Raw genomic sequence first — 144,179 nt, 5'->3', positions numbered from 1 at the left:
ATTTTTTTACCAAAGCCCATTTGTTCCAATTGCAATAACATAAATTGCCAACTGACATTGTCGAAGGCTTTTTGTGCATCTAAAAACATCAAAGCCATTTGCTTCTCAGGATGTGCCTCGTAGTATTCCAGAGTATCCAAAATAATTCTCACATTGTCTTTGATTTGTCTCTTTGGCAGGAATCCATTTTGATCAATATGGATAAAGTTATTTAAGTATCTTTTTAGTCTTTCGGCCAAGATTGAAGCAAAGATTTTATAGTCTGAATTTAATAGGCATATAGGTCTGTAATTTTTAACTTGCTGCAGGTCTATATCCTCCTTCAGTATAAGTGTAATGTATGCTTCTGTCCACGCTTTGGGTATTTTTTTCTTTAACATAACTTTTTTCATAACTTCTAATAGGTTAAGATTCAATATTTCCTGAAAGGTCTTGTAAAATTCCGCTGGTAAGCCATCTGGACCTGGTGCTTTTCCAACATTCTGTTTTTTTAAAGCCTCTGTTGATTCCATTATTGTTATATTCCCTTCTAGCATTGTTTCAATATCTTTAGGTATCTGATGTAAGTTCGCTTTCTGTAAATATTGCTTAACTTTTTCTTCTTGAATATTCTCTTGAAAATACAATTTCCCATAGTAATCTTGTATAATTTTTCTTCTTCTCCTCATTTCCATAACATGTATGTCCTTCATTTATTAGTTGGCTAATCCTTCTTGAGTCTCTCTCCTTTCTCAATTTATAGGCTAGCCATCTGCCTGGTTTATTTGCATCTTCAAAATAATGCTGTTTAGCGTTTTTAATTTTTTGTGCTAGTTCCTTTTTTTCCATTAGTCCCATTTTATGTTTAATTATATCCATTTTATTTTTAATGTCTTTTTTTGCGGGGACTTCTGTAAGTCTTTTTCCAGTTTTTTATAATCATCCTCTAATATTTTGAAAGTCTTTTTCTGTTTTATATTTCTTTTCCTTGTATAGTCTATTATCAAGTCTCTTGTGTATCCCAGAGGTTCTGTAGAGATGTATCCTCTTTTCTATTTTCTTTAAAGAAGAAAGCAAGTTCTTTCTCTATTTTCTGTTTAAAGTCTTTTTCTTTTAATATTGTATTATTTAAGGTCCATCTGGATCTCCTCTTGTATCCTCTCCAAGTAACTGTCACTGGGTTATGATCTGTCCAAGTACTTGTTTTTATTTCGATCTCTCGTATGTTAGCCAGTAATTCTGCTGACATCCATTTCATGTCTATTCTAGACCATGAAGCATGTCTGTTTGAGTAAAAAGTGTATTGCTTGCTCTCCACGTTTCTCTCTCTCTAAGCATCTTTTAAGTTGAATTCTTCTGTTATTTGAAAGAAGGATTTTGGTAATATCTTTCTAGCTTTCTTTGTTGATTTCTGTGTTTTTTTATACTTATAACCATTGCAGCACCCCCATGGTCACGTGATACAAATTTGGATGTTGGCAACTACTTCATATTTATGACAATTGTGATGTCCCGGAATCATGTAATCACTTTTTTCAACCTTCTGACAAGCAAAGTCAATGGGGAAGCCAAATTCACTTAACAACCATGTTACTAACTGAACAATTGCAGTGATTCACTTAACAACTTAACAACAATGACAAGAAAGGTTGCAAAATGGGGCAAAATTCACTTAACAAATGATTTGCTTAGCAACAGAAATTTTGGGCTCACTTGTAGTCATAAACTGAGGATAACCTGTATTGAAAAAATATTATTGGATAAAATGAGATATTAAGACTAAATGCATATATAATACATGTAAAAATAATTTACACATCTACGTACAAGAACATAAAATATATGTAAAAATAACTTACACATCTACATACAAGAATTTGTCAAACCAAAAAGTTCAACAGAGAATTTATTTCGAGTTTAGATATGGCATCCAGACCCCATTTCCCTTTTTTTAAGAAGAGTGATGGGGAAACAGAGTTTTTCAAATATTAGTGCATTATATCAAATGCCATATGCACATCTTTGAACAGTTGATCTGTCTGTTTTCTGATTTACATGTCATAAATAAAACAATCTCAAAGTGAGGGTGCAATAAAGTAACTTTAAACTTAAAAAAACCCCACACCCCCTTACAAAAACAGTTTAATCCAGCCACTCTGTGACACTGGATGGAATATATGGTATTTGAAAAACAAAATGAAATGCTCAATGCATAACAATTCATACGTTTGATACCCAAAGAACTGAAGTTAATTCCAGGTCCCATTTTACATTGCTTAATCCAGTTTTTGGTCATCACGATATAAAAAAGAAATGTTGAGACTTTGGAAAGAGTGCAGAGAAGAACCACAAAGATGATTAGAGGACTGGAAGCTAGAACATTTGAAGAACGGTTGCAGGAATTGGGAAAGTTTAGTTTAATGAAAAGAAGGACTAGGGTGACACAATAGCAATGTTTCAATCTGTCAGGAGTTGCCACAAAGAAGAGGGAGTCAAGCTATTCTCCAAACTACCTGAAGGCAAGACAAGAAACAATGCATAGTAATCAAGGACAGAAGCAACCTAGATCTAAGGAGAAATTTCCTGACAGTTAAAAAATTAATCAGTGGAACAACTTGCCTCCAGAAGTTGTGAATGCTCCAACACTGGAGGTTTCTAAGAAGAGATTGGACAACCATTTGTCTGAAATGGTATAGGGTCTTCTGCTTGAGAGTGGGGGCGGGTTGGGCTAGAAGAACTTCAAGGTCCCTTCCAATTCTTTTATTCTGCTTTTCAGTGCAACATCATGGGTGGCAAACTACCTGCAAAACCATTGTCTTATATTAATTGCGATTCAAGGTGTTGATTGGTGAAAGCCCTAATATCTCTGAGACTTCAGGATTCTTGTCTGAGCTTTCAAATCAGGCAGTACAATCTCCCAATATTTCTGTGGTTTTGTCTGAGATATTCAAGATCTTGATATTCTCATAAGTGGTATCATACCTTTGTCTTGGAAATTGGCAGTGTTTTTTGTTGTTGTTGCTTTATTGAACCTGGAAAAACAAAACCAACTCCAGCATTAAAAAAAAAAAAAAAGCAGCAGGATGTGATGAGCAGCAGGAGATCATTAGCTAACAGATATGCCATCATCTGTATTTATCTGTTTTGTAGATACCCATTAATGAAGTTTGTACTCAAAGAGCTGTAGAGTATTAAGTGTGAGTACAGTACATGGAAAATGCTATACAGCAAGCATAAATGACATTGGTCATTGGATACATCACTGTTTCTCAACTTTGGTACCAGAGGTGGTATTTAGCTGGTTCAGACCAGTTTTGGCATACCAGTAGCAGAAATTTGGAGTAGTTCGGAGAACCGGCTAATACCACCTCTGGCTGGCACTGCCCACCTGCTCCTGCCATTTCCTGTCCTATATTCCCTAGTACAGTGATGGCTAACCTATGACATGCGTGTCACTCATGACACGCTGAGGCACTTTGACTGACACGCCTGTTGGTGTGGGGAAAACCTGCACATTTAGAGGCTGCCTGTGCTCTGCTCCAATCCCTGCTCCCTGCTTGTTGCGTGGAGGTGTGGTGTCACTGCTGCCGCAAGATCTTTGCAGCAGAGAACCAGTTTTAACCACCATAAACTGAGGTTTGTCAGTTTCATTACCTCAGGAACGCTACAGGAGGAAAGGAGATCCATGAGGTTCACAGCCCTGTAAGGTGGCCTTCCGATCCCCACATCCTGCACCTGCAGCCCTGAGACCAGGGAGACGAGTTTCACAGCCCTGTGTGATCACCCCAGCCCAGTCCATAATAAACCAAATTATTGATATTTCTTGAAGTGACACACGACCCGAGGAAGGCTACACTTTTTCCTGATTTTCGACACACCAAGCTGAAAAGGTTAGCCATCACTGCCCTAGTATTTTAGCTCAGCTGATTCGCGTAGCAGAGCGGATTGCCGTGCCTCAGCTGAGCTAAAAAAAACAGCTCACCTCACTAGCACTGACAGAGGATGGTTTTTTAGTGCTTCTCGCGCTCTCATAGAACCGGTGGGGGAAAAAATTGGAATCCCACCACTGGTACCTTTAAGATATGTGAACTTAAACTCTTCAGCCAGCGTGGTTTTTTTTTTTTAATTTTCAACTGGACTGAGTGAAAGATACCTGAGTGATAGTGAAACAGATAATTTGTGAGACCCTTTCTTCCTCCCCCATATACTTTTCTCATATACATTATTTTTCATTTGCAGACAATCGTACATGAATATATAGATAAATTCAGAGAGAGAGAAATCCATATTGTTATTTACTTTTAAAAGAACTTAACTGTAAACATTTTCTGGCTTTTCACATCAAAAGCTGTTGGCTGAACATAACTACTGGGAATTTCCATAAAAAATTGTTATGTTTACAAGTAGAGCAGGGAATTGAGCCAAACTCTTGATTATTCTGAAACATCTGTAAATAACTATGCACTCATAAACTATTTTCAAATACCATATAATTAATTCTGTAAGCTTCTAAAATGTAGCTACTATACACCACAAGGGTTTTATTCAGTTCTTATGTAAGAAAAACCAAATGAGGATATAAAAACAAACATATTTTAAGAAGGAAATGCTGCAGTACTTCCCAATCCTTGATGACACTAGGAGATTAATGCTGCTCTATCTTCATGCAAAATGGAAAACTAAAGACAAACTGGGAATAGATGACCTTTGTCAAAAGTGTTAATACAAGGTTAATTGCTTGGGTCACAAAGGCTTTTATCTCTCAGTCAGCCAACTACCTACAGCAGGGATCTCCAAACTTGGCAACTTTAAGACTTGTGGATTTCAACTCCCAGAATTCTCCAGCCAGCATAGCTGGCTGGAGAATTCTGGAACTTGAAGCCCACAAGTCTTAAAGTTGCCAAATTTGGGGACCTCTGACCTACAGTATAGCATGCCCCCATTAGCATATTAGCAAACCTATATTGGATTCTCTTTGTGGGTTTATCCAGTATGTTCATTATTTAGAAGTATGTGCCTTCTGAAATCTTGCAGGTAGTCCTTGACTTATGATTACAAATGAGCCCAAAATTTTGATAATAAGTCATTGCAGTCATAAGTCAATGTACCAAGTGATCAAACTTTATTTTAGTACTGTTTTTGGCTGCTAAGTAAGTCATTAAATAAATCATATGGGTCTAAGTCCTAATCTAGCTTATCCAATGGATTTTTTTTATGGAAAAATAGCAAAAGTCACAAAGCATGAATGCAGCAGTTGCAACTTTGAAGACGGGGTCATAACTAAGTTGTTTGAGTCTCTCATAACTTTGAATAGTTATTGAAGTCATTTGGTAGAGAGATGGGTGTCATGCAAATTTAATAAATAAAACATTATTGAGGTTGTGTATCAAATTTTACAAATGTACATTTCCAGGATAGACCAACTGTGAGTTGGACAAGCTGAGGTTACTATTACATCTGTACATGGTGAAGAATCTTTTCTATTAAATGATCTGAACTACACAATAATATAGTAGTTATAATTTGCAGAGCTACTGCAGCTTTTTATCCATAGTAGTTTTAGTCACTTGGAGATTGTATCCTAAGCTACTGGATCTTCTGCCTGTGAAAATCTTTTATTGGAGAGCTTGATTGATGACACCCAGCCCATGTTTCATTGGAGAATCTGTTATATGACACACCCAGGGGGGGTGGGGGAACAGAAATAACACAGGCCAACAATTGTATTTGGGCATGTTAAAGAAAGGAAAGGCACCACTTCAACACTTCCAAAAGAGACTCTTCATTCTTTTCCTCAGCTTATTGTTGAAGTGTGATACAAAACAAAACCACCTGTCCATGAAAATACTAGGATATTCATTACTGGTTAGAAGAGAAGGAAAATAAGAAATGTTCAGTACCTGCAATTAAGGAGACATTGAGCTGTGATAAAAGCAATACGTCCTGTCTTCTTTATAATCAGTGATATTAGCAAGCATCCATAGCTGCCAATTTATTCTGGGCCCTACAACCATTGAGAAAAGTAGAAACATTTCAAGCAAATGAAATCAGTCTGTTCTGTTGAAAGAGTATAATATTGTTCATCCTGGAAAATCAGTTTCTCCTCTCTGGAGGTTAGAAGTCAGATGACTCTCATTAAGTCAATCATCATTAACCTGGCTTGACCAGCAAGAACAGAAGGAAAGGCAATCTCTCTTTTTTTGTAGGCATGGAGTCTAGACAGCGCTATTATGCTCAACACCCCTGCAGTGTGAAACATAACTACTTAGATTGCTTGGAAGATAATGGCAGCCAGTCAGCTAGCCATTTTACAAGGGCTATAGTTGCTTGCTTCGTGGTGTAGACAAATAATATTAAATCTCCCTGCCAGCATTCCATCATGATGCCTATTCAGCCGAGGGATGATTTTTTTTTTTTTTATAAACTGAGAGCAGCTGTAAGGATATTGCATGAAAGCTAATATCAAGTTGTTTCAAAGGTGTTGCTCCGATATGTATGGCTCTCCCAGGCCCACAACAGCACAACACAATTTGTAGCTGTCTTTAAAGCAGAAACATGAAGGGCTGTGTTAGCAACAGTAATAGCCAACAAAATTCACGCTAGTTGGGGGTCACTCACAGGAGCTCATGGGTTGGGTGCATATATCATAAGGCCAAAATGTCATTTTGTTGGGTTTTAGCTTAATGGGATTTCCTTTGCAGTTTAGTATTTTGGGATTGTCAGCAAGACCATCCAGAGGAAAAGAAACCCTGAAAGAAGAGAGTGACAAAGGTACCTCTGTCTTATGCTATTAACAAATAAATCAGTGGAATGAATCCAAATACAGTAGCTAGCAGAAGTCAAGCTCATCCCAAAGGGATATATTAAAATTCACTGCAATATAACAAATAAATAAATAAATCAGGGAATTTTTAATGTTATAGAGCAGACGAGTATTCGAGTGAATCTTCATTTGAAATGGTACTATTCTATGCTACAGTAAATGCTAGTTTCATATGTTTGTTTTTATTCTGTGTTCTATTCTTACTTGAAACCTTTTGTTTTTCTCCTTCTGACCAGCTGTGTGCATGGTCCATCACTTATCTATCTTTATTTCTAAAAAAAACAAAACCTAGTGATCTGGATGAATTTGCAATGATTTATTTTAGAAATAATTCTTTATGTAGGTCTCACATTTTCCTTCCGTGAGTGTCACATTCTATTTTCTCACCTTTGGTGAGTTCAAAGGAAGCCAGATCCCCAGTGATGTTATTTTATCCCATGCTATATAAATCCTCATTTCATTTTTTTCAGTGTCCAGTTTTTTCAACAATATGATATACTAGCTAGGTAAGAAGGCTTAGCAATGTGCTTAGAAAATACTTGAATTGTAGAACGTTAGAAACAAACATTTTACATATAAGAGCAAATTTAATGTTATACTGGTGAGATGGACACTAATAAATTTGATGGATAAATAAATCAGATCTGACCTTCTCAGTGACTACCTGAATAAATCAATCTCAGAAACCTCACATGGATATGTTGTACAAATGTTTTTTTTTCCCCAAAAACTTCATATTCTGACACACAGCACCCAATTAACAACACAACACACAGCCAATCACCATGCAAAAACTAACCCTACTATACAAAAAAGATGTGTCGGAAATGACTGCCAGAATTCTTCAACCCCTAGGAGTATCAATAGCCCACAAACCCACAGCAACACTCTGCCAGGAATTATCCAGAACCAAAAACAAAATACAAAAGAATGAAAGAAACAATATAATGTATAAAATGAACTGTAACCAATGAAACCAATTGTACATGGGACAAGCATCATATCAATTAAAAACCAGAATCCACAAACATCAACTAGCAGTCAAATGATCCCAAATCCTTAATCTCTACCTATACCCACACCCACACCAAACAGCACCAGTTTGATTGGCCATGCTACCACCTGTCACATTCATGAGTTCCTGGCACTCCACAAGTAATTCCATCAACAGACACATTGAACTACAATCAGACTACGAACCCCTCAGAATCCAAATCAACCTCACAGCCAACCAGAGACAGCACTGAGCCTCAACCAACCCAAACAACTCCCCTCCACCAGCAGTTCACCTCCTAATGACCCTGACCTGATGTAACCCCACCATCACAAGACCTATCCCAAGACTCATTACTGATAACTCACAGCTGACCCATCACAAGACTCTCACTTGACACACCCAGACCCGAAGCTCTTATAAACAAAAGACCATTGATATCATCTAAACTTGGTTCAGGTCTCACTCAAGGCCCAAATGACCAGGTTCAAATTATCCCACTTTGGACACATTATGTGAAGAAACAGCTCTTCTGAAAAGACTGGCAAAGATGGGAGGAAAGAGTAGAAGAAGACAACAAATAGCAAAATGGATGGACTCAGTTACAGTGACAATGAATGCACCATTGGGAGTCATGAAAGACCACGTTAACCACAGATTGGCATGAAGAATATCTATCTATGTGGCCACTAGGAGTTGATAAGGACTTGATGGTTCATAGTTAAATAAGGAAAGGATCAGTTTAAGCCTATCAAGAAATATGTATTCTTCCGCTAAACAAAAAATAAAAATAGAAGGGTATCAAAAGAATGGATATTCTGACTTAGTGTCAGAAAGAGTAAAAAAAAAAAAATATGGTTCCTTAATTTTCAGCTCTGGTTTCAGCAGCTTTAGTTCTACCACCCACCAGCCCACAGGTTGAACAGAAAGTTGTAGGCAATAGTCCAAATGTTTTAAACGTTTTCATTAGAATGCTGAAAACCTACTGCCACATTTTGGTATTTCTAATAAGCTGGTGCTTTGTTTTGTTTTCGTTTGCTTGTTTTCACTGAAAAATCATATATGGCAATAAAAAACTAGCTGGAATAAATTAGAAAGGCCACAACAATTAAAATAATATTGTGTTGGCTTGCATTTCAGAGTTATTTTTTAAATCTATTGTATATGTGTTGCACAACATTCTAGAAAATTGGGCTTGGAGTGCTCCCCTGTTGCTAATAAAGTCAGAAATGTATTGCCATTGCCACATAATGCATTTCTGAGCGTCTTAAAGAATGGCATACAGGTCTTCTGTATAGTGTAAACAAGGACCTTCAATAATCACATGGAATGCTACTTCTGTGCTTTGAATAGAACGAATACAGAGCAGGATTCAAATTAAAATCCAAATCCCTTTAGCAAAATAATTCCACAAGTCACTTTGAATAAATTATACATATAAAGAAATGGCAGCTCCAATTTTTTTTTCTTTTATATAACATACCTCCAAATGCATTAATCAATAAATTGATACAACTTAAGTATTTCTCTTTAAAATTGTACTTTTGAAAGAAATACCATCACACCTATTTTACTTCTTTAATTATGCTTAAAGAGGAAGCTAGTTCAGGTTGTTCTCATCTTTTTCTGATTAGGATGGGAATATCTCTGGATGTTTGTTCCATGAAAATAGGCTCAGCATTATTCAGTCAATGCCTGAAAATAAAACAACATTAGATGGAAATAAGTGGCAATTAGCATTATTCAGGAAAAAATTTCAAAGTTTCTCTGTTCTATATACAGGTAGTCCTTGGTATAGGACCACAATTGGTCGCATCAGATAAATTACCAACATTAATCTTTATCATTTTTAAAAGTATTATAAAATTGGATTGCTGATTTCATAAGCATTTTTTAAAAGGACAAAGTTTATGTTTCACATATTTCTGAAATTATTAAAACATCCATATATTGTTTTATACAATGAATCTTTTAATTATTTTAATTTGCTTTTTTCAGACAGTTTTTCAAGCAGGATAGTGAATTATATGTAATTTGAAATAATCCCTAAATAACATCAATACATCTTTAGAATTTGTCATTTGTCTATTTTCTATGTGAAGTTCACTTAGATTATTTGCAGCATCTATGAATGTACAGTCTGAAATTAATTTTTCAATAATTCTTGTATTTGGAGCCTTTTAAAAGGACAACGTTGTTTTAAAAACAGCAATAAAATAAATCTGAAGAATATATATATATATATATATATATATATATATATATATATATATATATGTGTGTGTGTGTGTGTGTGTGTGTGTGTGTGTGTGTGTATATGTTGTTCAGATTTATTTATTGCTGTTTTATATACATATATATATACACACATGTATATATGTGTATATGTATATGTATGCATTTATAGCATACATCTGGAAATAATATTTTTAATTAACTCATTTTTATGCCTGTCCAAAGTGCATGTTATGGCATGTTTAATTCATCATGTTTGGTTTGTATATTAATAAAATGAATTGCTTTGCATAAGTAATAGCTATAGTTTAGATATTTTGTCTAGTTAATATGCATATTTAGAAAATTAGCAATTTGAAGGTGAATTTTGTGGTCAGTATTAAAATAAAAGCCACATAATTGAATTCAATAGGCTTAGTCATTACTCAAGGAAGAATGCCTATTAATATTTTTTTTAAAAAAAATCTTAATTCTCCAATGAATGTAGCCTATCAACCATTATAAATACCACTTGTAAACTCTTGCCAAGAAAATTGAAGAGATAAACAGACAAATAGACAGACATTCCTTCCTCTTTGAATAATATAGCTAGATTTAAAACTTTAACTGTTCATGCACAGTGGGCACCACTGTGCAGAGATCTCAGCATAATGGAATCTCTGCAGTTTAAACAAAATAGAACTATTTAATGCAACAGTAAAATCCCCGGTTAAAAAAATATCACAGAGATTGCTTCTCTGACCTTTTTCTCAAGGTCAGAAGGAAAGCACTGATGGCTCTCCTTAGAGAACACATTTCCTCGCCTTACTACTACTCTTGTCATAAGGACCTGGAGACTTTACATCAATAATGTTCTTACCAAATCAATGTTCTCCAGCCTGCCAAATCCATGCTCTCATTTCACATGTGTAAATAACATGGAAGACACTGCAATACTCACTGCTATGTGCCTGCATCATTCTGCTGTATTACTGTATTAGGAGCCGTGGTGGCGGAGTGGTTAGAATGCAGTACTGCAGGCTACTTCTGCTGATCACCAGCTGCCAGCAGTTTGGCAGTTCGAATCTCACCAGGCTCAAGGTTGACTCAGCCTTCCATCCTTCCAAGATGAGTAAAATGAAGACCCAGGTTGTTGGGGGAAATGGGCTGACTCTGTAAACCGCTTAGAGAGGGCTGTAAAGCACTGTGAAGCGGTATATAATTCTAAGTGCTGTTGCTATTGCTATTACCCTCCAGAGGAAGGAATATTATGTAAAGTGCAGAAAAAGAATGAGAAATAGGAAACAGAATTAATGAGATGGCATGGCACAGATGGCATGGCATAAGTCAAGAGAAAATGAGAGGAAATACACAGGGGTGGGATTCAAAAATTTTAACAACTGGTTCTGTGGGTGTGGCTTAGTTGGTGGGTGTGGCTTGGTGGTCATGTGACTGGATGGACATGGCTTGGTGATCATGTTATTGGCTGGGTGTGGCCAACTCAATAGCTCTCACATCGAGGCATGCATCTCCTCGCCTGGCCTCTCATGACTGTGGGGATGCTGCAACAGTCGTAAGTGTGAAAAATGGTCATAAGTCACTTTTTTCAGTGCCATTGTAAATTTAAATGGTCACTCCACACAAGCAAAGTACCAGCAAAGGAGGGGAAAAAAACTCCAGAGATGTTCCTGAGACAGGAAGTCTAGTCCTGCCAAGAATGTAATAAGGGTTAACGGAGAGGCAGCTTCTGTAAGCAACACCAGAATGTTTCCTTCCTGCCTTCCTTACAGGATTAGGCCAGTAATTTCTTCTAACAACCAGTTCTACGAACTGCTTAGAATGTTAACAACTGGTTCTAGTAAATAGGTGCAAACTGGTAGAATCCCCCCCTGGAAATACATCATTGCACTAGCATCAGCAATTTCAATACATTTTGAGTCTTGCAAACCATGTGGCTACTACTATGTCCATATGATAATTTGTGGACTTAGACTTATATACCACTTTACAGTGCTTTACAGCCAGGGATGGGATCTGACTGGTATAACTATTAGTTCTGTCTATTAGCGTCACGCATGCATGCGCGAGTCACACGAGTTGCACGAGTACAATTTACAACCTGATGAGCTGCCTGGACAGCTGAACAGCGCTGCATGCAAGTGCGTAGCAGTTGGAAAAGCCCTTTTTCCCTGCTTTTTCAACTGCAGCTGTGTCGCGCAAAGCAGCTGCAGTTGAAAAAGCAGGAAATAAAGGTTAGGTAAGAGCCTGGGTGGGCAGGTGGGCCAAAACAGCAGCAGACATAAAAATGGTTCTATGTCTGCTGCTCTTCAGAGCTACCAGTTCTACAGAGGTAGACAGAACCGGTAGAAACCCATCCCTGTTTACAGCCCTCTCTAAGCAGTTTCACAGAGTCAGCATATTGCGCTCAACAATTTGGGTCCTCATGTTACTGACCTTGTAAGGATGGAAGGTTGAGTCAACCTTGACCCAGTGAGGATCGAACCCCCTGACAGTCAGCAGAATTAGCCTGTAATACTGCATTCTAAGTACAGTGCTTCTTATTCTTTTAAAATTCTCACATTCTTTAAAAATTCCCTCTCAGCAACTCAATCCAATTCTGTCTCCCCTTCCTCTCAACCTATTTGCTCTTCCTTTATTTTACTGTTAGAAAATCAAGCATTCTTTCTATGCAATCAAACCTATTACAAGTATTTCTCTTTTACTGGTCACTCGGTTTAGTGTTCAATCCACACACTTTCAGCAACCATTATGCTTGACCCCATTTCTTCTCATTTTAGCACACACGCTTCTTAAGAGCCCCATTCCTGATGTATTCAGTGTTTATCCTGGCATACGCAGCTCTCACATCTATATCACATGCTGGTTGGAACATTGAAAAGAAACACATTTCAAAATACACTTGAAAACAAGAAATACAATATATGCAGTACAATATATAGCAATATATAACAAGGAATATAGTCCAGCATTTCTTTTTAAGTGAATACACTGCATTTATTATTTATAATAACATTTGTTCACACATGTTTTACGATAGACAATGTGAAAGACAAGAGGGAGAGTGTTTCCTTTAAAATTGATTATTTGACTATTTTAGAGAAGATCCTTGACACAATCATCAATAGCATATAAACTATAGAGAAAGCATGAAAAACCTTGGCCTGGAGGCCTGAGTTAACCTGATGATTTGTTGTCAGGTATTCCAGCAGCTCTCTTTCCCTCACCAAGAACTCATATCCTTTCCTTTCATTAGTTACAAGTTGGAGAGATAAGCAGCCCAAAATATTCAGCAATGTTTTTGCAGAAAGAATTAAGAAATTATCTATTTCTTTATAACATATATTGATGGCTCTAACAAATGGAAACTTAGAACCTGATTAACTTTCACCTGGATTTCAACAATATGGTCACTTGAAGATGGCATGGTTAGTTAGTATAGAATGGGCAAAGCAGAGTTCAGTAAGGGATAGCTATTGCTATGGCCTATTTGGATAAAGATAGTCTCATGACAAAAATCCATGATCTAGATCATTACATAAATCCAATCCATGGGACAATCAGGTACTCTCTGGAAATGGATCACACAAACACATTGCTGCAATACTTTGTGATTTTTATTGGCTTCCAATTAGTTTCTAGTTCAATGTAAGATTTTAGTTTTAACCACTAAAACCTTTCATGGCTTGTCACTACAGTATCTGGAACAGATACTTTTCCTATATGTTCCTACTCGTTCTGTGAGGTCATTTTCAGGAGGCCTGAATATATTTTGTACTGAATCCATTTTAATGTTTAATTAATTGCTTTAAACTAACAAAATTTAGTTATTTGCATTTAGAAACTATCCCAGTTGGACTGACGTGGGTTGACTGATTTGGCCATTAGTCAGCTTCTAAATCCACTTCAGAGGGCTAGTTGTTACCTCCAAACTTTATACAAAGAACAGGATACACCTGAGATGTCCTTGCCAACTTGCCAATACTATGACTTACACTCATCCACTTCAAACATCAAGGGAAATCCTGCCAGGTTCCTGCTCCTAACCTAGAAAGGACAACCACCATATTAGTAATTATAGTTCAGTGGTAGCCCAGATTATGAAAAGTCTAAAATTTACATGTTTATAAGAATATAATTATTCTTTTTAATAAGCCATTTCTCTGTATATTAATTATTTGCACTATTCAGAGACTATATATTATTCTGTTTTTATTGGTTTGCTCAAATACTACTTTTGAAATTTTGAAATTTAATTTTTAAAAAACCTACAATTTTAGATTTAGGATTATGAGACTGTCTTCAATATGCTTGTTTAGGAGAATGATTACTACTATGATGCTTTTGTGAATTGTATAAATTATTTCATTATTATTTTTCCAAAACAAGCTATATGCTTTATTTCTTTCAATCGATGTAAACCAATTTTGTAGTTTTATTTTAAGCAGCAATATTTTTACTCATTGTTGGAATCCTTCTCCTCTGTTCCATGGCGTCTTCCGCTCTTAGCAGTATAGTAGAGGCAGGAAATAGAATTACTGTATCCTTGATCATCCATTTCAGCTAGAACTGATCCTCTGTTCCATTCCAGTTCTGTTATTATTAAGTCTGGCCATAATAATCTTTTTTTCTGAGATCACTAGGATGTTTTAAATCAAGGCATGTGTCAGCGTTCTGTTCTGTCCTAGGCTTCCCCCAAAAGCACTAAGCCAACTCTGAATCCTGTCAAAACCTCTTTTATTAAATTAATGTGAATTTAGTGCATTCATATTCAGCCAATGGCTTGGCAAACAATCTTGCAAAGGTATACTAATTAGCTCAGACCTTATCTATCCTGGAAAGCTGCCCAGTAAATATTTCCATATACAGTGCTGACAGGGAAGGACTGGGTTACACAGATAAATCTTCACAAGGCTGGAACGAATAAATGAATGAACAAGCAAGTTGTTTCCTGTAAAAGCTCCCTCCCCTTTTGCTCCTCTTTTAATCCTGATGGGAGGGGCCATTCATCATCCACCTGTGCCCTTACTCTCACGTCAACCCTGAATTCTTAATTGTTCCTTCCTTTTGGCAGCTCTGCGCATGCGCAGGCTGGGAACCAGTTCCAGAAGCTCCCTCGCCTCACTGCTGTCCAAGCCTGAAGGCAGCTGATGACTGCCCTGGCTCCATCTCTGCCTCTGATGCAGAGCCCTCATCCGATCTGTCCTCAGCCTCCAGGACTGGCCCAGGTTCCTTCCCAATTTCCTCAGTGTCGGACTCTGCTACCAGCTCCGTGTTCCAAGTAACATGTTCCAAGTAATGTACCCATAGAAAGCAGAACTCCAAGGCAGGTAGATTCCTCAAAGAACAATTTATTGGATATACCATATGGGCACCACTGGTGAAAACTGACTCTGAAAGTTCCCACAGTTTTCACCTCATTAAAAAATGAAAGTTGTCATCAGTCACATTGTCCAATAGAGGTGCTGGCAAGTTGCATGGTTACTTCACTCCTCCTCTTCTCATTTAGAATGACCTTGGTTCCTCCAAGAAAACTTTTTTTATTTTGACTGCAAAGCCGAGCTATCTAATTTCCCCCCCTCCCTTTCTCCCCCTCTGCCTTGTGGCAACCATGAAAGCATAAAGATGGCCTCAACCAGGTTCGCTTCAGGGTTGACAGCGTGATCAGTATTCCTTCTTCTTCAGATGGGTGACTGTATAAAAATAAAGCCAATAATTATACATTTTCTTTGAAAAATCCAGACTCTCAATTACATTTAGAACAGAATGTCACTTTTTCTACATTTGTGTACCAGTGGGCTAACGATAACATCTTTAAGGGATCAGTCTCAGTCCTACGTTTATTTACTTATCAGTCATTTATTTAATTCACTGACTACTGAAGAAGTGCATAATCTATCAAGAGGTTCCCAGGCTTTATTGCAAAGCTGGCAGATCGGCATATTTTAGTTTCTGAACAAGAGATCTCCGCCCTCTGTTTTATGGCTAAGATTGGCCACTTTTGCCAGAGAGATAGAAATATCGCAGTTTCAATTATTGAAGAAGCTGTACATTAGTTATTTCCAAATAGCTCTTCAAGCAGACATTGATGCATTTGCATGACTTCCTTGAGCTTTTAGAGATGTAACAAAACATGTTTACTTGTCAAAACCTGAATTCATTCAGACTAAATATGGCAGAGCAGAAGCACTGACATTTCTTTGCTTCTAAAAAAAAACTATTAGCAAGTCTATCTGTATGTGAAGCTGGTAAGTAATGGCTTCAGTACAGCTCTTACTATATTCCTAGCAAAGGAAATGAAATCCAGTAGATACATATGGTTTTTTTTTGAAGAAATTATAGCATATGAAAATCAGAATGAAATTGTAATTATTTCATTTAGTCATAATTTTAAAAATCTACTAAAAGTAATATTGACTTACAAATAGTCCTGGTCTTACAACCATTCATTTAATGGCCAAGTTATGATGGCACTGAAAAAGGTATGAGTGGTTCTCGCAGCATCCGCATGGTCATGTGATCAGATTTTGGGCACCTAGCAACAGACATTGTATTTACAATTATTGCTGCATCCCAGGGTCATATGGTTATTGTTTGCGATCTTTCTAGCTGGCTTCCAACAAGCAAGTCAATGGGAGAATTTGGATTTGCTTAACAACTGCATAATTCACTGCACTGATTTGCTTAACAACTGTGGCAAAAAAAAAGATTGTAGAATCAGCATGACTCACTTAATAACCCCTTGCTTAGCAATGGAAATTGTGGTGCAATTGTGGTCATAAATTGAGGACTACCAGTAATTTCCATCAATTGTTTATGGCATTGGAAAACAGATGCTACCTTGTTAGGCAAATTCTGGCTCAGGAATTCAAACACTGCTATAAAAGATAAGTTTTATACTGATCAACACTCCTTCACTTGTACATCTTGGGATATAAACTAATTTTTCCCATGCTAATGTAAAGCAAAAATAGCTATTTTGTCCTGGTATTAACACTCCTAGGAGCTGCTGGATGTCCTCCTATTCACTAATGCAGGGGTGTCAAACTCGATTTCACTGAGGATTGCATCAGGGTTGTGTTTGACCTTGGGGGGCTGGGGTGGGCGTGGCCAGGGTGAGTGTGGCCAGCTCGACAACACTTGTGTCAGGGGCTCCTGTGATCACCCGAACACTCTACCAGCAAAAATGGTCTCCCGAGCTCCGTTTTCAGCTGTAATGGCTTCTTGCAATCCTCTGCCAGTTAAAACTGAGCTCAGGAGGGCCACATGGCCAGATCTAAGCACCCCACAAGCTGGATCTAGCCTGTGGGCCTTGAGTTTGACACCCCTGCACTAATGGATAACTAGCCTCCCAGAGTCACCCTGGCCAGCATAGACATTTAACAAATAAATAAACTAAATGAAAACGACGGTGCTCATTTTCTTCTATGTTTATCTCTTATATCTAATTATTGTCTGAATTGCCTTTCAAGCCTGCATGCAGCTTTTTGGAATCAGCTTAGAAGATGAATAATTTCCCACAGGACGTGGAACACCCAATGCAGTGTTTGCTTAGGAAATTTCTGAGAAATTTAAAATGGGATCCACTGGAGGGATGTTTTAATTCTGGTGCTGTTGGGCGCAGATCATCCATCACCCAACTGTCACAGTTGTACAATGGAAGCCCTTCACTGTTCTTTCATGTCAGACCACTGACAAAGAGGAGGGCTCTGTCTGAAATGTATCTGCCGGTGAGCCTCAATCATGCAGCAAGGCCTGCATTTTTCATGAGTGGAAGATACTCTTGGGGTTTGAAAGAGCATGTTGCATTCAATCCACTTGCATTAAACTGTGCTGTTTTTTACAGAAAGCATTTGAATATTAAACTTGGACACACGTTTCATAACACTAATGAGACAAAGTTTTACTTGAAACTGCTCTGCTACTAAAAGATGCGGTGAAAACTTATGCCAAGGATTTGCCATTTAGTGAACCATTTAGTGTCCGTAATATACCAGTTGCAAATGGCAAAGCATGCCTGCTTTGGGTTCCAAAACTGGGGCGGGAGAGAGGAAATATTACATTATGATTGGTCTCAGGGTCAGCCAGATGTTTATACTGGATTTGGTATTTTTATCACCTATCAAGTTCTTCCCAGGGACCTGGGATAGGAGGACTATTTACACATGTCTGCCACTCGACTCTCAACAACTGATGCAGTACATAGGTTCATTCCGTGCTCAAAAAAATCTTCAGAAAAATTCCCTGTTATTTTTATATACGTTTCCTTGTAGAAAATTGGTGACTTGAAGGCATATATATGCACGCATACACACGTACCAGAACAATATGTCCAAATATCAGCCCATTTATTTATTTAGCATATGTACATCAGTCCATAATTAAATACTACACAAAGAATTTCAATCAGGGCTTATCTAGTAACATAGCAACTTGCTTCAGAAAGCTCCAGGAGAAGAACAAATGAAATTCCGAACTGATATTTCAGCCTAGAATTTTACTCTGAGCAAAATACATCATGTTGCTATTAATTTTATCGGCTCCCAATCCACTTCCAGGCAAGAGTTGACAGGGCAATTTTTCTTCTGAACAGCTCTCTAAACCCTGAGAAAAGTTGCCTGGAGAAATACTTGGTCCCAACTAAGAATCATCACTACAGATATAGTTAGATCAGAGTTCCCCAAACTTTCTGACTTTGCAGCCCAGCTGGATGGGGGGAAAGGGAATGGTTCCATGTGCCCAGCTCCATTTGTGCAAGTAGTGGGCACATGCACTCTCCACTTACGCAAATGGAGTGTGCCCACGCCTCTCGTGCAAGTGTGGATGCATGCGCTTGCTCATCACTTCCATAGCCCAGTTTCAAATGGCTCAAGACCTGATCATGGGGCACAGCCAGGGAATTGGGGACTCCTGTGTTAGATGCACAAGGGGTGCCGTTAAGTTAGTCAATGCTTTTGGGTCTACGCAGCAGTCTGTGTGATTTGCAAACTTGCAGAGGCTGACTGTAGTTTCTGCAAACCATAGCTTAGTAGATTTCAAATTAAATTTGAGAACGGGATGTATTGTCTCAATTTCTCCTGCTACCTACACGGCAGTGGTTTCCATCACCAGTTTTTTTTTTTTTTCCATCACCCCTGTCATCTGGGTTATGTACATGTCTGACAGCTGAGGTCTTCCTTTGAGATCTTCTTCTTATGTGAAAGGACGTACAAGGCAGAAGGATTCCTCTGACTTTTCTTCCATACCAGAGAGAACTTGGGGTTGTTTGGTGACAAAAAAATTACATTCAATCTCTACTTTAAGAAGATTTTTTTTTCCTGCCAATTTCAGCTGATTAGATCGTTAAATACTAGCAAGTGAGCACAAGCAATAACTCAGAAGCAATAAACTCCAGGTTTTAAACTCTCAGCACTGCTGCTGACTCTGGGTGGTCTTAACTTCTCTGGGGCTTCACCATCTCCTTTGTTTTATAGTACTTCTCTTCCTTTGATCTGCACAGCACTTATATAATCGATCATCGCATAATGTGATATACAAATACAATAATGTCTTTTTCTCTCTCTTTAACAATAAAAAATGCTTACTTTGGAAAGATGAGGGAAGCTATTTGTTTGAAGGGAGTGTCTCTATTTCAGGTTACTTACGTGATTTATATTCCACATCTTCCATTTCTTTCTTTATTTGAAGTATTGAGTGGACCCCTTTCCCAACCTGACAGCCTTCGTTCTTCCCGCAGACCGGAATGAGGACAATTTTGATACACATTTCAATGGTCTCAGACTTCACTGTCTTGAGAAGGTTAGAGACAGCTGACAGGAATTTTGAATAGGAGAGCTCATGCTAAAACAAGAGGTCATATTTGTGTTTTGTTTGCTTGTTTTTAATTGAGCCAATTTCTCCTATTTATTTCTAAAGCTTACTACTGCTTTTTATGTTTAACCATGACAAATAATGTTTACTTTGCTGAAAAAGTTTTGATATTTGATGCTTTTTAAAAACATCAGATTTACATGATCAAAAAAGAAACCAAATATATTTTATTGTGTATGCACGGACACACAGAGTTTTATTTGTGTTCTTTGACAGTTTTCATATGTGTCATCATTGCCATTATCATTTATTTATTTATAAAATTTATAAAACAGGAGAATAAATGCACGCATCGCAGAACACAAAAATGCAGTCAGAAGAGAAGAAAATACTTACTCCCTCTTCCAGCACCTTAAAGCCACAGGACATGAAATTAATTTTGAAGGAGCCAAATTAATATCCAACACTGAACACTCCAGCAAGAGAATAATCAGGGAAGCCATCGAGATAGAGAAACACCCCCATAACATGAATAGACGGGATGATAACTCCCGCCTACCAGACATCTGGAAGCTAGCCCTCACCAACAAATGAGTCCCAGCCACGAAAACCAACACCAGACCCGAAACAACACAGGACACCACTGCCAATCCCCTTCATCAGACTCAGGCCCAAGCCCATCCTATAAACGAAGGACAACCACCATCCAGAAAACAGACCACGGCTACCTCGCCAGCTGTCGCACCCCCCAACCCCAAAACCAAACAAGCTGACACACGCCAAGAACACAGACCCCAAACTCGTAGCCAGACTAAAACCCAGAATGCTACATCACAGCCACCCGCTCAGGATATCACATCAGAAAACTCTGGAAATTACACCACAAGAACTCAAGAAGTTGCAACACAGCAAATGACCCAGGATATCACAGCACAAGACCAAGGATACCACAGCAATAAGTCTCACAAGGTCATCACACAATCCATTACCCAAGCCGTTACTACACAGGAGGCTAATGGAAAAGAGATCAAAACACAAACGAACCAGGAGATTACAACGCAGGACCCAGGATACCACAGCAAAAGAACTCACAACCCCTCACACAACCTATTACCCAAGCCATTAAAACATGAGAGGCTAATGGAAAAAAGATCACTACAAAACAAATGACCCAGGAGATTACAGCACAAGATCCAGGATATCTCCACAACAAAACTCACAAGGCCATCACACAGCCCATTATACCAACATCAACTCCATCAACCAATCAAGGGGCAGCAGCGCAGCCAACCAGCCCAGCACACCAGCCCCCACCACCAGTATTTATAGAGAGACGGCAGCTCCGATCACACACTGCTTGCACTGGCACGAACCCTAACCAGCCTGAGGATGGTGAGTGGGACCTCACTGAAATGTGACCAAAATACTCTTAATCTTACATGGGAAAGGACCCGAACACACCTAGACCTACACATATATATATTAAAGCACAAACATTCAAATATCAAGGACACATGGGGAGGATGGGGGCAGAGTGGAAGGAGGTGGGATCTATTGTTACTCTTAATCGATCAACCATCTTCACTGCGCTGTTCCCCCATTGTGCTGTTCTTGAAATTGGCAGAGCCAGGTCTTTAGGTCCTTTTGAAAGGATCGGAGTCTTGAGACCAACCTCATATTGGGGCCAAGATGTTCCAGAGGGAAGGAGCAATAGCAGAGAAGACCTCCTCCTGGAGCCCACCAGCTGGAAGAATCCACCTAATGGAACCCACAGCATCCCTCCTCTGCCAGCATGAGTGGTACAGGCCAGTGGTGGGATTAAAAATTTTTTACTACCGGTTCTGTGGGCATGACTTTGTGGGCATGGCTTGGTGCATGTGGCAGGGGAATGTTACTGCAAAATCTCCATTCCCTCCCCACCCCACTAACCTGTTTTACAGCTCCATTCTCCTCTACAGGGCAACAAAAGAAGACCCAGCCAATCAGCTGGGACTCAGGAGACAGAGAATAGAGGGGGCAGGGCCAGTTAGAGGTAGTATTTGCCGGTTCCCCGAACTACTCAAAATTTCCACTACTGGTTCTCCAGAACTGGTCAGAACCTGCTGAATACCACCTCTGGTACAGGTCAATCCCAGTGGGGTGAGATGGACCCTCAAGTAACTTGTACCCATGGCATGTAAAACTTTAAAAGTGATCACCTTTAACGTATACTCAGTAGAATCATCAGTAACAAGAAATTATGTCAGTTTTGAACATACTTTGGTAGGATAATTCCAAGAGAATTCCTAGTCAGCCTAGGATAATGTTTCTCAACTTTAAGATGTGTGAACTTCAACTTTCAGAAGATGGAAACAGACATAAAAAAAAGAAAAAAAATTCCCAAAATCTTTGAACTCAGAAGAAGAATATAAAGTCAGAGGGAATATGCTATTAAAAATTCTGGGGAAAAAGTCTTAACGTCAGAACTTCTAGTAGTAGAAGATGAAGTTAAATCAGAACTCCAGTAATTACCAAATCAAAAGGATACAAGACCTGATGGAATACCAACAAAATAAGAATCAGCAAGCTAACCAAGCTATGCCAACACATCTGGAGAAAAACAAAGTGGGCAACAAATTTATGTACCAAACATCAGCAACATTCCTGCTGACAAACTCATCATCTTTAACTGCTGAGCCATGATGTCTATGCCTACAAAGGTCAGAATCATGCAAGAGATGATATTCCCTGAAACAAACAAGGGAAATGAAATTTGGGCTGAAATGAAGCAGGAAAGGAAGGATATTGATAATCTGAATATTAGTATTGAAGAAAACTCTTGAGATTCCTTGGATGGCAAGAAAGCAAACAAATGGATGATCTAACAAGTCAATACATCTGAGGCACAAATGACCATACCCAAATTATCTTACTTTGGATACCTTATGCAAAGACCTAGCTCTCTAGAAAAGACTCTAATTCTAGTAAAGGTGGGAGGAAAAAAATAAGAGGACATCCAGTAGCAAGATGGATGGATTCACTTCCAGTCCACCATTGGAAGACTTGAAAGACCTGGTTAGGGATAGATCATCATGGAAAAACGTTATTTATGTGGTAGCTAGGAGTTGGCAACTGTTTCACGCACATTATGAAAACTGTGCCATCAGAATAAAAATAGATCTGATATGCAGAATGACATATTTAATAAAATGTTAAAAACTATAAAAGAGGTTAGAAAAAGAAAGAAGTGAATCCTACAGAACTGAAACCTGTATCATTTGATGTAACCTTTGTGAGTCTTAGCATATAGTCCTATCAGGTTTACTCAAAAGTAAGAATGAGAGCCAACTATGTTATGAATGAATCCCATATCCACTTACTGATGAATAAAGAACATTGCATTCGGTGAGGTTAATATCTGAATAGATAGATATATTTTCAATTTCAATTGATATAAAGCTGGGTTTGAAACTTGTATTTTAAGTGGCCTTTGATAAAGTCTAGAAATTTTCTATAAATCATTGTATTACTAACTTCAATATATATAATGTACTATATGATGCATAATAATACTGACCTATTCTACACAGTTGTTATAGGAGAAAGTAATTTACACACTGTGCTTTGAACACTTTTGTGCTATAAACACTAGGTAGTATAAGTGCTGTTTAAAATCTTATTCTTATATTTTTCTCTGTATCTTCAGATATGTAACAATTCAGCAGAGTATATGCAAGTGAAAAAGTCTTCTGAAAGAAAGAGTTGATATGGAAAAGAGTAAGAATAAGAGGAATTTTCTTCAGTATTTAGTTGCCTTGCCAACAATGAATCTCCATAAATTTCACCACCTTAAAAGTTATTGTAGTATATTCTTTTGTCACATAGCATAATGACTCTAGCAATTTTTTTAAAAAAAACAAGACTCTTTGTGAGAGCCTATAATTAATCATTTAAAGAACTGATTAACTTCAGTGGTGTAATCTGCTAACAATTACACACAGTATCTCAAAACTGAAGCATTAATTACACTGTACATTGAGACAGACAGTAATAAGCATATCAAGTAGCTTTGCACATTAGATCTTTCTTGCTCCTTTGTTTAGAGCAATCCTAAACATGCTTATTCAGAGACACACTTACTCACTAATGCTTACTTGCAGGCAAGTTTGCATCAAACCCTCAAATCAGTTTATAGTTCAATTAAGCTAAAATATCTGGATTTTGAAAGATTCCCACTTTTAATGGTTTCTCACATATGATTTATTTTCAAATAACCAGCCAAACTCATGAAGTAGTTATAGTGAAGAACCTGGATTTGCTCCCAGTGAATCCCTTGATCTTGTCATGGAAATTGGATCAAATCTTACCTAGAACTCAGACTCCAGATGGTATTTCAGATATCCAAAATACTTCTTTCACATCTTTAAAAAAAATCCCTTCCACCTTGATCTAAGATGTGGAGATGCCTTTATGTATTCCCGCTTCACAACCTCAAAGTCACAATTGCATGGACAGCTATTAGACAGCTATCCAGAAAAACTATGGTCCAAAATGTCAGCTGATGGGGACAGCAAATGTCCCCATCTCTTGAAAAGGCTAGCAAATGGGAATCAACATTCCCGGAAACATGTTGACTTTGAATTGTTTACTGAAGTCAGTTCAAGCATGGGATGTAATCCAGAATGTGATTTCCTCTCACATTCTTCAGTTCAATTCATAAACATCTCTTCTGGTTGCTTATGCTAGCCTCCCTTCCCTCAGCACCCTAACTATCCACATAGACTTCTATCTACCAACCTGCCTTCCATCGAGGACCTGTATACTGCATGAGTTAAAAAGAGGGCTGTGAAAATATTTACAGACCCCTCACATCCCGGACATAAACTGTTTCAACTCCTTCCCTCAAAATGACACTATAGAGCACTGCACACCAGAACAACTAGACACAAGAGCAGTTTTTTCCCGAAAGCCATCACTCTGCTAAACAAATAATTCCCTCAACACTGCTCAACTATTACAAAATCTGCACTACGATTACTGTTAATCTTCTCATCACTCCGTATGACTGTAACTTTGTTGCTTGTATCCTTACGATTTATATTGACTGTTTCCTAGTATGATTTGATTGCTTATTGTACCCTATGACTATCACTAAGTATTGTACCTTAAGTGATTCCACATGACTTCTGAGATGGATGTATCCTTTTCTTTTATGGACTATATACTTTAATTCCAAGACAAATCTTTTCTTTTATAGTATACTGAGAGTATTTGCACCAAGACAAAATATCTTGGTGTTCCAATCACACTTGGCCAATAAAGAATCTATTCTATTCTATTCTATTCTATTCTATTCTATTCTATTCTATTCTATTCTATTCTATTCTATTCTATTCATAAACATCTCTTCAAGTTGTTTATGCTAGCCTTCCTTCCCTCAGTACCCTAATTATCCACATAGACTTCTATTGGTTCCTCATTTCCTGTAATGGTATGTGGAAAGACCTTGGGAGATGGGTGAAGAGATATTGCCTAATGGGGTAGAAAGAGACAATGAGACAGCAGAGGGGGGGGGGAGCATGGGGGGAGCCCATAAGGGGGGAAAGTTAAGATGTAATAAGGAAAAAAGGAAAAAAAAAAAAAAAAAAAAAAAAAAAAAAAAAGAAAAAAAAAAAGGGAAAGAGAGTGGAGCTGGGCAAGAGGCTTAGGAGGGATTGTCCCTAGTTTCTGGGACTGTACAGATGGCAGGAAAATTGTAGAATAGAATACGTTATTGGCCAAGTGTGATTGCATACACAAGGAATTTGTTTTTAGATATTATTTTAAAGATTAATTTGATTAACTTAGGGGAGATAGAAAGGCATCATACTCTGATTAATGATTTCAGGAAACTTATTTTCTTTTTTTTTTTTATAAGGAATGAGACAAAGGGATGATAAAAATGGACAAAAGATATAAATATAATGATTCAAATTAAGATGATTAATTAAGATAGAAGTAAGAAGTGTGAAATATGTGGGAAGTTAATATAGAAGGCTTAGAATGGTAAATAAAATAAGTAATGATATGTAAGATGAGCATGAATATAATTGAAGTCCATGAAGAGAGAGACACCTGGGTCCAAGTTACTTTCCAAAAAAAGATTTTTTTTTTATGTTTTGTGTGTTGTGTGTATATGTCTTTTTGGGGGAGAATTATTAAAAATTGTAGAAATATAGATTGAGAATAATGGTAACTAAGTCAGAAAGAAACAGATGAAATAATAATAATGATATTGAATAAGAGTAAAGAGAAGTAAAGAGAAATTGAATAAGAGGTTTTGGTATGTTGTATGGAAATGGTTTAAAGCAGAATTATAATTTATCTGACTTATTAAATTGACAATGAAAAAAGGTTTAAACATGTAATGAATAATGACAATTTGTGTGTTTTAAAAATTAATAAAACTTGTTTAAAAAAAAAAAAAATAGTCATAGGGTACAATCAGCAATCAAATTGTACTAGGAAACAGACAATATAAATCGTAAGTATACCAGCGACAAAGTTACAGACGTACAGTCACAAGTGGGAGGGGATGGGTGATAAGGAGTGATGACAAGATTAACAGTAATACTAGTGCAGACTTTGTAATCGTTGAACAGGGTTGAGAGAATTATTTGTTTAGCAGAGTGATGGCTTTCAGGAAAAAATCAGGAAAATTGTACTCTCTGGCTTGCAAGATTCTGTTAATGTAGCTGTACAATAAAATAAAATTGGTTTGTGTGGTTGTGCTTCCTGTCTGGTCTTCCTGTCTGGTAAGGATGAAACTTTCCCATCTCCTTTCAAAGGCCTTCTGCTTGTTTTATGTCCAATATATGCCATTTCCATAGCTCACATGTGAATTCCTCTCTCTCCCACATTGTTTTTCCCAAATTCATTTTGATTGGTTTCAAAGATAAATTTAAAAAGCTACCCTCTCTTGTCCCAGCAAGCATTGTTTATTTATTTGCAGAAGTGAAGCCTCTCCTGGTTTTGACTGAGATTAAAGATAAAGATGTCCCGTGTCCAGGGGACTCTAGGGGGAAGTGCTCATCTCTGTTTCTTAGCTGAGGGAGCCATCATTGTCCAAAGAGGGTCTAGGATAGGGGTGTCAAACTTGATTTCATTGAGGGCCTCATCAGGGTTGTGTTTGACCTCAGCGGGCCTGGGTGGGTGTGGCCAGCTCAGCATCATTCATGTCAGGGGTGCCTGTGGTGGCCCAAGCACTCTGCCAGCAAAAATAGGCTCCCGAGCTCCATTTTTGGCTGCGATGGCCTCCTGTAACTCTCTGACAGCGAAAAGGAGCTCAGGAGGACCACATGCAGCTCTCCCAAGCTCCATTTTCTCTGGCAGAGGCTCCATGGGCCAGTGCTTCACTGTTTCCAGGGCAGCCCCACGGGCCAGATATAAGCACCCCGCAGGCTGAATCTGACGCCTGGACCTTAGGTTTGATACCCCTGGTCTAGAACAACTCACCACAGCCAACTCATGTGGGTCAACTCGCTGCAGGACAATTCAGTGCTGTATTAATCATTTCATTCAGTAACTTTTATTATTGGTGACCACATTTTCAATTATTATAACTCTTATATTTCTGAATTGACTTCGTTTTGTTATTATTGGCCATGCTTCTGTTGAAATTAACATTTGTATTTGTTGAATTGTCCTGTGGCGAGTTGTCCCATGATGAGTTGGCCATGGTGGGTTGGCCACAGCAAGTTGGCCCATTCTTGTCTGAAGACCCTTTCCATGGTCAGCACGACTATATGATGAGGTGCATAGACACTGTTCTTACTGTTTATCTATTTATCTATTCACATTTGCATACTTTCGGACTGCTAGGTTGGCAGAAACTGAGGCACATAATGGGAGTTCACCCCATCATTCAGTGCTTGGTTCTTTTCAGCTGTTTAACCACTGAACCATTGCACTGACATTACAGGACCAGAAGTTGCAAACCTCAGAGTTCTTTTTCCAGGCTGGGATGCAACACTCATAATTGAGTGAGATGAGAGAGTTCCTTGATGGGATGAAGCCATGATCAGGTGCCTGTAATTGTAACAACTGCCAAGGTATTTCTGTATCAGTGGCATTGTGACCATCATTCAGGCATGATTTTCAGCTGTCATCATGGCTGGTAATATCAATAATCGGTCCCATTTCATCCCACTTTTTGTTTTGTCCTCCTTCAATGGATTCTCTTTTCAAGAGGAGCAGAATGCTAATAAAAACATACATATTTCAACTAAAATACATTTGTTTTTGTAGCAATATTGGGCAGGTGGAACTGGCTTGTAGTCCCCTCAATTATTAAATTCCAGTCTTAATGGAATTAAATGTTCTGCTCTGCAGGCTGAGGATTCTGCTAAATATTGTTCCACTGCAAATGTGCTATTATGCAAAACCTGGTTATTATTAGATTACCAAATGTCTTACTTTGGCAGAAGCTAAAATTTAGAGATCACATTATGCTAAAGCCAAGCCTATGCTATTCTTTTGTATAGCTGTGCATGTGCTGTAGATTGTGTTTCTCAACTTGTCAAAATTAAGATGTGTGTGGACTTCAGCTCCTGCAACTTTTAGATAGATAGATAGATAGATAGATAGATAGATAGATAGATAGATAGATAGATAGATAGATAGATATAGATATAGATATATAGATAGATAGATAGATAGATAGATAGATGATAGAAAGAAAGAAAGAAAGAAAGAAAGAAAGAAAGAAAGAAAGAAAGAAAGAAAGAAAGAAAGAAAGAAAGAAAGAAAGAAAGAAAGAAAGAAAGAAAGAAAGAAAGAAAGATGATAGATGAGATAGATAGATAGATAGATAGATAGATAGATAGATAGATAGATAGATAGATAGATAGATATTTTCTCACAAAGCCATTTAGTGTAGCCTTGAAATTGCCTTTCTCCACTGCTAACATTTTATTGATGAATGCTGAGTAAATATAGATCCCTGATCAAATATTTGTATGGAAATTTATCACCAGAATTATCCTTCAAAGCCTTTTTGTATTTTTAAAAACTAGGAAATACACAGGGATTCAGCTTGTATGCTAGGTATTTTTAAGGAATAATAATGTTATTCTTTATGATATGGATAGACATATTTTTGTCTTTTCTTTTAAAATATCTGGAAGGTTAAAGGGGCAGAACCTTTGTCTGATCCCACACAATCAACTTTCTTTCCATGGTATTTTGTATTTATAGATATATTATAGGTAGTCCTCAACTTACAACAGTTCAATCAGAACCAAAAAAAGAAAGTACTTCTTCACAGAATATTTTTTGAAACCATGGAATTTACTACAATAAAATAGTCATGAATGATTCCTGGATAAAATCCCTTTTGGAAGTGTTTTGCCCTTGCCTTTGCCCTATGGCTGGGAGAGAGTGATTGGCCCAAGGTCACTCAGCTGGTTTTGTGCCTAAGACAGGACTAGAATACACAGTCTCCCAGTCTCTACCCTGGTATCTTAACCACTAAACCAAGCTAGATTTCTGAATGCCAGTTCAATGGTTACAAAGGTAATTGTACTCATCTATGACAGATCAGACTAGTTACTGTTATGTATATGTATGGGTAGATACTATTTTCTGACTTCCAGGCCAACAATGGAGGAGGATATTTGTTAATTTGCAACTCCTTAATCATTGTATGGCACAAAATACTGAAGCTAGTCAAGCTTTGGACTTACCAGGAAGGATGTCTTAGGATGTTGTTTCTGTTGATACAATTAAAGATAATGGGACTTTTGTCTGGGAATCTTCTCCTCAGCATTTTTATTCTCTCCTCTTGTTTATTCTCCTCTTGTTTTAAATCAACATTTTTATTTCGGTAGACTCCAAGTGGTTACTAGAGAAATTGCTCTGTTTAAAATATTGTTCTATAGCTTGCATAAGGTGCCTAACTGGTACATATATCAAATTCCAGGTACAATGAAGTGTGTATATCCTTTCAAAAGTAGTAGTATTTTATTTATTCATGTCAGAAGCATCACAAAGACATGCTAAGTGACATAAAATATAAAATACAAGATTAAAATATGTACAAGTTAAACAGATCTTGCCCAGAAATTGGCAACATTAATTGTGTTCTGTCACATTGTCATATGATCCTCAAGAAATATGAATTATGTAAAGATGAATTATGGTCAGTAAAATGAGGACCCAGATTGTTGGGGGCAATATGCTGACTCTGTAAACTGCTTAGAGAGGGCTGTAAAGCCCTGTGAAGCTGTATGTAAGTCTGTCCTATTGCTATGTAGTAAAAAAGTGAGGTTAGGAATTTTTCTCTTTTTATGGCCATAAAATAATAATAATAATAATAATAATAATAATAATAATAATAATAATAATAATAATAATAATAATAATAATAATAATAATAATAATAATAATAATAATAATAATAATAATAATAATAATAATATACTGAAGATAGAAAGTTCACATCAATTTGGATCACTACAGATTTCACTGGACTTAGTTTAAAGATTTTACCACAGGCCTTCCAGCAAAGAAAAAAAACCAAAACATGTTATATTTACATTTGAGTTAATAGGCACTCCTAACCATACTTCCCTGTAGTGTCCCTCGGAAAGAGGCAGTATCACTTTAAAGTAATTCTTGTGATATCATTCTACTTAGATGAATTTTAAAATATGATATCCAATTTATCAGGGACATATTTTATCATTAAAAAAAATACTTGAGAATATATGAAACAAATAAAGAAGTGGATTTGTAGCATAATATGGTGAAATCCAAAGGTTCTGAAAACTGTATTATTTCATGCTGCTAACTGAAAGTGTTTTAAAGAGTTTGTTAAGAATTGTATTTATTTAGACATCCAGAAACCAGAGAATTTCAACCAGTGGTTATGTTTTTTGTAAGAATTTTACCATCCATGTAGTAAAAAAGTACTATATATGTAAATCTGACATATATATGTAAAAGGATAAATGGGAAGATCTGCTAGACCTAAACAGGTTTAGGTGCAATCTTATGTCACTGGATCCTAATCTCTATCTCTATCTCTCTCTTTTTTAAAAGTATATCTTGCAAACTTAAAATCCGACCACCCACTTAACTACAGACATAGCTATGGAATTAAACCCAAGTGAACTGAGAATTGCCTAGCTTTTCTGATGCGCTTTGAAAAGTAGGGGGGAAAGGCAGATTAGGAGGATACTTTTAAGTGGCAGAGGTAGAGTGAACTGAGCCTTATACTATGAAAGAAGCGAAGGAATGCAAGCCTCGAGCAAGGCTTAGGATCCTCCCTAAAAGCAGGCTAAGAGGGAAAGGGAATGGAGGCAGCAATTGAAATACTGGCTTCTTGAACAGGGAATTGTATGGAATGTCCTTATCAATGGACAACGGTGGGAGTTTGTTCATTATTTATGGCTTTGATGTTCTTCTGTCAGTTTTACATGCTACTTCACTTTAACCAATTCTAAGCAAGCTTACCCTTTCCACAATACAATGTGCAGGTTAAAAACAAGATCATGTACATCACAAACTAAACAATTTCCCAATCTACCATGGTCACACACCTGGGCAAACATTTCCACCACCACCGTTCCTCAAAGGGTCTTTGGAATCTCAGGCCTTAACTGACTTCTGGGTTACTAAGAAGGAGAGGGCAGCCTTTTGTCTACTCAAGAAGTTGCTCCAACAGAAAGGGCCATCACAGGGAAGGCTCAACCCAGGCAGGGCTTCTGAAAATGATGGACAGGACACGGGAAGTCTTATCTTCTTGATCTAACCATGGGTCCCCAAACTTGGCAACTTCAAGACTTATCGACTTCAACTCCCAGAATTTTCCAACAAACTATGCTGGCTGGAGAATTCTGGGAGTTGAAGTCGATAAGTCTTGAAGTTGCCAAGTTTGAAGACCTCTGAATCTAACCAGATGGAAAGGTCCCACTTGTGGCAGGGATCTCACCTAAATCTCAGAGGCAATAGGTTGGAAAAGATGTAAAAATGGCTTTTTTCTGCCACTTCTACTTACTTGTGGAGTAGAAGATGTTAGGCTAGCTCAGTAGGAATGCTACTGAAGCTATCGTATAGAGAGCTCCATGTTCAAAATGGGACCAAATTTCTACATTCACACTAAGGAAAAAAATGGATTGTCTCAGGCTCTAACTTCCTGGAGGCATCTACCAACTCTTGAGTTTGAGATAAGAACGTGCAATAGTTGGGTTTATGCTGGGATGTATCTTAATATTTTGAAGCAAGGAGCAGCAGATGTAACAACTATATATGTTCAGTCAAGAGTAAATTTGATCCAGATAAAAACAATATACAATCTCAATCACATATCCAGTCAGTCCATCCAGGTACCCCAAAGATAAAGATAACAGGTCACATTTTTCAGTCCTGGCCCAGAAGCTTAACTACCTACATTTCTTGGTTGATTTGTATATTGAAAATATATTAATTTAAAAATTGTAGAGTTCTTCATATTTTCCCCCCTTCTCGTCTACTTATTTGGTTTTTATTTATCATCACTACTAGTAGTTTTACAATTTCTTTAACCAGAACCTGCTGCTGCTGATGGTGAATCTGGAAAGACATTGAATTGGGTAGCTGGGACTGTCTTGGAAGAAAACCCCAAAGCCTCAGCTCACTACACCTGAAGGTTACACTCCCTCCTTCTCCATTTACTTTGCAGTAAGTCTAGCGGGATTCACCTCTAAGTGGAATAGTTCATATAATAGTTCATAGCTCGCTTGGTCCAAATCTCAAGCTAAATCCTTTATTATAAATCTCTAAAGTGCATCCAAGAAATTGCAATTAGGAACCGACTAGTTTGAGAGCCAGTATGGCACTGTGGTTGAGGCTGAAACCTGTAGTAAAGCAGAAGCCAGTAGCCCGATGCCCATCTTAGGCACAAAGCCAGTTGGATGACCAGCCACTTTCTCTCTGCCCTAGAAAGGAGACAATAGCAAACTTTCTGAAAATCTTTGCCAAGGAAACTGCAGGGATTTTTGTCCAAGAAGTCTGCAAGAATCGGGCATGATTGAACAGAAAGGGGTGGAGGGAGAAACCTGAATTGCTGTTTACTTTGAGATTCGACTTGGAACCGAATGGCAAAGAAAGTATGCGCTTTGTTCTCTTAAAAGTTGCATCCTGTGCAATCTAACAGTAGTAACACAAAACTGTTGGTTATGTTGATCATGATACCGATACCGATAATACCAGGATTAGTAATAAACTTTACTGCCATGTTTTTTTTTCAACTGAATTCTTTTTTTTTTTAAGGGTTGCTTGAAAGAAAGACCAAATAACAGGCTAACATCAACTTCGATTTAAAGGAAATTCTCCTTTTGAGCAATCTCTCTGTCCACGACGGGCGAGTATCATTTCAGTCACAGCCAACGACCTGTTTTTAATCCCGTCCCTAAATTTTTCGGGTGTCCTCTCTGACTTGCGGCTCTTCTTCAGTTCGAGATACGGAGAGGATGCGATTGTTCACCCAAACTCCCAACGTGATTCTTCCTCTTAACTCCCAATGCGGTTCTTCTTCAAACCGTTATCAGAAAATTGACCTCACCCCATTCCTAAGAGGTCCGTAAGGGGCGTGCATAAGTGCACCGTCGTGCCTCCCGTCCCTGTCCTATTGTCCCCCCTTTATTCGTACCTATTTTCTGTATTCTTACTCATGCTTATATACTTATACCTATTATCTTGTAAGCGATTGACAAATCAAAATAAATCTTGTAATTCTTCTGGGGGGGGGGAGGACATTGTTTTGTATGGAACAGGAAGAGTTAACCCTCTCCTCAGCAGAGAATCGCATCGGGTAGCCCGCATTCATACCCCACCCACCACTAAGCAAATATACGCTCGTTGAAAACATCAACAAAAACAACAAAATCCGGTTGGTGGGTTGGTTGATTGGCTGGTTTTGATTCTCAACATCTGTGTAGGAAAGACTTCGTTTTAATCCGGGGAGGGCAAAGGGACTTTAGAGCAGGGGTCTCCAACCCTGGGCACTTTAAGCGTGGAGGACTTCAACTCCCAGAATTCCCCAGCCAGCAAAGCTGGCTGGGGAATTCTGGGAGTTGAAGTCCTCCACGCTTAAAGTGCCCAAGGTTGGAGACCCCTGCTTTAGAGGGTCTATTTCTGGGAGAGTGGCTTTTTAGAGGTTTCCTTCCATTCTGGTGCAAATCCTCCACCCCGCTCCTCCCTCCAACTGCCGAGAAAGGAGAGAAAAGGGAAAGAAACGTTTTAACCTAATTCTTCGCCTTTCTATTTACTTATCTGTCTGGTTCCGGGATCTTCCACCACCAGCAAGATATATTTGCCCTCGCTCTGAACATTTATTTGTTATTCTTTTTTCACTTTAATCCCTGAAAAACCCAGCGGGGTGCGGGCGTTGGGCTAACATCCTTTCCCGCGGTCCCTTCGTCAAAACCCGACTCCTCCATTCTCTCCTCTCCGCTCTTCCTCACCCTTTCTCTATGTTCATCTACCTAGGCTTGCCTCCTTTCCCGGAATAAGTCCTTGAAAGTACAGAAATAACCGTCCGAAAATGGAGAGAGCGAAACGGCAATTTTCTTGGCCACCGGCGGAAGCTTTAAAATCGCCTCGTCTCCAAGGAGCTAGCTCCAAGAACAAGAAAGCACCCGTTTCGGGCAGGCGGAATAGGGGAAAAGAAAGAATTGCAGAAAATTCGCATATATGCGTTTCAAAGATATATATTAGCGCCCATCGATTGTTCTATTCCTATCGAGCGTCGTCATATAAACGCTTCGAGCCCTCCCTCCGTTTTTTTGCTACCCGTAAAAGCCCTTTCACTCCCGATACCCTGGAATGAAGTGGTTCGTTATCCCAGAGTGTTTTAATGTTCGTGAAAATAGGGAAAGGCTGCCTATCAGAAATGTCTCTGGGTTTAATACATGCTCACTGAGCAAGAGGACCGTTCTCCTTTCGGACACAAGGGGTCGCTGTTGCGATCGTTGCGTGAAGGCCAAACTCAAAACAGCAATAAAACCTCCCCTCCCGGCGTGGCTGTAGCAGTGATGCCCGAGGTGATGGAAGAATTCAAGGCACAAATATATATATATTTATATATATATTTATATTGATAGATAGGTGTGTGTGTGTGTGTGTGTGTGTGAGAGAGAGATAGATAGATAGATAGAGAGAGAGAGAGAGAGAGATATAGATAGATGATAGATAGATAGATAGATAGATAGATAGATAGATAGATAGATAGATAGATAGATAGATTAGATAGATGATAGAGATAGACAGATAGATAGAAAGAAAGATAGGGGGAGAGAGAGAGATGATAGATAGATAGATAAATAGATAGATGATAGATAGATAGATAGATAGATAGATAGATAGATAGATAGATAGATAGATAGATAGACAGACAGACAGACAGACAGACATAGGGAGAGAGAGAGATGATAGAGAGATAGAGAGATGATAGAGATAGATAGATAAATAGGTAGATGATAGAAATAGATAGATAGATAGATAGATAGATAGATAGATAGATAGATAGATAGATAGATAGATAGAGATAGAGAGATGATAGAGGTAGATAGATAGGTAGATAGATGATAGAGATAGATAGATAGAGACAGATAGAGAGAGAGAGATGATAGAGAGATGATACAGATAAATAGATAAATGATAGAGATAGATAGATAGATAGATAGATAGATAGATAGATAGATAGATAGATAGATAGGGAGTGGGAGAGGGAGAGGGAGAGAGAGAGAGATGATAGATGATAGATGATAGATGATAGAGGGAGAGGGAGGGAGAGGGAGAGGGAGAGGGAGAGGGAGAGGGAGGGAGAGAGAGAGAGAGAGAGAAAGAAATACATGGAATGAACACGAGCCTCGTATGTGCTCCAAACGCTATATATCCAATGTGGAAGTCTTAGAATTACAAAAAACAAAACCCGGCTGTTGGCACTAAAGGTTTGCAGAGGCGAGTGAATGCAGAAACCTTCTGCCTAGACGTAGAGGTGCTGCACTAACCGTCTTTTAAAAACCTTTGTACTATTACCCCCGAACGAGGGCCAAGGAATGGAAAACTGAGCTCTCCACTAGAACTAGGCAGAGGCTTCTTAAAGGAGAACCGTAGTTAGTCGATCGGGATGTAAACGCTGAAATGTAACCGGGGCATAAGAGTCCTTCAGGCACGACTCTTAAACCAGGTTGGGGTAAAGGTGAATTTTTAAAGCAAAGGCACCTCTTTTCACTTCCGAGAACCCGAAAGGGAGAGGGCGGAGAGCAAGTCCCCCCCCCCCGCTTCTTTAAGGTTTTCCTCTGCAGAGCTTGCAAGGGAGCTGAAGGCTCGCCTCGCTTCCCATCCTTGCCTTACGGAATCCCTGCTGGCGTTTCTAGCTTCCTAGTCAGGAAATCCCAGGCGTCGTTTCTGCATGTCGAGTCGAAGCTTGTGGGTTAGCTGGCATTTATTTTTGGTGAAATTATCTGGAATGAAAGAAGGCCCCTCCTCCTTTGGCGATGTCAGCGGAACAGCCCCCCTGGATTTGGGTCCCCGCGCCTAAAGCGTTAGTTCTTACCCACCTTGCTGGCTTGTTGGCTTTACAGACTAAACGTAGCAAGGTCGGAGTAAGGAGGGGAGGGGAGGAGAGTGAAAGAAACTATGTTCCCATCCGCCTCTTTCCTGGATGCGATGAAATTCACCATGACTCCCTGTCCTCCCCCCACATCTGCCACCGTGTATGCCGAATCTTGAAATATACCAGCCATGTTTGTTTACAGCCCAAGTTCGCCTTCTGACCTTCTCGAAGGATCGTTTTCAAGACGGTCAACCGAGAAAGCTCCGCTAAATTCTTCCTCCCCTTTGTCTTTTAGCTTGAAGTTGAAAAGCGGGTTAGCTCTCCTTCTTACAAACCTCAATAGCAACCACCACGGCAACTTTTAAGTGGTGGTGTTTGATTCTTTCGTTTTGGTTTCGAACCTGTTTTAAAATTCACGGGCATCAATAACAACGAAGGTTGGACAGCACACGAACGCATTTTTACATTTTTAGGCTGCTGGAAAGCTTTTGGAAGCGGTTGATAAATGGGGATTTTATTTTCTAAAGCTGGACGTGAGCTGGGTTACCCCGATTCCCCTCAGTCAAGCCGAAACCACTCCAGAAAGAGACCCAACTTCGTATACAGACTATATAGACTTTCCTTCTTGGATGATTCTTTTTTTCCCGTCTCTTCTGGGAAAACTCCTTTGAAAGATAGACAAGTAAACGAGGTTGAAAGCACCGATCTTGAAGACTTGTCCAACCTCTGGCTGGGGTCGTGCAGCATTAATTAAAAAAAAATAACAATTCCCTAAACTTTTAATCCTCAAAAAATCCATTGAAGACTGAAATCGTTGGAGGGAAGAGGAGGGGCTGGGAGCAAACCATGCATGCATGCAAGGGTCTGTGCGCACAGGAAGGAGTCGAAAGTTAGAATATGAGCTAATAAACTTTCTACCAAGAGACTATTAAGTGAACCTCACTTCTTGCACACTTCACAGGATGGTTCTATGCCGTGTCAGGAGCAATCAACGCCCACCTGAGTGGTAGCACTTCCCAAAGTAGTGACTTATAATGTCTTACTTACAGCGTCACCCAGCCGCCACTGTGTCGATAGAACAGTGGCGAGGAGATGCTTTGTACTCTATCACCAAAAGGATTCGTCACTACTTTTCATTCAACATGAAACTGCCTATTTACCGCGTGTGTTTTCTACGTGTGTTTAGGATCAGGGGGCCTTAGCCTTATGAAGTGGTTAAGATTAGATTCGAGTCTCGATGTAAGATTGGTGTTTCCACACACATAGAGATTGTCCATAAGTTTTATTAATCATGGGGACAAAAAAAAAAAAAAAAAAACGGCCTTGCAAGACTTTCACACTTCCTCATGGGAAGCTGAAATGGTAAAGTACTTCTAGGTTTCAGACCGACAGCAAAAGCAATAGTTGGGAACTAGAAGTATCAGTAAGTTTGGTTGGGGGAAATGAGCTGCCAGGTTCCTGTAAAAATCTACCAGCAACGCACAATAGCAGTAGTTGTGATAAGATTTTCCTTCAACGCAGTAAAGCCACCGGAGGAAATTGTTCACTCTAGCTTTTTTCCCTCCGTCTGTCTATCCTCTTACTCCAGGAGTAAATCCATTGACATTCCAGGAGGGAATTGTTACCTGCATAAAAAAGGCTAGCGTGGGGCCAGGGTAGCGGTGGGAAACGCACTACTTCCAAGTGCTAAACACCTGCCAGCAGCTACCACCTTCCCTTTGACATCTGTGTCTGTCACTAACTACGAGAACGGGGAAGCCGCGGAAAGAAATGAAGGAAACTGAAGCTTTACGGGCAGCAGAATCAAGCCGCTGTCAACGTCCTGTCAAACTGGAGTCTCGCTGGCGCTTTTATCGTTCGCCTCAAATAATAATTAAAACAACAACAACAACAACAAAATGACCCCTTTCCCCTACGCCCTCCCCCTCCCCAACGCCAAAAAGATAGCGGGCGAAAATCTCAGCGGCTAAGCCTTTATTGCCCCCTTTTTGGTGGCATAAATCAGATTGCATGGCTTTTAATCCGCCCCTCCACCTCCTCCTCCTCCTCTTTTTTCCCTCCCACAATATTTGATCAGTCACCTGATCCCTATTTCCTTCTCTCTCCCCCCTCCCTCAACCCCCTCCACAGCCTGCATAGCTGAAGGAGGGGAAGCTGTTCAGAGAATAAACATCTCGTTTCTTTCTTTTTCCCCCCCAATTTTTTTTAGAAAAATCCTGCGCGACTGTAGTAAGGGGGAAAATGGGGGGTTGTAAAAAGGCAGCTGCTTGCTTTAAGCCAATGAAAGGGGAGGCGTGTTGATGCAAAGGGGGGGGGGAGTAAAAACGGATTAGAGCGAGTGTGTGTGTGTGTGGAGTGGGGGGAAGAGAAATCAAACGAGGAGCGGAAAAGTTGCCTCTGGTTCCTTCCTTTCCCCCCCTCCTCCTCTTTTCTCCCCCTCCACTACTCGCTCCCCAGTATTTCTCTGCGTCTGTCGCGAATTTCTCCAAGCAGCCGCCTGGCCGGATCGCCAACCCCCCCTGAAATATGATAATCAGAACAGCTGCTTCTGTGTTCCCTCCGGCCAATCAGAAGAGGGCAGGTTTGACGTCCCCGAGGCCTACGCCGGCCAATGACGAGCGAGCTGAGTTGGAGCAGAGAAGTTTGAGTAAGAGATAAGGAAGAGGCTCGTGGTCGAGGCGCGCGGAGTTTCCACGCACTGGGCAGCGCCTCCGAGAGCGCTCTCGTCGCTTGCCTGGACCCGGGTGGGGTGCTTTTTTTCCTGCCCCCCCCCCTTCGGACGGAGCCGTTCTCTCACCGTAGGACAGAAGGGCGTCCCATCATCCCGCCTGCTTGAGGCCGATTCCCAGCGCGGCGGCGACGGCGGCGGAACGAGCAAGCATCTCTGCCGTCCCTTGACAGCATCTCCTTCCTTCCTTTCTTCCTTCCTTCCACGGGGCAAAAAAAAAAAAAAAAAGCAGAGCCGCCGGTTTATTTGTTCGTTTAATTTATTTTATTTATATTTGATTCATCGTCTCGGTAAAGTTCCTGGGCAGCCGAGCACCATTTCACTGTGGACACTATACCCTTGGGTAGAGATGGGCGATATGGGCGACCCACCGAAAAGTAAGAAAGCGACGGTTCGCAACCGCTTTTTTTTTTTTTTTTTTTAAGGCTGTTTTTCCTCGCGGTCGTTTTAAGGCGAAGTACAGGGAGAGAGCAAATCGTTTCGCGTAAGAAAGGCAGGGATGGGGGTGGGGCGGTGCCTGTTGCGATCCCTTCGGCCTTGGGCGGGATGCTGGAGGGCTCCCCCAGTGGGGTTTGGTTCTCCAAGGGGAAAAACCCCGCCGCTCCCAAAGTCGGGGTTTATAAACGAGGGAGCCTGAAAACTGGCTTGTGTGTGTATGTGGGTGGGTGGGTGGGTGGGGGGCAGAAGGTGTCTCATGATTTGTACGTGCTGACAATCTGTTGAAGATCAACGGGAACCCACCTTTTCCTCCAATTCGCAGAGGGATTTGGTGGTCCTGCCTGAGGTGGCGTGAGGTGTGGGGAGGAAGGAAGAGGGGAACGAAAGGGTCCCGTGCCAGAGGCCCGTCACAATCTCGGCAATGACTTTTGAGCAAGCTGCGGCAGCGCTACCAATCTTTCGGATGTAACTCTAAACCCCGAAGGATATTTTCGCTACCAACAATGAGGAGGTTTCTCTCCGCAACCAAATTTGATTCGGGGTGAGATCCGGGCTGAGGTCCGGCACAGTTGGGGCCGAGACCATGCCTCCCACGCCGGCTGAATCCAGTCTGCAGCCAAAGGGGGAGAAATTGTGGGTGGGGGGGGGGGAGTGAAACCCAGAAATCAAAGCTTTCAGGCTGGGTCGGTCGTTCCCTGGACATGTAAGCCTATTGCCCGAGCTTAAGTGTTTCTCGACTCACTCGTCTTCTTCCCCACCTCCGACTCCAAATTATTGTTATTTGGGTTGCTTGGAAAGCGTGGAAAATGCTCGCCTTTCTCCGACCCTGTCCGCAAATCTACTTTAACTTTGCGTTCCGCCTTCTCCCTATGCCAGGAAAGCCTTTGATGGACACACACACACACACACACACTAATTCCGATTACTGTCCTAAAACGCCACTCTCTTTTGCACCCTCCCTCTTCCTCTCCTCTTTTTTCCCCCCTCCGTCTCTCCCCCACCGCCTGCCTCCTTGCCCGAAAATGCAACGGCAAGCCAGCAGCGCGTTTCCTAAAGAGCTCAGACGGCGGGGTTGGCGGGCACTAATAAAAAGCGCGTTTATCTCAGTAGGAGAGCCCAGCGCTTCGTCCATGATGTCTCTTCTCCTCCTTTGCCTCTCAGAAAAGCGGCTGATTTCCTTGTGCGTCGGCTGCGGCAATCAAATCCACGACCAGTATATTCTGCGGGTTTCCCCGGATTTGGAATGGCACGCGGCGTGTTTGAAGTGCGCGGAATGTAACCAGTACTTGGACGAGACTTGTACGTGCTTTGTCAGGGATGGGAAAACCTACTGCAAGCGAGACTATATCAGGTAAGGAGCCCCGTCTCTTTCTTGCCCTTGCCTGCCCTCCCCTCCCTCCGCACCGCGCTGGGAGTTATGGCGACCGTAGATTCGGGTGGGGGGAGAACTGGGGGTGAGGTGTGGGGGTGGGTGGCGGCTCCGTGCTGGTTCTCTCCCAACCGAAAGGTTGAGATTCTTCTGGAGTCTTAACTGGGGAAACTTGTTTCTTAGGGCAAAGCCAGCTCTATTTTATCCCTTCGGAAACCTGGAATAATGTACCGAGAAAGGTGCGCGCAGGCTCCTGAAACACAGCCACACAGACATACACACACACACACACGAAGTTTGAAGCATAAGGGTGGGAGGAACATAGTAAACAGGAAAATAAACGAGATGCAGACATAATTATAGAGTGATGGGTTCCCCCCCCCTTTTTATATTTCAGTAGTGTTTTTTTTTTAAATCTGTATAGGATGGAGGCAGGTTGCGTAAAATGTCCCCCCCTTTAAAAAAAAAAAAAAACAAGCCCTCTAACAAACAGGCTGGTTGGTAAGAAAGTGTCCCCATACTCCTGAGTAAATATCTTCAGGGTTTCGGGAGTCCGTCAGGCGCTGGTTGAAGGCCGCCTCCTTCTGAAGTCCTGTCTCTCTGTGTGTGCATTTACTTCCTGGGTAGCTGAGGAAGGACTCGCGGCCAGCTGCTTTTTGCCATAGTCGGGGTTAACTTCTTGGCTTTAAATCTATGAAAGTGGTGGGAAATAAACGTATTAATCCTACCCCACACCTTCCAAAGAATTTTTTTAAAAAATAATACGCCTCCTAGGTAGAACAAGCCAAACAAAAGTATCCCAGAACTGTCTATTTCGGGTGCGATTATTATATTTTTTTAAAAAAATGTTCCATGCTCACTGAATTGGCTGGGTGGGTTGATGTAGGAACCCCTCTGCAGGGCAATCCGAGGTGAGTTACTGACACTCGGGTTCTCTGGCCCAAAAGCTTCATTCGAAAGAAGATCCAAAGTATCAAATAAATATCTTGAGGGTCCGGGTTTGATGGGAAGGAGCGCCGGGGCGTGTGAGGGGTGTTGTTTGTTTCCGGCTCCTCTTTTGCGACTGTTCTGGTGAGGTCCAGTTTGAGGCGTGTGTAATATTTTTTTGCGGGGGGAGCTGCGATTTGTTGTCATTCAAATGAATCCAGCCCCTCCCCTGAACTCTAGCTAATTAAGTGTATAATTGAAATGAGGTGGGAGGTAGTGGGGAGGAGAGGTTTCTCCTGCGAGGTAACGGGGCAGATTCCACCCCCCCCCCCATTTTTCAGGAAAGTGCATTAAGAAAAGGAAAATAGCAACCACTCCCCTCGGTATCCATTCTAGCCAGGCCCCTTCGCCTTTTAGAAAATAAACCACCGATGCGGAGGAGGGATTGCTCCCCCCCCCTTAACGAATCAGCCCTAAGCCATTTGGAAGAAAGGCGATAGAGGACAGCTATAAAATAAAATAAAAAAGCATTGGTCATTATTAATGCTAGCAATAGTAATTAAATAAAGTTCGCACTGTGCTGGGAAAAAAAAACAAATTGCTTGGAAGGGGTGGGATTGGAGGATGGGGAAACCCACACAAAGACTTATTTTGCAGGAAGGTCTACTCGGGAGCCAGACTTTTCAGTAGGGTTTATTCTCAGGTAAACGCGTGGGTAGGATTACAGGCCGTAATCTTTTTAAATATTAACCCTTTGGGCGCTCCAGGACCGCCTCTCCTTTCTTATCTTATCTGCCTTGATGAATTGGACGGAGGAGATCAAATTGCCCCTCAGCTGTTAGCGAACAATCGCTACATTTAGATAATGGAAGCGGCTTCCTTCCTTCCTACCCTGAAAATCTGGGAGCCGATTTTTTTAAAAAAAATCCTGCTCTTCTGGCCACCGCTGACCTGACAGCTAAACCGACAAATAAATATTTTTTAAAGAGAGAAGGGAAAGCAGCTTTTATTTCTTATTTCAGGGATTTTTCGGTGACCGCGGGGCAGGGGGAGGCTGGAGGGATTGGTGGGGGAAGGCTGGGATGAGGAGACGCGAAGCTACTGTGTGTACCCTTGGTTGGGTTTGATGTTCGGGGAGGGCGGGGGGGGGCAAAGGTTGGCGGCTTGCGCCCAGGACACAATCCAGACGGGGAGAGGGCTGCTTAAGGTTGCCTAACCAGGAATGGCAGGAGGAGGAGGAGGAGGAGGCGGCGGCGGTGTTTTAAGCGGCGCTCAGTTTTTGGCGTTGTGCGAATTTGTTTTTCGGTAGCAATTTTTCGCTGGATCCGAACCCTTCTCTCGGGTTGCTTTTTGGATTCCCCCCCAAAAAAAAAAAAAAAAACCCAACAACTTGGTTTACGACTTGGAGCGCAATTCTGAAAGGCGAAGAAGACTGAAGTCGCCGACAGAATCCACCCCCGTCCGATATTCGCCCTCAGAAAGGCCGCTAGGGAACGAGATCCAGTTTCCTTACCTGCCTGCCTTGCCGTGGTTCCTGAAAGGCGGCCAGTCCCAGAGCTTCGGACGGCCTTCTTCTCTAAGCCGGCGGCTGCTTTTTAAAACCTTGTCAAAATCCAGGACTTTATGAACCGCGGGGATTTTATGAAGGGGTGTGTGTGGTGGAATTAAAATCCGGGGCCGGGCAAAGCGAACAAATAAATTTACGTTAACAGGCGCGGTATCTCCCAGCTATCCATTTGTCTGCCCCCGTCGCCCACACTATAGCAGGTTGACTCGGAAGTAAATGCCACTGGCGCCTTCGGTACGGCTGTCCCAGCCCCTCTGCTTAGGCCTGCAGCGTTCAATTCGGCCTCTCTCTCTCTCTTGCAAATCCGTTTCCTTGAAAAGTAAACCCCGCATCTTTCCAGCCAACGCAAAACGTGTATTTCGGAAATGCTTACTCAAGTGTAAAGTCAAGTTCAAGGGGCTGGATTGAAGCACATTTGCTTGAGAGGCTGGTTCGTGGACCGGGAGGGTCTTACCGGCTCCCAAGAAACGTTTTCCAACGGGGGGGCCTTTTCCCATCTTTGCTCTTTCCAATAGCTTATTCCTGGCCCAGGCCTCGAAAGTGAGTTCTGCCATTTCTTTCTTCGCTAAGAAAAAAAACAGCCGGTAGTTTGGGGCTTTGTAATTATTTTATTATCCATTATTATTTTCTCCCTCGGGTTTACTTTTATGAAAAGAGGTTGCACAGTGATAAGATAAGGAATGGCTGATATATATACACACGGTATAACCGCGCCCCGGATCAACAGAGAAATTATACTCAATGGCGAGCTAAGAAGCGAAGCGAGCAGAAGGTTGTCCAGCCGCCTTTTCATACCACCTAACCCCATCGCTGGGTTGAACGGTACTCCAGAAGTTTTCTGGCCTGTTCCTCCTCTAGAACCGCTTGGCATCTATTTTGGAGGAAAGTTTGTAAGATTCGGTGTATGTTTTCCCCCCCGCCTTTCCGAAAAGATAGATTACATTCCGAGGTAGAGAAAGGCCAAGTTAACTCAAAATGATTCGTTTTAACTTACAGATAGTGGGGTGTGTGTGTGTGTGTAAAAAAATAAAATCGCGGGTTTTCTCGGGGCCGCAACTCTCTCCTAGAAAGAACCGAATTTCGGTGGGAAACCCAGTTGGGTGGGCGTCCTTCCACTCGTGTAAGCAATCAAAGCCTCAGCCTTGGCGATAAGGTAGGCCTCGCCACTCGCTTTTGCTAATCCAGAACCAGGAAACCCAAGAGACTTGTGCCTCACACCGTCTACAAATTAACAAAACGAACTTCAGGATTTCCGTGAGCAACAAAGCAAAACCCATTTGAGAAGTTCAACCAGAGCGCTAATGGCCATCTTCAGACCTGTTTTGTTTTTGTTTTTTTAATCCCTTTTGGAGTCTCAATCTCCAAAACAGAATCCCAAGTACGGCGAATGGCTACTCCCCAAATCCCTATTCTGGCCTGCTCTATAAGAAGTACGGTTCTGCTTTGGTATTTTGGGGGCTCGTGTGAGGATCTCGGCAAAGATAGCGCGTAAAGGGCATATGGTTTTCTGCGCATCCTTGTAAGAGAGGATAAATTAGAATCTCAGCAGAGTTTTTGTTTGAACCCGGCCTGAACCTGCGCGTTTGTGTTTTTAAAGCATGGGGTCCGGTTTTGTTTTTTTTTTTTTTTTAAATAGGACTTTACAGTTTAATATCCCTCCTTTTAATTGGTCTAGAGTTAACCGTAGGCGATCCCCTTCCTTGCCATTCCAGCCAGACTCGCAGGAACGCTTTAGACGGTTCCTTTGTGGGGGGGAAAAATCTAGATTCGATCCCGGAATCTGTAGATCCCGGAATCAGTTCTCCACTGTTGCGGAAAGAGATGCGTCCAAAAATAATTTACAACCAAAATATATATTTTAGTAAAAAAAAAAAAAAAATGCATCCCAGCCCCAAAGTTCCTTTCCTTCCTTCCTCTGCCGGGCAGGCAGAGTGCGGTCAGCGGCCGCGATCCTTTCTGTAAGCATCGAAAAACAGCAGCTCCAAATCTGGGTTGGGGTCCTCACCTGCCCCCCCCCACACACACTATTTAAATGGGTGGGAGAGTCAGCTGGGCAAGTTCAATAGAAAAAAAGTTGCTTTGGACGGGCGCCTGAAAACGCGCGGTCTGGCGGATCGGGTCAAAAAAAAAAAACTTGATTCGAACAGGGATCTAAAATATTTTTCCCCCTCCTCTCTCCTATTCTCCTCTTCCTCCTCCTTTTTCCCTTTCCTTCCTCTTTTTCCTCACCTCCCTCCCGGCGGGGTCCGAACTCAGGTTATACGGCATCAAGTGCGCCAAATGCAACATTGGGTTCAGCAAGAACGACTTCGTGATGCGCGCCCGCTCCAAAGTCTACCACATCGAGTGCTTTCGCTGCGTGGCCTGCAGCCGCCAGCTGATTCCTGGGGACGAGTTCGCGCTGCGAGAGGACGGCCTCTTTTGCCGAGCGGACCACGACGTGGTGGAAAGAGCCAGTCTCGGCGCCGGAGACCCCCTCAGCCCCTTGCACCCCGCCAGGCCGCTCCAGATGGCAGGTACTCTTGGGCCCCTTCCGGGAGGAGCTTGGGCTGGTGCTGCGCTCCTTTGTACCTTACTGTCTTGCCAGGCCCAGCCTAACCCCATAACTGCCCGGTTCTGTACCATATTTAGCTCCCTTACAGAAAAAGCGACTTTTCTGCAGGCGCTCAAAAGGATGGAGCCCAAGGAAGCGAGGAACCCTGGGATTGGAGCTGCAAAGCCGTAGCTTTCTTTACAGTACAAGCAGCCTTGGGGCTCCTTAAAAACTAAGGCATTTCGTTTGTCATAAGCTTCCATTGTTTACCCTCTTGATTTATCAAATAGTGAAATTAGCGGTGTGGAATTAATTAGAGGTGGAAGCAAAAGGATGACACTTTGCCACCCAAGAAGGGGAAAGCTATAGATCTAGTACTCAAGAGCAAACTCCATTGCCCTCTGAGCTTTAACTTCAGAAGAAATAAATAGGATGAAACTCATATTTCTAAGCCGTTGCAGTATAATTATAGTACACATATGTTAATGGGCATGAAAAGACACACGCTAAAGGGTTAGGGCATGAAAGTTTGCTTAGTTTTGGCTAGATATGTGCCTACGAAAGATGCACTTGAAAAAATGATAGAGAGGAATAAGTTCTGCATGACTGCTGGACTCACTTCCATTCAAGTCAATGAGGTGTACAACAGAATGCAAACTCCATTGCCCTCTGATACATATTTGATATATGTATGTTTTGTGCCTACAAATTTAAATCACTGATATGGTCACTCAATCTCACAATAGAAACTTTGGGTGGCATTCAAAATTAACTCTAGTGTAGTCCCTGCAGTTTTCTCAGCAAGATTTTTGAAATGTTACCCTGGCCTTCCTCTTAGTCTTAGGACTGAGAGAGTGTGATTGGTCCAAGGTCACCCACCTGGCTTTGCCCTGCAGATGGGACTAGAACTTACAATCGCTTGGCTTCTAGCTCAGCACCTTAACCATTATACCAAATAGTTTTCACCACATTAAATCTCCCTATATAGAGTAAAAGTTTCTTTCCAAATCAGTTTTTCCCCCTCTGTATCAAATCTCTTGGAATCCAATGAAAAATCAGCGGCAAAATCCAGGGTTAAACAAATACTATTGTTATATTTACATAACAAGCCTCAATCAAATAAATTGCCCTTAAGTTGAAAGCCTGGTTTCCATGAACGCTGAACCACAAGCTTATCAAGTTCATCTTACTCCTGTCTAATATCCTAGATTCACTAGACTGGACAACCAGTGGCCAATAACCATAGTCTGTTTTTTAATCTCAACTTCCCAAGGCCTGAGTTGACATGATATTTGATGTGAGAATTTCGGTGAAACCAGTAATAATTCTAGATGTGTTTATGCAGAAAAGAACAATTCTAGATGTGTTTATGCAGAAATGACAGAATAGGAAGGAATCTTGTGGTATCTTCCAAAACTAACATGTTTATTGCTGCATGAGCTTTTGTGGATCACTTCTTCAGGAAGTTCAGTTCAGTAGGATTTATTCCCAGGAAGGGTAAATGTAGAGTTGCCATCTAATTTGTCTTATCCCAAAGATTAGGCACTCTGCCTGACAAACCCAAAGGTTTGCAAATACATTTTGAACTGTATTATATTTGCATTCACATTGTTTTTGCACAATTGAGGCCTATTCACATTCGCTTGGAAAAGTTCCAGTGATTTTAAAGATTTTTATTTCCTACAGAAAAATAACATAGTTTAGAAAGAAGTTTCAGAACAATGAGTGGTGCTTGTGCTTTGGGGTAACAGGTGCAGATACCGGCACTTGAAGTGAGTATCTGCACCTGTTGAAGTTCATGCATAAATCCAACTGGTTCAGTATGTTTGCAAACCCTTTTCTGTGAAAGTAACAGTGCAATTCTATACTTGTCTACTTAAAAGTAAGTTTTACTAAATTTCCATGGGGTTTATTTCCACATGAATTAAATGGCAGCCTTAACTCTTCTGTATTTAGTAGACTTTCCTTATGAGAAAACTCAACTGGGATCACAATCTCTCCAGTAAGTGTACTTAGGATCAAGAGAAGAAACCCTGTTTATATTAAGTTACCCTGTGAACCTGAAGGTATTCAGGAAACACATATTTGAACTGGTATAGTTTGCTTGTCAAAGACAGGAGATTCAATCCATCTCATGTTGAAGTCAATACAAAACTTCAGTTGGCTGATATGGATCAAAAGTCCGCTATAGTCCAAAGGTAAATAATGTGTTATCTTTGGTAGCTTATCAACTGATTATTAAGCTACTAGGTATATTTTAAATGGATAAACAGACATACTCCGTGTGTGTGTGTGTGTGTGTGTGTGTGTGTGTGTGTGTGCTTTCTCTCTGTGTGTATCTTGTGCTGTCAGGTATATGGTGTAGGTTAATCAAATACTAATTGCAGATAAAAGTAGGGGAATCACAGAGACCACTATTGGTCTTATCAAAGCAAACTATATTGATCTCTATTGGAGTTTTGTACAATTTCCTTAGATGACTATTCAAACATTAGTTTCAGTGAGGTCAATGGGGCTTCCTAGAATAGCTGCCTAAAAAGATATATATATTGGAATAAATCTATTTCAGCAACCCCCAACAGGGGGGATTTGGGGAGAATGGAGAGGGAGTGTGCTCCCAGTGGGATGCTGCCAATATGTCAACCACCCACTGATCTCTTCCAAAGATGTTTCCTTAGAATGAAGCATTGGATGAAGAAGGTTGCTAGAAACAGGGAAACTCATAATACAGGGGGAAAACCTCTTCCTGCAGTAATTTACAACTGTCAACAAGCTAATCTTTGGTAATTGCTTTCCAGAAGATCCTGCTGCCTCTTTCCAAAGCTTTTTACGATTTGGGTTGAAATTGTAGCTGAGGGTTTTAGAGTGAGTTTAGGAAGTTGGCATTATTTTGCTTCACTTCACTTCTGTATTATTAAGTGTTGTACCTTATGATTCTTGACGAATGTATCTTTTCTTTTATGCATACTGGGAGTATTTGTACCAAGACAAATTCCCCGTGAGTCCAACCACACTTGGCCAATAAAGAATTCTATTCCTCCTGTGCCTGATTCCCACCCCAACTCAAATTTTGAGGAAAAAAAACTTTCTGGCCTCTTTGTTCCTTCTTCTCCACTTCAGTTTAATTATTTATTTATAGAAGGCATTTCCCCCACAAATAAAACCCCTCAACCAACCTTTTCCCCAGTCTGTTGGAAATGGAGGGTGTTGAGTGGCCAAAACAGTTGCAGTCTACATCCAAAGGGCCCTAGATTTTTTTTGGGGGGGTGGGTGGGGTGGATTAGTAGGCAAAGAAGATGGTTCAAGTTTTAAGGCCTTGCTTTCCTTTCACAAGCCCATGACTAACCCAGGACATGACAATAGTGTGATGTAATGTACTCTCAGGCAGGCTCCTTTAAATGTAAAAAAGAGCAAGCAGCCTAAGCCCTTTATAGACCTACTTGGAAGTAAGCCTCACTGGTTGCAGCACAATTTCCTTCCCAATAAATGTGCATAAAAAACCACAGAGTCAAGTAAGCTCCACATTTGGACTACATTTTCTTTGTTTCTATACCAGACAGACTGCTTTGATGAATAGACAAATATGAGAAAAGAGGTGGGTATTTGAAAGAAGAACCCCCCACACACATAGACCAGATCTAAACCCATGGTAGTTTATTTGACACCAAGTTGTTTTACTGGTAGGTATGGTTGTTTTTCATCTCTTTTGTAGCCTCTTTAACTAAACTAAAGTTGAAAGCAAAAAATATTTCAGGAAAAAGTTGATGGGAAGAGGTTTTATAGCTTTCTGTAGCATTTTCTGCCAGGTGAAAAAAAATATCAGACTGGGATTTTTCTTCCTCAGAGGATGATTTACTGACCAGCTGACCAGGGAGAAGCTATTTCTGAGTAAACCGCACATAGGGATGCAAGTTACTTTCCAATGAATAGGATTGTTCTCAAAAATGTATTTATCTGCAGTTAGAAATTACAAACCAGGATGTTCATGAAGGGCATATACAGGTAGTCCTCAACTTACGACTGCAATTGAACCCCAAACTTTCTGTTGTTAAGCGAGACAATTGTGAAGTGAGTTGTGCCCTATTTTACAACCTTTCTTGCCACAGAAGTGAATCACTGCAGCTGATCAGTTAGTAAACAACCTAACAGTTGTTCGGTTGTTAAGTGAATGAGCTTCCCAAATGTTTTTGCTTGTGAGAAAGTGGTCGCGTGACCTTGGGACACAGCAACGGACATAAATGTGAAACCGTTGCCAAGCATCTGAATTTTGATTATGGGGATGCTTGCAAAGGTTGTGTGGAAAAAAAAAATAGTCATAAGTCACATTTTTCAGTACCGTTGTAACTTTGAACAGTCACTAAATGAACTGTATGTTGAGGGATACCTGTACTACGGCAATCTTAAGAAGGATGTCAGTTGAAAATATTATCTTTTATAATTTTAATTAAACCCTGCAGAATTTTTGGTTTGGCTGGTTGGGTTGGTGAAATAACTTTTCATTAAAAAAAAACCAACAACTGCTAAACGAACATAGTTTCCTTAAACCTTTTTTTTTCTAGCAAGGGACAATGATTGGCATGAAAAAAAAAAAACCTCACATTTTCAATAGATGTTTCTGGGTAAAATCCAGAGTGCATAACTGGGTGTGGAAGAGCCATCATAACAGTGAAAAGGAAGCATGGAATTTTATAACAAAGCAGCTGGATCATTGTCTTGGTATTCCTCTGCTTGCATTCCACAGACTAATTCCTTGTTTACTGATTTAACCCAATTACTGAAGGCTGCAGAACAAACTGAACCAGAAGAGAATCAGCCTCTCTGGCTTCACACAATGCACTGAAGCACAATCTACCCATCCACAATTAAATAGAGGGCGGGGGAGGGTTGTGTGAACTTTCCAGCCTCTTTGTTGTTACCCTTCTTCTCCACTTCAGTTTAATTTAATACTTTGTACCCTTGGCCTGCATTGTACCTGGGAAGGACAAATATTCTGAGGGTTAGGAATAAAGCTTAAGGGCCCCACCAAGAGATAGATGTGGTAACAGTCCTCCCCACCACTTCCTTGGAGTTTTTCAAATACATCTGTCACAGATAATAAATGAAACTTCCAGCAGTCGCCTTTCAGATTCCTACAACTTTCTAAAACACTGGCAGAAATCCACATGTTCTCGGTCTCTCCTCTTCCCTCAGCAAAGAGATTTGGTGTGGGGTGATGGTGGCTGGGACTGAGCTAATATGCCAAAATTTTACTTTGATGAGATGTCCACTTAAATGGACTATGAGCTCACCAAGAAAAATGCATGTCATTGGGAAACATTCCTTCCCAAGATGTTAACAACTCTCTTTGCTTGCAAATAAGGGGCATCAGCAGAGTCTGGGTTAAAAAACAAACAAACCCAAAATGGTAGTTGTGTGTCTGCCATCTTGACTTCTTTGACAGTATCTCTGCTTGTCAACACTCTAGATACTTAAGAGGCTTCTGGGCCAAGCAGGGTTGGTTCCAGCTACCAACAGAACTGGCTCTGTTCTGGGTTCAGACAGCCTGGCTATTTTGTGAGTAGCCCGAGGCATTGGGCACAGGGAGTTGCTTCGGAAAGGCTAGCTGGATTCATTTTGAGAAGTGGCGGAGGGGGGGTGATTGGTTAACAGGTAAAGCTTCAAACTAAAACTATAGATCAGTTAATTAACTAAAACTTGACAGCTTTAAGACTTGTGGACTTCAACTCCCCGAATTCCTCCTCCAGTCATGATAGCTCAGGAATTCTGGGAGTTGAAGTCCACAAGTCTTAAACTTGCCAAGTTTGAAGACCTTTGCTGTAGATACTTTAGTTAGTATAGTTTAGGACAGGGGTCTCCCACCTTGGCAACTTTAAGCCTGGAGGACTTCAACTCCCAGAAAGCGTTGCTGTCTGGGGAATTCTGGGAGTTGAAATCCTCCAGACTTAAAGTTGCCAATGTTGGAGACCCCCTGGTTTAGGAGCCTAAAGGAGAAAGAGTCTTTCAAGGAAGAGCGAAGCTTTGGGGGAATCTTTCCTGTTGATCGCTGGAGTCTGAAGGCAGGTGCTTAGGATACCACCCCCGCCCTCCGCAGGGCAGGATCCAGTCTTTCTGCTGGAATGGGCAGAAGTTCTCCCAAAAGCTTCAGGATTGCTCTTTGTCTGTCTACCTTCTGGTCTTTCACTGACCAGGCGCCTCTCCCTCCTTCCCTTCCTTACAGCAGAACCTATCTCTGCCAGGCAGCCGGCTCTCCGGCCCCACGTCCATAAGCAGCCAGAAAAGACCACCCGCGTCCGGACTGTCCTCAATGAAAAGCAGCTCCACACTTTGAGGACCTGCTACGCCGCCAATCCCCGGCCCGACGCCCTCATGAAAGAGCAGCTGGTGGAAATGACCGGTCTCAGCCCCAGAGTGATCCGGGTCTGGTTTCAAAATAAGCGTTGCAAGGACAAAAAACGGAGCATCATGATGAAGCAGCTGCAGCAGCAGCAGCCCAACGACAAGACGGTAAGCGGGCGCGGTGTCTTCTCTTCCTGGCCTCTAGGGGACATCCGTTCTCAAAAGAGACTTGCCATTTCATTGCAGAGTTGAGGACTTTGGGTTCAAGGTATCGTGGGAACGCATCTTTTCTGCAGTTCAGTGCCTAGAGTTTGTACCCAGCTCTTTTGAATTAAATGAGTTGTGCATTCGGTCGAAGAGGATGTGTACCTGCAACATACTGAACCACAAATGACCTCCTCCAATTTTTAGCTTAGTGGAGAAACTTGCCTGTGTAACCATATTGTTATAGTGTGGATAGTTACAGTTCATTAAGTTGTGATAAGTCATTGATTACTCTAAAGTTGATCTAACCAAAATAAATATGTAGGTGACCACAGCAATAAGCTAAGATCACCTACCTTGTGTTCAGTTATAAGATGGCTTGTTCAGTTTTGATTTTGGCTATAGTTTAATTTGGGTTTAGGTGTAACCTGCTGTATGTATGGCTTCAACCATGACTAAGCCATGGTTTAGGGCACTGTTTATCAACCTTGGCAACTATTAAGACTTGTGGACTTCAACTTCCAGAATTCCCCATCCAGTCAAGTCTTGCACAATTGAAAGCAAGGGTCTTCAAACTTGGCAAGTTTTTAAGATTTGTGGACTTCAACTCCCAGAATTCTGGAGCTAACATGACTAGAGGAGGAATTCTGGGAGTTGAAGTCCACAAGTTTTAAAGCTGTCAAGTTTGAAGAACCCTGATTTAAAGAGTTGCCAAGATTGAGAAACACCGCCTTAGGATGATTTGTACATAAGGTCTTAGTTTCCCTCCTCACCCCTTTTTATTTTTCCTTGAAAACCCCTTGAGATTTAGGGGCGGATATGGTGAGCATGTGTGCATGAGGTTGCTTCAATGGGTGTTTTGTTTTGCTGGAAACATTCTGAGTGCCAATTAATTATGCTCTCAATCCAGTTAAATGGGAGGAGGGGCAGTGGGGAAGGGAAGGGAGGGAGATAAAAGGTTGCTACCAATTTCTGTGCCTTTTATAATAGCTACAGTAGCAAAGAGACTGGTTTGAATCCATAGGAAAAGTGCTTTTTCTCCCAGGTAAAAGAACAGTAATTTTGAGAATGGGGCTTATTTTGATGGCAGGCCTTGAAATATTTTTTGGTATGTCTCTGTTTTTGGCTCATTCTTAAAGCTGCACTGATTTGCACTGGGCAGAACAGAATGCAACAACACAAAATAAGTTAGAAAATAAATTGATGTAACTAAAGAAATGGTGCCATTGTACCCAATACCCAGTGCTAGCCAAGAAGTGGAATAAGTCCTAGTTGAGACCAAAGGAGTTTACAACATATTCCTAGTAATAATGTTAATTTGGAGGCAAAATAATGTCAGTGATAATCGGTGTGTTATTCTCTCTAAGTAGAGGTATATTTGTGAAGACTTTTTAAACTCATTCCTTGGATATAAAAGGAGTTGACATTTTGTCTTCTCTTAACCTTTCTATATTTTCCTACTTTTTCCATTGCTTTTCTTTTAGAAAGAATTGATTCAGGAAACTTTAGATCTGTAGTTGGGCCCATTTTGGAACTAAATCTGGCTGAACATTCACTCTGAAGTAGATGCTAGTAAATTTGAGGTGATGTACCCCAAATTATGCCCCACCCACATAGGGGATGTATATATCCTTACTGGAATCAGGTTGGGGCCAAAATAAAACTCAAAATTGTAATCCTAAATCACATTGGCACAGAGAAGATTCCTTGTTGAGCGGGGTGGCATTTATTAAAGGGAAAAAGTTATGGGCTTGAATTTGTTTAAATCAGTAGTTGCAGTATTTAAGTGAGTGTCATGAAAAGCTATTTATGAATCAAATGAGAAAAGTAGATTGTTTTCCCCAGCCCCACTTCTGCTTTCCCTTTTAAGTTTTCATAATTGTTGCATACCTTAGTACTCAAATGTGGGAAGCAGTTATAAATTTGTTTTAAAGATTGAACGCTCTGGTTAAATGGAGCTCCAAGAGTGGTGTTTCACCACTGCAAAATGTCATAAACCCACAATTTAAAGGAATGTAAATTGCTCTGAATTTAGAAGCTATTTTGGATGCAAGTCCTTTAAATACCTACAGGATTTTGTTCTTCCCTCCCAAATGGAAACAATACATAAAAATAAACATTCACTGGCATGATTATGACTTAAATTAATGAAAAAAGGTAGCCACTTTGGTCTAATGGTTAAAGAACCAGCATAGAAAGCAAAAAAGCCAAGTTGAATTCAAGTTCTGCCTTAGCCATGAAAGCCAGCTAGAGAATTGGGGTCAGTCACTCTCTCTCAGACCAACTTACCTCACTGGAGGAAGATTTGTTAATTATTATGTTTGCTGCCTTGAATTATTAATAATTATTAATAACTAATAATGGCAAATTAATTACAACAAAAGTAATAATTATTAATAAAGGTAGTATATAAGTAAAAACAAAAACAAAAAAAATACATGATCAGCCTAATGTGCTCACTTAGTGCTGCAGCATAAGGAATCAAGCATTGGTTAAACCCAGACTGGTGTGGACTGTTTTGGAGTGTTACAATTGGCAGTTCCTACATTTAGAATTTAATCAGCAGAGCTGCAGATTCCACTGGAATTGTACTGCCTCCTGTTTCCAAACATCACCAGTCAATTTTGATGATCCCCTGAATGAAGAATTCTGCCCCTAACTCAAGGCCTGTTATGACCCCTCTGTATCCAACTGCTTCTTCCCACAGCCAGGAAAGGACCAAAAATGTCACTTTGGTCAAGGGACTTATTTATATTAAAAATAATAATAAAGGCAGGAGAGAAACTAAAAAGTCAGTCTCTTTCCCTCTTAGGGTGGCCTTAAGAAGAATGCTATTTATTTGTGTGTTCAAAATGCTTAGGAATTAAGACTAAGCTCAAGCTGTCTTGTGGGCTTCATCCAGAATCAATGTTTGAGTGGGGAAGAGAGAATTATAGTGATTCCAAGCATGTTCTGACTTAAATTCCATAATCAATCTTTACTTCTAGAATAGGATGTCCAACCTTGGCAATTTTAAGACTTGTAGACTTCAACTCCCATGGTGAGCTCGGAAATTCTAGGAGTTGAAGTCCACAAGTCTTAAAAGTTGCCATGGTTGGACATCCCTGTTCTACAGTAAACCTCAAAGTTCTTTCCTACTCTTTTGCACTTTCCCTCCCTCTCCAGTCCCCAAGCAATTAAGAAAGCTTTGCACTTTTCTTATTTGCCTTTTACTTCCACCTAATTTATAGATGGTTTATCATTCACATCACAAGTTGAGATCTTACGCATATGCTGGGGTGGCAGTAGCTGAATAACAGTTCCTGTACGATTCTGAAATTTTAATGTTTATGGCTTTGTCTTTGTTTTGACTTTACATATGAATGGGCTAACATGCCTTGACAGCACACATCCAGATGATCATAAGATGGGAGCAAAGAGTTAGAGAATGTTGTTTCCATATGGATATTTGGAGGCCAGAACTGGTAGCTCTAATATAACTCCCACTAATGAAACCAAGTTCCTTAGTGAAGAAGAGTATTAAGACGCATTTCCTCAAAAGGAAGTCTCAACAAGTCAATTCTGTGGTATAGCTATCATATGCTTCCTTCTGATTAAATAAGTAAGTAGAGACAGCAAAAGAAAGTGGAAGGGGATGGGAAGAGGGTGTCAAAGAAAATAGGAGCGTGTGTTTGAGTAATAGAAATGGCGGATTCACCATTGCACAGCCTTGATCTCCTCCCTCCCCCACCAATCTCAGAGAAAAAAAATGGAAGCTGAAAGGAAAACAACAAACAAAGATATTCAGAATCTGGAGAGGCTGTTATGTTCTGGCTGAATCTTACTGCCCTTTCAATACATGGTTGCTGTAAAGCCTTCCTTATGAACAATATACTCAAAAGTAAGCCTCACTAAGGAGACTGGAACCTACTCTCAGATAAAAGTGCATCCTAGAATGTGATTTCAACAGCTCTCATTTCTGGATTCAAAATCAAGAGGAATCTTTTAGTTCCTTTTTTGACTAGCAAGTTTTATTAATCGCTATATGCTTTTGTGATGATGCCTTTTAATAAAATCACTTAGTTGGAAAAAGTGCTATGAGACTCCTGATTCTTTTGCTGTTATTTGACTGTCATGGCACTCTCACTATAATGCCTAAGTGCATTTGTTCTCAACTGTATTTTTTAATGAAAGGACCCTGCTCCAATAATTTATGTTTTAACTTGGGAACTGGTTTAGATTCTCTGAAAATATAGACAAGAATTTCTGTTTACCTTTCTAGAACTGAAACGATCATCTTAAACTCAATGGTGACATTTTTTCCCCCAGTTGACTCATTGTCTTATAGATCTCTGAGAACAATAACTTACTCTGGATTGGTTGAGAGGTGGGAATGCCACATGTTTGGAGGACACGGGATATATAGAACAGCAACATAGATTGCAGATCAAGAGAGGCACCCTTCTGATACTAAATGCAACCGGAAATCTACACGTGGAATGGGAGTTTTGCTCATGTGCATGTGCTCTTCAGGGTTGTTTCAGGTTAGAAATGGGTCTGTTCCTTAATAGTACTACTTTCATTAAGGGGATAAAATAGGAAGCCCTCTAGTTCCAGATGCTATGAAAGACAGAGGAACGTAGAGGATTGGGAAGAGTGTGCATTAAAGCTAAGCACAGCTGATAGCTTTTTTATTTTTATGCTCCAGGCATCTAAGGTGTCTTTAGTATGGCTGCTCATTGCCTGTGCTACCTTGTTTGCAGAACATCCAGGGAATGACGGGCACCCCCATGGTGGCAGCCAGTCCGGAGAGACACGACGGTGGCTTGCAGGCGAACCCAGTAGAAGTGCAGAGTTACCAGCCGCCCTGGAAAGTCCTCAGCGATTTCGCCTTGCAGAGTGACATAGATCAACCGGCTTTTCAGCAACTTGTAAGTGTCAGTTCCCTGCAGCCATGAATGGCCCACTGTGTATACAAAAGCAAGTCCTGGTGTGCATTCCTTTGAAGCACTTTGGTATCCTTGTTTAACCCTCTCCCACCTTCCCGGCTGCCACATCTTCGAGCCCTGGATACCGATTCCCCTGTGTTTCCCCCTTTTCTGTAGCAAGAAGCAGGCGTTTTGCTATCTTCATCTCCATATTCTGCCTTTGCCAACCTGACTGGATTCGTTCCTGCTGCTGCTAGGCATCCTGGGAGATGGAGTCCAATCCATGTGGAAGGGCACCCAGGTGGGGAAGGCTGCTCGGTATGAAGGGCATAGAGGGCATACACAGAGTAGGACGCATCCAGTTAGTCACTTGACATTATATCACAACAAACATGCCAAAGCCAAGAGGCCCAGAAGTCTAGGATTTGGTTGTGCTATTGAAAGAATAGATTTTGTGTTTTATTACTGTTGGTTATTGATACTTGGGTCATGGCCATTGCCTGTTGTTTTTTTTAATGAATTGAGACAGAAGGCAGTTTCTATTAATTTTGAAAATATTCCTGCCAATGAATTTTTGTAGAAATGATAGATAGCAGACAATATCACAGAATAAATTTTTCACCTTCACTTTCTTCCATACATGCACTGCCCCCTCCAACACTGCAAGAAGCTGGCCCCTCTTGAGATAAGGCCTGCTACAATTCTAACAAATAAAATATTCCCCTTGCTTACCCCGTTTCCAAATTAGAATGTATTTATGTTCCTAAGGGATAGGCTCCTTGGGTGGCTCGAAGGAAAGCCTGATCTCCCTAGCTGAAAATTTGATCATTTATCTAATTGATCAATAGGGCTGAGCAGCTGAAGGGCATTTGGCAATTGCTGTTTTATTCTGAAAAATCACCATAGTTTTTTCTAACATTCAAACTACTTCATAAGACTTAGGGACCATCTTGGATGTAATTAGAATATTTTTACTTTATTAATGGTTTTGGTATTTAAGAAACCTAACTTTGTGCTATTTTGTAGCCTTTTCTCATCTTATAATTTAATAAATTGTTATTATTTATTAATATAAAGCTGCAGTGGCGCAGTGGTTAGAATGCAGTACTGCATGCTACTTCTGCTGACTGCCAGCTGACTGCAGTTTGGCAGTTCGATTCTCACCAGGCTCTAGATGGACTCAGTATTTCATCCTTCCGAAGTCGGTAAAATGAGGACCGAGATTGTTGGGGGTAATAGGCTGACTCTGTAAACACCTTAGAGAGGGTATATAAGTCTAAATGCTATTGCTAATAATAATGCTTTCATATACAACTCCCCATTAAAAACAACAAAACCCACCTTCCCACCCAAACTCCATTTTTATCATCCTTCCAATCTGGTGCTTCTCTATTGTATAAGATACATTTCTTGAAGTCACCTCCATTATAAATTGAAAATCCAGGAAATTCCATTCTATTCTGTACATCGAGAGGGCCTGAAGATGGGGTTTGAGGATGGATTGGTCAAGCATGTTCAGTATACAGGAACATGATACAGGAATACCTCTCCCATCCCCTATAGGTCTTTATGACCAAGAATTGAACCTGCATTTTCTATAACGAACTCCAACAAAGTACGTTCCAGCCTGTCAGGGTTTTTGCCTGAGATCTTAAACTGCTTAAGATTATGGGCATTTGCAAGGACATTGCAGAATTGTTGCCAAGTTATTTTTGAACCCACCAAGTGAGTACACTGATGAAATACGTTAATAATGGAATATAGGTTGATAAGGTCTAAGTTCTGTGTGTAGAATATAGAACAAATATTAAATGTAAATTGTGAGATTATATCTTCTTCTCATTGTTTTGATGGTAGCATCAGTATTACTATTACTATTATTATTATTATTTTAAAAAATCTCCACAGATGTTCATTGCTATATTTTTTATACAACTTCACCCCTTATATTTATCCCGAATAATCATAGGGATTACTTTCTATATATAGTCATATTAGCCAGGGTAACAATTTGTTCAAATGCAGTTTTTTTCAAGTGTATATATCTCTTTTATGTACCAGTATAGTGCAATCATATACATTTCTATTCAGAAGTTTTCTTCAATGGGACTTACTCCCAGATAGGTTTTGTAGGATTGCATTGTTAAGTGATATATTTCTTACTTTCCATTGCCATTATATCCATTTCTTTTTTAAAAAAAAACATATTTCCATTTGGTACACATAAAACATAATATTAATGGACCAATTTTGACTAAAAAGCCAATAGGAATTTATCAGTGTGTTCTATTCTTAGCTCCCTTTCTTAATGCTTAATCATTTGGTAGTTCATATGGGACGATATTGTTTGCAATACTTATGTCTAAGTAAATGATTTAAGGACAGAAATTTAGCCATAATTCAATTTCCTGACCTAGGTGTGTTAAAACCAGATCTTAAACATAAGAAGATATGTTTTATTTAAGATTTTTAAGTGATTGAAATTCATAGTAGGAATGGTAGAATGTCCGAGAATGGGTTGGTGTTATGTTACCAAATTCAAAGAAAACATCTTAGTTTTTGTTCTAGAAATATATCTTCATATTCCAAGCTTCTTTTAATGACATAGCAACTGGTTTGTTTCAAGAATAATAATAAAAATAATGTTATAGAATTATTTTGATATAGTTTATACTGCAACACTGCCAAATCTTGACATGAAAAGACCTATTTAAATTTGACAAACTGACTTCCAAAGAAATGCACTGAGAGAAATCTGAATGTAAAAGAAGTAAAATGTAAAGGGCACCCCTACAAATGAAAAAGTCTATAATACATTCTGAAAAAGTCCATACTAGTTACTAGTCTGGAATAGACTTCCTACCCCCTTTACTGGGAGGGAAGTTTTAATTTTTCTATTTTATTTCCAAGCCTGTGGGTGTGCTTAGATGGGATTATACTGACATTTCAATGCTTCTTTTAAAGATACAAGAGACTGATAGAATTTTATGGGAGGAAATGAGACTCAAAGCACAGTGGAAGATTTCATGATATAGTACGATGTGAAAAAAATATATCAATATGACAAAAACAGGGAAAAAATCTTGAGTGGGAGAAAAATCCATATGGAATGATTCATAATGAGAATCCAGTACAGGAACTTTGTGTTTTCATGTAATTTATCAAAAGAGAGTTTAACTAGATGGTTTTCAAAGTTGGCAAGTTTAAGATGTGTGGACTTCAACTCCCAGAATTCACCAGTCAGCATGCTGGCTAGAGAATTCTGGGAGTTGTGATCTATACATCTTAAAAATGGTTCAGGTTGAGAAACACTGTTCTAACCCAGAGGTCTGCAATCTGTGGCTCTAGAGCCACATGTGGCTCTTTCGGCCCTCTGCTGTGGCTCCCTGTTGGCTGATTCCACCACTGGCTGCCACCACCCCTCCCTTCCCTGTCACTCCTTGCCTGGCCTGAGAAGGCAAGGATGATGACGGGGGATGGAGACTCGCTCCATATTCCAGAGCAGGAGGTGACTGGGTAGGAGTGAGTGACGTTGAGTTGGCCATGCTCACCCAGTCATACCAGTTGTTAAATTATTGGTTCCCAGTGTTTTCTTTTCTGTGGGAAATGGGTCCAAATGGCTCTTTGAGTGTTTAAGGTTGTAGACCCCTATTCTAGTCTTTTGGTCTTGCTGACGTTGAGCCCAAGGAAAAAACATCTTAGCGTTCATATTGATCTTGTACTAAAGCAGCTTCTTGATACAATAATACATTTAAGTGTGATTCCGGAATCATTTGTGATGCCACAGAAGATTCTGTGATATGTCTTTCAGGAAATGAATCTTTTGAAGTTTGCCACCTTAGTAATGGTTTTTAATTTGTATGATCTATAATGGAACTCACTCACAGCAGCTCCAGTTACTATGAGAAAACAAGGCCTTAGGCAGCTCTGCATACATAGTCTACAAGGACTTTTGGTTTGATACAATACAATCCTTCCTTCCTTCCTTCCTTCCTTCCTTCCTTCCTTCCTTCCTTCCTTCCTTCCTTTTTCTTTCTTTCTCTCTCTCTCTCTCTCCTTCCCTCCCACCCTCCCTCTCTCCCTCCCTCCCTCTCTTTCCTTCTCTCTCCAATGATGTGATAAGGGGAAATGGGGTTTTAGACCACATGATGCAATTATATCCCATTCTGAATTCCGATGACTTGCCTAATTTTGGTTTGCAGCAAAAAAAAAAAAAAAAAAAAAGGCATCCCTCACATTTTCTGTTTCAGAAATAGCTTTTTCATGTATAAAATTTTCCTTCAATCTAACTGGCATCTGACTTTCAGTTTTTGAATATTACTTTTCCCCTTTCAAAAAAGAATGCCGATTTTCTATTTCATACCCAGGAACTTTAGGATTTCTATCTGTGATGCTTTAGATTTACTCTAACATTACGCACAGTAGATAGTGGCACTCTATTACAAATGTCCATAACTCTCTATAACTTCTTTGGCAATCTGGGTTTTCTGATCAGAAAAATCATTGTGGGATGAGTAATGTTTTCGTCTGGGATTTAATTGATGTTTCGGAAGCCAGGAAGGCTACAGACAACCAGAGAAAAGTTTGCCTAATGAAAGACCAGGCATTTACACATGACATTAGATTCTCCCGTCATCTCATAACTAAAGCAAATGTAAAATCTAAGCACTCCACTGATCAGAATTGTACTAATATTTTTGTGTCCCTTTGGGAGAAGAAGGGAACAACATTTCTTTTTCATCAAATTGAAGAAGAGTGGCAGATAATTTTTATCTTCCAGGGACTTTATGGTGGATCTAGGACAGTGGTTTTTAGCAGAATTAAATGCTCAGTAGGACTCATTGGGTAACACACTTATCACTGCTGTGTAAGAGTGTAACAGACCACAACCCACCTAAAATAATGTGCAATTCTCTATAAATTAATATAAAGGAACTTAATCTATGGGTAGAATCATATTGGACATATTGCTTATACCTAGGACTTTTGGAATAGTGGGGTGTCAGCAGCTCAATTAGGCTCGGGCTGTAATTCATTGCCCATTCTTCCCAAAGACCTATGGTTTACCTATTTAACCAGAGCTGATAAAGTTTATTTGGGCTAACTTTGTACAGGAAGTCCTTGACCTATTCATTTAGTAAATGTTCAAAGTTACACAATGTCTCTGAAAAGAGTGACTCACAGCCGTTTTTCACACTTATGACCATTGCAGTATCCCCATGGTCGTGTGATCAAAATTCAGGTGCTTGGCAATTGGCTCATATTTATGATGGTTGCAGTGTCCTGGAGTCATGTGATCATCTTTTGTGACCTTCTGATAAGCAAAGTCAATGGGGAAACCAGTTTCCCTTAACAACCATGTTACTAACTTACCAACTGCAGTGATTCACTTAGCAACTGCGGTAAGGCAAGTCGTAAAATGGGGCAAAACTCAGTTAACAAATGTTTCACCTAGCAACAGAAATTTTGGGCTCAGTTGTGGTCGTACATTGAAGGGTTTCAATGCTTGTTCAATTTTCATTTAAGATCCCAATGCATTTGACTCGGCAGTCTATTTAGCTTGATATTGGAAGGAATAACTTTCGTTGTTAAAAAAAATACGTATTGCAGATGGCTGATTCTGATTTTAATGATCCATAAGGATCCTGAGAATCATTGACTAACTTTCCAAAACTGTATAGCACTCCATAAATGGGATTGGAGTCCCTTCAGAAATGAGCTTCTGCTCATGTAGTTTAATCCTAGTACTGCAGTTTTTAAATCTTTCTACTTTAAAAAGAGATAAATTTCTGTTGATTTTTTTCTTTTCCAGGGGAAAAGTGGTGGGAAAAATCTTTTCCCCCTCTCTGTAACATATCCCTAATAGTTCTACGAGATGGGTTAGTACACTTCTGGATGAGAATTTCTTTCTCACAGCTAGTATATGAAGCATCTTGTGCATACCATATTTCCCTTAGCGAGGAAGTGGTACAGGGACTTGTGTAAACCTCCTTTCATTGTGCGATAATCACTTTAGTGTAATGCAGCTCCCCTGGTTAGTTAAACGTCAGTTAAATATCCCAGACAATCAAATTGGACTTTTTTCAGATGGAAAGTTGAAGGGAGGGGAAAACAGGAAGAAACCAGAGTAAGAAAGAGTTCTATAACAAAGACAAAATAGGAGCAGTTTGCTTTGGGAACATAAAGTTGCTCAAAATACCACCCATTTAAATTTTAGAGTAGCTTGAAAATGAGAGAGAAAATAAGACCAGAAAAGAAATTTTCTTCTTTCTAAGAAGAAGAAAATTTTCAGAAAATTATAGCATGGCATTACTTTGAATGTTGTTCTCAGTAATCTTTGTATGAATTTTGTCTTTTAAAATACTGCCTTATTCCATATTTGTTGATCTGCAGATACCTAAACATAACATGTAGGCTGATATGTATGCAGCAATTGTATACACAGTACTTGCCTATTTGAAATATGTGAGAGAAAGGATATGTTCCTATTCTAATTGCTATTGCTACATATTCAACACCAGCCCATTGTTTTGCACTTGATTCCAAATATAGAATATCTATAAAATGTTTTTTTTTTAATTCATTTCACATGCTGTAATTTCTGGGGGAAGTGAAAGGAAATAACTGATTGACCTCTAGGAGAATTGCATTAATTTCAGAATTGGTTCCAAAACTTATTTAAAATAAACTATTCAATAAAATGTACTTAATGGTGCTTACTTCCCACTTGGATTGAGACCTTAGGATTTAGTGCAACTTGTTAACTTATCAATCAACATTATTTGTAGGGTGTATACAACTGTAGAAGGTCTCATAGTCTCTAGATTGCCGGCCCAGCTATTGTATCTTGAATATACAGTAATAAAAATAGACTTATGCTGGACTACCTCATATGTGCGCATAGACAGATAAAGATGAAGAGAGAGATCTTAGATAGGCAGCTTTAAAATTGTGAGTAATTATGTGGCAATTGTTTTTTTCTTCCTATTGTGTTTGAAATTTAGTCCTTAGGGGCAAAACTACTAAAATTAGAATAATTTCACAATTGGCTAGAATTTTAATTTATTATATTGGGATCCCATCATTTACCTGAGAGCTCAAAGTAGAACAGGTGAGAAGATATGTCTCTTTGTTGATCCTAAAAGAACAGCCCTGGGCCAGTTAGTTAGGCCAGAACAGTTAGGGCAAGATTGACACAGTTAGCTCCAGAATGACACAGTGAGGGGTTTTTTTTTTTTTTTTGCCTGTCTTCCTCATCCAAACACAATACCTTCATCACTTTATCAAAGTGGTTGTCATTTTCCTATTCTTTGTCAAACTCATGGAAAATGTTAGATGGTAGAGTGACTTAAAGGTTGGTAAGCATGGGTGACCTACGGTTTAGAAGTCTAAATCTCTCCTGTGTCTAGTAGAATTATAATAGAAGTGTGGATTGAAATTATTTGATATGTATAATTTCAACTCCCCATTAGCATATATGGATTTTTTATTAGAGGAGCATTGCTTTGCCAGTGGCCTTGTTGAGAATTATTTCATAGACCCAGATATATGATGAATTCATGATGAATTCCATCCACTGGTTAGTGTAATTCCCCATTTGTTTACTTTGTGGGATCTTGATGGAAGACTTATTTTAAAGTATGCTACTTGCAGATTTGTAAAAAAAAGCAGAACCCAGCGTGAGACCAATAGGCATAGAATAAATCTGCAGAATTGGTCCAAAATACTTGGTGAGGCCCATACCATTCCCTGTCATACTCAGGTTTTTTTGTGCACCCTAGGCAGAAAACCTCTTCCTGGCTCTGTCAATAATCATCTCCAAACATTTTCTTCCATTCTCTGATGCTTCCAAATTAGCTGCCAATTGCAGTTCTCTTTGTCCCCATATCCTGAATTGCTCTAAAATGGAAACATTCAAAATTCTCTCCATCTGCTTCATCTGGAACCATGTCTTCAGGCTGAATAGGTTTCACCACCCACCCCCTACTGGTATCAGTATATTGTCAGTGCAATACAAACTGGCAGTGTTTAATCAGAATTCTGTTTTACTGCATTTAACAATATAACAATTCATGGGGCTGTAGCCTTTCTTTAGAGCAGGGGTCCCAAAACTGTTCAGTTCTTGAAGCCTTCCTTAAAGTTTCAGATTCTTCATTGGTCCCCACCATTTATTATATGAAAATAATTGAACTCATTGTACGTTCACAGTACTGCGAGTAACATAAACAGCTGCCTCTTGGCTAGTCCCATCAACCCTTGGGTGTCAATATTGACTACTTTGGAGAACTCTGTTTTGGAGTCATATTCCTTTCATCACTCCTTGAAATACTAGAGTAAAACTGACACGCGGATTAGAATAGAATTCTTTATTGGCCAAGTGTGGTTGGATACACAAGGAATTTGTCTTGGTGCATTAATATCTTGACTGCTCAATATTTGGTGGAATCCAAGGTGGTTTGGAAAACATTACATATCAAATTTAGTAGCTTTTACTATATGGGAATTGATTAATGTTGTCTTTCCATTTCTCCTGATTCTAGTCATCATTGCCGATTTTACCTCATGTTCTCAGTGATCCAATTTTCCATTTGGAATATGTTCCCAAACCTGCTGGCATAGTTCATGATTAACTCAGGGTCACTTTGTGAAATGGAAGGCAACAAATAAATAAACAAACAAATAACATTTATTTATGTAAATAAGTACATAAATAAATTAAAGGAGTTTAACTCAGAGATCCCTTGTTTTCCCATTCTTACCCTGGGATTTTGGTTGGGGAGAAAATTGTAGCCGCTCGCACATAAGAAAGAAGCTGAACGCAAAACAGATGAGATTTACGTGGGATGAGAAGGTTAGCATGGGTGCATTTTTACATGACTCTTTTGGGTAACATTTATGTAATGTGGATACCTCTAAGTAAGAATTTGCCCTGAAGAAACATAACCAGTGATGTTTTGAAAGCCAGAGAAACAAAGACGTTGGATTTGATCTAAGCTTTCTTACACTTGTCATAGATCCATGACATCCTTGGAAGCTAGTAATAAGTGAGGTCCCATTAATCTCCAGTACAACTAAATCTGGATCCAATCCTTTTCCTTTTCTTCGTTGTAAACTTTCTTTCTTTCTCTCTCTCTTTAAACATGTTTGGCAGGTTAATTTTTCAGAAGGAGGCCCAGGTTCCAATTCCACCGGAAGTGAGGTAGCATCTATGTCCTCCCAACTCCCGGATACACCTAACAGCATGGTAGCCAGTCCAATTGAGGCATGAGAACTTCCTTGCGCTGTTGTGGGCCTTGAAACCTTTCGCCCCCTGCTGGAGAGAGTGGGAAAGCTGTCAAGTTTGGGGACTCGAGACAAAAATGTAGAAAAAGGAAGGAAGGAAAAACAAAAAGTATTTAAGACAACTTTATTCATGAACCTAAAGCAAAGAAAACTCCGTGAACTGTCTTGGGGAGTCTTGTTCAGTTTTTTTGTTTGTTTGTTTGTTTTGCAATGATAAGGTAGCAACACTGTGAAGACAATCATGGGATCTAATAATACTCCAAGAACAAATGAAAATGCTGTTCACATGATGATGGTGATGATGATGATGATGATGACAGTATATCCACGCGAAAAAAAAATCATAGGCGGATCAAAGAAAACCAGAAAAAGATGTTTGAGAAACAGAGAGGATTTGTACCCACAAGGATCTCCTATTTTTGCCCCAAATGGCATACTTCGGTGACTGCACATCCTGAAGGAATGAATAAATAAGTAAATAAATAAATGGAAAGAAAAAAACGGAAAAGAACAGAAAAAGAGAAAGAAAGAAAGAAAGAAAGAAAGAAAGAAAGAAAGAAAGAAAGAAAGAAAGAAAGAAAGAAAGAAAGAAAGAATTCATTAGTAGTGATTGTTTTAACATGAACGGTGCTCTTTCTACACTGACCTTCCCTTTGCCAAATTAAATTAATGTTTAAAAAGAAATGAGAAGGAGCCCTGGTAGATTGCATTTTCCCAGATCAAAAAGGGACCACTGTAGCTTCTCCCCTCCCCCCTTATGACAGAATGAGCCATTATGAAGCTGTGGAGCTGGGTCTTTCTTTCTTTCTTTCTTTCTTTCTTTCTTTCTTTCTTTCTTTCTTTCTTTCTTTCTTTCTTTCTTTCTTTCTTTCTTTCTTTCTGTCCTTTCTTTCTCTTTCTTTCTTTCTTCAGACTTATTCCAACTTTTGGGGTTTTCCCTAGCATGTACTGTAGCTTTTTCTTCTTTCCCCTTCCTTTTATTTTTATTTTTCACCTGCTTGGAGGCAAAGTTTTGGCAAGATTCTCTGTTCTCTCCCCAAGTGATTTCTTTTAAAAAGAACTTTTGTTTTCTTTCTTAAACTCCAGTCAAAAACTTCCCATGCAACAAGGTATACCTCTCTTTGGCTATTAAAAAAAAAAAGTATGCTGGGTGTTGTTTCTGACTGTTCAATAACATTCCCCCTCCTTTTTCCCAAAGATGTGTATAGTTCTTCATTTTATTATTTTTTTTAAAGATTTTTTTCTTCTTCCTATTTTCTTTGCTGGAAATAAAGAGCAGGGTTTTGCCTCTCTCTCTCTCTTTTTCTCTTTCTCTCCCAACCCCCCTCTTTCTTAAACTTCATTGTTTGTTTGTCTTGCATTGCAAAAAATATATATAAAGTAATTTATTATTTATTATCCAAAGACTTGCCACTTTTTTATTGTCCTGATTTGTGTTGGTTGTTTTGTTTGGCTGATTTTTTTAAAGGGTGAGATTCATGAGTGATAATTCTTCTCCACAAGACCTGGTACAAAAAATAAAATGCTAACATAACGAAGGTGAGACATTATTTATGCAGGAGGAACTATGGGTGGATCTCACCCAAAACAGTATGAAGGGTGGGGAGAGTTATTTTGTTACCCCTCCCTGTCTTTGAATGTTTGTGTCAGGTTTGTGGAGCTTTTAAAACTTTCTAATGGCTTGGGGTTTTTTGTTTTTGAGTTCTCTCTTCCTAAATATTCCATGAAATAAATGCGCCATATGTAGAATTATAACTTCAGGAAGAATTTCACTCCATACACATTTGGTATAGAGAAACAATAAACTAATTAAGACTTACCAAAGTACCCTCTTTTATATATGTATACTATAAAGAGTTACTATTCTATATTTATATATGAATGCATTGCAGTTAGCTGCTAAATACTGAATACAAAACGTTACATTCTAAGCTTGGAAAAAACTCTGTGTAATATTTTATGAAGTGTATCAAGAGCTAGCTTATAAATTTCTAGATCAGAGATTTAAAAAAACAAACAAAACCCTAGTAAGCTTCTCCTTTCCCTTTAAGAATTGTGGTACTGGAAAAGTCCAAGTGTATTTTGGACTAAATATGGTTAGCTTTTTTCCCCCTGCCACCCTTGTATCAATTTAGCAGCTATTTCAAAAAAAGTGGGGATTATCCCACAAACAACGTGAAGACTTAAACTGAAAGGGAAAGCATAAAGGGGACAAACTCATATTTGTTTACAATTCAATAAATCTGCTTTGGTGCCGGGGTCGTGGGAAGTGGCCCTTTCTTCTCCCCCAAGGAACATATGAACCTGAGAATGTACCTCCCTTCCCTCCCCTCCCCGCAATCTCAAGGAAAATGTAGAGTTTTAAAAATATATATGCATCTTGAGAAACATCTGGACTACCGGTTCATTATTTTTTGTTTACGTGATCTCTCTCTCTCTCTCCCTCCCTCCCACCCTCCCCTGGGAAGTGTCTATGCGTGTGGGGTAGGCGGGGGTGGTGGCTTTTGTTCAGAAGCTAAACAATGACTGTTATTTGTCACTGTCTGTTGTCAACAGAATTGGAAATGCTGCAGGGGGATTCTGACTGGAGAGGGCTCCGAAGATCCTTGTTTGTTGTTTTTCTTTCGGCTTCCTTCCCCCCCCCTCTCTTTCGTTCTTTAGGTTGGTGGGGGAGTGGGACAGAGGCTGGGCTCAGTGGTGAAAACTGGGAAGGCGATAAGCGCGGTGGGGTGGGAGGCGCGGGGCTCTGTGCATCTTGAAAGGTGGCGGGGTGAGTTTCTGGGTGTGGGTGTGCACAGCGGCCCTCCGCGTCCGTAAAAACCGTGCACGCGCTCTCTGGGCTTCCGTCAATCCTGTGGGCCTTTCTAGATTTGCTTCTGGATAAAAGCTACGGTGGATTTGCAGCCTAGATGAATCTTGTGGGACTCCAGGGGGTTTACTCCCGAGTAGGCGCACCTGAGTTTTCCCTGCCTTGAATTCTGTTTAGTTTATTTCACAACCCTGGGTGTACATCGTCTCTCCCTCCCACCCCCGCTTCCAACTTGATTGAAAATCTTTTCCACTTCCCATCTTGCAAAAAGCGAAGGTGAATTTGGGACACCGGCTTCTCCCTGAGAGACTAGGCGGTTTAGGTATTTATTTGGGTTGGCCGAGATTCCCGAAGCAGTTAAGCCGCGTGTATGGCGGGAGCGGTACGTTTGCTATTTCGGGTTTTGTTTGAATTCGATGCCATTTGCCTTTGTTGTTCCCTGTATTGAGCGAACGCAGAAAATGGGCTTATTTCGGCAACCAGGTGAAACGCGTTGTGGGAACGCGGCTAAACGGGGCTGTATTTACCTACCTTGGTGAGGTTGGCCTGGGAGTAAGGATACTTGCCCGTCTTTTGCGCTAACTCTCGGAACAGAAGGGTTTTTACCGCAACATTTTCCTACCTGGTGCTTCTCAGACATGCTTGGTTCACAGTGGGCTGAGATCAATGGGACCTGTAGTCCAACATATCTGAAAAGTAACATGCGGGAAACCAGTTTGATAGTAAGGAGCCTCAAAAGGAAATTTGAAAAAAGAGCAATTGGAAGAACCCAATCCTTATTTTGCGGAGTTAATCCATTTTGGGGAGGTTAGCACAAACCACTGAACCGAACTAAATTGGGAGACAGGTTCGCACACATCCCAGGTTAAAACCAGCCGAGCTTAGCATGCTGTGAGAATGCGACCACCGGGTTTTCGACTGGATTCGGGTTTAAACGAATCGTGTGAACCCGACCACCGATTTGAAAGTGGCCCGAAAAGCGCCGGCGCTCCTACCTCCCTTTTATTTCGGAGGTTCCCAAGCTGTGCCCAGCGGTGGGTGGTGCGCCTTCGTGAGCGAAAAATATTCGTTTGCTTTTCGCAAGTATCTTGGTTGCCCTTCCTCGGCCTTGCAGGTATCATCTCAGCTGCCTTTCCTCGGCCTGAGATGACTTTTGGGGAGCGCCTGAAAAGAAGAGGGGTGGGACTGGCTTCGCTTGCCCCGGAGTGTTGAAAATGGCATTCCCGAACTATGTTCGGAATATTGCTGGCCTGTAGCCTCCAGGTCGGCAGGGCGCTAAAAATCTCGGGGGGAGGGAATCTAAGTGCGAGCGTTTATCTCACCCGCATTAAGTGGAAACGGTCTCACCACCTATGGGGCGTTCAGAGCGCGTTTTCACACGGGGAAAGTTGGGGGTATAAGAAGCAAAACACCGGGGAAATAAAATTTAAAACGCATTTAAAAAGCGGTTTTGAAAAGAAAAAAAAAACCAAGGGAGAAGTTGGTGCTTATGTTCATCTTGATGGCACATGGACATACACACGATGTTCTACTTGGGGAAAGAGTAGTTGAACTCCGCTTCTGACCTGCGACTTTGCACGGTGAGAAATGCAGTCCCGCGTTTGCCCAGGCTGAAGCCAATCCTAACTGAAGAATATACGGGTCTTATTCCAATTGAGACTTCTATAAGGGTGTTTCCGTCTTACCGGCTCAGCCCAGCTGGTTGAAGACAGCGAGATGTAGGTACAATATATCAAATTTTGCTCTAAGTAGGATTTTTTTAAAAAAAACTGACGATGAAGTCGTTCGTCAGACCAGTCTCTGTTTTCTCCTTTCCGTCGACTAGAAATCGCATGTGGTTTGTATTCCCAAGTCGATTCTTTTCTTTGTAAAAACGTGCTCATTTTATTGCGGATAGGTCGGATAAATAGCTTCTCGACCGCCAATTAATTCAAGTTTTCAGACAGATTATTGCAACGGGGCTATCCTAATCTTTCTATTAATATTTTATACATGCCGGCTCAGGTAAGCAGAAGATTTCTTTCTTTTAGTTCTTTACCTGCCAGCTTGATTGACAGCGTAGCTCCGGACCCCGAGCTGCGGTTCTATTTAGCGCATCGTAGGGCCGCTTTCCTGCGAGTCTCATTGAACCATATAAAACTCCTTTTTAAGCAGAGGCGCAAGCATCGCGCGTTCGGGCTTCGCTTTCTATCTCCTTCTGAATAAACCTGGCAAATGGCCTTAAAGTGAGAAAGTTGAGCTAGGCTGGAAACTAAAGGTTTGGTCCTCTCAAGTCAGCCCCGTAAACTTCAAGGGAGGGCTGTTCTCGGCATGGCAGGTAGAGCAGCGCAAATGGCCATGGCTTCCTTTTGAGAGGATCTTGTATCTTCCCAAGAGAGATCTACTTGAACGGTCGGCTATGCAACGTTTAATTGGCGGGACGGCCGGGTAGGGATCTAGAGGGGCTTGAGTAGATGTAACAGAATGAGAGTTGCACGGGGAAAATTGATAGAGGGATGTAAACATTAGAGTGTAAATGGTGATAACTTTGCTGCCTAGACATGGCTTGAAGGAGGGATGCTTCGGAAGTCTAAGACAATATTTCTTAGACAGTCAAAAACAAACCTTACCAAGAGCTCAATGCATAACACTTTGTTTGTCTGGAGGGAAAAAGAGTTGTGTACATATGTGTGGTTTCACACAGGTGAACCCTGAACACATATATTTACATTTAGACATACATGCATATATATATACATATGCTACTATGCCAGAATGTAATGTCAAAAACTTGGGATAATTGAGTAACAACTGTAAGCTTAGGGTATGATCATAACCTTTTAAGTGGAAAACACCCAGATTTTAATCATCTGTTTTTTTGTTTTAAATGGGAGCAAGGATGGTTTTCCCTTGCAAATCAAACAGGGCTATCCACTACAATGCATAACTCAACTTAGTTGTTTTTAACTATTTTCTCTGGCCTTGAACCAACAACCTTGTTCTAACATCTCAAGGTTGTAACCTGTCCAATTGGATCATTTCTTCTGAGATTATTTGTCCCAGGTCTTCCAGCTTCACCAATTTCTGGAGCTGTGGTTGACCTCTTTGTCTTGGATGTAATTGACTGTAGACTTCACCTGCTAGGGAGGAGATGTGCCCTCTAGGTGTGCAAGAGGTGTGACTCACTGCATTTAGAAAAGATGCTTTTACCCAGGTCAAATAAAGCTTGGAAACCTTAGCTGGCTTGAATCATGGTTAAGGCTTTTCTGTACATTTAGTGTATAGATATCTGAGACCAGTTGATTAGTTCATGATTAGTTCAAGATATTGTGCAGCTCAATGACTTAATCCAAAGACCAGGTAAAGCATCTTGTGTGAGCCTTCAACATTTTCCTGGCAGACTTCTGAGTATGGGATGTGCAGGGAGTTCTTTCAAAGGAAAAATGCCTCAAGCATCCTTCTAGCAGAGCTCTGAAACCAGGGGGCTACAAGAAAGGTTTTCTTGCAGGTAAAGCACCAAGCAAACAATTATCTCATGAGCATCCCCAATGAACCAACATGTTCCCAGATAATCTATCTGACACAGGGGACCCTTGGCTGCCTGCTGTGACCTTCTAGAACTCCAAGTTCTTTGAGTTCTGCAGCAAGTTGCTCCAAGCTAGGTTGCAGCATTAATGTCATTGTGCCCCTGGGCTTTTGCTTCAGTGTTGGGCTCTGTTGCAATAAATATTGCATGGCCTTTTGATTCTCCCATTCCACCCTGGCCCAACAGTGGCTTCCTTTAAAAAGGAAGCAGTAAAAACTTGGGTTTTCAAGAGGTTTCCTTTGTTCTCCTTTTCTCTTTATCTTTCTCTCCCTTCCCCCTATCCCCCTCTCTTTCTCCTTCCCTCTCTCTCCCTCTCTCCCTCCCTCCCTCTCTTTCTCTCTCTCTGTGTGCACCCCACACCTTGAATAGGTGTGATGCTAGCTAATGTTTTTTTTTATATAGATAGATACATGATCAACCTCTGAAGTTTGGTGCTATATGTCTGCTCTATAAGGTGAAGCACATTTTGGTCTGGTGCCCAGGAAGGACCTTCTTTTCTGTTGGTTCTTTTTTTTTTTTCTTGATTTATTGGAAGGATTGCTTTCCTTTTTTTTTGTTTTTTGTTTTGTTTAGGTAGTTGCTAAATGTGGAGGATTTGATGAGGGAATGTTATTCTGTCTTTCAGAGAGGGAGCATTAGCTTACCCGATTGGGAAATTTAGCTGGAAAATCAAGGGTTGTGACATTTGGGAGCACCTCAGACCAACTCCAGGAAACTCTTATGTACATACCTGATATGGGGGTTAGGCCTGCTTAATAATTCAATGAAATATCATTTGGAATCTCCTGGCTTATAGTATAGATGAGGAAATTGAAAACTCATCTAGGAGAAAGCAACAGCAAGCCAGGGGCTTCCAAATTATAGCTCCTAAAACTGCATTAGCTTGAATTCAGTCTGAAAACATTCTTATTTTGTTACTAGCTCAATACCCAGGCTTCGCTAGGAAACTATGTGGTCAGGCTTAGTTTTTCGGGAGGAAAATATGTTCTGCCTCTGCCTATCAGCATCTTCGGTATTCATCTGGCTAGCGTCCTGTCAGTGTGTGAGAGAGTTGAAGAGTGTTTGGAAACTGAAACAGTATTTACTGTGTGAGCAAGAAGGAGATGGCAAAGGAGCCTGGGCATGGCTTAGCTCAACTGTTCTGTACTAAAGCTGGTTGCTGCTGTGAAACTAAAACTGAGACTGAAAGTCTTCCCCTCTGCTTGTGCTTTGCATTTGAAACAGATTTCTTTTCAGGTGGAGAGGGGAGTAGAACTCCTTAGCATCAGAGCGTGTTAATAATAATAATATACGAAATGCTAATCCTCTGATGGTCATTTCGAAAAGTCCTTTCTCAGTGAGCATCTAGAAGCCAAGAGGAACATAGGTTCTGGAGATTTTGTGATGATGCGTGAGTGGTATTTCACTTTTATATATAGAGAAGATTATCACTAAACTGTCCTGAAATGCTAGGGAGAGAATAAACAGCAAGGGACCTTCCCAGTGCATTTGTATATGGCTGTTGGGGGCGGGGAGACTTTGAACCCTTATTGCTTTTTAGCTAAATAAAATCTTTATTCCAAAATAATTCTGCTGAATTCTAGGGAATTTGTTGTAGCAAAGTAACTCTAGAACGACAACGCCATGAAATAATGAAGATTATTCGGAATACACAGATGGTCATGAAAATGGCCATAAAAATGGTTGTATGAAAAATTCAAGGAAAAAGGCAGAAATTAAAAGTGAAGGGATTTTTTATTTTGAAACAAAAATTGGCTTTGGTTTTAAAATCATCTTCTAAAGCTGGACCACTTTACTATGTGTTGTTGGACAAAAACTATATTTATTACAATTTCAGGTGAGTTTATTGGATTCATCAGCTGTTGTTTCCCTGTAGTGAAGCCTTATTTCAAGCATTTCAACCCCCAAAGATTAATATCTTCTAAAATATGGTTTCACTGCTGATATTGGTTATCTAAAGCTGCAGTGCTGTGTTCACCTATGTGGAACTTGCCCACCAGCAAGTACTTAAATTCAGTGTAGAGATGTAAAGAGAGTAGAAACCAAAGCTACTAATCCCTCTCTGTTCTGGACAATGTTTCATTGTGTGCCACAGCATTTGCTCCCAAAGAAGTGTGCTTAGAGCATTAGTCATGCTTGGTAATTAAGTCTAAGGAAGCTTCTTCAGACATGGTGTCCCCTGAATCAGGTCAAACGCTGTTAGCTTTGACTGAGGCAAAAAAAAAAAAAACACCTTGAAAAATAGCAACAAGATTCATAATACTGTACACATTTATCTAAGACCATCCTAAGCAGAGCAAGGGATAACAAAACAGCCCCAAGGAGACAAGGGCAATAGCACTTAGACTTATATACTGCTTCACCTTGCTTTACAGCCCTCTCTTAAGTGGTTTTTAGAGTCAGGCTATTGCCCCCAACAATCTGGGTCCTCATTTTGCAGACTTTGGAAGGATGGAAGGCTGAGTCAACCTGATGAGATTTGAACTGCCAAATTGCAGTTCGAATCTCACCAGGTTGGCAGTCAGCAGAAGCAGCCTGCAGTGCTGCATTCTATCCATTTAGAATTTGTGGTTTCTTGAAGTTTTATTTCTCCTTCAAAATAAAGCAGGGTTAGAAACTTGAGGATTTGCCACTGCAATCCAGAACATCTTTGGCATGGGGTGGGATGGGGCGGGGGAGAGACATAAAAGAGATTTCTAATTGAATGGAATGCCTGATTTCTCTATTTAAAAACTTCTGACTCCTTCTCCTCCCCCTTTCTTCTTTCTTCTTCTTCCTCTTCCCCTTGCAGTGTGTCTACTTCTGGAGGAACATGGTTGGGGTTCGCCCAATTTGTTCCAAATTAGGATGCTTTGCATGTGACTTATTCCCCGTTATTATCTTGCTAGCTCCAGTCTTGGTGAGCTGGGGTGTGGGGAAGGGCAAGGATGGAGAAGTCGGGGTTAGATGGACCCAGTGGGATGAGACTACACAAGTCAATGAGATCCTGAAGCAAGGAGCAGAGTTTGGAGACAGGTGTCATGCGGAGCCCTCCATTTTGACCATTATTGCTGCGGGCTTTGTTTTTATCTCGATTTGAAGGACCTCAGTTTTTCCGGTTGTAACTGCAGCCTGCTTTAATTGCTTTAATTCCCATTGGCTTTGTCGTTATTCTTAATGTGTCTGGAGATCTCAGTATAAATTGGATCAATAATCCAAGTTTAATGTAAAAGAGCAGGGGGTTCTCCCAAACGCCAAGTGCTCTATAGATGGAGAATTTCTATAGCGATGGATTTCAGCCTTGGATATCTGCGAGATATTGGATCCTTCGGTCCTTTTTTTCCAAAACGATCAAAAGCCAAAAAGAAAAGAAAAAAAAGAAAAAGAAAAGGCGTTTAAACCCGTAATCCATTGGTGTTTGGGACTAATGCCCAACAAGCTGTATCTGTTTTATATAAACAAGAAAGAGCTATTTTTCAGACATGAAGAAAAGCCACTGCCAGCCGAGCTGGTCTCGTCCAACGCAAGGAAGCGCGATCGAACCCCACAGCCTCGTCTGCTTGCCTTGCTTTCCGGGCGGGGAGGGATGGGATTTATCTCCCCCCCTCCCCGATCAAAATAAAAATTGGGGGAGAGGGAGAGAGACAGAGAGAGCCTTTCCAAGAGACCAGGCCAATTGCTCGGGAGGGAGGGGCTGGAGGCGAGGCTGGACGCCGAGGCGCTGGGAGAGGAGATCCGCTTCAGCGCGGCTTGTTTTCCTTCGCGTCGTTATCTTGATAACAGAGCTGAGCGGCTGAAGGAGTCCAGGCGCCACAAACGCCGTCCCCGAGCCTCGGCAGCGTCGCAGGCGCGGGACGAAGGGAGATCTCTCGCTTCACCAGCGGCGGGGGGAAAACTAGGGAGGCGGGTGAGGCGGACGACGGGAGGCGAGGAGGGGATCGGGCGGAGGTCTTCCGGCCCCCGCCATCCGGACCCGAGCGCTAGCGCGGTGCTGTACCCCGCGGTGACCCCCGGCGTTAATCGCGAAAAAAACTCCTTCCCGAAATAGCCGGATCTCCGCCGAGTCCGCTCCCTAAGGAGATTTCCCTGCTGGGTTCATATTATAGGCCGATGGGGGGGAGGTGTTTCTCCAAACTTGGCAACTTTAAGACTTGTTGGACTCCAACTCCCAGAATTCCTGAGCTAACATGACTGGAGGAGGAATTCTGGGAGTTGAAGTCCAATGAGTCTGAAAGTTGCCAAGTTTGGAGACCTCTGTTAAAGGCCGTTACCCCCCAAGGTCCAGGATTACAATTCCCATCGTCCCCGGATGTCACTTCGCATCCAGAGTGTAAATCCGAATAGGAACATTTTTTTTGCCTCGCGTCTTTGGGTTTAGCTTTAGCCCGGGGTGTAAGGCGACAATCCGACGCCCGCATATGGAAAAGGAAACTTAGGCCGGGTTCGCGCTGCGTTTCCTCGGTGTTGTGTGAATCCGGTCGTCGCAGCTTAGAAAGCGCGGTTTCTCATATTGTACTGTACAAACTCAGCCAAATCGTTAACAATCCAGTAAAACAAACGGCGGCTTAATAGTCATGTGTTCTTGGAAATCGCGAGGTTCACAGCGGACTTCTGTTTAGTGGCTGCTTAGATTTGGCCTTAATTCTTTCCCCTTCTTTAGTTGAAGTGGGGTTTTATTTCTCGGCCTAGTTTATCTTAAAAGGGCGTGAAAACAATCCGAAGGAATTGTAGAGCGCGCGTCTTTACCATCGCCAGGGATAAAAAGTTTGCCATGGTTGTCTTCTCTCAGCGGGACTGTTCAAATGGGGTCATTTCCTCAGCATCTTTATTAGAATTATATCAGAAACAGCCTTGGCTCCGCCCGTGGTTTCAAAAACGGGAGAGGGGTGGTGGTGGCATGGCATAGTAGAAAAAGCTTTATTTTAAAGCTGCCCTTTCCCTTAGCGTTAAAAGAGGGTTTGCAACCTTCTTTGAGTTTCCACGCTTTCCTAACTCCCGCAAGCTTCTGTCCCGCTTTACTCATTCCGTCAAGAATTGCGGGATTTGTCCCGAAACGTTTTTCAAAACCCATCTGGTTAGTCGCCATCATCTCTGCTGGACGTTTTGATACTTCTATAGGCCCTTACATAAAAACGTCTCGCCCTCTCTTCTAGAGAGGGTCGCTCCTCCGCCTTGTCTTTCCAGGCAAGCCCGTCTCGTCTGAACGGAAGAAGCCGCGCGCTCTCCGCACGACCCGCTCTGAGCGGATCGGCTGCGGAGAGAAGGCAGGAGGGAATTCTCTCTCTGTGTGGTTGTGTGTATGTGATTTTGTGTGTGTGTATGTGTGTGTAGCTGGAGGGGTGGGTGCAGAAGGAACCTTTGTGTGTGTGTGTGTGTGTGTGTGTAGCTGGGAGGGGTGAGGGGTGGGTGCAGAAGGAACTGTGTGTGTGTGTGTAGTTGGAGGGTGGGTGCAGAAGGAACCTTTGTGTGTGTGTGTGTGTGTAGCTGGAAGGGGTGAGGGTGGGTGCAGAAGGAACTGTGTGTGTGTAGTTGGAGGGTGGGTGCAGAAGGAACCTTTGTGTGTGTGTGTGTGTGGAAGGGTGGAGAAGGGTGAGGGGTGGGTGCAGAAGGAACTTGTGTGTGTGTGTGTGTAGTTGGAGGGGTGGGTGCAGAAGGAACCTTTGTGTGTGTGTGTGTGTGTGTGTAGCTGGGAGGGGTGAGGTGGGTGCAGAAGGAAGTGTTTGTGTGTGTAGTTGGAGGGTGGGTGCAGAGAACCTTTGTGTGTGTGTGTGTGGTGGAAGGGTGAGGGTGGGTGCAGAAGGGTGTTGTGTAGTTGCAGAAGGAACCTTTGTGTGTGTGTGTGTGTGTAGCTGGAGGGTGAGGGTGGGTGCAGAAGGAACTGTGTGTGTGGAGTGGGTGTTTGTGTGTGTGTGTGTGTGTAGGTGGAAGGGGTGAGGGTGGGTGCAGAAGGAAGTGTGTGTGTGTGTGTGTAGTTGGAGGGTAGGTGCAGAAGGAACCTTGTGTGTGTGTGTGTGTAGTTGGAAGGGGTGGGGTGGGTGCAGAAGGAACCTTTGTGTGTGTGTGTGTGTGTGTAGCTGGAAGGGGTGAGGGGTGGGTGCAGAAGGAAGTGTGTGTGTGTGTAGTTGGAGGAGTGGGTGCAGAAGGAACCTTTGTGTGTGTGTGTGTGTAGTTGGAGGGGTGGGTGCAGAAGGAACCTTTGTGTGTGTGTGTGTGTGTGTGTAGCTGGAAGGGGTGAGGGACTGTGGGTGCAGAAGGAAGTGTGTGTCTGTGTGTGTGCGCGCAGTGGGTGCAGGAGAGCCGGCATTTCCAGACCCGGAGCGACGGCCTTCTCCGAGTCCGCAGGACGCCGGGGTAACTGGGGGAGGGGCTCGCTCAGGTTGGTCGATCTCCAGGCTAATCCAAACAGCTCCGGTTTGACTGGTGTGAGGTCCAAAGTCTAGACAGGGCCGGTGACTCGGCGGCTCCTTATCTCGCCTTGGGATCGGCTCTTCGAGAGACTCTCCCCCGCCCCCGCCCTCCCCCGCGGTCCCTTGGCGGCTCTCGGACCTGCCAGGCCGGGAGCCGCCACACCTCGCAGACGGGGGGCGACAACAAACGCACCACCTGGGCGCTTGAAAGGCCTGGCTCGGCTGCTTTAAGGGAGGTGGGGGAATCGGATCGCCTCCCTTGCAGATACCTTTTTATTGGTCCTTCTCGGGGGACTTCGGGAGGGGCGAGCGGCGGAACTGATTCTTGAGTATCCGCAGTAAACTTAATTCGCACAGTTTGAAAATTAAATGGGGAACCCAACGCTGGGATCGCGCATCCTGCAAAACCTCGCAAAAAGCAAAACTGAATCGGATTGCACCTTTCTTGACTAGGAAATCTTAAGAAAGTTCGTAAATTGCTTCCAAAAGTTGATTTCTTTTTATAAAATCTGTTAATCTGAAAAGGTCTTAACAGATTCATTCAGATGTTGTTGTTTTTTGGCCGACATAGACTAATAGAATACTTTATTGGCCAAGTGTGATTGGACACACAAGGAATTTGTCTTGGTGGAAATACTCTCAGTATACATAAAAGAAAAGATACATTAATGAAGAATCAAGAATCATAAGGTACAACACTTAACGATAGTCATAGGGTACAATCAACAATCAAATCATACTAGGAAACAGTCAATATAAATCATAAGGATACAAGCGATAAAGTTACAGTCCTACAATCACAAGTGGGAGGGGATGGGTGATAAGGAGTGATGAGAAGATTAACAGTAATAGTAGTGTGGACTTTGTAAATAGTTGAACAGTGTTGAGGGAATTATTTGTTTAGCAGAGTGATGGCTTTCGGGGGAAAAAACTGTTCTTGTGTCTAGTGGTTCAGGTGTGCAGTGCTCTATAACTTTTGAGGGAAGCAGTTGAAACAGTTTATGTCCGGGATGTGAGGGGTCTGTAAATATTTTCACAGCCCTCTTTTTGACTCTTGCAGTATATATGTGGCTCATCTCCTATATGCTCACATGCAAAACATACCTAGAAGCACGAAAAGAATTTGAGGGTAGTGCTAACCAAGTTTAGATTGTATAAAGGGAACCACTAAATGTTTAATCAACCTGGTTAGAAGAATTGCGGGAGGAAGGATGGCTGTTTGTGGTGCTGTGTGCCTTGAGAATAGAGAACTAAATAAGTAATAAATAAATCTTTGCTCAGTTAGGAAGAGAGCCCTTTTGCTGCTTAGATGGGTTCTAAGGCAGGGGTGGCCAATCTTTTGGACCTCAGGGACCACCAAACTCATAATTTTAAATCCCGCAGACCACTAATATGAATTTTGACTGACGGTGGCTTGCTGATTGGTGGGAAAGTCGTCCCCATATTCCAGAGCTGCTATAGTCACAGGACTGGCCCTTTGGTCATCCTGGAGCAGCTGCTCCTCCACCCGGGTACACCGGCCTGACATGGACTGGAGGAGCTGCTCCGGGATGACCAAAGGGCCACTCTTGTGACTACTGCAGCTCTGGAATATGGGACTGACTTTCCCACCAATGTCAGCAAGCCACCCCGGGGCGGATTTCCCTTTCCCCGCTGTTGGACTTACCTTCCAGTTCCAGCTCGCCTGGCTCTACTCAAGGTAAGGTTTGTGCTTGGCTGAAGGGTGGGGGCCAGTGGGTGGGCGGGCCATGTGGGCAGCGCAGCCTTGTGTTCCTGCACAGCCTGGATTAATTGCTTTGGGGGACATTTCTCTGTGGACCACCAAAATTTTCTCGGGGGCCACCAGTTGTTCCTGGCCCACCGGTGTGTCACTCAGTTGGCATCAAGTCTTATCTGTCAAAAGATAGAGAGTTCCAAAATCAAACAACTTGAGTGGAGTTCTGAGAAGACTCAGGTAGTCCTCAATTTATGACCACAATTGAGCCCAAAATTTATGTTAAGTGAAAATTTGGTAAAGTGAATTGGGTCCTGTTTTAGGATTTTTCTTGCCACATGTGTTAAGCGAATCACTGCAGTTGTTAAATTAGTACCACGGTTGTTAAGTGAACCTGGGTTCCCCATTGTCTTTGCTTGTCAGAAGGTCGCAAAATGACTCCTGAACACTGCGACCATCATAAATGTGAGCCAGCTGTTATGCGTCGGAACATAAATCATATGACCATGGGGATGCTACAATGGTCACAAGTGTGAAAAATGCTCATAAGTCACTTTTTTTCAGTTCTGTTGTAACTTCGAACAGTCACCAAAGGAGCTATTGTAAGTTGAAGACCACCTGTAATGCTTTCATTGCAAGCAAGTTGGCTTCCATTAAAACAGTTCTATTAAGGTCTCTGTGTTAGTTCCTTGCACTATGAAAGGAAAGGAGGCAAGTGGAAGTGCATTATGGCGCTCATTTATCTTCCATTTCACATCTTACCTATTCCTGGGATTCAATAGCTGCAATTTCCCCTGCCCCCCCTCCCCCCATGTGGAACACAGACCCCAGATCAATTTCTGGCACTCTCCCTCTTTCCCCCATTTACTGGGAAGAAAGAAATTCTAGGTCCTCCCTTTGCATCATTTAAATGGCAATCGAAACAATTCAATTAAGAGGAGAGGAGACATGTCTGGTTAAGACAAGAGAGTTTTTGGTAACTGGAAATTGCATTTCTTTGGATGGACTTCTTTATCCTGGAGAAGATTGCAGACTGCTGAGTGAGCTGGATCAATAACAATATATTTGGATTGTCGTTTTGCTTTGGGTTTTATTTCCTCCCCTGCGTGTCTTCAAGCTTGTGTAACAGCACAACTTTTGGGCAAAAAAATACAACTTGGAAAATCAGTCACTGGCTAGCCTTGCAGAACAACATCATTGGCCACCCCAGCTGTGAATTCTGGGAGTTGTAGTCCCATGACATTTGGGTGGGTGCCAGGTTGGAGAAAGTTGAGTTGGATAAAAGATGCCCCCCCCCCACCGACTCCAAAGATAATTCTGCGTCCTTAAAACGTAAGACTGGTAATCACCATGTAATCTTCAGAAATCAAACTCTACTTGAAGGAGATTTCGTTTACATTTACTTTGGAAGCTCGGTTTTCTGGGAGTATTGTTAGAGCAAGGGTGTCTCACGTGATAGGGACTTTTCCCCACTTCACTAAACCAGGCAGCACATGAAGATCGATCCCTCCCTTCTCCCCAAGGCTGCGTTTGACACTCTTGTGTTAGAGTTTTCATTGATGGGAGATTTCAGCCAAGGCTTTTTGTGAGAAGGTGGGACTGTAGAACATAAGAGGTGGAAGATATATTGGAAATCATCTTGTCTAATCCCTATTCTGCTTCATACATGGAATGGCATATGATCCACAGAAATATATGTGAAGGAGAGAACAAGAAGGAAGACGGGTGGAGACATAACGTTGGGGAAAGAGATAGAATATCCAGAAGTCATTTAGCTCAGCTCTATATTAATTCTAGCATCACAACTAAGCATCTTCCAATTGTCCTCGATGTTTCCTTTTCTACATTGCAGGTACAGAAACACGAAATCCTATTAAGGAGAGGGGAGGAAGGGAGAGACAGAAAGAAAGATACAGAGAGAGAGGGAGGGAGAGAGAAAGAGATAGAGAGAAAGAGAAGGAGGGAGGGAAAGACAGACACATTTCTTGAAAATGTGTATGGTCTGCCAGGTGTGCAAACAAGGAATTTACACAAATGCTTCATTTCAACTGTTTGTCCCACATCCATCACTGACTATTGTGCCTCCCATGATTTTGCTGCCAATATAGGAGAAAACAAACAATAAAATTAAACTTGTTTTCATCCATCATAATTCCCTAACTCTTTGACTTACTCTTCTGAAATTGTGCAGGTTTCTTAATGGAGGTCATTGTAGGTTGAATGTCATTATGCAGAAGAAAACTCATCATGAGACAAATGTATCCTTAAAAAATAATCTAAAGGATGAATGTGAACAATTCACGTGAAACTTTGCAGAGGTGTTCTCTTCAGAAAAAGTCTCAGGAAATTTTTAATCAAGTTTGCTCAGAAGTATATCAGCCAAGGTAGGCACACATCACACAAAAATTGGAAAAATCCACAATGTTTTACAAGTGTTTAGTACATGTAAGAGTACATCTGCACAAACACATTATCTTAATTTTGCAGGCTTGGTTTTCTTAAGCAAAAGGATGTCTGAAATTTAATACAATTTTGTCAAGTAGAAAAAAAACTACAGCCTTTTCTTGATCTTCAAATTATTGTGAGTGTGAAAATAAATGTCTTAAATTTGCAAGTTTATCTGAGAAGAATTGGACTGATTTTTCATTTGCCAAATCATGATTTGAACAAATTGATTTTTCTACATGCAAATAACCTTAAAAAATAAATGATAAAACTGCAGTGCACTGCTACCAAAGTTATAGATGAGCAGCATTCTAGAAGATGACTCATATAACAACTTTCCCCAAAAGGGGGAAAATAAAATAAAATAAAGATGATCCACAAGGTGGTAAAATGAACCATTTTGAAGCTCAGTTTTGCTCAATTCCTTCTCTCCCCCCAATTTATCTCCAAAGAGTTGGTGTGGAAAAAAAGTGAAAGGAAATTTCCATGTAAGCTGCCTTAAGTGCCAAAATAATAGATGGGTTATCAATATAAGAAACATATCAAATTTCATAGTGTGCTTATTTATTTATGTAATTATTTTGTTCATTATTTTTATGCTTGCCACCGTGAGTTATTTTTATAAATAACTCAAGGTGGCAAGCATACCTAATATTCTTTCTTCCTCCCTTTTCCCTCACAACCACCACCCTGTGAGGTGAAAGAATATGGCCGGCCCAAGGACACCCAGCTGGCTTTTGCAGCTTTTGTATGCAGCCCAGGAAAAGAGACCTCCTGCCAGTTTATTAAGGGTTATAAACCTATTCTCAGATACCAGCAACAGCTAAGCAAAGCAAAGCAAAGCAATAACTCTTTACTTACTAACTCTCAATACTACTTCATTACTTTCATTATCTCAAAAAAACAATTTCTTTAAAATAATTAATTTTTATCAAATGATTAATTGATTTATTGTTTTTATTGATTAGTATGATTGAGTGTTAGTGCATATAGTGTAATTACTGAATATCTGATTAGTAAAATCAGTGATTTAGTGAATTTAATTGACCAGTGTATTTAGTAATTACTGTAATAAACTAGGCTGTTTGTTGCTTAGCAAAATTATTTGATTAGAGTGATTTGAATAACCAATTGATTTATTGACTGATTTTTAGTAATAAGTAACCTTACTTTTGATTTGTTCTCTAACATATCAATTAACATTTATTAATTACCAACATTCATTAAGTAATTGTCTACCATCACATTAACTAGCTATTGTAATTGATTACTGTACTATTGCCATTAACCATGCCAGCCAAAAACTCCAAACCAAACCAAAAGAAAAATATATCTACCAATGACCTCCCAGACTCCTGCACATGTTTCGGATGTCTTGAAACCATCAATGAAAGCAAAATTTACATCAAATGCCGCCTATGCGATAATCTAGCCCACCCTGCTTAATCTAGCCCACGCCTGCTTAAATGCAAACAAAAGCCTAGCTGATATGGTTAAAAATTCAGATACATTCTTTTATCTATGTCCATCATATTCTCCTAAGCTAAACAAACTGAGTACCCTACCTGACAGAGTTGAAAGCATAGAATCACTCATTCACTCAATAGAAGAACACTAAGCAACACATTTTGAAACAACTATACAAGCAAGCCTAATCTCTCTTGAAAAAAAAATACAGCATAGATAAGTAGTACCTATCAGCTCAAAATCAAATCCCACAACAACCAAAACCACTACTTCAACTACAATCACAACTACAACCAAAAATAACCACCAAACCACAGCCACAAACAATTACTATCCCTTCAAATAATTCCACAAATATTATCTCCTTACTTATCAGAGACACCATGGAACGTGAACAGAAATGTCCAAATGCCATCTTATTTGGTCTTGAAGACACCAACGAATCAGATGACATCACCAAAGTTCGTGATATCATAAGCAACTCAAATACAACAAACATCTCTCCTGAAGATGTCATTGAAATAACCAGAGATGGCCCTGGGTGCAAATACAATGACAGCTCTGTGGCCCTAAGATTTTGTAGAGTTGTATGCAAAAATGAGTCCAGCAAACGCATATTCATTCATACAATAAATGCCATTGCAAAAACCAATCCCAACAACAAAAAACTTCACTCAAGACCAGACTTATCCATACTGCAAAGAATCCACTCCCGTGAACTCTGCACAGAACTAAAAAATCGTCTAGACAATGTAGAAAAGGACCTATACATTGACTAAGAGCTGATTGTATCAAAAGAAAGTCACACAACCCGCAACTCTGCATCCAACCCCACCCCATCCAATCCAACATCACTCAAAACTAGGCACGCATGCCCCTAACTACCTCTATTCCAACCACAACTGGTCTTAAATGCAAGCTACTCAATGCAAGAAGCCTTGTAAATAAAATACCTGAATTTTCCTCTTACGAAATACGGCTAAATTCAACATTATATTTGTCTGTGAAACATGGCTCAATGCATCTCTCCCTGACTCTATTACCACAGTAAGAGACTATCATGTTTACCAATCAGATCATGAAATCCGTAGAGGAGGTGGTATTGCTATCTTCTATAAAAAGTCCCTACATCTAAAAAACATCCAAGTTACCCAGGAGCTTGCTATTCCTGAGACCATCATCTGTGAACTATCCTTAAATATCACATTTTGGTTCTTACTATGTTACAGAGCCCCTGATTATGACATCAAACATGCAAACAAGCTAAATACACTACTAACATGGGCAGCATCCTGCCCACATGCTTTTATCTTTCTTGGTGACTTCAATATACCTCATATTAACTGGACCCTTAACGAATGTACAACTGAATCCACACATGCAACCTTCTACAATGCAGTAACAAATCTGGGACTAGAACAACTAGTAACCATCAACACTAGACTTAACAACTGCCTCAATCTCATCTTCTGCAATAGTTTGAACTCAATTTATGGAATACAAATTAAAGAACTCTTTTCCAACAGTGACCACAACATGATTGACTTTTTTCTCAACATACGTCCACACAAAATTCATCACAACGATGGAATCCCCAATTATAACTTCAAAAAAGGGCAACTATGATCTTATAAACGATCTCTCATTCCTTGATTGGCAATTTCTATTCTCTGGATGCAATACTGTAGAAGACCATTATAACATATTTTTACTTGAAGTCAAAAGAGTCATCAAACTATATGTACCATTAACAATTCCCAAAACCAGAAAAAACAAATTACCCATAACAATAAGGAAGCTTGAATCCAAAAAGAAATCACTTTGGCGGAAAAACAAATCTGGTCACGTTGCCAACTTCAAAAGCCAATACAAAAATTTATGCCATCAGATAAAAACTGAATGCACCAATTATTACATTAAACAATAAGAAAACCTTTTTTGCCCCAATTCCACCCATGCTTTCTACAGTTTTGTAAACAACAAACTAAAAGACTCAAGGTTCATCTCACTCCTGAAAGGAACTAATGGTAAAGACTGCAACGATGACACTATTAAAGCCAACCTCTTTAACACATTCTTTGGCTCAGTATTTGTAAACAGCAATGGATCATGCCCAGTATTTCCCAGTCGAACCACAGACAACTAGAATGATCTTATACATATCAATTTTACAGAAGACAATGTTGAAAAAGCACTACCCAATCTAAAACCATCTCCATCTATTGGACCAGACGGAATATGTGCCTACTTCTTAAAAAAGCTATCCACTGCCATAGCTGAACCTCTAAGCATAATCTTAGAAAAATCTTTGAGGACCAGCTTCTTGCCAAAACTATGGTCATAAGCTACGGTCATCCCCATCTTCAAAAAGGGAGACCCCAGTCTAGTTGAAAATTACAGACCAATCTCTTTATGCTGCATCATCTGTAGTCATGGAATCAATTATTAACCAATCCATCATCCTCCACTTAGAAACAAACAACCTACTCTCTAATAAACAAGTTGGTTTCAGGAAAAAACTATCCTGTAATCTGCAACTCTTACACTGCAAAAACATATGGACTACACAACTCGATCAGGGCAAAGCAATAGACGCAATCTACATAGACTTCTGTAAAGCCTTTGATTCAGTGGTACATGACAAACTACTCCTAAAACTAAAATCTTACGGTATCTCTGGACACCAGCATAACTGGATAGAAGCATTCCTGTCAAACAGACAACAAATGGTCAAAATTGGGAGCGTCCTATCAAATTCTGTACCTGTCAACAGTGGTGTCCCCCAAGGCAGTGTTCTAGGACCAGCTCTCTTCATACTCTACATAAATGACTTCTGTGATCATATTAAGAGCAACTGCATTCTCTTCGCTGATGATGTAAAGCTATTCGACACCACAGACAATACTGCTACCCTTCAAAAAAACCTTGACTATGTATCAGAATGGTCAAACAAATGGCAACTTCAAATCTCAAATTCTGTCCTACATAGTTCTGTCCTACATATTGGCAAAAAAAATCAGAAAATAAAATACAGGCTGAATAGTCAAGACCTTGTTGATGATCCAAACTCTGTCAAAAATCTTGGAGTACTCAACTCTAATGACCTAAGTGCTAGAGCCCACTGTAACTACATAGCCAAAAAGATGTTAAGAGTTGTTAACCTAATCTTACATAGCTTTTTCTCTGGTAATATTACACTACTAACTAGAGCATACAAAACATTTGCTAGACCAATACTCGAATATAGCTCATCAGTCTGGAACCCACATTACGTATCTGATATTAACACAGTTGAGAAAGTCCAGAAATATTTCCCAAGAAGAGTTCTCCACTCCTCTACTCGTTGCAGAACACCTTATGCCACCAGAAACAAAATTCTAGACCTAGAAAACCTAGAACTACACCACCTTTGGTCCGATCTAAGTATAGTATATAAAATCATACATTGCAATGTCCTACCTGTCAATGAATACTTCAGCTTCAACCATAACAACACAAGAGCAAACAATAGATACAAACTCAAGGTTAATCACACCAAACTTGATTGAAATACAACTTCAGCAACAGAGTGGTCAATGTCTGGAATACTCTACCTGACTATGTGGTTTCTTCTCCAAACCCCAAAAACTTTAACCTTAGACTGTCTACTATTGACCTCACCCCTTTCCTAAGAGGTCTGTAGGGGGCGTGCATAAGCGCACCAACGTGCCTACTGTCCCTGTCCTATTGTTTCTTTTATTTTTTTTCCTTATATGTATCCATGTATTCATAACTAAGTTTTTACTTATACCTATTATCTTGTAAGCAATTGACAAAAATAAACAAACAAACAAACAAACAAACAAAAAAATAAATAAATGTGTCGACCTCCAATGATTGTGCTAGATCCTTTGTACTAAAAACAATCAGTCCAACTTTAAGCACAATGGGTTGCCTCAAGTTGCTGGACAAGGATTGGTGATTAGGTATTGGAGGAAAAAAACTCCAACCACACGGAGGGCACTGACCTTTTTTGGCTTTTCATAATACCTGGCTTTTTCCTCAGACAAAGGTTAATAGATAAACCAAATATAAGTATGGTTTGTGTCGCTGAATTTATTCTATGATATCTTGGTTAGGGTTTTATGACAATTTTAGCTTATTTTTTTTGTTAGCCATCCAAAATCCCCATGTTTGATATACATACATACATACATACATACATACATACATACATACATACATACATCAAGAATCATAAGATACAATTCCTATAACAAAAAGATGAAAGCTCTACTGTCTAAGTAGCTTAGGTGGTGACAGTGCAAAGAATAAGACTGAAATAGAAAGGGAACACATATTTCACTCTAAAATGGATATAAAAAATGTTAGAACTAGAGCTTCAGGCCTTAATTGAAGGAACATGTGTTTGTTTTTGAAGGTGATTCTTGTCTGGTACATTACTGGAATGGAAAATCAAGTATGGCGGCAGTTCTTCCATCGAAGATCGCTGTTAGTTTTGTTAATTAAGTTACAAAAGGACTCGTGCATACCTCAATATTTTTGTTACAAAGAGATTGTAAATTCTAAATTGCCAAAAAGGAATTCTGAAAGTATGTAATGGGGGCCTGAGAATCAAGACTTGAATCTCTGTCTCCAACACCCACTCTGATATTCATAGTACCAAGCATCCTGCTTAGCTGTATCTCAGAGGTGAGCTGAAGGTTCTCTTAAAGAGTACTTCTGTTGAAAAAGTCAGGAGTATTTGTCTGGGTTGGAAGTTTTGTTACTTTCCATTGATGCTGCTGAACTAATTTAAAAATAAAGAATCAAGTTTTGGGTATGCGGACTACCTGGTGTGTAAACTGTAACTGGGACAGCAATTGTTCATTAACATGCTTGCAAATCATGGTTTCCAAAATGTAACTCATCTTTTCTTCTAGGCCATTTAATTGATGATGATAATGAACTAACGGTAGATGTTCAACCTCCATGTGCAGCCCACAGGCTTGTTATTACCCCTGACAAGTTCATGCCAGCATCTGTAGAAACCTCAATTGGTGAGGTTGTTCTAGCAGATAGATCCATTAAAGACTGATTCATGGACTTGGCATCTATGTGGCTCAAGGTCATAATGTACTCATGCTCAGACATGCTGCTTGTCTCTGGATTGGCCCCAGAATAGCTGTCACCACTCTCTGGAAGGGAATCTTTGTTACTGGCCATGGATATAAAGTAGCTTTAGTCTTATCATGGTAATTCCCCAAGTAACAGGATTTCACATAGTCAGTTAACATCTTTCCCATATCCTTAGTAGAAGTTTAGGATGGGTCTCTGGTTTTATTCACTCCCACATGTCAACTTGGGTGGCCATGAGCCAGGCTTAGCAGGCTCAGGTGAAACTGGATAAATGCTGCAAACTCTCCCATATGTCTTCCTCTGCCCACCAGGAGATACTCTCTGAAGAGAAGTCCATCTTTAATCATGATACTTGTTCTCCTTTCTGGGATGATGAGTCAGTCTCCACTAATTCCCAGACTATGGTTAGGCTTGTGTCACATTTCTGTACCTCATAGTAGGCATCCAACTCAGAAATATTAACATGCCTCTCAAGCTGCTTGCTCTTAGAAGAGTTCTAATATGATTTTCATCCATTTTCTCTAAACTCAAGAAAAGTCATCAGTGGTCAGTAACATCTTAGTCTTGGGGGTTATCCTTTTCGAAGGTTTTCTAATCAACCTTTCAAGCAGTATATTTTTAATTCTGCCTTTGCTGTGCAATCACCCAATTCATACTATATACTCTGCATCTCACTTGTCAGCTGACATGCCCTCAGGCAACAATTGCTTGACTTTGTTGGTGCTTTCCCTGGATTCTCATTTCTCCTCAGATGGATTGGCATTCTGTATTAACTTTGCTTCTGATTGTACCTTCTCTCCTACATAGCTAGACCATATCTGTTGTTTGCAATATATGACAGAAAGAAGAAAAGGAAGGAAATAATTTTTAGCTTTAAAATGGAATGTTTAGTCCAAAGAGACATTCTAAGCGAGAAAACGGAAAACAAAAGAAAACTTATCCCCAAGAAGTTGATTCAAGGATTGAAGAGTTCACTAAAATTTTTGTGTTATTAAGCAAAAAGAACATTGTTAGTGTTCTGTCTCTCTGCTGGTCACCATGTAAAGGAACACGCTACATATAAGAGCACACCTGTCTGGCAATGTCATGTAATGGAGCCGCAGCCTCCCTAAGGGAGATTTTACATCTTCTTGCACATTCTCATATTCTTAGGGAAAACCTCTTTTTTGTATCACCTCCTTTCACCTTATTCCGCAGGAAATCAATCTATGCTTTGCTTTATCAGGAGGAAGGAAAAAACCCTGCCTTGGCTTCCCTCCATACTTTTCTGTAGTTTAGTAAATTGGAATAAGAGTACTCATTTAAGAGGAATACGCAGGTGGATTAAGGCTAAAGGGAGTTGAAGACAATGGGAAAAGTGTGTGGGAGATGAAAATATAACAATGACCTGCAGAACTCCTTGGCAGCTCTTCCATGTAGAAATTTATATCCACACACACATTTTGTATATTACAGATAGACTTCAGTAGAATTCAGGATAGAAAAGCCAAGCTCTGGCCAACTCATAATGTAAACAAACAGATTTCAAATTCTCATCACATTCCTCTATTCCCTATTGCTATTTTCTTCAGATTCTTCAAACCTTCTCCAGCTTTGGATGATTATGATTGTTATTGTTATTGTTATTGTTTTTGTTATCATTATCCTGGTTACTTCCAATCTGAAAAAAAGACACCCTCCATTTTGTCCTTGTTTTGGAAGACAAAAGAAAAGAAAATGGAACTGATATTTAAAAGACTAGCAGTGAGACCTTGCTGTTCTTAATTAGCTGCTTAGAATGTGAGTTTCTGAGGTTTTGATGATGTCTACCCATTCTCTAGATTGGCAGGTCCAGTTTAAGTTTTCTTTAACTTTTTGTGCCTGACCTTTTTAGATGTGATATTGTCCCTTTTACTAAAAGTGAATTAAGGTACAGCAATGCCACTTAAGTGCCCTTTAGATGCATGGACTTCAACTCCCACCTATTCACAATGATGGTCAAATTTGGTGGGAATTCTGGGAATTGAATTCCATATATGTTAACTTGTGGCTGAAAATGGAGCTTGCAAGGGCTCATGTGGCCTCCCCAAGCTCCATTTTCGCTGGCAGAGGGTTGCAGGAGGCCATCACAGCCGAAAACTGAGCTCGTGACAGCCATGTGTGCCCCCCCACAATGGCTGTTTTTGCTGGCAGAGGGTTGCAGGAGGCAGTTGCAGCCAAAAACGGAGCTCAGGACCCCATTTTGACTGGCAGAGCATTCACGCCATAAGCGCCCCCTCGACATGAGTAATGTCAAACTGGCCAATCCCCCGCAACCCTGATGCGGCTCTCAATGGAGTTGAGTTTGACACCCCTGATCTAGATTATTACTACCTAAACTGAATCAGAAGGTTTAATTTCACACTGAGCTGTGGAAGGAAGCATTCAGGTATTCTTAGTAGATTTCTCTGATGCATTTTTTTTTAAAAAATCTACCTTCTATGGAAATCCTGACAATCTATTAAATGGATCTTTGGTTTGACACCACATGATCAAGGAAAAATGAATTTACATTCAGAGTGATTTTAGTTAGGACCTGTTTCATATGTTATATAATAGTTTATATAATTTTTGCATGAAGGTCAATTTTTAAAGCACCAGAAGCTTCTGGTTAATATTCTAGGGAATGTTATGAAATTCTACTCTAATTTCACCCAGGAGAAGGCTATGTAGCATTTTGAACTCAAAAGCAAAAAAATGTGCTTCAGAATTTGTGAGGTGGCTTGCGTAGCATCTGCAGTTAAGGGCACCTATGGGGAAGCAATGACCAATAGACATTGAGAGGTCACAAAAGAAACTCCTTCCTTTCATCTTCCCACTGTGGCCTGCATAGAAAAAAGTTGGTGTCATAACATATTTTGGCAAAGAGCTGCTTGTCTGCAGCTTTTTAAAGCAGCTGTCTCTCTCCTGACATCCTCCAAAGCAGTTTTTTGTGTTTGAATCCAAAATTATCTGTATTCCACTTTTTTTAAAAAATAAATATTTCTGATCTTCAATGGCAAAGGATGTAGCTGCAGCTGTTGTTTTCTTGTTACTCTGTTCTCTCCATTATTCTGCAGCCTCCTTGGCTATTACTGCTTCCTGAACTGAAAAAACTGCATGGGTGGCATGAGAAATCCTACAGAAATCCTTTGGGTTTTAACTGAAGTGAGCGATGTCAGAAAGGCGACAGATCATGAAGGGAGTGTTGCACGATCATAGAGAGAAACTCTCACACACATCGGACTTCTTGTAAATTAGGTAAGTATGTGTGTGTGTGTGTATCAGGTGAAATTTTATATTGGTTTCTCCTTTTATATTTTGCATGTCTGAACAGCTGAAGTTGCATGATTGTTGGGAATGACAGAAAATATACTGATTTCTCTTCAGATTGCATAAATGTTTTATATTTGAACAAAGATAGCGGTGAGCATGTAAGCTTGAAGTAAACAGTTGTTTAGCTAAGAATTTGATTTCTTCAAGGTAGTCCTCTACTTACGGACATTTGAAGTTATAACAACAGAGATGAAAGTGACTTATGACCAGTCCTTGCACTAATGACCAAGGTCAGATACGTTGCAGTATCCTGGGGTCATATGATCGTCATTTGTGACCTTCCCAGCCAGTTTCCAAGAAGCAAAGTCAGTGAGGAAATGGGTTTGCTTAATGACCAAGTATGATAATAGAGATTTAAAATCAGGCAAGGTTCATTTAACAACTAGCTTCTTAGCAATGGAATCTCTAGTCCTGATTGTGGCTATAACTCAAGGACTATATGTGAACTGTAAACTTGCGGTTAGCTTCTCATATATTGCAATTTAGTATGGCAGTAGTAGATGTAACATTGTTGTGTCCCCCGCAAAACCCCCTCCCAAGGTTTGGTTAGTTCTATCCCTTTTGGATTCCATGATCATATGTTTCTATGATCGTTTTTAATATATGCATTGTTCTTATTACATTTTGGGATTATTGAACACCACCTGGAGTCATCTTTGGTGAGATGGGCAACCATATAAATCTAACCAAGCTGTGGTTAGAATGCAGTATTGCAGGCTAACGCACTGCACACGCCAGGAGTTTGATTCTCACCGGCTCAAGGTTGACTCAGCCTTCCATCCTTCCAAGCAGTGGCGGATTAAGGCTGACTGGTACCCTAAGCACTGACAAATCTTGGTGTCCCCCTCCTTTGTACATGCAAGATTTTTTTTTACAAATCTTCATTGGTTTTTTTCTTTCTTTCTCAACTTTGTGGTGCCCCCTTTGGGCCCGGTGCCCTAAGTATGTGCTTAGTCTGCTTAATGGTTAATACACCACTGCTTCCAAGGTTGATAAAATAAGGACCCAGATTGTTGGGGGCAATAGGTTGACTCTGTAAACTGCTTAGAATAGTCTGTAAAGCACTATGAAGTGGTATATAAGTCTAAGTGCTATTCCTATTGCTAAATACACAAGCTGGGTTTTGAGATACTATAATCTAGAGAAGGTAGCAGGTAAGACAGTATAAGCAACCTGTGACTCCAGATTTAATTGCCATTCCAGTCTTTTGTAATCTCTGCTCTAAATATGCTTCATGAAGCTAAGTGGCTTTCTGCCTTTTCTTGAAAACAGAAGCATTTTTCTTTCTAGGTAGAGCAATTAGGCACATTCACTATAAATATTGGGGTTTACTCCCAGTTGAATTTTGATGGCCACCTTTTTATTGTAGCTAACAAATAACAAATAGCATTTAAAAGTATTTTAACTAAAGAAATAACCCCCCCAAAAAAGAATACACAAACTTATAAAAAAAATTAGAAAAAGTGAAAAACAAAGAAAGCATACAAGATATATACAAGCAAAAATTAATAAATTGATGCTATGATTCTTTACAGTTAACCATAATTGGAACACAACAGGTAATAGTCACAAAATATTTTAAAGACTACAAATTATTCCTAAATGTGCTGTCCTGAACCTTCATGGAGTGTGTTTTGTTTCATAGACATTGAGTTGCCCTTTGTTTTGTATCTTGAATAAGGAATAGAGGATTTCAGGCTGAATCTGGTGTTTCTTGGCAGATGCTGGACATGAATCATTGATGGGGAAACGAAAGTTTTCTTGCACATCCAATTAAGTGGTAGTGCATTATATAAGAACACAATAGTAGACTGTGTTCTTGCTTCAAACTTGGCTTATTTTGACAAGCTATGAAGTTTGGTACTTTTCAAACAATCATCAGAAATACAGTTTAAGTAGTTATTATTTAATCATTTCCTAAATGAAAAAAAATATGTGAAGGAGAATTATCTTTAATGGAGATATAAGTATGTATGGGAAGAAGATGACAGTGTTTTGATCTTTCTGACTAGTAAGTGCCCTTTTCTTGCACCTGCATAAATCTAAAGTGCAACCTAAATTTAGCAATTTTAAGCTCCTGATTACAGTGGGAACACTTAACTTTGGCTAGATTATGATCTCTCTTTTTTGCATGCATAATATACTTTCTTCCAAAATACTTACCAATTAAAACCATCTAAATTTATTTTATTGTAGTATTTTCTCAGGATGTATTTCAAGCATGTACTACAATTTTTTTATTGTAGTATTTTCTCAGGATGAATTTTCCACACTGGTGTAATATTATGAAGCCTGGGTAGGAATAGACCCCTAGTTTTGCAACTGTTTTGTTTTGTAGTTCCCTGTGTGCTTCTTTTTACAGGTATCTATCAACTTACATGTGGAGCTATCATAATAGGCAATACTTCCAAAGGACTGCTTGTATGATTTATTCTCTCACAAGCTATCCATATTACAGAAGATTACACAATACACAGAGACTCTTTCACACACACACACACACCATCTTGCTTCCCTAATCTCTCCCCAATCATCCAAATTTCCTTAATGGTGCCTCCTGTGTTACACATTCACTGCCTCCCTTCTTTTATCATGGGTAAAACTTGCTGTTTATTTTGATTTGTCACAAATACTAGGTGTAGTTTGAAAAGTGTTGAACTTAGCAAGGCCCATATAGATAATGTGAGATGGGTCACTGGCTGTGATAAAGACTAAGATATGCTGGGAATTAACCTGAAACATTTACCAAGCTCTCTGATTCTTCTCATTTGCAGCCTATCAGTTAAGGACACTGTAGATATATGATCAGGTTTGGTATTAAGATGGCGCTTTAAAAATAAACTCATATTCAGAGGCCAATCATTTTGTTGTTATGTTTTGTATTGAAGCCCAAACCAGGCTGATGAAAATCTCTATAAATGTCACTATTATAGAATATTGACATCCACCAACCACAATCACATATAAAATAATGGTAGAGCCAGGCAGTGACCTAGGAGATTGAATCTTCCATTTCTTTGGATGCAGTACCTCTGCCCTACCCAAAGATAGGTTCCTAGACAGTCTCTGCACCTTTTCTAAGCCAGCAAGATATTTAAACAATTTAAACCATCTCTCCCTCTGTTTAATTGTGTCCAATTCTCAGAGGAGTCCTAACTTTGGTAATATTTAATGGTCTTCTTGTTCTTGAGGGGACAATGAGAATACCCGATCTGAATAAGGAATAAGTTATTGAATCAAGGCATGCTTTGTTACATTGCCCTTAATACAAAGATGCCCAATTATAGCTAATAATTTCCCATCTAGTCAGCTTTCCAAGCCACCCAGATTCATTCTGGTTACAGTAGTTGGTGTCCCATCAATGTGAACTTATTTCCCTGAATAAAGTTTTGTTTTACTCTATGTAAAATGCTTTCACCACATCAGTTTTATAAATTGTCAATTTTGTTCCAATTGTTATTTCCTGTTTCATAATTTCTCCTTTTTTTCTTTTTAAATTTGTTGTGAACGAAAGAAATGTAATTAATAAAGACTCATTTGCCTAGCAGGATCGTAATCCTGCACGTCCTATTGGCCCATATAATGGCAAGTTATGATTGGTTCATTCCGAGCAATCTGACTGGCTGTTGGCGGGCCGCGCCAAGGTTCAAACACTATCCATTGGTTATCCGGATAGCAGCTTACTCTATAAAAGAGTGACTGCTAGCCGGGGGTTTTTGTCTCTGTTATGCTCGTGAATAAAGAGCTGAAGTTCACAGTTTACACTCTGGTCTCCGTTCATTAACCCATGCCTCAAACATAACACTGGCGACGAAGGTGGGATACGGAGATAATAGAGCTGAATAAACCCTATAGAGCACCAACCGAAGCACGTGGTTGAGAGCGCATCTACATCGGCAGGATGTCAGGTGGTGCTATACCACCCGCTCCTTTTGACCCGGAAAAGGAAGACTGGGAGTCGTATATGGATCGGTTCCAAATGTTTCTAGAAACCAACAATTTGAAAGACGCAACAGCCAGAAAGAAGCGGGCGGTGTTCTTGACCCATTGTGGACCAGCTGTTTTTAGAATGGCGAAGGCGCTCGCGAAACCGGCTGAAGTGACAGCAATGGATTGGGACAACCTCGAGCCTATCCTACGGGCTCACTATGCCCCCGCCATACCAACGTTGGTTCGGAGACACGAATTTTATCAACGGGATCAGCGGAAGGGTGAAAGTATTGCAGACTTCATCACTGACCTAAGAAACCTGGGAGGCCTCTGTGGGTTTTCAGACCTAGAAGAAGCTATGCGAGACCGCATAGTTCTGGGGTTAGATGACCACGCAGTACAGAGCAAGATCATGGCAAAAGGGGACATCGATCTTGCAGATGCCATTGCTGATGCTACTGCAGCAGAGGCAACCAAGAAGTCGGCCGCTCGAATGCACCGCACCAACGCACCGCTCCGTCAGTTCGCCCGTGAAGTCTCGCCTCAACTAGAAAGACACTCAGCGACAGCGCACCATGAGGACCTCGAGTCCCAATCCGAGAGCGATGAAGAAGAGGTTAACAGACTTCGGGCCGAACGAGATCAACAAACTCTAAAACTTCAGCGCCCATGTGCAGGTCGTGGGGGAAACCACCCGCGATCCGGTTGCAAATTCCTCGATGCAATCTGCCGTTCCTGTGGGAAGAGAGGCCACATCGCACGGGTCTGCAGAAGTAAGAGGGAATTCAACACAAACAAGAAGGAGAACAACCTCCGCCAAACCACAGGGAACCTCCCTGCAAATAGGGATCGTTTGAATAACCAATGGAACAACCATGCCTACAGCAGCAAAACATCTGCTCTTCCAGCAAGACGAGAAGAGGCACACCAGACTATTATTATCGGCCACGCTTCGTCATTAGACAAACAAAAGATCCGAGTGGAAGTGGCCATCGAGAACAAACCTTGACAGATGGAAGTCGACTCCGGATCGTCCCTCTCAATGGTTTCCTGGAAGACCCTTAAACAGCTGATCCTTACCATCCATCGGCAAGACCTCAAAACACAGAAAATCATCCTCAGAGATTATAAGGGGAACTCGATCCCAGTCGTCGGAGTGAGTCAAGTCCATGTATCTTTTAAAGATCGTGCCATGTCTCTCCCATTAACTGTCGTCGATGGGGACCGGCCCAGCTTACTAGGCCTACAATGGTTCGCCCCACTTGGGATCGAGGTGGCCGGCATTCACCAGGCCGGAAGCGACAATTGGGAAGAGAGCATCGTCCAGGAATTCCACGACGTGTTTTCAGACAACTTAGGCAAGTACAAGGGGACCCCTATATCATTTAGCCTCAATCCAGAAGTAGCCCCTATCCGCCTTAAGCCTCATCGGGTGCCGTTCGCCCTTAAACCCAAGATTGACGAGCAACTTGATAAGTTAATAGCCCAAGGGGTGTTGGAGCCTATTGACCACACCCGTTGGGAAACCCCAATCGTAACCCCCATCAAACCAGATGGGTCGATCAGAATTTGTGGAGACTACTGCACCACTCTGAACCATGCACTCCAACAGAACGCTTATCCGGTGCCGGTGGTTCAACATCTTCTCCACTTCCTGGGCGGCGGGAAGATCTTTGCAAAGTTAGACTTAACGCAAGCGTATCAACAACTACCCATTGATGCGGAAACCGCAGAGGCACAGACTATCGTTACACACCGAGGTGCCTTCAAATGCAACAGACTCCAGTTCGGAGTGAGTGTAGCCCCAGGGATATTTCAGAGTCTAATGGAGAGACTTTTACAGGGAATAAAAGGGGTTGTACCATATTTCGATGACGTGTTAATTGCTGCCCCAAATAGAGGAGAGCTTGAAAGGCATCTCAGATTGGTTTTACATAAATTTAAGGACGCCGGCCTCAAGGTTAAAAAAAATAAATGTCAACTATGCACTGAAAGGGTAGAGTTTCTCGGATACCTCCTCGATAAACACGGTACTCAGGGCAATCAAGAACGCCCCAAGACCTAAAAATAAGACTGATCTCCAGGCTTTCCTGGGACTTATTAACTTTTACAACATCTTCTTGTCCCAGAAGGCGACCGTAGCTGAGCCCCTACATAGACTTATCGACAAGAAAGCCACCTGGGTCTGGGGACATCGAGAAGAACGCTCTTTTCAAAAAGTGAAAGATTTATTAACATCCGACACTGTGCTAATGCAGTACAATGAGACTTTGCCACTAAATATTACGTGTGACGCATCACCATTTGGGGTTGGAGCCATTTTGAGTCACGTGTTACCAAACGGGCATGAAGCTCCCATTGCGTACTTTTCGCGGACATTAGCGAAGGCTGAACGAAACTATAGCCAACTTGACAAAGAGGCTCTTGCTATTGTATCGGCCGTGAAACGATTTCACGAATATGTCTACGGGCGGCCCTTTACTCTAATTACAGACCACAAGCCTTTACTTGGCATTTTAGCAGGTGATAAACCAACCCCATACATATTATCGCCTAGAATGACTCGCTGGTCAGAATTCCTAGCAGCCTACAGCTACGTACTGCAGCATCGCCCGGGGAAAGCCATTCCCCACGCTGACGCTTTGAGCCGTTCCCCACTTCCGGAAATCATCAGCGACCCAGCTCCAACCCTCACCATGCTGCAAATTGAAACCCTCAACTCACCGTCACTAACGGCAAGAGATATCGCTGCCGGCACAAAACGAGACTCTATCCTCGCAAAAGTTCTCAGTTGGGTGGAACACGGGTGGCCAGTCGAAGAAACCCCCGCCATTTTCACGCCGTTCAAACACCGGCAAACGGAACTATTCTCCCAGAAGGGCTGCATCCTATGGGGAGATAAAGTCGTTGTGCCAGAGAAACTACAGCGACTTGTGTTGAAAACCCTACACGAAGGACATCCGGGCATCGTCTGCATGAAGGCTCTCGCTCAAAGCTACGCGTGGTGGCCAGGCATCGATAAACAAATTGAGAGCCTGGGTTACCACGTATAGAAACTGCCAAGAAGTCAGCAACGCCCCACCGAGAGCAATTCCCACCGAATGGGAAACTCCTCGAGGCCCGTGGTCCCACATCTACATTGATTTCGCGGGACCCACGAAAGGACACACTTTTCTCCTAACCGTGGATGCCTACTCCAACTGGCTCAAAATCCACAAGATGAAAAGCACACCTACTGACTTGGTCATTAAAAAACTAGATAGATTATTTGCAACACACGGTTTCCCGGACATTCTAGTTTCCGACAACGGACCCCAGTTTACGGCCCTCACCTTCGAACAATACTTGGTGGACTGGGGCATCCGCCACGCCTTAACTTCGCCGGCTCACCCTGCGGCAAACAGTAGGGCTGAACGGATGGTCCAATTCCTTAAAAAGACACTCCAAAAAATGGATCCAGGGAACATCGACGCTAGATTGAACAAAATACTCTTACTACAACACATTACCCCCCACAGTGTCACCAACAAGACCCCAGCCGAACTTTTAATGGGGCGGAAGCTTCGCTCCCACCTCGACCGACTACACCCGTCTTACTCGCCAGAGAAACCCTGTGGATCCAGCGGAACGTATCGCCAATTCAAGGTAGGCGACTTGGTCTACGCAAAAAACCTTTCCGGCGAACCGCTGTGGGTCCCAGCCACCGTAGTCTACCTCACTGGCCCTAGATCTTACCGCCTTAAGACGACAGATGGCAAGATATGGAAACGCCACATAGACCAACTCCGTTCTCGTTTACAATCAAATATTCACGACCCTCCGGACTTCCAAACTCAGGGGGGAGGGAATACCGAGGGGGACGAAGACTGCATAGACAACGACGTAATCGGGGACAGACGGCCACTAAACCGAGTGCCCGCGCCACCTGAAGAAGGTCCGGGATTGGGGGCATCCTCCCCGCAGAGGAACACCATAGCAGAAACATGCCCGCCCGATCCAGGAATGGACTTAAGGGACTCTGATAGTGTCGCGGAATCAAGCCCGGGCGAAGACGAGCCTTGCATTCCACCGGAACCGAACTTTAAACAAAAACCGGTGGAACAGCGAAAATCGAATAGACAGGTAAAACGACCTGCATACCTGCGTGATTACGTCACCACGGCCGTCAAACGAAACCCAGGGGGGAGGGGTGTTGTGAACGAAAGAAATGTAATTAATAAAGACTCATTTGCCTAGCAGGATCGTAATCCTGCACGTCCTATTGGCCCATATAATGGCAAGTTATGATTGGTTCATTCCGAGCAATCTGACTGGCTGTTGGCGGGCCGCGCCAAGGTTCAAACACTATCCATTGGTTATCCGGATAGCAGCTTACTCTATAAAAGAGTGACTGCTAGCCGGGGGTTTTTGTCTCTGTTATGCTCGTGAATAAAGAGCTGAAGTTCACAGTTTACAGTCTGGTCTCCGTTCATCAACCCATGCCTCAAACATAACAAAATTAATAACTGTAATAAAGTTGATTGATAAGTTGAATGAGTGGGTATCAAGGAATCAGGACATGGGGATTGATCATAAGCTTCCAAGCTCCAGAGATTCCTTTGAGAAGCAGCTGTGGAAATTACAGGACAGAATTCTGCATTAAAGCTACATGTGAAAAGCTCTATGTATAAAGCCTTAGTTTACTTACTATTTGTTTGTTTATTTATTTATTTAATTAATTAATGTCCAGCCTTTATTATTTTTTATAAAAAACTCAAGGCAGTGAACATATCTGGTACTCCTTCCTACTATCTTTCCCACAACAACTTTGTGAGGTGAGATGGGGAGGGAGGGAGAGGCGGGGAGGGAGAGAGAGGGAGAGAGAGAGAGAGAGAGAGACTGGCCCAAAGTCATCCAGCTGGTTTTAATGCCTAGCGTAGGACTAGAATTCACAGTCTTCTGGTTTCTAGCCGGATGCCTTAATGACAAGACCAAACTGGCTCTCTATCATCTATCATCTTCATTATCCATTATGTGTCAGCTTTCAACTGGCAAGGAACTTGCAAGGAGAAAGTTAGGACCTACTCCTATGAGACATTACTTTATCACATGCTTCTGCTAAAATCTTTGAAATGGTGTGGGTAGAATTGTTTTTCTTTTAAGGACATGTCCTTGCAAAGAAGTTATTTACCCCTATGCCTTTTCTATTCCTTTTATTCTAGACAAGACATGTGATGCATATTTAAGAGCATCCCTAATTCAGATTCCAGCTCAGTTCAGACAAGCTAATATATCTCAGCTGCAGACATTTTGCTCAGTTGTTAATGCCAAGTTGAAGTAAAATAAACCCACTCAGATCATCTGTGCCAACTGCCATCCATTGGTCAGGGTAAGCCCCTAAAGTTCTTTCGTGCCCTTTAAATGCATACAAAGTATGGCTTTAAAATGTTCCCAATTATGTTTATGAGATAATAAGTCCAAAGTTTGAATTTCCACTAAGTCTTTATGTCCCCTATCCATGACCTCATATGATCTATGTAGTCCTTACAACCTTAATAAAGTTGGGATGGTCTGTTTTAATTTCCAGGATAATGAGGTAAAATTTTAGCAGTTTTCAGGATTAGATAAATTTGTCACCATTAGTCCTAATTCTTCCCATATGTTCTTGCGAGTCAGCCCTATAGCCTTGAGAAAAACTTCCTTTTGAATAAAAATATTAAGGATTACCTTATTAAACAACATAGGTGAAATGCTTAAAGGAACCACCATATATATGCTGAGCAAAATCATCTACCTTTATTGCAAAGCACTGTGAACAACCCTAAGCTATTTTTACAGGTTGGGCTAGAGTCTAAAGAACAGAATAATACAATCTGCTTTCCCACTAGGACTGCTAATAGCTGGACTGCTTCCCAGTCCAGCTATTACAGTACTTGTAAAGAAGACATTTTTGTTCTTCTGAGGCAAATTTGTTCTTTTTCATTTGCATGAAAATATATGTCAAGTTTCTATTTTGCACAGATAAACATTCCATGTCATCCAACCTTGTCAACCAATCAGTGCATCCCCAAACAGCAATTTGTTTGAGAAAGAGTAATTAGAAATATGAGCCAATCTGCTGAAGGATCAAAATGCTATGAACAAAACATTCACTGGCCTTCTGGTTTGTAACTTTCCTAGCAGAGCAATTGTATAAATTAGTGTACCACAAGCAAGATATAAATCAGTCCTCTTTATGAAACTTGCCTGGGTACTGATTTAAAGGGAAATGGAAAATCATTCTTAGGTTAAATATACAAAGGGAATCTGATCAAGCACTCTGTGCCTGTGCACTTCAATTTAAATTTCAGGCTCAGATTAGTATAGAAAAAAAAAATCAGACCGAAATTCCATGTTTTGTGAGCACTGTCATTGTCATCATTTGTTTATCTTGTGGCGTTGTATGAATTCATTTATGAAATACGGCAAACATTTGTTAACCGTAGCAAACCATTTGTTAAGATGATAAGTGAGACGTCTGTAGCAAGATGACTTGTATATTGCAAATGGCTAATGAGGATGGTGTGGCATGTGAGATGGGGACACAAAGTAGTGTTTTATCTCCCACAGGAAAGAATAAAAAAAAACCCACTTCTTGGCAGGGGAGGGGGAAGCAAAGGAGAAGGTGGAGACAGGAAAGGAGCAATTATCTAAATGTGTTCTTTCAGTATGATCCTTGCAGTCTTTGGAACTTAAAACCTTCTGATCCTGTGTTACATATTCACACCACCATGGAATATAATGCCACGGCAATATCCACCATCTAATTTTTCAGACTTTTCTTCTGCCAAAGAGGCTTCTGTTCTCCTCAAAAGAATGTCATAAGATACATGTCAAGTACTCCATTTGATGTGTATTTGAACTCCCTTTATTGAGGCAGGTGACAAAGAGTGCGCGACCACTGTTGATGGCATTTTCTGTTACCTGTCTTCCCATCATCCTAAAGATTTCCTGGCTGCTTCAACCTCTTATTGTTATTTTTAAGGGGAGGGGAAGGGGACAGAAATAATTCTTTTCTTAGCCTATAACTGAACCAAAGAAGCCATGGGCTACCGATGCGTATAATGACTGTAGAATAAAAAAAACAGGACATTTACAAATGCTTTATATCACCTAATAATGAAGTCCAAAAAGCCACTGTTATACTCACCCAGATCCAAGGGAAATCTCTTGTCCTGTGAAATATAATACAACAAACAAACAACCCTTCAATTTCAATGAGAAAATAGGCAAGGGGTTTTTCTCTCTTTAGTATTAAGTCAACAGATTCAGAAACACGTACTGATTTTTAAATGTGCCATTTACACTTTTGTTATATTCTAACCATCAGCCAGCACTTTCAAAGGCCCTTGTCTTCTTTGGCCATGATATCCTTTTCTTCCTTAAAGGAAACTTGAGCTGGATATTCCTTTAGATAGCTTCTGTAAGGAAAATCAAGCATTTCTTGGCCTGGCCAACCATCATAAATTACTGGGACTGTTTTTAGGAAAATGTCATTAGCTGATTTTATTTGCACAAAATGATGCCCAATAGCATCAGACAGTCGAATGAACATTAGTAACTATAACATGCCAAGCACAATTATGAGGGACACCAATGCATGTCTGTATAATAAGAAGAAAAGCTACAATGCAACTTAATGCAGCTAAAGCATTTACCAAATAATCTATGTTCAGTTAAACTTGCACTTTATTCTGGTTGCTTGGAAAACAAACAATCACATAATAAAACCCATTCTTGAGGATGAAAAATCCAATACGATCAATGCGCTCGCAAAAATTACATGTGGCATAAGCTTAAGGTGTCCCATGATTGTACCTTGTTTTAGCTGCAAAAGATGAGCCTACATTACATGGAAAGGCAGATGAAGCAAAGCAGAAAGGCCACTTCCCTCTTAGAAGAGAATCTGCATTGCCTCATGAAACAGCTCCTAAAGAAAACTCTCAAATTGTCACCAAAGGGAAGCATCTCCTTTCAAACATCTACACAGCTCTAAAAGCTTTTGAGTAAGACACATCTTTAAATTGTGCCATACACCACTTGGGATTACTAAGATAGCTATCTGAATTTACTCTAGCCTCTTGACTTCAGTTAAAATATTCTCCACCAAGCATAAGGACCTTTCTGAGGGCTATTAAGTTATAGCACGTTAACATTAGCATCATTTTGGGTTATAGCAATTCAACCATTTAAAATTTGCCTGGATGACAAACATGTCATGGGAATGTCTTGGGAGCAACAGCATTTTGCCTTTTCAATGATGGGTTACATCATTTTGAAATGGACGAGTTTGCACTTTTCAGTTCATTTGGCGCATTTGCTCAACGGCCTTTACAAAACATGTGACAAGAAATGACATAATGACATGCTGGGGCCATTTTGATAAAATCAACCTTGTTTTGATAACTTTCAGTGCTGATAAATGTTAATTTTATTTAAGACACATATCCACTTAGTGATGCAGCAAAATAATTTACAGTGGATGGGGAAAATTCTCAGCCTATAGAATCTCTTTTTTCCCCTCCACCAGAATCCAAACTGAGTGTATAAAATATGAGAACTATGCAGAACTTTAAAATGATGTGTTGCTGTCAGCCATGTTAGCAATGCCAGACAGGATGTATGGCTGGATGAACTCATTCTGCTTTACTTTTCTTACAAGTTTCATTAACAGAATCTTGCAAATCTAAAAGTACCGTTGTCCACCATTAGGTTTACAGCCCAAGAAACCAGGGAGGCTATTTCTGAGACATTTGTCATGCCCACATTATTACTAAAGCTCAGCTGCTTCTTACCTGGCTAGTCTCCTGGCTGCAGCTCTTGTGCCCCAAGGTCATTCTCCAATAGAGTTACAGATGCTCTTTTTGGATATTCAAATGAAGCGGCCTCTGTGGGAGTGGCCTGCAAAGTTAGGTTGTGCCCCTAGTTCATCCAGCAGAATAGAAAGGTCACTTGCTTAGCTAGATGACTTCTGGAGAGCACTGAACTCCTACTGTTTGAGACATATAGGTCTTGTCTCAGTTCATGATTGAGTTGAAGAGCTACATTCCTATGGACCACTTCAAAGTGGAGCAGTGTTCATCAGAAAGCAAATAGTCTGGGATTGCCACATTTCATTGGCAATCTGTGGTGGTATCAAAAAGTCAAGAGGGTGACCATAGAAATAACTACCCTCTTGACTTTTTAAAGCTATCCCTCACATGTGGCCATGAAATATGGCTTGGCAGATCGTGATGAGACATCCTTTTGTTATTCATAGGAACTGTGGTGGTGCAGTGGTTAGAATGCAGTATTGCAGTCTAATTCAGCTCACTGCCAACAGTTCAATCCTCACGGGCTGAAGGTTGACTGTTTCTTCCTTCTGAGGTTGGTAAAATGAGGACTCAGATTGTTGGGAGCAATAAACTGACTATGTAAATCACTTAGAGTGAGCTGTAAACCACTGTGAAGTGGTATATAAGTCTAAGTGCTATTACTATTCAGAATAAGGAGACTTCTGATTACATGTTCAAACAGGAACATGGTGTTCATATACAAATGCAGATATTCACATACAAAAACAAAATAGAGCTTGTTTTCCCTCAAAACTTTTCTCCAATTTAATTATTGAAAAGTTTGGCATTGTTTTGAGAGCTACCAATAAAATTTGACTTACCTCCTACCCAGCTCTGCTTTAAATGTACCAGTTCATTCAGAAAAATTGGTAAAAAAATAAATTTTGGGATATTTTTTTATTTTTTATTTTCAAATTTCAGAGGAAAGTTTAAAAAACAATGTGAAGTATCTTTGCAGAGATAATTCATAACTGTTTCTAGAATTGACTCCCCCCAATACTTAATAATGCAGTTGATCTACAGTAAATGTTATCTTCCTGTGGAACTTCAGAAAGTTAAAAAAAAAAAACAGATTATGTGAAGCAACACAGCCATACTTAAAGGCATACAAATTATTTTGTCACAAGAATTTTTCATCTATGAAAATTACACATAGAATTGTAGCTGAATGATATGATACAAACCTTCATTCCAAGTTTGTTCTGTCCATAATCAGAAGGAAAGTGATATGTGAGAAAAGAGAGATTTCAAGGAATTACTGATGATCAAAGTTAAATGTATTGCTACATTTAACTTAGATCCTAGGACAAACACTTCACTTCTAGCAAGTAGGAGAATTGACATTTTCTGTAGAACAGGACATATGCAGATTCAGCCTGGTATGAAGCCAAACTACTTTTGTAATTCAGTACAAACGCCAACCATATCCTCACAATGCTAACATATTTACACTCAAGGCTCCTAGGTAGGTTCATTCATAAGGGAGTCAATGACACAAGAGGGGAACTGACTGTGTTAATTAACATGGGTAGGTTCAAGTTTAGATAAATACTTATTTCCTCACTGGAACCAGAATTCAGTACTAATCAGGTTCAGATTGAAATTATGCAAAACATCTTTGTTGTATCTTGAAGTGTCTCTTTGGGGTGGCTCCTCAATTCAGGCCAGTGCCTTGACTTGACAAGTCCAATTGCTTTGCTTCTAAGCCTAAATGAATATTTAAGTCAGACTTAATCCAGACATCTATTTTGATCCAATGCAAAGAGGCCACTATTGTCAGGTGCGAATAATTGGAAGCATTCATTGAATTCAAATCACAGAAGAGTTTATTATTGTTATCTCTATATAAAAAAATCTAGTCAACTAGCAGTCAAAACTAAATTGGTGCTAAATCAAGGAGAGAAGCAACCTAGAACTGAGAAGAAATTTCCAGACAGAACAATTAATCAATGGAACAACTTGCCTCCAGAAGTTGTGAATGCTCCAACACTGGAAGTTTTTAAGAAGAGATCGGATGACCATTTGTCTGAAGTGGTATAGGGTTTCCTGCCTAAGCAGAGGGTTGGATTAGAAGACCTCCAAGGTCCGTTCCAACTCTGTTATTCTATTCTATTCTATTCTATTCTATTCTATTCTAAATAAGGGTCAATTAAATTCACAGGGAGCTGGACTTGGGTATGTTATGGCAAAGCAATACTTTCAAACTATTGATATGTTTAGCCCCACCTTCCAGGCTAGCTTGTTCTTCTACAAGTATACACAGAATCCATAGTATGAGTCTTGTTAGCCTCTGGATTGAGAACTTCCAGTATTTCTGAAGATTGCTGATTCATCTGCACTATTTTTTCAAAAAGCAATTTTTCATCCTTTTGGTGAAAGAGGTTTGCTTTAGAAACTATTTTATTTCTAGAAGGAGAAGAGAATTTCATCAGAATTTTCTATGTGTTTGGATCAGTGTCCTGTTGTTCTTTTCATCTATCCTCACCATCCTGCCACTTCCCGGCTTCCCTGTTATATTACAAGGAAACATGCCCTCGTATTGAGTTTTTCCAATAGGAGTATTCTTGATGTCATTAAAAGGGAATCTTTATTTTCAGAAATGATTGGAGAATTTCATGTTCCTTCAATGAAGTTTGGAGAAGTGTACGATTAAATTTCTCTGTCCACCCATTTGAGGGACAATCTTGCAAAGCCATATGTATCCAAACTCTATGGTGGACAGTTAACTGTGGAAACAAGTAGGCAGCCTGGCAGCCTTGTGTGTTGTGATCCTTCTTCTCATCTATAATGAGGAGTTGGAGACTGAAGGTTTACTACTTTAGTTCTTGAATGACATTCAGGCCATAAGATGTTGCATGCTCATTCAGAATAAGAGGGCTTAATTGTCTGCTCTCAAAGTGACGAGAGACTGCATAAAGGTAGTTTTGTATCCCCACCATTACTGATAATATGAAACATGTCACATCGCTCTTGTTTGAAGTAGGTTTTTAGAAGCATAATCCATAGAGGGATTACCTTGGAAACACACTCTGAATTTCCAGAGGTGATTGGACAGGTCACTAGGCATTAAAAAAGGGGGCCAGGAGAGACAAAGTGAGGCTGCATGGCCCTCTTACATAGTATTCCAATGCATGGGGATGAGTCTTATCAAACATTTTTTCTTTAAAAAAAGAGTTTTATACAGCAAAATACTTAGGGCTCCAAATAGAAGCATGCAGCCCTAATCCTCTTGTTCAAGAGAAGAATAGGGAAGAAATTTGGATGATGCTTATATGCATAATGAATTTATTATGCTTGAATCCAAAATAAAGGCTAATGTAAAATAGTAGATTTCCCCCCCTCTATCTCTGCCAATGAGCAGGTAAATTCTACAATAGAAATTTTGAGACACAATCAGTGAAAACATACAAAAGGGTTCTCCAGCCAAGAATTTTTCTTACCGCACATTCAACCTCAAGAAGTTCATAAGATTCTGAAGCGAAGGGTGTCTACAGAAAGGCTGGAAAAAGTCAAGAAGGCAGTCAGAGCCATGAAATCCACAGCTTTGTGCACATGTGGAATATTGAGGTATGTAGAAAAAGAAAAGGTCTGGGGGACTTCAATCCAATAGTTGAATCTGCCCTCTTGACTTTGATATCCCTGTAGATGTTGCAGCCAAAACCTGTGTAACTGTACTACATGCAGATATCATAAATATATGCAAATCACCCCAAAGGTTATTTGCATCATTAATTCGATTCAGATTACTGAATCAATTCAATCTGAATGGTTGATTTGAAACATGAAATCAATCAGATTTAAATCATCAATTTGGAAAAAGGTGCTGTTTGTACATTGTCAAAGGAATATTGAATTAGACCTAGGCTGTTTCATTTAACATTTCAAACTGATGCCCCCTTTTGATTAGAATTAGGAGAGTTGACATAAAGGAATGATTTGTGAAATTACCTTCAAATAGTCACTTCAAATTGAATCTTGGCACAGGTATGTTATAATGCATCACAAACTCCCTTTGTCCACTTTTTAAATTTCTTCATCATTTTAACAACAAAGTCCAAAGTTAGACTTAATAAACCTGGAAGTCTGGAAATCAGTCTACCCAAAGATGCCTCCTATTGAGGAATGGGGCAACTCACCATGGCCAACTCGCCATGGGACAATTCAAGAATTGAATTTAATTATTTAAAATAATCTAAAAATATTTAATTTTTTTGTCATTTACATTTTTCTTTATCCCTCCTTTTGCATCCTTTCTTCAGTGATTTATTCCATTTATTTCTTTGATATTAGCACAACACTGTCCTGCGACAAGTTGTCTCACCATGAGGTGGTCATGTCATATCCCATGGTGAGTTGGCCATGGCAAGTTGGTTGCAGCAAGTTTTAATAGGCTCTCCTATGGTGGCAACCAGGTTTCTTGATTTGACTCAAATCTGTTTTAACATTTTGCTTTATAAACAAACAAACAAAGCATACCTCAAAGCAAAACAGAAGCCTAAATATATTTATTTACATATATATCATTCTTTGAACATTTTTTAAAAAAAACCAAGTAGATGGTTATAACTCAATCTTTTTTTCCTAAGAGTGCCTGGAAAGTATCCAAAGAAGTTGTGGTTAACAGAATTCTCACCTTTTTGCCTTTGAGCTAATGGTTGCTTTTGCTGGCCCACCATCACAACCATTTTGTGAATCTGTGGCATTGCTTTAAAAACACAAAAGCAGTCCCTGATTGTAAACAGAGTCAACTGACAGAGACAATGGAAAATGATATCCCGTTGAGAATGAAAGTGTCAAATTTCTTCAGTGAAATCTGACCTGTCTTGGTGTCCCATACTCTGTAGACAAGGAATGAAGCAAAAGTAATCTTTATGTGGAGTGAAGGAATTATAGCAACCAGAAACTTACATAGCAACCATTCTTGTTTATTAACAATTAAGTCCAAATAATGAGACGATGCTAGAATATAAAGACAGTCCTTTCTGTTGTTTTGTCCTTCATTTGCTGAATTTAGTAGGAAGGGTTTATGGCTGCTAACAGCCCAAGAACCTCACCTGTTCTTATCCACATGTGCAGCAAAAATCACACTTTTCATGTGATCATCTGTTGGAAATCTTTCCAACCTTGGCATCTTCAGAATGTGTGACTTTGTCTCCCTGCATTTTCAACAATGAACATATTAGCTGCAGCTGAAATTTATACACCTGGATGGAGCTCAAGTTGAGAAAAGGATATTACATTGCAGTGGGCTGATTTTGTAGTATTTTCACCACACACAAATGCGCACGCGCACACACACACTTTGGCTTTGCCTACATAACCATGCAGCTATTGAAGATTCTGTTCCTGTCAGTTTTCACATGTAATTTTCACACAATCATGTATGTTTTTGACAATTTTGACAAACGAGTTTGAGTAGACCAAGCTTCCTGCTTTCTGCTATAGCCTGCCAAGTCCTTTTGGAAAACTTGACATATTTTTTTTTTTTAAATATTTAGTTTCTATAATTGCTTTCCAGATAGAGAATTGAAGAACCTCAACCTTTGCTTTGCAAAACTTCCTTACTTTTTGTATCTAACAAATTTACAATTAAAAAAAATCCCTGTTATTTGTGACAAGCAACCTAATCTTGGTGCATTTATGTCAAAATTAATTGTAGGTTTCACTCAGGAGATGTCAACTATTTTCTACAATACTTGTTTTGTTAAATCTGAGCAAAAAGGAGTTTGGATATACTGAAGAGATATAATATGCATTCTAATTATCAGTGTACATGATATTTCCCTCATCCGTTCATTTATCTGATTAGCCAAAAAGGCAGAAAATATTCTTATGACTTCTTGTCCTACTAACTAATTGCTAATTAAGAAGTAAAATAATATAGGTATATTCAGGTAGTCCTGAATTTATGACCACTTTTAAGCCCAACATTTCTGTTGCTAAGTGTAACATTTGTTAAGTGAGTTTTGCCCCATTTAAGACCTTTCTTGCCACAATTGTTAAGTGAATCACCACAGTTGTTAAGTTAGTACCATGGTTGTTAAGTGGATCTGGCTTCCCCATTGACTTTGCTTACAGAAGATCACAAAAGATCACATGACTCCAAAGACTCTTCAACCATCATAAATATAAGTCAGTTTCCAAGTGTCTGAATTTTGATCACATGACCAGGACGATGCTGCAACGGCCGTAAGTGTGAAAAATGGTCATAAGTTACTCTTTTTTAATGCTGTTGTAACTTTGAACAGCCACTAAATGAATGGCTGTTAGTCAAGGACTACCTGTATATTATGGGTTTAAGTTAAGTTGCTTGGAAATGTCACTGGCAGGACTGATTTATGGGATTTTATTTTATTTTATTTTTTTCAAAGAAATCAAATTATGGCACTGAAATTTCACTGTTTTGTGATCCTTGTAGTTTAAACCCTATATAATCTAGGCCAGGGGTGTCAAATTCAAGGCCCGTGGGCTGGAACTGGCCTGCAGGGTGCTTAAATCTGTCCTGCGGGGACAGCCTCCTGCAGCACCCTGCTGGCCAAAACGGGGCATGGGTTACTGCACATGCCCCCCCCCATTCTGGCCGGCAAAGTGCTGCAGGAGGCATCTGTCCCATCTCTCCCGTCCCCTGGCCAGCCCACAGAGAAGTACAATGCTGATCTGGCCCTCGAAGAAACCCAGTTTGACACCCCTGACCTAGGGACATCTGTATGTGTTTGTCACAAAGTATCACGGGATGTGAATTGTGTAACGATTATTTCATTCTTTTGCCATGAATATTTGACTTTCAGGTGAAAGTTTGATAATGTGTGATATTTGGTAATATCACAGGAAATGTCTGGACCTAATTGAAATGAATTAAGCCATGTTGAATGAATGCATATAGATAGTTGTCAACTTACAACCCATTCAGTTAGTGACCCTTAGAAGTTACAATGACACTGAGAAAAATGACTTACAACAGGTCTAGGCAACTATGACTGGCACTGCATGTCCACAGTCACATGATCAACATTCAAGCAATTGGCAACTAGCAAATTTTTTTTGGCAGCTGCAACATCCTAGGGATCATGTGGTTTGTAGTTACCCTTTGACACTTTCCCAGTTGGATTCCGACAAGCAAAGTCAATGGGGGAAGCCCTATTTGCTTAATGACTGCATAATTCACTTAACAACTCACTTAACAACAATTCGCAAAAAGCATGGCAAAAAGCAACTAAAAGTGGGTGTGACTTGCACAGCAATGAAAATTCTGGTCCCAGTTGTAATCATAAGTTCAGGACTCCCTGTAATTTCCAGTGATTGCAGAATATTGTCTATGAATACACTTTAATCCAAGATGAACTGGCAACATATTCATTGAAATATGAGATATGAAAAAGACTGCCAGAAATTATATAATAGAACTTGCATTTACTGGAACTACAGCTATCAATTTGCAACCCACGTTTTGAGGAGTAAGTGTAGTACTACCCATGGGGTTTAAATTATAAATTTAGAAAGTCCTATAAAATGTAATATTAAAGAATACTAAAAAAAAAAGAGCTAGCATGTATTTCTTTCATAGAACTGTTCTAATTTTCCAGTAATAATCATTTTTTAAAAATCCCCCTTTAAAATAAACAAGCACAGAAATAACCCACAAACTTTTGATGGCTTTGCTGCATAGGGAAGTCATCAGTTCTTTGTTCTTATTTTAATGCTTGTTCCTGTGTGTTACAGCACCCTCGTGCTTCAAAAAATCATCCATTTAGATCAGGGCTGTCCAACCTTGGCCCCTTGAAGTCCGCCAGGCTTCAAGGGGCCAAGGTTGGACAGCCCTGATTTAGATATTCTTAGTCTCCAAATTTATTTCATTTCAGAAACGGCCAGCAAAGATTAGGCAAGAGATATTAGATTTTGTAATTTTGTTTCTAACATTAGCCCTAGAAATGATTGAAGCAGTGAGTTATACTTCCCCATATTATGAGTTATGAGTTATGAAATTGAGATGACCTTCGAACGGTCTTTTTAACTCCTGGGAAGAATAAAATCTCTTCCGCATATAACAGCATGTTTTATATTCGGGGTGACTGTATTATAATCAATTTAACAAAGTGGAACTCTTATTAATCTTAGATGCCAGATTAAGAGAACATTTTCTGGTGAATTTTTTTCCATTATTAAAACTGTGATTAGACTGTTGGCACTTAAGTCTAGTTGGTGGAGCTCAAGGGTGGAATTTTAATTTTAAGGTAGACTCATAGAATCATAGGGTTGAAAAGGACCTTGGAGGTCAAAACCCTGTCCAAGGTAGGAGACCTTATCCTCACCATCCTAGGGAAATGGCTATCCAATATTTTTTTTCAAAAAAATATCCAGTGATGGAGCACCTACAACTCCAGGAGGCAAGCTGTTCCATTCATTAATTGTTCTAATTATCAGAAAATTCCTCCTTATTTCCAGGTTGGCTCTCCTTTTGATGAACTCATTGCTTTTTGTCCTGGCCTCAGTTTCTATGGGGAATAAATTAAATGCCCTCTTCCTGTGACAGCTATATTGTCTCCCATAAACTTTCTGTTTGTTAGTCATTGATCATTCAGCCTCTAGACCAGGGCTGTCCAACCTTGGCCCCTTGAAGCCTGGCGGACTTCAACTCCCAGAATTCCCGGGAATTCTGGGAGTTGAAGTCCGCCAGGCTTCAAGGCCAAGGTTGGACAACCCTGCTCTAGACCCTTAATTCCCTTTAGCCATTCGTTATACTATTTAGTCTCCAGAGCCCTTATCATCTTTGTTGCTCTTCTCTGCACTCTTCCAGGGTCTCAAGCATTTTTCAAAATTTCCATCGAAATTTAAATTCAGTGACTCGAATCGGGTGCAGTATTCCAAGTGTGATCTCACTAGTGCAGTATAAAGTGGTACTATGACTTCTTTTGATCTTGATGCCATCTCTCTGTTGATGCAACCGAGGACTGCATTGCCTTTGTGGCAGCTGCAGTACAATGCTGATGCATTCTGAGGTCACTAGGAGTCGACTAGACTCCTAGTTCCTTCTCATGGGCACTACCACTGAGACCGGTTCTGCTTATTCTGTACCGTGCATTTGGTTTTGGTCTGCCTAAATGCACGACATTATTTCTCTCATCCCTAAACTGTATTCCTGTGGACATGTGGCCAGCATGATTATACACCGAGGTATCAGTGGTGGCATTCAAATTGTTTTACCACCGGTTTGGTGGGTGTGGCTTGGTGGGCGTGGCTTGCCTAATGCTGGTGCACAGCTTTCCCCACACCAGCTGAGACCTGCAGCGCCAATCAGCTGAGAAGATAAAAAAGACAAAAGCACAAGGGCAGGTGGGAGGTTGATCCTGTGCTTTTCTCTTCTTTTTCCTTTCAGCTGTTTGTCAGAGGATTTTTTTTCCCCTCTCAGCTGATCGTTGGCTTTTTTAACTACTGGTTTGGTCGAACCGGGCCGAACCGGTAGCATACCACCACTGCGAGGCATATGGAATGCTGTTTACCTTCCAATCAAAGTGGTACCTATTGATCTACTCACATTTGCATTCTTTTAAACTGCTAGGTGACAGGAGTTGGAGCAAGTAACGGGAGCTCACCCCGTCATGTAGCACTCAGGTCACGAACCCAGGCTGTCAGTTTTCCAGCTGAGAAGCTCAGTATCTTTAACCACTGAGCCACCGCACACCCTAAAAAGAGAAAATCAATATTTTAAAACAGTTATAATAACTCAATATATGAAAAAATACAGTTAATCATGTGACCATGAGGATGCCTCAATGGTTATATGTGTTAGAAATAAGTCATAACTCACTTTTTTCAGTGCCATTGTAACTTTGAAGGCTCATTAAATGAAGTATTGTAAGTTGAGGACTACCTGCACTGGCCACATAGGTAGGTTGGAAGGACTCACAGGAACCCCTTGTTAAATTTGGGCAGGGGACAAACAGACCTCTTGTTAAAAACAGTTTGATACAGATCTAATCACAGTGACTTGTCTACATCTGTAGAATTTGTAACAATACCTACCTGATCATATATACACATTTGTCATTAGTTTACCACAGAGATTCTAATCACTGGGAAACTTATCAGTATGTTTGATGGAACTTTCTTAGACTGAATCTGCAGATTTAGTGTTCAATATGGGAAGATTCACACCAGTAACAATGGCCATAGAGCAAAAGTTGTAATCCTCATTTTATTGGGCTTTTGATCTTTCCCATCTCTCTCTCTCTCTCTCTCTCTCTCTCTCTCTCTCTCTCTCTCTCTCTCTCTCTCTCTCTCTCTCTCTCTCTCCCTCTCCCTCTCCCCTCCCTCTCCCCCTCTCCCTCCCCCTCCCCTCCCCTCTCCCCCTCTCCCTCTCCCTCTTTCCCTCCCTCTCCCTCCCCCCTCTCAAGCATGCACACTTGCATGAATGCCTTATATCTATTTTTATTTCTGTCATTTATTTTGCTCATTCCTATGATTTACTATTTCATCTTCCAATATTCCAAATCACCACCTTCAATATTCCAATGGTCATAAGGAGATGGAAACTTTGAAATGTGCTTCTAGATATGGCTATGATTAATTAAGGTTTTCACCTAACACTTTTTAGTAAGAGGGAAGACATAGAGCTCTGCACCTAAGTCACATGCAGCATTCCATGATTCAGTTCTCCAAAGTCCAGTTTTTCCATTTTTTCTTACAGTCTCCTATGCAAGTTAAGATTTTTAACCTGGAGACTGCCTTCCAAATCAACATGTGTAGTTTACATCTCAATAGCTCAGAAGCACAGGCAGTATAGCCTATGTTGAATGTTTATAGACGGTTAATCACATAGGAACAAACTTTATAAACTGGGGTCACTTTTTCTTTAAAAAAAGGAAGGCATATGGGTGTCATTTGAGTTGTGGGGGCATTTCAATACATGAAAGTTTGGGATACTTTAACTCTTTTGCTTCCCACTAATTTTCCATTATCTACAGGCAAATTCCCATGCTACGATTGGAAAGGAAACTGGTAACTGCAACATCATCAACATTACCATCATGATCATCACCGTCTCACAACATAACTTGGATAATTCCTAAATTCCTGGCTGGACTCGAATTTCCAAGGAAGCCAGTCAAAAATATGATTCATTTGGTTTGTTTTTGCCCTGTATTACTCCTTGATGAATAAAAACTGATCATAATCATGTAATCAAATACAAATTAAAGAAACAGCAGCAGCAATTTTGGGACATGATAATATGAGTTGTTTAACCCAGATTCAACATCAAATTTGTGCATTCTGCCCTAACTGCTCTGGCATCTGGTGTTACAAGTGATGTTCTGAATGAGAGTAGTGTGCAATCAAATGCAGAATAAGAGAATAACAGAGTTGGAATGCAACCATTCTTCGTATGTTTTATCCTCCAGCTCCCTAAATCATCTTTGTTTCTTTTCTCTGTACTCTTTCTTAACATCTTTTTTTACAGTATATTGTAGCTGCCAAAACTGTATGCAATATTCCAAGTGTGGTCTTACCAAAGCATTATAAAGTGATGTTAATACTTCATGTAATCGTGATTCTATCCCTCTGTTAATGCAGCCTAGGACTGCAATGGCTTTTTTTTGGCAAGTTAGAGGTGGAGGTTTTTTGTTTTTTGTTTGGCAATTACAGTTATTCTTGGGACAGAAATCCTAAACAAGCAAAGTTCCTGCACAGTCAAGATTCCCAATTCTAGAGAGGGCTGGAAATGAGAACCATAGTAATTCCTCTTCATCTTTTCTTAGTCCAGGTCTGAAGAGGGGCCTGCAAAATATGGTCAAAAAATCTATATGATGGTTCAATGAAAGTTCCCTCCTTTTTATGGGCTTCCTAGAGTTTACAGAAGGTCTTCAATAGAGGTGGGCTGAAGGGGTGAAATTCAAAAAAATTCCCCTACTGTCTCTGTGGGCGTGGCTGTGGGCATGGCTTGGTATAATAGTAATAGCAACCAGGGATGATTTTTTTACCAATTCAAATCATCCCTACCACTCTCCCGAGCCAGGCTGAGGTGATTGAATTTCACCCCTGGTGGGCTGTATCAATATGAGTATCCCTATCTTGCCTTCACTTTTGTATTTTGTGACCAAAACAAACAAAGCCTTTTTCTTCAATACCATTGTTCTGACCCAAGTTGGCAACGCAGAGGTTAAATAGGGTGTGTTTATTGCTCACTTATCACAGTGACAAATGACCCACCAATGGTACCAGTGAAGCTCTGCCCTCAGTTTTTCCCTCGGTCTGGGTGGATTCACAAACTAAATCCTAGCTGACCCATGAGGCAAGGGGGAAGTAATAATACCTACAAGCCCAGAGTTCCAACAACCAAAGCACAGTCCAAGAGTATGAACTCCAAGAGCCAAGTCCAAACTCCACGAGTCTTAGGTTCAGAGTCCAAAAACACAATCCAAAGTTCAAGAAAGAGGATTCGGGAAAGCCAGGAAGATGTACATCAAAACAAGCAGGTTTTCTCAACGAACACATCTAAATCTCCCTTCTCCGACTGTCCCTTGGGAGAGAAGTGGGGCTGCTTTCTCACAAGCAGCCTCACCAGCCTCCTGTTTGCCTTTCTCTTATCTGTTCTCCTTGCCTGTGGATTGGGTGGGGGAGAAAGCTGTTCCTCATCAGAGGTTGTCTGGAGCCTATCATCTCTACTGGTTCTCTGCAGTTGTTCTGCGCCCTGCAGGCAGCTCTCCATCTGGTCAGTCCCCCCACTTCCACTGCCAGACAGCCCTAGGACTGCCTCGTTCTCAGACTCTGGACTTTCCACACATTCAGAAAGGGCTGTGTACTCCCGATTGGATGGTCCTGGTTCCAACTCTCCTCTGAACAAGGATCTGACAAAGCCATGACAGTCATGCACTTTCTACAGACATGTATGATATTTTAGTTCCAGAACAATGAATGAGTACCTAAATGTCAAAGAAACTGGCAGTAGGAAATACCCTTCATTTTGGATATATTTGTCAGCCATGCTATGGTTTCAAATATTTAAAGGTTTGTAGGTTGAAAGCGTGAAGAATATGGCAGAATTGCTAGTACAGTACTGTTCTGATTTATCGTCCAGATTTGTGTTTTTTTGTATTAATGTTTATTAATGCTTTTAAATTCAATTAAGTGCAATTAAAACCTTCAGAGTATTTTACAGGAAGCTATGTATCATAAATAAATAGATTATAATGTCTAGATGCTGATGCTTTGTGGCCAATGATTGCACTTGAAATCCTTTGGTGCAGGTTCTAAAACCTTCCAAAGTTGCTATCAAATTGTTCCTGAAAGAGAAGAGAAAACTGTGGAATACATGTTCATCTAAATTTTCTCGGGGCTAATTCAATCAAGAAACAATGACACAACCAAAGGCACAATCTTGCCTTCATTTAGACTTGTTTGACTTCTTCCCTGATATGCTCATTTTCCATTTGCAAGAAACACAGGGGCCAAAAGCATTAAGAAATTGGAAAATGATCTTGGCTTCAGGATTCTTCAATGTTTTATATTGATCACTTGGACAATGAGATGGAGGGAATGTTTATCAAATGTAAACCACTCTAAACTCAATTGTAAAAAAAATCAATTTTTGTAACAAAGTTGTCAAAGTCTGGAATATGTTACCCAATTCAGTTGTATCAGCCTTTAAGCCTCACCATTTTAATTCTAACTTAACTTCTGTGGCCCTCACTCCATATTTAAGAGTTCCCTAAGGGAGCACGCATAAGTGCTCTATGTCCCTATTACATTTTTTTTTTATTTTGCTTGTTGGAATTTGTAATTTTTGTTTGCCCTATAATTTTTTTTTCCAGATATACAGCCTTGGGAGGCACTACTGATACCAGCAGAAAGAAACAAAATCCAAAATGAAAAGGAACTGAGGGAAAATGCAGATTTCTTCACTGAGGAAAAGAAAAAAAAATGCTTGATTTAGGATAGGATGGAGTTGTTTTAGAAATTATATATTACAAAAGAATTGGGAACATTTGTCAGTCTTTGGCCGAGCATGATTCAACAATATTGGAGAGAGAGAGGGTGGGGACAGAGGGAGAGAGAGAGATAAAAATAGAATTATGTCCGTGTGTGTGTGTGTGTGTGTGTGTGTGTGTGTGTGTGTGTGTGTGTGTAAGAGAGAGAGAAAGAGAGAGATGGGGGACATAACTGTATTTTTCAAGTTCCTTAAGAGATATCATAGTAAAGGATGCCAAGAGCTGACTGCAAGACATAATAATCTAAAATCATAGTAAAGCAGATTATGGTTGAATATTTAGAAATGCATCCTAATGGTAAGACTAATTTGAGGTGTTGGGTTTTTGATTGTTAAAAAGATTCAAATGAAGCTAGACTACCACCTGTCCGAGATGGCCTTCCAACTTATTATTTTTATTGAACCATTCCTGCATGTCTAACCCCTTGCCATGTTTCCTAGTTACCTAATTCCAGCTGATCATAATTTATAATATGCACGCACCCTGGTTTTTTCTTATAAAATTGAAAGAGTTCTAAAAGCCTACATATGGACATGAAAAAACTGAACCAGATGAAGCCATTCCTTCAGTTTCGGTTTGTCTCTAGATTCATGCATATACATCTCATATTCCTGCTCATGCTTAGATCTACTTACCTTCCCATGGTGTCTATCTTGAGTTGCTTTTTGGTCAGTGGTGTTGAGGAATAAAGTTAAAAAATGTCAATCTCTTCTGTTTCTCCTTCTCTGGCTACCCTCTGTAGCGATCATGGTTTCTTTTCCACAGTTTCTGGACTAACAATCTTTCACGGTGCTAACTAATGTAGCAGTAGCCATTGATAAAAATAGTGGCTACTGGCAGTGGTGGAAACACATCAAGTTGATGCAAAGAAAGAAAAATAAAAAATATTAATAACAAAATTATGGAATGTGTCACATTAAGGTGCTAAGCTGGACACTAATGGCCCAAATATCAGGACAACAGCTGAGCCAACATTAATCTAATTGAAATTGTCCCGTACCCTTTTGAATCAGTGTTGACTCCTGGAGATTTCCTGCAGTTTTCTGCCTGCAAGTTTCTGCAGTTTTCTTGGCAAGATTTCAGAAGTGATTTGCTCATTGCCTGCTTCCTAGGGCTGAGAGAAAATGACTGGGCCAAGGTCACTCAGCTGGCTTTATATATAAAGCAGGATTAGAACTCCTGGTTTCTAGCCTGTTGTCTTAAATCACTACACCACACTAGTTCTTAATTTCAGCAGAAGCAAGGCTCCAAAGTAAGGGAGGGAGGGAAGGAAGGAGAATTGGGAAATCATGAGTGGTTAATCCAGATGACTTTGTATGTACCATAAAAGTTAACTGCTGCCATGCCTTATTGCTCTAACTTTTTTGGGGAGTGTGTGGGGATTCTCTGCTGACAGATCCCAAAAGCAGAGCCCTTTCTCTCCCCTGAAGACTAGTGGACAGATCTTCCAATTCCACTGGTTGCAGATGTTTAGAGTACTGCATCCAGTTTTGGTCACAACATTATAAAAAGGATGTTGAGACTCTAGAAAAAGTACAGAGAAGAGCAACCAGGATGATTAGGGGACTGGAGACTAAAACATGAAGAATGATTACAGGAACTGGGCTTGGCTAGTCTAGTGAAGAGAAGGATCAGGGAGACATGATAGCAATCTTCCAATATTTGAGGGGCTGCCACAGAGAGGAAGGGGTCAAGCTATTTTCTAAAGCACCCAAGGGCCAGACAAGGAACAATGGATGGAAACTGGACAAGGAGAGATTTAACCTGGAAATAAGGAGAAACTTTCTGACAGTGAGAACAATCAACCAATGGAACAGCTTGCCCTGGGAAGTTGTGGGAGCGTCATCACTTGAGACTTTCAAGAAGATATTGGACTGCCATTTGTCAGAAATGGTGTAGGGTCTCCCGCTTGGGCGGGGGGTTGGGCTAGAAGACCTACAAGGTTCCTTCCAACTCTGTTTATCTGTAAATCTGTTTCATTCCAGGAGCAGTGATTGTGTACTAGCAACACTGATTTGTACCCAACCCTAACACACCCTGGGCAACACATCTTTTTGAATTGTGACCATGCTCTTAAATAGCTTGAAAGAGAATTTAAACAATTCATGGAGGAAAAAAAACAACAACAGCCAGTGGCTACAACTCAGATTGTTTTTGGCAATATGTTTCCTAGCATATGCAAATGATATAATAGTGTGTGCAAGGCATTCATGTTTCTTCAGATACTTTCCAAGGGTCTATGACAATTCGCCAAGGCCAATTTGCCATGGCCAACTCACTGCAGGACAAGAGTTACACTAATATCAAAGAAATGGTGGAATAGAAGGATTAAAGAAAAGATGCAAAAGGACGGACAGAATTAAATGTGAATTGCAAAAATTATAATATTCTTTATTTATTTTACATAATTATATAGAATTGTTAAATTGTCCTGCAGTGAGTTATCCCATGGCAAGTTGGCCATGGCAAGTTGGCCTGCAGAGATTTGGCTGTGCAGAGTTGGTTGTAGCAAGTTGTCCCATTCCGACTTTCCAAAGCACCAGATACTTTTCCAAAGGACTCAGATACTTTTCCAAAGAGGGCATGACAAGAACCAATGAATGGAAAGTAACCAAGGAGAAAAGCAACCTGGAATTAAGGAGAACAGTGAGAATAATTAACCAGTGGAATGCCTTGACTTTAAAAGTTGTGGGTGCTTCATCACAGGAGGTTTTTAAGAAGAGTCTGGACAGTCACTTATCTGAAATGGCATAGGGTCCCCTGCTTGAGCAGGGGATGGACTAGAAGACCTCCAAGATCACTTGCAGTTCTATTTTGAATTGATAAAAAAACCAAACCACAACCCTGTGAGTTAGGCCGGAGGCAAAAAGAATGGCCAGCCAAAAACGCAGGATGTAGAAAATGTTCCAGAATGGAGGGAGGGAAATCTTATAGCTTAACTAAAATAGCTTTTTAAAGAAACTTGCTTCTTTTACAGTGAGTATGGAAATTAGCAGCTTTGTGCAGTAAAACCAAACAAAACACCCCATTCTAATGTTTTCCTGCACTTTGGGCAAAAGCCAGCATTTTCAGGAGGAAGAGAACTTGGCAATTAGCCTAAACACCAGTGGAGAGAAGCTGATATTGTGTCTCCTGGATTTATATTTTTAAATGCTACCTTATTAATTTCTATAGAATTGTTGCAGTAACCAACGAGAAAATACCAATCAGTAAATGAACTAACAATTATCATGCTCAGGACAGAAAGAGAACTAATTGGCTTAACCGTATATTCCATGGGTATGTTGCTATAATTAATTAACTCTCTTTTTTCTTTGTAATGAGTGACTTGACAATGGAGAAGTCAAGTGCTTTAAGGAAAGGAAAAGAAAAGAAAGCCACATGAAGGGGAAATTTTATTTACATATCAAATGCTCTTTGTGAAATTCATGTTTTATAAGGAACATTAAGCTGCCAAAAGAAAAAGTTCAAAAAGAATAAAAAAGAGGAAAAAACTGAGCACTAGGACAAATTAAAGAGTTAAGTGACTCATCTCTACACTATGTTTTTATATGCAGTGTTTTGATTTTTTTAAAATATTTTTTTCTGTAATTTAGGACACAGTCTTTAAAGGTTTAAAGAATCTACTAATATGCATGATTTAAAACTAAGCAGGAGAACCCACTATATATATGAAATGCTAAAATTATTCCAGCAGCCAATTCTTCCATCAGTCCATCTGCGTGGATTATGTGTACGAAGTTGTTTTATACAAAACAAATAAATACTGTAAATAGTGTGAATAGAGGGCTACCTATGGTTTTCAAATATCCTTTCTTTAATCTCCATAACCATCAGAGTAGATTCCCTTTTTATATTCTTTGAGTTGGAGCATGTAAGGCTAAGAAGCAAAATATTTTGCAAGACTTAAGAACTCACTTTATTTCTTAACACACACGCAAATTCCCTTATCTGCTTTCCCAAATGGATTTTGTTTTCTGTCATTTAACCATGCATGTTTTGTAAAAAAAATTGACTTATCCCCAAACCAGCAGAAGTTGCAAATGTCTGGTCTATAACACAAGATGTTTGAATATTTTCTAGACCTATTGACCCTTTGCTTATGACATCCATATGTGATACAGCTGAGTCCAGGCACTGATAGATTGATCTGGAAAAGAACCCTAATTGATTTGGATTGATAGAACACTATCTGATTTAATTCCAAATGAATCTTAATATCAACTAGGAAATCTGAATCTTCAATGGCAATAACTGAAAATCAATAAAGAGATGTCATTGTTTTCTGTTTGACATAATTAAATATATTTGCAAGCATGATAGACATAAGCAGGATTTAGATCAATGGATGAAGTTTTTTTAAAACTTTTCAATTTATTTAAGAATACCATTAAAAATGGTATAATTGGACAAACTATGGGATCCTTGGTGCTCTCTGAGTTGGTTGTTTCTTGCAAATGTTTCATTACTGATTTAGGTAAACATCATCAGTACTAGTGGTCTAGAATTGATGATGTTACCTAGTTGGATAATGAAATGTCTGCAAGAAAACAACCAAGCTCAGAGAGCACCAAGGATCCTACATCTCAACCATGAACTCCAAATATTCTCTTCTATTGGACAAACAATGCAAGCAAAACTAATCTTTCCAGGGAATAGATCAATGGAGAAGATGCAGCCATATCAAGAGAGTAATAGAGTAATAACTATAGGCAAAATAGTATCTAAATGATACAGGTAGTTTAATATGTTAAGTTCCTCTTGAAGAATTAGGCTCAGTTTGTGACTGTAAAATGTCCTAGGACAACAGCAACAAAAAGGCAAAATTTAATGAAATATCTCCATCAAGCTAGAGACTACCAAGTAGCTCATAGGCACAATTTAATATTCTAAGAAGGAGGAAGTGTAATTAGGATTAACTGGTTTTAAGCTAAGGGCAAACAAGTATTGGTTTGTGGCATCAAAGATTAAGAGGTGCCAACACTGTTCCTCCTTCTGAATCATTCTAAAAATGCAAATCTTTGCATTGACAGAAGGTGGCACATCAATCTTTGGGTATCATATACTTTGGGATCCAGTACTGAAATAACTAATCTATTCCAAGCCAGTTGAGATTGGAGTGCAGCAGATGCAAAAACAGCATTCATAATAGATGCTTATCCTGCTTCTGGTTGTATATCTTCCAAAACAATCTATAGTTCTACAGTTTACTTTTACTGTTAGGCCACTTTTTATAATGTTCTTCTACAGTTGGTTTCTGGCAAAATTACACCCATTGTCTATATTCCTGTTCTTTGTTATGGCAACTTTCATTATGTTTTGATTCTTTAACACCAAATGTCGCTAACCCTTTAAAGCCATTTTTCTAAAGATTGATTTCCAGATCTCACTAGCGTTGATTGCTGATTCATGTATGTATATTCATCCGAGAGTCTGAAAGACTAAACTGGTTGCTACAGTGGAGAAACTTTTAGTGTTTAGTAATCATTTTTGCTGTGTGGTTAGTTCTAAATTTGACCTGGTCAACATGATATGAAGAATTCCAATGAATACACGTAACCAGGGAAAACTGTTCAGACTTGGAACTTGAAAAGACTTGAAAATAGAAAGGAGAAATTCAAGATTTTCCTGCTGTTCTTGAATTCCCATGCTAGTGTGGGTTTTGCACGAAAAATTTTATTGATTAAAAAGAGTTGTTTTCTTATTTATTATCCCATTTATATTCTGTTATATTTTCAATGGACTCCTGGTAGCTCACATCACATTTTATTATGTGTAATGGTAATTCTGAAATAATTAGTGAGTCAAAGTAGTTATTTTTTGATACAATTTAACATTGAACCCACATCTAGATCTTGATTAAAGTGTTTAGATTTACAGTTAAAATACAGACATTAAATAACATACAGAATATCAGTTCTAGGAAATACATCTATGGCTTAATTTCTAAGAGCTGTGATGGTATAGTAGTTAGAACACAGTATTTCATGCTGATTATGCCCAATGCCAGGAGTTCAATCTTGACTGGCTCAAAGTTAAGTCAGCCTTCCATCCTTCTGAGGACAGTAAAATGAGGACCCAGATTGTTGGGGCCAAAAATGCTGACATCGTAGACCACTCAGAGAGTGCATATACCACTATGGGGAAGTTTATAACTCTAAGTGCTATTGCTATTAATAGATTTTGATGAAAAATAAGACCTCTTCTAACTCTATGATATTATGAATAGTCTTATATTGAGCATGCTGATCCTTTTGTGGATGAAGGTGAGATACGGAATGCAAGTGTCAAAAAGTGATGTCACTGCAGCTTCTCCATTCTTCTTCTAGTGATGGGTCTTGACAAAGAGAGCAGTTACATAATTCAGCGGGCATTCCAAGGATGTTCTCTGTATAAGTGATGTAGCTATCCGGCTGCTGTGGTGGCATGCAAGATTAGACTTGTGATATCAAAATGGGAATGTTTCCCAAACACTAAGTTAAATAATGAAAAAGGTAAACAAGAACTTTACGTGGATACCTAAAAGGATATGATGGCTTGAGAACATTCAATATATAAAATTTTCTATTCATATTTATTGGTCCAGAGTCTATCTTATGGGAGAGAGGAAATTTCTAGATTCTATAAGGAAGCTCATCATATGTGTGTCTCTGAGCCTGTTCAGATTTTGAATCAGCACCCATCTATGAAAGGGATTGAGAAGAAAGAAGCACTTGATGGATCTCCAGCCTTGCTCCCATTTGAAAAAGGTGAGTTGGTTGAGAGATCATCACGAGACCGGCCACTGTTAGGCATAAGGGATTGAGGGCTTCAGAGGCCTCTGTCTTCTGAGAAGGGAGGATAACTTATTTTCTCAGTGGTCCCTTCCTATAGACCAGGTGTCAGCATTCCAAAAAACCTCCACTCTAACAAATAACTCCAAGACAGACATCTCAAAAGTTCTGTTTTAATTGGATAGTAAACTGGCACAACTGGGGAGTCCTGAATCTGAAAGTCTGGGCTTCCTTGCAATAAGTAAAAACTACAAATCCATCCCCAGCGCCCATGATCACATCACATGCCCCAATCACCATCCACCCCAACTTGAGACTTCCCCTCACTTATGCGCAAAATAACATGACCTTGAATTAGAAAAAGAATGTTATTATGTCTAACTACATACACTCCATGAAATTCTCCCTTCTCATTTTCCCAGGCTCAAAATGTGGCAGTGTGGGAGCATCTGGTCTCAATATGGTTCCCAAAGCTGATAGGAGGGCTGTCAAACTCCTGGCCCTTGGGTCAGATGCATCAATCTAGCATGTGACGTATAAGTCCCGATATGTCACATGATGCCGCCGTGAGGACATGAGTTTGACACCCCTGCTATAGAGCAGTAATTGTGATTGCTCTCTTTTGGGATTACAGAGGAAAAACTAATAATGATAAGTAATAGTGACAAAATGCAACAATACAGTCAATAATGTACATTGTCTTTAATTGACTGTCATTTCTATAAACTAAAAACCTTACCTGATCTTGAAGATTATTGTCCTTTACTTTGTACAATATAATTTTCATGAACATAATAACATCCAGGCATATGGAAGAATTACTGAAAAAAAAATCTTTTGACAGTTCTGAGTCACATAAAAGATTAGCTTGGCTGAATAAACAGGATTCCTAAGCTTTGCTACCCACTATTTGTGCCTCTTATTTTTCTGGCACTCAGTAAGAACCAGTAACAATTGTTTGAAAGTTTTGCATTGTTCTGGGCTTCCAAATAACTGCAGTGAATTTGTACGTTCATTCATGTTACTAATCTGAACCTGCTCAAACAAGTTACATTTTGCATCCTAATTTTAAAAGTGACATTAATGGAGTTTTCTGTAGCTCCTTAATACCAATTATTTTTATCTGAATTAACTTAGAATTCTAACTGACACAAGAAATAAAATGTGGTGGTTTGTTTCATGCTGATAATTATATTGTTCTGCTATTTGTGTTACAGTGTCATTTGACTGTTCAGTACTGGTTAGGGCAAGTTTTGCAAATCAAAGTATTAACACTGCTTATTAAACTGACATTAACCAGCCATAAAAAAATATTTGAGGGTTTAACTTTGAATCAGTACTTCCAGTTTGCAATCCAGAAGGATAAAAAGAAAATGTTTGTGAACTTTGATGGAAAAAAGCAGAGTAAGAACACTCTGAAACAAACAGCTGTTTTGTCATGAAGTTTTCTGATTTTAGACCTGAAACAAAGCAGAGTTGGAGTAAGTCATCTGCTCTTATAGTTACAAGGATGCTACAGAAACCTCTGTTCTACAAATCTCTAGAAATTGTTAAGAAATAATAGCCAACCAGACTATATTCTTCTAGGCCAACAGGTGAACCCAAAACATTTTTGTGATGACCCAGAGTATAACACAAATGTAACAAAATCCAAAACGTAAATAAATGTTCTTTGATGCCTCCAACTTGGCCCCACTGTTCAATAATTCTCAGTTGGAGATAAAACATACTCAAAAATAGTCTTCAAAAGAAAGCAATACAGTCCGAACTTAATCAGCAGATAGAGGTGAAATAAAAAAATCAAACAAACTACAATGATAAAATTTCCACAACAGACCAGGATAAGTAATTACTAAATTCAAGGAGATAGCACAGTCTGTTGGAAGGACGCCAACCAAGATAACTTCAGCCCAAAATAACACACGCTTTGCTTCTGGCAACGCTGTGTTGCAATCATCTCTCTTATATACTAGTCTCCCCAGCTGCAACCAGTGAGGAAGATCATGTCCGCTTCCTCTCTTGTAAGCCAAGTTATGTCTTCTCCGTTCCTCCCTGTGTGTCCTAGGATGCAGAGGGGATGGGCCTGGTTCTTCCTCTGGCTGCCTAGCCGGCCTCTGCCCTTCCCCAGCTCCTCCACATCCTCTGGAGCCACACCTCCGCTCCTTGTTGGCTGTTCCTCCTCTCCCTCAGAGTCCAACTCTACCAAGGGCATGACAATTTCAGCCAGAAACTGAATACCGTTTCCTCCCTGATAAACATGATCTTTCCTCTGTGAAAAAGAAAGCAAATTGAAAGTATTTGTCTGCTCACCGTTAGTGACAGATCTATACCTGTAATAACTTTGGCCCCTTTTCCAGTTCTATCATTATGTTGGCAGGCGGGGAGCTAGAAGATAGACATCTGATGGCTTTCCAGACAACTCTATGCACACAGCTAGGGCACAATGTAGTCACATCTGGAACATCACTCATTACCGCAAATTAAAATACTGTCTATTGTCCCTTCAGAGCAGATGGTCATTAAAAAAATTCACGAGTGTGCAGAGATGGACAGCCTAACCAAATTACTAAAAAACAACAAAGATAGTGAATACTACAAAGTTTGGAACTGTTGGTATGAATGGTTAAAGAAAAAGCAACATTTGACAACTGAATAAGTTATGAAACTATGAAGGACGTGCGTTTAATCATAAAGTAAAGTAAAGTTTAATCATAAAGTATTTTGTGAAAATAAAACATTAAAAGAACAAAGAAGGTATTGTAACAAGGTAGATCACGTCAATGTTATGGGGAAAAGAAAAAAAAGAAAAGTGTAACCAATGCTCAATACCTGCTGCAAAATGTATATATGTATATATATTTGTTTATATGTTTGTTTGTTTCTTTTTAAATGTTTTAAATATATGAAACTTAAATAAACTTTATTAAAAAATAAAAATAAAATACTTTAGAGGCAAAAAAAAATCAAGCCCATAGCAGGCATGATAGGAGAGAAGGTCAACTTCTGGGAGGCTTAATTCATTTTATCAGTGGACTACAATTCACACTTGATACTGCTCTAAAATCAGAGTTGGTATTCAGCAGGTTCTGACCAGTTCTGGAGTACTGGTAGCAGAAATTTTGAGTAGTTCTGAGAACTGGCAAATACCGTCTCTGATTCGTCCCACCCCCATCTATTCTCTGCCTCTTGATTTCCAGCTGATTGGCTGGGCCTTCTTTTGTTGCCCTGCAAGGAGAACAGAGCTGGAAAGCAGGTTAGTGGGGTGGGGAGGGAATGGGATTTTGCAGTAACTTCCTCCAGGACTGGGGAGGGAGTGAAGATTTTATAGTATCCTTCCCCTGCCACGCCCACCAAGCCACGCTCACAGAACCAGTGGTAAAAATTTTTGAATCCCACCACTGTCTAAAATGTATATTAAGGGTTAATCTTAAACATAGTTACTTGAAATTGCAATCAAACCATACATCAGTACACACAATTCTGCTTTCTACTGAGTAATTCTATAGTTAGCAAAAAAAAAAAAAAGAAAAGAGTCTGACTTTAATCTTATGGGAATTGAAGCCTTGTGGTCTCTGCACAGAACCCTTGAATCACAGGTTGGGGTAGAAACACATCCCTGCTTCTCTGACTATTTATCATTTTAATTTCTCCATTTTGAGGAATTTAATTGAAGAATAATTGGGCATCACACCACAGAATAAGATTGCCTGTATTGAAGCTTGTTCCAAAGAAACAGCTAGCACAAGTTTTAAAAGATGTAACTACTGTGATGACAAATATAAGCACCACTCATTTCAAGAGATAAACCAGATAGCATACAGCATGGCTGCAGTTATAATTGAATATTTATAGTTTAGTTACAATTGATTAATTATAGAATTTATATAATTATAATTGCTTTTGCATCCTTGGACAAGGGGGAGAAAGCCAAAAAGTGCATCAGAAAAATGGAAATTTAGGCTGGAAAATAAGATCCATATGCTAAGATCTGGTACAAGCAAGTTAGAACAAATGAAAGAAAAGCTGAAGAATGACAAGATCAAACAATATTTGATTAAGAAATAAAACTTTTTATGAGCCTGTAATCCCTTAGTTCAGGGTAAACTTGGGGAATAAAACAAGGAAGACAAAATGGAAATAATAAAACGGCAAATGTTTTTTATTTATTTTATTTATCAAATTTAGAAATAACAGCTATAGATAGCCAAGAAGGTCAGTAAATGAAAAGCTTGAATTGCATACTATAGGCAGGAACTCCAATTTCAGTTGAATCAGAAATGTTTCTACCAATCCATCAAAGGAAAGATGCATGCAATAAACCAGTCAATATCTGACAAAAAAGAAACAGTATGGTATTGGGAGCAATTATGGGACAATCCAAAGAAATGCAACAAGAACGCAGCCTGGGTAAAGAAGATAGATAAAAATAAAAAAGAAGCTGAAATGAAAGAATTTATAACAGTAGCGGAAATGATGAAGAAAAGGGCAAGGAAAATCAAGAATTGATCAGCATCAGGTGAAAATGAGCTGCAGGGTTTTTGGTATAACCCATCTGACTGGGTTATACCCACTCATTGCCAAGGAGTTTAAAAAGATAGTGCAAGGAGGAGAAATTGAAGATTGGTTAACATTTGGCAAAATCTATCTGTTAATGAATAATCCAACAACAGGGCCAGTGCCAGGAAACTACACAGCTGGACGAGTGGGCTGGACTCAAGTAAACTCAAAGCCCTGGTTAGGAACACCAGAAAAATAATGCAAATGAATCTTACTCTTTATTCTTACAGCAACAGTGATAAGGCTTTACTTACAAAGGAGCATGGGTGGATATGGAGTGTGAAATGTTGCAAATGCACCATATAGTTGAAGAAAAACATAGATGAGGCGGTACCTGGACAGAGCAGAATAGAAAAGAAAGAACTGGAGAAAATCACAAAATGCAAATACCTGCAAATAGAACAAATCTGGCAAAAAAAAAAGCAAAGAAAGTACCAGTAGCAGTAGGTGCCTAGGTAATTCCAAAACATCTGGAACTTGATTTGAGCACCACAGGCATTAACAAAATCGCCACTAGTCAATTGCAAAAGGCAGCTTTACTTGGAACAGCATATATCCTGTGATGAAACCCTTAACATCATCAGATAACAACATCTGACTATTAAAGTCTTTGTGAAGAACTCAAAAGTGGACAAAAATGTAAAATCCAGTCTAAACATCTTACTGACTGTGTTCATAATAAAAAAAATCAAGCTCTTTTGCCACACAGCTTTCAACAACAAAATAGTAGAATAGAATGGAATGGAATGGAATGGAATGGAGTAGAATTCTTTATTGGCCAAGTGTGATTGGACACACAAGGAATTTGTCTCTGGTGCATCAACTCTACATACAAGTATGTACATACAAGTGATAAATCATGATTATAAGCATCATAAGATACATACACCAGAAATCATAAGATACAACTCTTAGAGATAGAACTCTTAGAGACAGCGAGGAGCATCCCGGTACAACTTATCATCAGAACAGCTGATTATTGGGAGGGGAAAAAAAGGAATACCTTAAAGAGTGACTGGGTGGGGGAGAACGCAGTCAGCGATGTTGGGCATGCGCACGATGTGTGATAAGGACTGATTGGGCAGGGAAGGGAGGCTTGGGCAGAGAGGGGAGGGGCCAGCCAGGGGCATGATTTTCCGGTTCTCCGAACTGCACAGAATCATAACAACCAGTTCCTTAGAACCGGTCCAAACCAGTAGAATTCCACCCCTGATCCTAGGGTTTTTCCTCTTCCCATAGGTGTTTAAACCTTGATCCAATATGAAAACTTGGATTAACTTGAAGATGAGACAAAGTGCTTGGCTGTCTGGTGGCAGTGATAAACATGAGCAAAATGAGATGGGACAGTATTTACTTTGGGCAGTACAGTCTTAAGGAGTCTGGTAAGCTGAAATTGCTTGCTACAATTCAACAGAGAGAAATTCTTCTGGTTAGCTGGCACTCCTAGCTCTCTAAGGGAAATCCAGTGCAGTAAACTGCTGAAAAATTACTGACAAGAGCCAGACTGCTGAGTAAGCATCAATAGGCAGACACGGAAACCTGATCTGTACCACTTTTAGGCTTGGCAGACATTTTGTACTTTCTCTGACTGAAGAAATGAACTGAAGAAATGAAAAACATAGTCATTGGAGCCATACACAGCCATGAGCTATTTTAGCAATAGTCAAAAACTGAATTAAGAGATGGCCAGTAGACATCTGAAGTTCAGGGGAAAAGAAACAGAAAAAGTTTGGAAACCCAAGATGATACGGAGCTTGAAAAAAAAAAGTCTTAATAAGTTCTTCTTTTAAAGCAAGAAGTATATGATCACCATAAATCATCATGCACATTTATTTTAAAAAAGAGAGCTTGACCTGATATAATTTTTCATATTTTTATTTATTTATTTAAAGCATTTATAGAGCTACCCATCTTAAAACCAAATTATGGGTGGTTCCCAATTAAGAATTAAAACAACAAGAAAAAACACATTAAACCAAAAATCTGGTGCCAAGTCCAGCATGAAATGACGTCTTCTTATCCTAGCACTTGAGGGGAAAGCCAGGCCTTCAGTGCTCTTCGGAAGGTTTAGGCTGGTAGAGACCTCCCAGATTTCACGGGGAAGGTAGGGGGTGCCATAGAAAATGCATGCTTCTTAGCTCCCATAATAAAAATGATGAATTTTCCACATCACATGCAATTTCAAAAGTTCCCAAAGAAGAATATTTAAATTTTAGACAACTTGGTTCCAGGTTTTAGGATGCAAGATTTAGCAAACTATGAACAAGTCTTCCAGAGTCAGAGAGGAAAAGAATTGAAACTTCTCTCATGTATAGAACTTATATCAAGCCTTTTAAAAAATTCTCTACCAAACTCATAGGCTGAAAACAAAGGCTCCAAATCTAGCCATAAGTAATTTCTCCAAGTTTTTCAAGGGCAACATGTTTTTTGTTATGACTAACAGGATCATGGAACTCTCAAGGAAGAAGTTCACTTGTGATGTCTTCTAAATATTTAATTGAAGCTAGGAAGCAAGGAGGCTGTAGGACAGAAGATGGTAGAATGAAAGGCAGGCCATTCACTCTCACACTTACTGGATACTTGTATACCAAATCAATTCAAGAATATGACCTATAAATCTCTATCTCTGTTCTTCTTCTGTCTAAACATTTCTAAAGCAAATACTCTTTCACCAATTGAATGAAAACTGGTTGGAAAAAGGAATGTCTCTTTGATAGATACTAATAAAACTGGATGATTGTGTATGTTGGTAGGGAAGAAACAGTCTACAAGAATGGTGGAGAATCTGTTGCCTTCTAAATGTTGCCAAACTACAGTATAACTTATACTTTCTTGGACATCTATCTAACATATCAATGTTTGGAAAACAGCAAGATTCCAACTTTTAGGTTATATCTCTTTTAAAAATATTTAGGAGCCTAGAATCTCAAAATATCTATCATCTGAAGGATCTAATGCCATATTCTAGATATGTATGCCATGAATGAAGAAAGAACACATTCTTAGTACAGTCATACAGTAGTATTAAACAAGGATATTTAAATGTTTTGCATAAATTCTGTATACATCAATTACCCTACATTAATCCAGCAAACACTTTTTAAATGGCCAGTGTAGCATTACCACACACTGGAAGGATATACTTTTACAATGGAGCATTCAAAGTAAAAATTGTTTCTCTTTACCAATGAATTTAAGGCATATAGTCCAAATTTTCTGTGCATAATATGTAGGTAAGCTCCGAGGAACCAAATAGCGCGCAAGACAACCTTAACAATATAGTTTAAATGCTTTGATGAGGAATTTTTCAGGAATCTGATGATGAGATTCCAACTCAGAAGTCTTATGAACCCTGGGAGAATCTTCCAGAGACCCTAGATTGCAGCCTAAAAGTCTTGACAAAATATGACAGAGCCAGCTATTTATAGATCAAGGAATATAACCCAGATAACTCTCCTCAGATTAGCATACTATTATTACTTCAGACTTCTTCCTTGGTTGTCAGGTTGCATTAAGTTGACATTATCTTGGGACTGCAAAGTAAGATTTGAGTTTGTTGTGTGTTACTAAAGGTTTCTTATTCCCTTAATTAACCATGTATGGAAATCCAGGAGGATTACTATACTGAGGTGGTTGCTGAATAGAGACAAGGAAGGAATTTAAACTCACATTTTCAACTGAACATTACCTAATTCAAATCTTCCAGATTAATATGTGAATCAGGCACATTAATTCAAATTTGATGGCATAATTATCCTTCTTATCCTTTACGTTTGCAAAAAATGCTTCAAAGAAAACTATGTATAGTGGAATTGATGCAAAGGGCATATATGGGTGGGAAAAAGCATACACAAATATGAATGTGATTGTGTTTAAGAAAAACTTGCAAGTGAAACTCATACATTGAAGGCATGCAATACTGATATGCAGAAGAAATAGATTGCTCTATTTATTCATAGGAATGAGATTTTCACACAATATTAATACTTCAAAAATATCCCAATTCATGCTTTATTGGCTAAGACTGATATATACATATCAGGAAGTATAAATTGAAAATCAATGACTTTATGAATCTTCAATATTAGCATTGGTTAACCATCTTCAGAATTACATCTTGTAATCTTCATAAAATGGATTCATATTTAAGTAATTGTATGAATAATGAAAAAAGAACCACAAGTGAAAGGGGAAAAAAGACAATATGAAAACGAGAAAGGGCGTATCATGTTCCTTGTTTTAAAATATAATGTCTTTACTTGACATTTTATTTGAAAATGGAACTTAATTCTGCATTATTGTCCCAATGAAAATCTTCCTTTCCCAATGGATTTTTCTTGCAAGAGGAATCTGCTCTTCATGCAAATGATATCCTGTCTCAATTTCTGTACTAATTCTTTACTGTCTTCCATAACATAAGCCTTGTGATCTCAGGTTTCTAAATGTAAAGAGCCATCCAAAGATGTTTTGCTGTTTCTGACTTAGAAGAAGAATGCAAATTGACCACAGGGATCTTTTCCTGATATATTGTACATATGTGAGTATGTGGAGCTCAGCTTTCCTAACTGTGTGCTCTTTAGAAAAATTGGAATGACATGTTGCAAAATTTGGTTAAATGTATAATTGGTAGGGTGAATTTGTTTCAGTGTAGGAAGTGCTAGTTAAGGCTTTGCTTAAAAATCAGAATCATTCGAATCCCAGCAACTCTATCTAAGGATGAGTGGAACCATTTGTAAGGTTCTTCTGGTATAGGACAAAATTCATTTCATTATGGTTTGCTGTAGCTATTATTTTACTTCCTTCCCCTCTTTATCTATTTCATCTGGGATGAATTCCTTGAAGTTTAAAAAATCACATTACACATATCCTACACTCTTCTTTTCTGATACACCCATGTTTTGTAATCTAAGCTTCAGCACTTCTGAAGAGTTAAAATGGAAAGAGAGCTAAATACCCTGATAGCTTCAAAAGTCACACATTTCAGGGATATAATTTGTCCTCTCCCTATCGGTTTGCCCTTGAGGTTATCAGCACAAAGTTTCTGCATTCAGAACAATGGTTATTTCCTAGTTAAGCTAAAGTGACCACTGCACAGTGTGAGATGACATGAAGTCACACTGGGGGATTGATATGGGTTGGGTGAGGGGTTCCTTCATACTTTCAGATCAGTGCTCTCGAATAATTTTTGTCCTCCGTCAGCGGCACAAGGAAACTCTGTCATGCCAGAGTGTCGTGGAATGTGTCAATGAAGAGGGCACTTCGGATGGCACAAAAACCTTGTCTTCAGGCAAAGTGTGAAAAGAATGTTGAGAGGCCAGCCCCTCTTCTGGCTTCCTCCAGCCCACATCCTCAAACAGTGTGTCCTCCACTGGAACTGAATCCGAGTGCTGAAAGGGTGCACTTCAAGCTTTCACTTTGGACACGAGTCTTTGGTATAAGGGCATTATCTGGCAATTGGCCTTCTTAGGCCTCATTTTCAGTCCACAAGTAGGAGTTAGAGCACTGAGAATATCCATACTGTTGGAATCCTTCACTTAACATGAAAATCCTACTTAGCACTTCAACATAGTGCCCTGAAGTCCAAAGAAGTGTTGTTGTGATGCCAAGATATTCTTGGGTCCAACATAGATACTCTTTTCAGAGATGTGAAAACTTGCAAAACTTAAAAGCCAAACTTCATTTGAGGTAGCTATCAGATCTTTCAAATGTCTTATTTTTAGCTGGAATGTCTACACTCATCACATAGGTTCCACCCACCTCAGTTAAGGCTAATTTGTATTTTAGAATCTTAAACAAAACACAATTGTTTAAAACAAAAAGTACACCTTTGCAGAACACAGTGTGGTTGTCAATGTGATGCCACGTGGTGTCTATTTACCTCTCAAACATTATCTTTACAGGTAATCAACTGAGATGGAAACACCATTCAGAGTAAAAAAGTGCAGCTTATTTCCATCTTTCAATATATGTTTTCAGTGTGATTCACAGATGTATAAAAGGCAATCATAAATTTAAAAAGTACACCATTATCCTAGGCAGAAATTTCAAGAGATAGACTTGAATTAAAATCTGTAAGAAGTTAAATGACTATATGTAATGAAATATGTAGATAACCTTGTGGAGTGAGGGAAAGAGATGGAACCGTGGTGGCACAGTGGTTAGAATGAAGTATTGCAGGTTGACTCTGCCCACTGCCAGCACTTTGATCCTGACCTGTTCAAGGTTTACTCAGACTTTCTTTCTTCTGAAATTGCTAAAACGAGGATCGAGATTATTGAGGGCAATATGGCTCTGTTAACTGCTTAAAGAGTGCTGTAAAGCCCTATGGAGTGGTATATAAATCTAAGTACTATTACTATATTCCCTAGGAAACAATTTGACACAAGAGAGGCAGAAGCCCCAGTGCTTATCAATCAAAGAAATAAACTTAGAAAGGACCAACCCTAATCGGTGAAGCAATTAAAAATGGTAGCAAGAAGTTAATATTTTCAGGTTCTGTTAAGGTAGCCTTACAATAAAGTAGAATTGGATAATCTAATCTAGTTTCCTGTCTGGCTAACCCTATAAAATATTAATCTTCTTCAGCATGTAAACATATCAGGATGTGAAAGTATGCTCTTGTTTCTCAAGAACAGGAGTGCCCACTGATGATAATAAGTGACTGCTCCTGAAAAGGTTCAAGTTCCAGTGATGGGAAGAGATGTACAGATGGTTGAAGAACAAATTGCATATGAAATGTAGGACATTGAAGGACCATCCATCACATAGATAAATAAGTTGAAGAATATCAAACTCCATATGAGAATTTCTTGGATATTTTCACTTCTTGGAAAGGGTTTCTAAAGTCTTCTCTTTGATCAGATTGAATGGTGAATAGGAAACTTCTGGAAACCGATTCAAGAGAACTTTTGATACTTAACATTCTTTTTTTCCCCTAGTAGTAAAGTAATTTAAAAGCATGTTTAGCTTGAACACAATGGCTGGATGACAAACGCAATTAATTCTGCTTCTTCTTTTCTAAATAGATAGTTTCCCTGTTCACAAAACACTCTGTGAGGATGTATGTTAATTGAGGCTGAGATAAACATTGCCGGAGTAGGGGTAAACCATGATGTTCCATATATAGATGTTATCACAAAATTGGTCTTTGATCCAAATAATAAAAACCTTTATCTTCAAAGAAATGAATCAAAGTTCCAAGCTATTATAATAGCTTGTTTGTTTTTTTATTTATGAGACTTGGAGACAAATTTCTCTATTAGGGAATTTAATAGTACAATGATCGTTATCAAAGTAATAAATCACATAAAAGGTTATATTATTATTGTTGTTGTTGTCATTATGTCATTTTATTTCATTGTATGAATATATTTGGCATTTTAAAAAGTCCAAGAAAAAAGGGTCTTGAATTTTACAACTAAAACTTCAATTATAAAAAGGAATAATACAGGAAGAAATGAAGAAAGATATGATTTAAGATATACACATACTTGAATTCATTTATATTTGAGCATTAAAGTGCAATTTGAGCATTTACTGCTATTGATGTTGTTTTTCTTTTATCTCAAGTGATCCTTCCAAGTGATTTTGGAGTAATCAACAACAACGACAAAAAAATAATAGCCTTATATAAATATACTGCATAAGAAGGAAGACTGCAGTAGATTATCCAAAAAATCAAAATGCAGTCCCTAGGGAGTGATGAGAGCTCCACCCATTTTTTATGTGAATCATACTTAGAAATAGTTGGTGCTTTGATTACACTGTTAGGACTTCCATCTCAGCTTTTGTTTTATTCATACAACGCAGGTACACCTGCTGTATATACTAAATATCAAAACAAAAGAAAATGACATAAATTCTATTACAATTGCAACAGCAAATAAAACAGAATACCAGAAATAATTTAAATTAGAATAAAAGGTTTTTTTTAAAAAAGACCCCCCAGATAGATATTAAGACATCTTTCTTCTTCAATGAGCACATTCTGGAGTTGTTAGATCACCACTAAATGTTCCTCTCGTACTGGGCCAGAGTAAAAACTGCTATGCCAGCAGCTTTAATTAGTTGTTTTGAAAACCAGGCTTAGTTTCTGGTTTTAAGGCTTGGGAATAAATGCAAGTGGCTGTTCATAATCTTCACTCCTAAAGGTTAATAACACCACCATTTTAAACTTGGCTTGGAATTGAATGGACATCCGATATGCAGAATAAGAACAGCATAATCAGAACCAGTAATTCCTGCTACCATATTCTGCAGAAAATGAAGCTTCTGATCTACATTTTAGGGCAATATTATTTTCTTTATTGATTCTTTGTTGGACAAGACTAGATCAGATACTATACGTTCATTTTGGGGGGAAGAGGGTTAGATCCAGGGGTGGGATTCAATTATTTTAACAACCGGTTCTGTGGGCGTGGCTTAGTTGGTGGGTGTGGCTTGGTGATCATGCGACTGGGTGGAAGTGGCTTGGTGGTCATGTTATTGGCTGGGCATGGCCAACTCAATATCACTCGCATTGAGGTACACATCTCCTTTCCTGGGCCCTCATGACTGTGGGGATGCTGCAACAGTCGTAAGTGTGAAAAATGGTCATAAGTCACTTTTTCAGTGCCATTGTAACTTTAAATGGTCACTCCACACAAGCAAAGTACCAGCAAAGGAGGAGAAAAAAAACTCCAGAGGCGTTCCTGAGATAGGAAATCTAGTCCTGCCAAGAATGTAATAAGGGTTAACGGAGAGGCAGTTTCTGTAAGCAACACCAGAATGTTTCCTTCCTGCCTTCCTTACAGGATTAGGCCAGTCATTTCTTCTAACAACCCGTTCGCCGAACTGCTTAGAATGTTAACAACCGGTTCTAGCGAATAGGTGCGAACTGGTAGAATCCCACCCCTGGTTAGATCTGCCTTCTCTAGAACTTGGCTCATGTAATATGATCTTCATAATGTGGTTTATATGGCTTTGGTGTACCAACCTAGACATCTAGGAGAAGCCACAATGACATCAAAATGATCTTGTGTGCCTCTTGATTTGACTGGAACAATTTTGGGCTTTTTTGTCATAAGAAATTAACTGAAACAATATCATCTGCATCCAGCAAAACCCCAAATTTTGTCTGTCCTATGAGAGTCAAGATTATATGTAAAGAGAAAGGCTTCCTTAAGCTAAGCTTCGGTTTTGGTGTCTAGAAGTTCCACATTCATATTGTTTTCTTGGCAGCAATCCAGCAATGATTTGTCATGGTTTTGTTGGTCTGAGCTTTGAAACAGTATATTTTGTCAATGCTACAAAAGGAACTGGAAATAATACTAAATTAAACAAATCTCTCTCTCTCTCCCCTCTTCCCCCTTCTCTCTCTCTCTCTCTCTTTCTTTCTCTTTTGAAAGATTAATAGGGGGTCTCATTTTCTCTCCACAATGGCAACTCTGTGAAGTGGCTAGGCAGAGTGGAGAGTTTTCATAACTGAGGGTGGAAATGTATCGATAGTCCTCATCTTATGATCCCAATTGGGATAATAATTTCCACTGCTAAGCAAGATTAAATTAAGTTGTTAAATGAGTTGAGCCTGATACTACAACTATTTTTGTGGCAGTTAACAATTACTATGTTCTAAATTATTGCACATATGTGCTTTATGTTTCCATTGAATCCCAGATTTAAAATCAAAGGGGATATAGAGAAAAAAAATTCTATAAATTTCCCCAAGAGTTTCTTGAAAACCAAAGACAATTGTCTTGGAACTGTTTTATCAAATGCTGGGCAAATTAGAACCTGCATATGAGGAGATACATCAACAAAGTATTTGGAAATAGCAGCATATCAGATGTTTAAGATGGAATAATGAAATAATGCATAAGTGCACCAGCATGCCTACCGTCCCTGTCCTACTGTTCCCATTTATTCATACCCATTTATTGTGTATATACTTATACCTGTTTATACTTATATGTTATATGTTATGTTCACACTTATACTTGTTTTCTCATACATGCTTGACAAAGTAAACTATATAAATAAATAAATAAATAATTGAGGGTACTGCTAGAAAGTCAGTGATGATTTGGAGAAAACAGTGAGACAGGATTTCATGAATAACATTTTCTAGAGAGGTACTGTTAAATTGTTTCTAGGTTCTCAAGCTTACTTACATCCCCCTGTCTTCTCTTGGTTTTATCAACACTCTTTTCCTTTCTAAATGTTTCATGACTGAACTGATTGGGTTTATTTTTTCCAAAGTCCTTGGGAATGAGAAAGAGGAGATTTTTTTTTTTTTTGGGGGGCTTTATTTAACTTATCCCAACCAGTATTTTGTTTTTTCCTACTGAGCAAAACATTCTGTCATATTAATATGGTTCATGATAGACATGCACACATACATGCAACCACACAGAGAGAAACACAATAATGAAAGAGTTTTAGGTGCAGCATCGGAGATAATAGAGGTCAACGGATTCAGGGGGCATTTGGAGTCTCATTTGAGCCTTTAATGGACTGTATTTAACTCCTGGGTGGTGAGTTGTACAACTATCTTTTATATTTTATTTTGTAGTGCAAAGGTAGCCCATAAAAGACTGAAGATGACAAAGAAGCAGGGAAAAGGATTCATCATCCTCCACCCCCAAACTCTCCCCATCCACTGCACCAGCTACTTTTTTTGCAGTCAAGGCTGTTGTTTATTGAACTCCTCAGAAAAAATAAGGTCTCTGGAAGATATGTTGTAGCAGGAAATTGAACAGGTCCCTTTTTAAAAAAAAAATGTACTTCAGCTGTTTTACCTGTTTCTTTATGACTGGCTTTTTTTTGGTGATGTATGTTTAGAACTTTTTACAATATCCAATAAAATTGGAAAGAGGTTTAGTTCTGGGTAAAGAACAATGACATGGGGAGCAGTTGTCAACCTTATCGTTACCTTTTAAAACAAAATCTGAGAACACACACCATTTATTTGCCAAGATTATTAGCAAAATATTTTGACTTATTTGTTAGGTTCCAGGTTACTATATATTTTATTTCAAGCTTTTAATTCCTATGAATCATATTTATCCATCATAAAGTGAAACCTTCATTTATTCCAACGAAGTTTGTGAATTGTACAGTAACTGTGTAACTTCACAGTTTTAATCTTTTCTTTCTTTTTTTTTAAAGCATTATTGACACATTTTTAAAAATAGTTGGCTTCCTCTGGTCTTCAATATATTTTTCCTTTCCCATAAAACCAGTGCAATTTATTCTTAAATATTGTCATCTTCAACTTATTATTGCTGCTCTACATCACCAAAAGTGAGGGAAAAAAATCAATGGATTGATAAAACTGCATAGCATAATATTTCTAATAGAGAGTATGAGTGTAAGATAAAAAATAGATGACTGCAAATATGTTCCGATTTTGAGTTAGTTCTCAATATGTTTAAAGACTCTTGAGCTGTTTTTTTTGTTGAATAAATGCATTCACATATTTTCCTCTGAATGTACAATTAAGCATAATATGAACTGTTAACTGGATACCATGGAACGTAAAATGCAGACATGGGAGAATATGTGTGTAACACTGCAGACAGGTTCACCTGTGCATATTAATTATAATGCACGAAAAAAATCAAAATTTCTAGACATATGATATTAATCTCTGTACTGTATATAGGATATTGCATATTTTCCCTTGAATATATACACTGTACTTACTGCTGGTACTTATTATTTTATTATTCTGTTGTTTCTTCTTCCAATAAAGCTTTCTTTTTAAGTATCTTAAGTTGCTTTAAATTGTTCTCCTGAACTTGTGGCAATATGGGACTAGTGGGTTCAAACCTCAATTTACATAAATTATTATTTTCTGTGTATTGTTTTACAGGACCAGCAATCTCCCAGGAGTTCAACAGCTTCATTAATGGATTCCATAGTTGCTGCCATCTATAGAACATCCAGTTAACAGAAGAGTTTTAATTTCAATCTCTTCTCAATCTGGAATCCCCTAGAAGGCTGAATCTTACTGTTTCATATCAGAGAAACAGAAGATTGCTATTCCTTAGGACGTTTTAAACATTTCAATGGATTGTTGATGTAATTGACACTGAACAAGTTTTGTAGTTGTCATGCAGAGCTACATTTCAAACCAGGGGGTGAAGAGTTACTGAAATCCCAGACGTTTCAAAGAAGATTAAAGTTTCCCAGGGGCAAGGATCTCTAGCAGCAAGTGTGGAAGCTGACTCGGAAGAAACACGTTTGAAGTGGCAGAACTAATCATGCAGAAGCAGTTTGTGATTCTCTCTCTTTCTCAGCCAAGATAAAGCTGAGCATTATGACATTGGCAGTGCCGCACAAGGTCAATTTACTGTGAAAAAGGCAGCCACTGATTCCAACTTCAAATGGACTTTTCATGCTGCAGCGCTAAAGACGGGATTTATCGTATTGCTCACGGCACAGAAAGGGTAACAGGACAAGGGAATAGTTCAAAATAGCCAGCCTCTTCCGGTAAAGCTATAAGATACTTTTTATTTAGTTAAATGAAATCAGGGCGATCGTCTTGTAAGTGGGAGAGAGGGGGGAGGGAGGGAGGGGGGG

General features: G+C 39.8%; 1 protein-coding gene and 1 long non-coding RNA gene across 4 annotated transcripts; one reads left to right on the top strand and one right to left on the bottom strand.

Annotated features, from left to right (window-relative positions):
• The first annotated feature begins 39,039 nt into the window (after nucleotides 1-39,039).
• Nucleotides 39,040-120,319, top strand: ISL1 (ISL LIM homeobox 1). 3 transcript variants are annotated; one of them, XR_015748244.1, is made up of 7 exons: nucleotides 39,040-39,501; nucleotides 40,724-40,913; nucleotides 45,682-45,941; nucleotides 52,176-52,462; nucleotides 57,241-57,408; nucleotides 93,269-93,449; nucleotides 117,268-120,319. XR_015748244.1 is itself a non-coding variant. In XM_026666326.2 (6 exons), exons 1-6 carry the CDS (start codon nucleotides 39,474-39,476, stop codon nucleotides 66,671-66,673), a joined length of 1,047 nt encoding a protein of 348 aa, XP_026522111.1. In that variant the 5' UTR covers nucleotides 39,041-39,473; the 3' UTR covers nucleotides 66,674-66,753. The 3 variants fall into 3 exon arrangements, 2 of the variants coding, with proteins under 2 accessions (XP_026522111.1, XP_026522110.1); XM_026666326.2 differs by lacking the exons at nucleotides 93,269-93,449; nucleotides 117,268-120,319 and adding an exon at nucleotides 66,557-66,753 and having other exon boundaries at nucleotides 39,041-39,501; nucleotides 52,179-52,462; XM_026666325.2 differs by lacking the exons at nucleotides 93,269-93,449; nucleotides 117,268-120,319 and adding an exon at nucleotides 66,557-66,753 and having other exon boundaries at nucleotides 39,042-39,501.
• LOC148132580 (uncharacterized) lies at nucleotides 51,078-52,163 on the bottom strand. Its single transcript, XR_015748245.1, has 2 exons — nucleotides 51,901-52,163; nucleotides 51,078-51,867 (listed from the first exon to the last, which is right to left on the bottom strand). It is a non-coding gene; the product is annotated as an uncharacterized LOC148132580 (long non-coding RNA).
• Nucleotides 120,320-144,179: the final 23,860 nt, after the last annotated feature.

Source organism: Notechis scutatus, chromosome 2 (assembly GCF_049901735.1).
Source record: "Notechis scutatus isolate UNSWTSFEM ecotype Mainland chromosome 2, rNotScu1.2, whole genome shotgun sequence".
In the NCBI taxonomy this organism is placed as follows: domain Eukaryota; kingdom Metazoa; phylum Chordata; class Lepidosauria; order Squamata; family Elapidae; genus Notechis; species Notechis scutatus.
Note: the sequence above shows the minus strand (reverse complement) of the source record. Positions and strands in the feature narration are given on the sequence as shown.

Bases quoted from the DNA above. Each gene is read 5' to 3' on its own strand.
- ISL1 (XM_026666325.2), top strand. From the start codon at position 39,474: ATGGGCGATATGGGCGACCCACCGAAAA. The intron at 40,914-45,681 runs GTAAGGAGCCCC...GTCCGAACTCAG, and splicing joins TGCAAGCGAGACTATATCAG to GTTATACGGCATCAAGTGCG. The intron at 52,463-57,240 runs GTAAGCGGGCGC...CCTTGTTTGCAG, and splicing joins AGCAGCCCAACGACAAGACG to AACATCCAGGGAATGACGGG.